Genomic DNA, 110,175 nt, shown 5'->3' with positions numbered 1-110,175 from the left:
TTTATTTATTTATTTTCAATCCTAAAATTCTAGGGGATGTTAAACTTTTGGCAGTAGCTGTACATGTTGTTTTCCTCAAATATGTTAAACATTACAAATCACATACTTTAAAATAATGAAAGGCTTGAGGTATTTATAGAATAGACAAATGAACCCTATCCAGTATGGAAAATATTCAACAGTGTAGAAAGATCTCATTAATCGATCAGCATTTTTTAGAAGTCTATGGAGCCCGCAGCTGCACTCACTTAATGTTATTCAGGGGGCATGAACGAGGGCTCCTCCCCTACTTCCCTCCGACCAATAACATCTGCTAATCCCCTATTTAAACCCCAACCCTTGAGTTTGCTCTGTCTTGTGTTTTTTTTTTTTTGGTTTTTGTTTTCCACCATCTTCCCCTCCTCCCCCACTACGCTTCCTGTTCCATTTGAACTCTCCGTCTCTGCAATGGTCTCCCTCTTGAGGGTGTGAAGCTCACTTCTCAACCTTAGAAGCCTAGCCGCCGCTGGATTCGTCCTCCACAAAGAAGGTTCTCTGCGAGTCAAGGGGGACACCCAGCCAAATTTAACTATCACTGTCAACTTCCCATTCTCTCTTCTATATCTCCTTGGGGGAAGTATTGGTTGTGTCTCAGCCTTGGAGACCGAACGGTTCAGTCTCACTTATGCGAGGAGGGCTCTCCATAAGCCAAGGGGAATCTCCCTACTCATTTCTAAGTTATAAGCATTTGTCTTCTTTTATAAACTCCTGAGGTCTCATCATCTACGCAGCCTCTGATCATGTCCAGTAAATAGAATTGTAATGTGTATTGTGTAGGGGTAGTAATGAGCAAACAGAAGCAGATACGTTTGGTTGAAGCTTCAAAAAGAGCATAAATCTCACTTCTGATGATCCAGAATGTCAGAGGGAAAAAAATCAGTAAAAGCACTGAACCATCTATTTCTGGCAAATACGTTGGCGGCATCAAATGTTAATATAGTACTACTGATAGGCTGAAACACTTTACGCCATGGTGATGCAGAGTCGGCATGAGATGGGATGTTGGTGTGGTTTAGTTTTAGAAGTGGTAGAAGTTAACAGCAAGCAATTATATAACTGTGATTATATACTTTGAAACTAGCAAGGATGAAAATATAGAAATAAACCACACAAATCTTCATTAACACATCAGTGCTGTATATACAGAACTACAGACACATTTGTCAGAGCGTGTATAGCACCAAACTGGTTTGTAGTCGCTGGTAACAAAAAGATAAAAAGTTGGCACCTTTTCAATTTGTAGAAGCGGGCTTTCATTTGAAAATAATCATCAACCAACAGTCTAAAATGTAAGCTTTATTCTGGTGGTTTATTCTTAAATCCTTATTTGACTATGTATTAGGCAGACGTGATTAATTTTCGTAAGTGGTAACCCTAGCTTGAATGTGAAAATTCACATTCCCAGTTCTGGTGTCATGGGAGACTCTGGACATCAGACTCGATGTCACTGCTGCAGCTCTCTTTCAAACTGCTGGCGTTATGCCAAGCAGAAAAAATATTGGAAAAAGTGTGGTCAATAATTTTATGGGTTGAATGCATTCAATTACTAAAAACAAGTGAAATTGCTCAAAAGCGCAGACAGTCAAAACGACATTTACTTATGTTACACACACACACACACACACACACACACACACACACACACACACATCAATCTGCTGACCTGGGAATTAAACTCTTGCTGTAGTTCCAGCTTGTGTTTTAGTACACTAACTTCATCCTCCTGAAGCTGCAACCTTTGGGAGTATTCATTATCATACCTAAGGAAAACCAAAGTACAACAGCACTACAAAAATAAACAAGAAAAATCCTCATTTCACTTTTTTGTATGACATAAACCAGTGCACAGTATATCAAAAATGGAAATGTTTGTTTGTACCAAAGCATTTACACAGGAGTACTCAACTTAAATGCTTTACCAACTTCCCAATATGGAAAGCTTGCCTCCCACTTCACAGTCAGTTGGAATTCATAAGTTAAAAGAAAAACCTCAGAGTTACACAGTACTGTATCAACATGAATGAATGCATCAGGTCACAAAGGGCAGGATTTTCAAAAGTTCCAAAAACTCCAGTGTTAATCAAGAAATCGATATGTAGCATTGATTTGGGCATGTTCGAGAGGTTGTTGTGCCTATTTTTTTATTAAATAATCATCCTAATGTCATTTCCAAAATAATGTTAATATTTTAACGAGCAGTGCTTTTTGCGACTATTTCTTTTGTTTGCGTGGGAATTTAAAAGCAAATCCGTGTTAATTGTCATCATTTATCAGGAGCTAATTTCCATTGAAAAAAGAGGTTTTTAATTATTGAAGCGTATATAACTCATCTTGAAACAGACATTTAACAGACCGCGTCTGTGACACCGACGATACAGAGAGAGAGTGTACAGGATCAAGTTTAATTTCTTACAGACTTCCTCGATAATTCACTATCTGTAGTTAAGAAAATACTTTAGACTTTTCTATACTTGTGGTTATGAATGAGATGTATTCACTTATTTTATTATTTTATTTTATTTTAACTTATTCTGTAATCTTACAGAACATTTGTTGTATTGCTAAAATGATATACTGTTATTAGCACCCAGTGTATTGTTACTACCAAGAAATTCAACTGTAACCTATTTGAATACTACATAGATACATTATATGACAGCTGACACTTCAATCCTAGGGTTAAAAGGAAGTTGGTCATCTAGAAAGGGGGAGGAGCTTCGGTGCACTAACTCATCAACCCAGAAGGGAAATGATGTGGCAGCCACGGATTGGAGTGGCTGCAATCATATACCAAGGGGTCATGTGTGGCGGTACAAATAGGGGATGAAGCAACGTAATCTGTTCCTTCGTTTTGGTTAAGGCATTGAACCTGGAAGGACCCATATTATTGTATCATGAGTGTTTTGTTTGTTTGTCTAATTGTTACTTGATGTTATTAGATGGCTAACACGTTCCAGAGCTGTCGCCAGAAGCCAGCATGTACCCGGAACATCACTGCACCAGAGCGCGATAAATTGTATATTCACAACAAGCACTACTGCACTCACTGAGGACTGGTGATCGTGTATGTGTGTTGTGTGTGTCTGTCTTTGTGTTTATAGTGCACTATATTTGGGACTGCCCCGTGCATTAATTATACAGAGCAGTACACATTGTTGTGTATTGGCTGTGTTTCATTTGTAATTTCTGTTGGTCAGTTTTGATCTTTGGATTACAATAAAAAACCCATCACTTCATCAGAACTGTGTTGGTTTGCTGTTGTTTGGAGCACTGCATCACCTTTACACCTGCACACTACAACCCACTTCGCTACAAACAGGCACTACTACTAATAATGATGTACTTGACTTGGCCATTTTAATCTCCATAGTATTCTCTGAAATCAAAACTTTCCAGACCCTGGGAATTCACCTACAACAGGAGCTGGCAATAATAGCGTTGGATTAGAACATATGTCTCTGTTTCTTTTATTTATTTTGTACTTATTACTTATCTTACAATTGTTCTGTGTGCTTCTCTGTTGTGTTTCTGTGTAGATTAATTACCATGATCTATTCCAGAAAAAAAAAAAAAAAAGATTTTTCAGGCAGAAACAGCATAAAAGCAGACTTTCTTTTTTTAATTTTATCCCTGGTATTGTGGTTTCTGCACAAGAAACAAAGTGGCAAAAGACACATTTTCATAAAGTAATATCATTACTGTGGTTTACTTCTGCCTTTTTTTTTTTTTAGATGTGCACGCAAGTAGAAACTCACATTTAACTTAAAAAATTCTTCAGAATGTTGTAGAAAAGTGGGCATTGTACAAAGAAAAAACACCTCACCGTTTTGGTTTTCATTTATTACAGTCCTCATAACAGAAAATACTAGGAATACAATGAAACAAAACATTGATCACTATGCTTGACATGTACCTCGCAAGTTGGACCCGTGTTTGAAAAGCTTGAAACGCACCTGCATCTGTATCCCGACTCTGACTCGCTTACCAGCACTTTGATCCTGTTTTTTTATGTTAGTGTTAATCCCTACTGTCCCACACATCACTTATAATTTTAGAAATTTCGTGCCAATTCTGGCAATGTGGTAAATGATAATTATTTCTGATATTTATAAACAATGTTTGTTTAGAATATTTCAGATAGTTCCTGAAGAAAATAATTATTACTTCATAGTAATGATAATTACTCCACACCACTGGTGATCAATGAATGAGCACTGGCACAAAGCGAAATGGGCGGAGATTTGTGATTCATGCCAAAATAAAATCTGATCAGAATGAAAGCTCGGCCAATCAACATACTATGATTATTCTGATGTTAATGGTGGCCAATAGCAGTTAACAGAAACGGAAGCAGTCAGTGGAACTGGAACAATTTATAAAGTGGGGGTGCTGAAAGCCATTGAACAAAACTGTAACCCCTGTAAGCCATGCAAAGCCAAGGGGGTGCTGCCACACCCCCAGCACCCCTAGTTCCAGCGCCCTTGGAAGCAGTTTGAAGAAACAGAATGCAAGCAGCACGAACTGTGCTGAATGAAAGTGTATTTGAGAAAGTTGCGCTAGTGGACTGTGTGGACTGGAATGCATCCGCACTGGATGAAAAGCAGATTAAATAAGTCCAGGTACAGAGTACCGGTGAGTACCAGTAGAATTTTAACCCGTGTTTGCTACTAAAGCTCTTGTTACTATACCACGAGTTTGATACAATAACACTGTTTTTTGAAAATCCTGCCCAATAGCTTTTATTAATTTATAAAGGATAAACAAAGCATAATTATAAATGAGTTTAGAATGCAAGTTAATTAAGTAGCACAGGCATTATACATACTAATTATCTGCCTGTTACTGTATGGCCATTGTCATTATTGTACTGTAGCAATATTAAACGGTTTGGCTTGTCAGCCATGATTATTATTATGCAACAGTAAACTCCATGTAAGCAGGAGAACGTTAATTTTATATAATTGGGTGTTTTTAATCAACATGTGATATTTTTTTAAATCAATAAATCCCATTTTGTGGGTATTGACATGCGGGTTATTAGACTGAATTATTATGTTGGTTATAATCAGATGTCACTTGTAACTAAAAAGTGTGAAAGGTCCCAATGCCCTTCTGAATGTGAGCAGCATATGTTTTGAGTTCTTAGTTCTTAACCCAATAGGACAACCATGCTGTTTGAGTTGAGCTAACTTGGTATGTTCACTGACAAGCAGCAGCCTGCAGCTGTAACAGTCAACTCATACATTGACATGTTACTGAAGAGCAGCAGTCATTACAAGATTGGAAAAGGAAAAATCCTACTATTTTATTAAACGTGTGTGAAGCAAAAATAACTGCCAACAATCTGAAAAGAACAAAATCAGTAAATCAGTGCTCAGTTGTTTTGTTTGCACTCTTCAGCTTAGGTTTAACTTTTAATAACTAAATTCAACATAAAGTTGGTGTGAGGAATTGATTGTATCTTATGTATTTTTACATTTCGTATTACACATGTTATTATTGTACTTGTCAGAGTATGCCCTAGGATTACATTCAAATTATGGCACTTCAATTATTTTAGTGGCTTTTAAAAAGTTCCAAACAGGGCTAACACTGAATAGTCGACTAGTCGTATTGAAAAGTGACCTCAGAAACTGCTAGCCAATATCATTGGTATCACTTAGAGTAGTCTTCATTAAACTAAGCTAAAAGCAAATCCAAATTTATTGACAACCCCGTATTCATTCTGCTTTGTGATAAGATCACAACTTTCAATGTTTAATAGAAAAGCAGTTATCGTTTTTGTGTGTTTTAAGTTTGTACTTGCAAGGAACTCACAATGTCAGTATTTGAATTGCATTCAGCTGTTTGAATACAAACAGAAAGTAATTGTGAAGCGTACGGGTTCAGACAGACAGTTATGGTTGTAATCCGTGAACAGAAAATTTACATTTTAGTACAATAATAAAATGTAAAAAAAATCCAAGCAGGTTTCAAACATTAAGGTAAAATTGTGAAACAAGGTACGCGTTTCAAAACTTCTGGAACACGTTACATTTTGTATCGCTTCAATTAGGGGGGAAAAAAGGTATTATGAACATCCCATATGAAAAGGAAATTGTGGCAGAACAGTTTTCAAGGACACCCTCAAGTTTAAACTTATTTGCTCAGAGGTTTAAAGTTCTGCTTTCTAGAGTAAATACGCAGGTTTGATACAATGAAATAATACATTGTGTGTTTAGAAAGGGAAGGTTTAGTAAAGCCTTTAATTGTTCAAGCTATTGGCTGAAAGGGAAGTACAAGATAATAGTGACAAATGGGACTCGTTACAGTGCCTCAAGGTAATGAATGGCTATTGGGTTACGCAACTCACTGCTTTTAATTAAACTTTTGATTTACTGTTAGAGTTTTTAACGTAGTCAGTTCCTTCAAATAAATCAAACCAGATCATGCACATAAAAGGCCTGGAGCATAACAGTTTAGGGGCAGGAGCTGACAGTCATATACTTAAATGAAAACGGTTCATCATTGAATACATGATTGCATGCTTTCCTATGCTGATAACGATGATTCAGCACAGGGTTATGAAATACAGACTCTCTCCATTGAAATGTAAAGATCAGGGAAATAAAGCTACTGGTATTGAAAACACCCCAAATATGTTAGAGAAGTCAGAAGTTATACATGTACTTGTATTACGATAGCATTTGCAACTGCAAAGCAAAGAAGACTATCTGAAATAAAATACTTTAGTAAATAAATACAATGTATACATTTAAATGTCCCTCATTGGAACAAAAATGGCTTCATTTGGAGTTTTGAAAATAATCAAATGCTCGGAGTGCATCTTTCAAGGTCATTTTGTTGAAGTTGTCATGCTCTCTTACTTTGATATAAACTTTCTGAGTAAGAATGTGCTTTAAAGTATAAAATGAGTCTGTGAAGGATTGGGTAGCTATTATTGATTACTCAATAAATCACTGCAGCTATCTTATATCCTTCCAAGATAGTCTGCCACCGAAGTGCTGATTTACACCCCCACTTCTCATACCCTCAGCTATTTAATTTACTCTGCTAGCACCCACAGCTTTCATTTATTAAAATGATCAAACATCTTTATTTTAAGACTGTGCAGGACTCTATATTGGCACATGTTAAAAGCAAAGGATTAAACTAAAGCATAAAAGATAAATGAACTGAGTTACTTTGTTGAGTGGAGTCAGCTTTCTTCAGACCTTTTGCAGTCCATTAATCCAATATGCCCTTACACTTTTGTAAAGGTTTCGACCAAGATAAAACAATTTAAATCAACGTTCTGTTTTTAAAAGTGATTCCAAATGACCCCCCACCTGAACTGAACTTCTTGGAGATGGTGGTGTAGTTCTTCAAGTTCGTGCCTGCCCATCAGGCTTGGCAGAGGGAGAAATAGTCAAATCAGTCTTTTTCTCAAGCTCCTGTTCCTTCTGAGACAATATCAGCTGCTGACTCCTCAGTTCTTCTTCTTTTCTTAAGAGGTGGCCATTTAGCTCAGTAACTCAGAATGGCTTGGTTTTCAAAAGAAGCAAACAGTATTGTGGAACCAGGACAAATTTGTTGCAAAACTGCTTGGAAAATAAATCTGGTTACAAACTTGTTAAACAAATTATTATTATGATAATTTCCATAACAGTAAAAACACTTATTATTGATCATAACTGTGCTTTTAATATAAGTTGGAACAGCAGCTTGAAAAGCAGCTTGACCTTATTTTGAGTTGAAAGGTCTACCTCTTTCATTAGTGAATCATATCTTGCATACTACTATTTTTACACATGTATTTCATGTAGTGTGTGGCAATAGAAATGTACAGAGGGAGGCTGCTGATGCAGGAAACCTAAAAGATAAGCCTGAGAGGAAAAGATCCTATAGTGCTATGGCACAACAGAAGCGCTAAATCAAAACTGCACAGTTGAGTTGTATGATTTCAGAAGGAGTATAAGGTTAATCCGTACCTGTCCAGGTAATCAGTAGCCATCTGGCAGTTCTAGAGGTTGTTTAGCTCTAGTCTTGCCCTCTCATAGCTTGTCAGCTCCAGTTGCCCATGGAGGGCCTGGATCTCTTTATCATGCATGTTCCAGATGGCTAGGATCACCTCCTCTAACCTCAGAATGTGATTCAGCTGTGCTGCAGAGTAAAAAATAAACATAAACAAACCATACATTAATAGAGCAACTTTCTCCAGCTGCATTTAGTTTTGAAATGTCTGGATTTAAGGGTTGTCACCACCCACATAGTACACTGTTTAGGGAATCATTTGTAACAGTCATTTGAGATTGGAGTGATTATGTCCCCCCCCACCCCAAGAAAGCATTCCCATAAGCATCCACTGTGTCCACTGTGATAGTCCTTAGTTTGGTCATGAATAAAGGCACACATGTGGTTACTGTTATTTATTTATTGATGTTGTCAGTGATTGCTCATGACCCCCACACTATACAGTAAACTAACCTGAAATAAGCAACTACATAAAAAATGGAAAGGCAACTTCATAATTAATGTAGTATTGACACTTTAATAATTGCAATTCTTTTTATTCATAAGTGAATTACTGCAAACAAGAGTTTACCACATCGTGCCATTGTAGCTTCAGAAATGAAATGTCACTTTCATGTCAGACTAAACTATAGAAAGTGACAGTATTTAATTAAAATGTATGAATATTGTACTTCAGATATCGTAAACAACACTTCAATGTTATAATCTTCATTATTTCATGGTTTTGAACCTTTCTAAACAGTAAAAGCAGTACATTCTATTGGATTTTATCTCCAGCTATTCTTAGTCAAGAGGCTATGTATGCTCTATACACTATGACACATTAAAACTCATCATAATCCAAACATATGTTCCAGCAATGTCAAACATCTATTGATGGACACACAATAGGAATTAGCATTGTTGTTTTTATATGAATGTATTAAACAAATGTGCTGAAAATTTATGGATTTCAATGAGACATGCTCATATTTGATTATTTTTATTCACTGATGTTTCGTCTAGGTCAGCAAGGTTGTGGGGGGTGGGGGAGTTTGATATTCATTGCACTGTTCTATCTAGACTGTTGTTCAGCTTTCAGAAAGACAAGCAACACTTATGTCCGAACCCAGAAAATAACCTAGAACCCCCACCGAAACACAGTAGTGACAGTATAGGGCAGTCGTAATATTACAAATAAATATATTTTAGATAGCATTCCAGTTTAGTTTGAAAAACAGTGAAGGTTAGAGACAAATTAATAAAGTTTTACGCCAGGGCTTGGGGAGAGATAGCAGCAATCTCTGTTCAATACTTCTCAGCACATACAAAGATAGAATGTGTGATTATAGAATTAGATCATTACATGATAGTATCTGCAGTTTAGTATCAACCTATCCAATTTTGAAGATATAGTAAAATGATCCATGCAGTACTCTTCGGCATTCATAACTGGTACTGACAACCAGTGGCTCAGGGAGTCTTCTGATAAGCTAAGGATACCAGGCTGCACAGACTGACACAAATACACAATTTACCTACAGGGGCTTTACAAAGACTTTTGGTATTGACAAAATGTTTGTCAAATAATTTGTTTCACCTCATCACACTGTGTAGTGTTTTTTACTCTTGATGTAATAATTAGCCCTTGCATGTTTTACCTTTTTGAAAACACCTGATGCAAGCAGCTACAAGGGTTTAGTTATAGGAACAATTAAGATATCTAAATTACACAGCAATGGCATATTAAGGTTTAAAATAATTGTCACTGTATTGAATATCCATGGTACTGTGTCTGGCTAAAGTAAGATTACTCTCTTCAATTTTAAAGCTATGGATTGAAAAGCCTGTAGGCAATTTGTAATATTATAAGCCATTTAAATTGTGACAAGCTACTTAACTATCATGGTTTACATAACAATAAGGTTACCCCAATAATATATTAAGCTACATTGTTAGATATGCATATAATTTATTCAGAATAGGTCTGAAGAGTGTGGGTGAAAACTGAAAAACGTGACATTTCCCATATAAATCACAAAGAGTGTTTGATACTATTTTTACTAGTTAATTTTGTCAGTGTCCATTATGCTTCAAAACAAATCCTCAAGAATACCTCAGGGAAAGCATGATTATTAGATTGCATTGATGATCCAGATCATATTGTCTCAGTTCTCTTCTGTTTGAAAGAAGCCTATTAATTCCAAGCAGGCTTTCAATTTATCTGGAAGAATACATGCCTATTAAGCAGACAGCTGCTGTACAACCTTGGGGATAGCAATACGTACTCTCCTATGTCTGTTAGGGTAGAGTCAATAAAATGCATTATGATTCACACAATGTTTAGAAATGTTTTTTGTTTTTACATGTAAACAAACACTTCTTAAGATAAAGCCCTTACCTAGCTGTGCCAACTTCTTACAGCAATCCAGATATTATGGTACAATGGCCCTAATCCTTTCAGAGTCAAACAATGTTTTCATCAATGATGACTAAATCTGGGCAGTGGAATACTAATAATCACGTAGTAGCAGGTGCTGTTTGATTAATTATATTTTAGACTACTTAAATCTAGTCCACAACAGTACTGTTATATTTTTTCTGAAGAATTTACAGTGTGTATATCCCTCCCAACATTTTCTATGCAGAGTAAACCCCTGAGTGAAAATTCCATGTGTGATATGGCCACATTTTTGACATCAGTGTCTGAAAAGCATATAGGGATTAAATAAACTGATAAAAGAGATTCTCTCTTTAGTCTGGGAAATTGTAGAATTAAAATATATTTCTTAGACTACACGGATACTTAGCAATGGGCTTTATCAAGCTCTTGCACTGTATAACTAGCTATGTTGCAATGTTTTAATTTATATTTAAGACATTTTATAAATAAACAAATACAATTAGTCTGAAAAATAAATTGACTGGATACAAAAAGAAAATTATCCTAAAATGCAAAGAATATTCATAACACATTATGAAATTGAAACGTCTTTCAACCAGTACCAATATACAGGAAGCTGGCAGTGATTTGCAGTTTATTTGTTTTGTTGTTTTGGGGTTTTTTTCAAGCTGCCGCTTGCCTTTTGTTTCCATGCCAACAATCTACAAGTATACTCCTGTTTGCCATAGGTTAAACATAAGTTTATTTTAATAATGTGGTGTAGCAACCAGGAATATGTAAGAATATTGAACTAAAAATGTATTGTCAGACATTCAAAATAAATAATTCTACCCTGATTTAGGATTTATAAAAGCTTTAGACCATGTACCTGTGCTGGCTGACCCCTCATAGCCCTCACATTCTGGATTCAGTCACCAAAGTGCTGGTTCAGTTCTTGCAGTTGGGCCTTCTCACACAGATGATCACCTTCTTTTACCATAGAAATGTTCTCGATATCATATGCTTGGTGAGGCATTTTTCTCAGAAATATAAAGCCAAAAACAGGAAATGTTATTATGTGGGCTCTTGTTTTATTTTTTATAGGTATTGAGGCATTTCTTTGGCAGGTCTTTGTTTTTCTTAGAATGTACTGTGACGGAGTCCAACACTTTATGGTAACATCATTATAAACATTGGTCATATTTATATTAACCTTTTTATTGAGAATTGTGCTGTAATCCATCTTGATAACCCATACATAAAGCAAACATTTGCTCGGAAAAACCTATTACCACACAAATTGGAAGACAAAGGGTGAAATATAATAGTTTCTTGTAGTGCTTAAACAAGACTGTCATGTCTTATTACAATATGCATAATGTGTATCAGGTCTCAGGTGACAGCACAAAAAAAAAAAAAAAAAATTGCAGTCTGTTTTGTAGCAGCAGCAGTATCTTCCCAAGAGATAAAACAAAGTTATCTGGGTATCACAGGCAAGTGAATGAAAGCATGTATTACATTGACTTTGCAATATCTCCTATACAAGCGAGAACGAGAGCCATGATTCTGAATATTATCTCTACCTTTGTAGGTTAAATTGTATTGTACACGGTATTGTTATTGCTCTAATATAGGAAGACATAATAATAATAATAATAATAATAATAATAATAATAATAATAATAATAATAATAATATGCATGTTTTTGTTTTGCATTTTAGATTATTAAGATATATTTTTTAGTTTAATATATGATTAATTTTAGGAAGAAACATTTTCATTTCAGTGGCATTCGGAATATATAGAATGAAAAAAAGGTGTTAGCATGATAAAATATGTTTATCCATATGTCCATTTACACCATTTGCAAGATATCCAATTTCCTCACTCGTATTAGAATATGTTGAATGTATCACAAGTAGTCTTGTTGCAATTATATTACAGTCAATACAAATAGATACTTCCTGTCGTCTGTCAGCACACCGTATACTTACTTAATAAGATATGGGCTTTAAAAACAACCAGTTGCAACCACTTTATAGACTTGTTTTTTTCTTAAGCTTGCAAATTTAATCACGTCCCGGTATTTCTGCCATTTACCACTTTCTGTAGTTTTGTTGCCATGGATATGTGTGCACAAGGGCGAGGACTTCACAAGGTGAAAACGCAGCTAGCTAAAGACAGGGCTTGCAAACCATTTTTTATTCAGTTCTCTGACAATCTTAGTTTTGTCTTTAAATAAATAAATAAATAAATAAATAAATATAATAATAATAATAATAATAATAATAATAATAATAATAATAATAATAATGAAATCTTTATCTGAAAGTATGCTATAGAAATATTATTTGGGGCATAATCCACATTATCCACATTCTGTACCAGTTAAAAGCCCAGGTTTATACTATAGGCCTAAGTGTCTCGTCGCACCTAGACATACATGCTTGTTTTCTTATCATTAATATGGTATTTTTTTCTAATAAAAAAAACAAAAAAAAAAACAAATTGTCATTTGCAGAACAAATGAGCTAACAATACTAGTATTAACATGGGAGCAAACTATCTACCTAATAATTAGTACTATCAAAAAATAAATGACTAAAACAGCTGCCATGACCACGTGTGTTATTTATTATTTAATCATTGTTACCTTTGTTCGTTTGTTTGTTTTGTTATACTCCATACACTTTACTTGCAATAGTCGCTTCATTTCAAATAAATGTTTCGCTGACGGTAGAGCGAGAGAGAGAGGGAGTGTAGCGGACTGCTTTAAGAGCTCCCACAATGCAATGGTGTGCCTCAGTTCCGTTACAATGCATTTACAATGAGGGGGAGCATGTAACAGATAGCAAGAGAAAGCGCATTGGAATAGTGCGCTCAGTTACTGTCTGCAACTTTGCAGCACGAGAAACTTAAAGTAAGACTTTATGACATTTTGTTTTTCTGTGCCTTAATTCCCTGGTGCTGTTTTATGTATGTCATGTTGATTTTATAATAGTTTTTTTTTTTTTTTTTTTTTTTTCTCTTGTCATTGGCTTGTGCGGTGAAGAAATATGTAAGATTTGCAGAATTCATGCCAAAGAGAAACTCGAATGTAAACCACAGTTGAAAATAGTAAACAAGCAAACTGGAAAATGAATAACTAAACAAGATTTTCCATTTTGTTCTTTGCATCTGGAAAACGGTAAGAATATTTACCAGTTACTGACTTTTTTTCTTTACAAAGAAGATACACTTTTTTTTTTTTGCGAACATACTTGTTACAATTTATCAATCCTAGTTGCTTTTTTGGATCTATTCATTTTCAATTTTTGTATGTTGAATTATAAAACTATGAATTGAAATGCTCTCTAAATATTGGTAGTGAGGCAGAGATACCGCAATTAACTTTTTTTTGCAGTCAATAGCCTACTTGTTTATGAAAAAGTATAGCCTTAAATTATGTACAGCTTGAACGACGGTTTTTACAGTATTTAGCAGTAGTGGCAGTGTACTTATGTGTATCCAGCGATGTCTGATACCTGTAATTATTAAACATGTAGAGCATTTGGGTTTTTTCTATGTATCAAACAGTGTTAGCAAATATGGTGTAGAGTAACACAAAAGTTTTAACATGTACCTACTATATTTTTGTGTAGCACAGGAGAATGTTAGCAATTGTCAATGTTTAATATTAAATAGACGAGCTTAACATTGTACTGTGTAAATCCATTTCGAATGAAAGATTGATACAAATCTGCACATTCTACTTTTGCAGCTGTAATTCGTTATTACTAGAAGTAGTATTTAACCCTGTCTGTATTTTTCTCCATTGGAACTGAACTTGTTGCTGATAATTCAGTTCCAATGGAGTAGCAGTACTTCTGTCTTTTGAATTGTTAACTGTACTGCTGCTATTCTTTAGCTAGAGATGTGAATGCCAGTGGTGTTAATTTAACTAGTATTTCAGCTGGAGGCCTGGGTTCAAGTCTGACTTGGGTCTTAAGTGAGGTAGATTGTCTCAAGCTTGTCCTTAGTGGACTACTGTCCACATCTCCAGAAACCTACATTTAGACACAATTGGCAGCCCTATACACCAGGTTCTTTCGTTCAGGACGCAGAGCTCCCAGCATGCATGATTGTAGGCCCCCCCCTCTATATTATGCACTACATTCTGAACAACAAAACACAGAATACTCAACAGCCAATCGTGCCAAGCACTTATTTTGTGATACAGACCGTGCAAATCCACTGTGCCATAATTGCATGTTTTTATGGATACTACTGTGCTGAACATTTTAGAAAATGACATAAACATTATAATGCGAAATGCAAGGAAAGTGAAATGGCCTTAAGTAGAAAATGGGACTGGCTTACATAAGATTGAGCTCTGAGAACACTATTTTATTTCCTGACGTGCTGTGCTTTGACCGAATCACTTCTCTGCCTGAATGTACTACTAGTTAATTACAGCCATTAGGGCTCCTGAGTGGCGCATCTGGTAAAGGCGCTCTGTGTGGAGTGCAGGTCATTGGTTCAAGTCCAGGCTATTCCACTGCCGTCCGTGGACGGGAGCTCCCAGCAGACAAATTCACCTAGCTGTTTTCAGACATGCTGAGTTCAGAAATGATAGTCATTGTTGTTGTTATTTTTTTTTTAATTTCTCCTTCGACCTGTGACCTTGCAAAGGTCAACCTAAACTGAAAAAGGGACCTTGACCAGAAAAATCACCCTGGGTGCAATTTAGATGCTACCATCATGTGTAGCACCTTGTTCTATCCATAATGAATAGGGATTTTCAGAAAACAAAATACTAGGAGCACCCTACTCACTTCTGGTAAATTGCCAGATGAGGGGTAACTGATGAGTTTTATTTGAACTTCAGTCTAACCCTTTACACTGTAGGGTAAAATCTAAGTATTGCTGTAAGAAACTTAGGAACCAGTCTTCCAAATTCTGTGTAAAACTTTTGGTTTCAAGTTTCACCACTGGTCATTAAACCCCCTTGAAATTTGAATTGTTGGTATTTGTACTAGGTTTAGGCTATAATAACGTGTGTAGGGGCACTCCAAAAAAATCACCCAAAGATATGTTTGGATAGATTTTCATGAGATCTACAAGCAACCAGCAAAATATGTTGAATTTTTGGCAGATTTTTGAAGTTGTGTTTCTCATGCATTCGAGCATTGCTTATGGCCACTTTGGTGAGGTTAAAGTGCCACACAGTTCTATCCAACTGGCTATTGCTTAAATTGTTCTGAACTTTCATATGGGACTTGGGACTTTGTTGTTACGATAACACATTTGAAACTACAAAAACCTTACTTAGTTGGATTTTAAAAACCAAAAAGTGATAGTAAAGTTGTTTTTATAAGTTTTGGTGCCTACCTAGGGGGATAATTGACTGACTGACCAACCATTTGTGAAAAAGCCATTTGCTGCATTCTCATGCTAGCCAATCAGTCAATTTCAGGCACAACTGAAAGTCTTTGGTTTAGGGAATCTTCGATAATAGAGAGAGGTGTATTTAAAAGGTGCTGTAAACAGGGGATATTTTATTTTAAGAAAAAATGTGAATTTTGTTTTTAAAACCCAACTAAGAAAGGCTTTGGTAGTTTCAAATGTGTCGTCATAACAAAGAAGTCCCAAGTCCCGTGCAAGTTAATAACCCCTCAGCTCCAAGCTAGTGCCAGTGGAAGCACATACTATTACTTTTTCCTCCAGATCAATCCTCAGAGAATGCAAAGTTGAAGAAATAGCCAGTTTGGATAGAACTATGTGGCCATAAACAATGCGCGAATGCATGACAAATGCAACTTAAAAAATCCCAAAACCCTGGATATCATAGTATTTTGCTTGATGCTTGTAGATCTCATTAACATCTATCCAAATATATCTTTGGATGATTTTTTTGAGTCACCCTCCCACCCCACCCCCCCCCACATAAGTTATTACAGCCTAAACGTGGTACAAACAGCAAAAATTCAGATTTCAAGGGGGTTTAATGACCAGTGGTGGGACTTGAAACTAAATGTTTTTCACAGAATTTGGAAGACTGGTGCCTAAGGGTCTTACAGCAATACTTCTATTTTAGGACCCACATCCCCAGCAGTGTAAAGGGTTAGGCTGAAGTTCAAATAAAACTTGTCAGAAGCGAGTAGGGTGCTTCTAGTATTTGTTGTTTGAAAAGCCGTATTTAATATAAGTAGAACAAAGTGCTACACATAATGGTAGCATCTAAATTGCACCCAGGGTGATTTTGCTGGTCAAGGTCCTTTTCTCACTTTAGGTTGACCTTTGCAGTCACAGGTCAAAGTGGACATTTAAAAAAAATTAAAAATAAATAATGGCTATCATTTCTGAAGTCAGCTTGTCTGAAAACCCCCAGGTGAATTCTTCTAGGAAAATCTGAGACAGACGGGCAATGAAATGTCCCTTTTCTGGTTGAGTTGGTGGGAAATGACCCAGATACACTGTGCAACCCATTGCCTGCTGAGTAGCCTGTTATGTGTCATCCATAAACTGGAGTTCAGCATTTTTTTGGTATTTCATCTGCTCTGCAGATTATTGAGGACATTATTAGAAAGGTTGATGGTATAAAAAAGTATTCTTTCTGTTCTGGTTTTCTTCTCCTGCTATAAAACACATACAATCATAAGTTATGTAGAAATACCAAAAAGAAGCTAGTATAATTGTTTAACAGCCGTCATTTAATGAAGACATTTATAAAGACTTTTAGTCAAAAAGCTTGTTGAACAATTTTATTTTCTGTGGCACGCTCAGTATTTAAGCTTCTTAAACTGCATTAGAATGGTTTAAACAGTGAAATGCTTGTACTACAGATGCAATTCAGATACTACCGCTGTACCACAATGTGCATTGGAATCTAAGCTGGCTTCAGATATTGGATTGCAGTGTCTAAATTTCCGTTCAGGTTTGGTTTTACTGCAAATTACTGAAGGTAATTCGAGGGGATGTTTGTGACCGTTGTCACCGATTTGGTTAAACTTCATTGATTAGATTTTATTATCATAGCTCAGCTGTGAAATTAGTTTTAAATTCAAAGCAATCTGGTATAATTTTGCTCTAAATAACCATTACAGGTTGACTTTCTTGAAGGTGTTTGCTTGTATCTCATGTTGTCTCATCTCATTAAAGCTGCATTGTCCCACTTTCATGCTGAGTTTTACAAAAATTATTTTTCAAGCACATTCCATCCTATTTTGTATTCTAAAAGCAGACCATTAGTGCATTTAAATTGAGTACTATCCAGACCATTCCCTCTACAGGTCAGAGGCAGGTTTCTAAAAACAGATCATTATATCATGTTCTTAAGCAAGACCCAGTATGAGAATTGTTCTGTTTTTTTTACAGAAGTGTTCACTCTTGGGTCCAGTTAAGTGTTAGGACCAGGGTAGCAGTACACTCAGGTGGGGGTTATCTGCCATACAGTTTATTGTGAAAGATCTGTAACATGTCAGGGGTCTGCAGTCTTGGCACTGCTCTGGAGTGACAAACAAGAGGGTAGTAGAGGTTACAACCCTTTTCTGTCTTGCCAAGCATCTAATTATGGACACAGATTAAAATCTTCAGAGGTCCTGACCTCAGACATTTCGTCAAGTGCTTATCTATCTATAGATTACTTACTCCAAGCTATCTAGCCTCTGTTCTGGTTTATATGGTTGTCCAGAGAGCTCAGTAATCAGACTGAATTCACAGATAGTGTGCCTGGTGTTTTCTAGCTCATCTTCTTGTCAGTTGAAAATAGTGGACTTCAAGGATATTTTGAGTACACTTTGGTGGTTTCTCCCTGTAAATTAAATAATTTATGCATGATATAACTTGCAGTAGTGTGTACGTTTATTAGAACACCTCCTATGTTTTCAAATTCCAGCCAGCAGTTGGTGATATAGAAACAATAGGCACTTGTGTGTGAAAATTTTGGACTACTTTGTGCTTTAATAGGGCATCTTAAACAACTCTAAAAAGTATCATGCATTTTACCATTTGTCTTGCTATTTTAAATGAATTGCATGTATGGCCTTTTAAAGTAATCAATTCAATTAGATAATCCCTAACTTGCATATTTTGACAATTTTCCAAGACTGTCAGTTATAGTGGTTTGATTTCATATACACAACAAATCAAAGCTACAGAAGCAATGGGGTGTTCTAATCAGTTTGCACACCACTGCATGTGTACACCATTGTATTCTCTAATGTACAAAAGAAAATCGGCTTTAAATTTAAAATGCTACAGTGAATGCAGATTTCTTTTGCTTAAACTTGTTAGATCCTTCTTCCGGGTGCATCAGTAGGATTTTGGTTTTGCATCTTCAGGATGTAAAGAAAGGCTTTGAATGTATTCTTATTTTCTCAATGGAGATTCCTTAATTAATGACATCCAAAGAAAATAACGTCTTGGAGATTGGAATGCATATTTTCTGTGATATCAGTAGCTATGGAAACATGTGTGAAGGTGCTTTCCTTGGAAGTTAAGGTTGAGGAATTTCTGTGACAATGAAGATTCAATTGCCATTATTATTAATAATAATAACTTTAATTTATTATAGCACCTTTCACAGCTCGGTATCTCAAGACGACGTACAAAACAAAACACAAATTGGTAATGAGTTCCAAAGAAAGGAGCAACACCGCTAAAACTACGCCTTCTGAGCGTAACACGTTTTGGAACCATGCATTTTAACAGTCCAGTTAGAGGATCTAAACTGCCTTTCAGGGATGTAAGGGCTAAGAACGCCCATTATATAACTAGGACCCTGACTGTGCAAATCCTTGTAGGTCAACAATAATATTTTAAAGGAAACACGGGACTGGATAGGAAGTCAATACAAATGCTCAGGGACCGGAGTAATGTGTTCTGTCCGCTTGGTACCAATAAGAACCCTTGCTGCTGCATTTTACACCATCTGCAATCGATGCAAAGAGTGAGCAGAAAGATTAACAAAAAGAGCATTGCAATAATCCAACCGAGACATAACAAATGCATGAACAAATGCGTTATTAGAGGGCTTTATCATCTTTTATCCGTTTTGCAGAAAAGAATCAGCACCATAACTACACTACCGGTCAAAAGTTTTAGAACACCTCAGTTTTTCCAGTTTTTATTGAAATTTACACAGTTTAATGTCTCAATGTACTCTGAAATTAAAACATAGAACAAATAAACAATTGGAGATAAAAAAGAAATCTTGGAATCGTTTTGTTTAACAAAGTTTAATCTAAATTTTTGACTCAAAGTAGCCACCTTTTGCAGATATAACAGCCGAACACTCACGTGGCATTCTTTCTACAGTGGAATTCAAATGTTGTCGGAAAGTTCTTCCCAACACTGTTGCAGAAGTTCCCACAAATGCTTTGTACTTGTAGGTTGCTTTGCTTTCACCCTTCTGTCCAGTTCATCCCAAACCAGCTTGATGGGGTTTAAGTCTGGAGACTGTGCTGGCCATTCCATGATTTGAAGCCTGCCGTCTTCTTCTTTTCTTCTAGGTAGTTCTGACATAGCCTGGAGGTATGTTTTGGGTCATTATCTTGCTGTAGAATGAAGCCCTGACCAACTAGGCATATACCAGAGGGTATTGCATGCCGCTGCAAAATGCTGTGGTAGCTGTTTTGGTTCAGGGTGCCACTCACTCTGTGCAAGTCGCTGACTCTGGATCCAGCAAAAGAGCCCCAGACCATCGTGCTTCCTCCTCCATGTTTGACAGTTGGTGTCACACACCGAGGAACCATCCTTTCGCCTACTCGGCTACGTACAAAAATCCTGCGTGATGAACCGAAGATTTAAAATTTTGATTCATCGGTAGGTAAGACCTTCTTCCAGTCTTCAGTAGTACACTGGCGGTGCTTCATGGCCCAGGCAAGCCTCTTTTTCTTTTTTTGCCATCTTAGCAAGGGCTTTCTTACTGCCACTCGACCTGTCAAACCTGCAGCTCGAAGTCTTCTCTTCACAGTTGAAACTGAGACTTGCTTACCTCGACCAGTGTTAAGCTGTGCTTGAAGCTGTTGTCCTCTGAGAGCCGCCTATCACGCAATCTGTTGACTCTCAGAAACTTGGCATCTGATTCTGTTGTGGCTTTGGGTCTGCCAGACCTCTTCCTGTCAGAGTTTCCTCCAGTTTACAAGTGCCTTTTGATGGTGTAGGAAACTGTACTCACTGACACCTTGGCTTTCTTTGCAATTTCTCTAAAGGAAAGACCTACACTTTTATGGGTTATAATGGTCTGTCTGTCTTCCTTTGTTAATTGCATTTTTCTCTCCATGATGATAGCAATATTCTACTTCCTGCAGTACAATACTGTCCAAATAATGCTTAATAGGGTGTAGTAATGCAGACTGTTCCAATACTGCTTTTATACAGACAGAGGGTTTGTAAGTAATCAACAAAAGTTGGGACACCAGTAGGAATTGTTAGCATCAACTTTCAAGGCTTAATTTACTTCCATTGCTGCAGAACAGCTGTAAGTTGTTAACCCATTACTTGTTCCCTGAAAAATGCCTTTTTGTATAACTCTGAAATGTACATTATTTTGTGTTTTTTGGTAACCTATACTTTTTTATTAACCTCTGGCAGTTTACCGCTTACCTTTGTACCATTTTAGGTTATTCACAGGACTAGAACTGCTTAAATTTCAATAAAAACTGGGAAATGGGGGTGTTCTAAAACTTTTGACTGGTAGTGTACATTCCAAAGAGTCCTGTACCTTGCTTACAGCAACTTCAGGATGACTTTTTGGAAAGCAGGGCTGCAGTTAAGTATTTACAACTATTGGTCTCTGAAAAAACAAGCTTTAGGTGTTTGTGAATACACCTGGTTGCTACTGCTGTGGAGTAAATGTATTTATTTATTCATTTATTTATTTATTTAATTGTTTATTCATTTTTATAGTGCCTTCCAGTAGTTCCAGTGAAGGGGAGCAAGAAGGAAAGGAACGGAAACGGGATTGGGCACAAGGCGAGGGTGGGACCGAGAGGGACAATAGTGACTGGGAATGTAAGGAAGGTGGGGGGAACATAGTAGGTGATCAGTGCAGCCAGATAAGGTGGGGCAAGACAATGGAGAGATTTGTATACAAGGATAAGGAATTTGAACAGGCAACATTAATAGGAGGAGAGGGCAGGTATGGAAGGAGTGGGGGAGGTTGAATATGATACGGGCAGAGGCGTTTTGAATTTGTTGCAGTGGTGTAAAAGCGTAAGAGGGAAGGCTAAGGAGGAGGGAGTTACAGTAGTCAAGGCAGGTGAAAATGAAAGAGTGGACCAGAGGTTTAGTAGCAGAAAAGGAAATGGAGGGGTGTATTTTGTGGATGTTGAATAGATGGAAACGACAGGTGCGTGTTATGGTCGAGATATGGCCAGAGAGGGTAGAGTCAGAAATGACGTGGCGGTTACGAGCAGAGGGGGAGGGAATGAGGTGGTGGGACAGGGTGGGGGTAAGGAGGGGAGGGGGAAGAAAAGAATTTCAGTTTTTAATGATTTGGGAGCATACTGTAGGGGCTTCAGTGGAGTTTGATGTGCGCATCACAGCTAGACATTGTAACTTTAGACAGGAGAGGACTATAAAGGTTTGAAACTGTTAAAGTCAAACTAAGTCACGCTATTACTCACTGTTGGTAACTTCAATTTAAGGGTGTTTGAAGTGCTTTAGATGAACCTGCTCAGCTCTAGAGGAAGGTTGTGGTTTGCTTTGATTCAGGCAGCAATAAACAGTCTTTGCTGTATCATCTGACCGAGCCCAATGGTCATATCTAATAACAAATAATAGACCCTGCTAATTAGGTGTTTGTGACTTAATTCTACCACAAACATACAATTGTTTGAACAAGATAGTTGTCTCACAGTAAGTCAGTCATCCTGGGCAGATAAACAAGAAGGAAAGAACCTAGAGTACCTACACCAGCTTTGACTTTGATACAATTTGGCAAGCTAGTTGTTCCAATGTTGTTATATTTTTGAGTCTTCTGTCAAATGGATACCAAGAACTGAAGTAGCAACACATTATTAATTTGATACAAATCTAACATTTTCAATTTTTTCGTTTTAAAAAACACTTCTTTCTCCACAATGCAATCAAACCTTTGCTTCATGACCTTAAAAAGAAAAGACAAAATCTTTGATACTGTGAAGGCCACCACTGGTCCACTTGGTGTTCTTTATTTCCCTTTTGGTTAATTGTAATATATTTGTTATATAAATTTTACTTTACCTAATTTAAATCTGCAGTAAATATTGGCACCCTACACTTATTATACCATAAAGCACAGCAACACGCATTTAGAAAACTTTAATCACTTTTTAATAGAACAAAAAGAAATACACAATTTCTAGTAATTTAACAAAAAAAAAAAAAAACAAACATTTAATTTTAAAGCATTTGTTCCTGACCATTATTGGCACCCCTGCTTTACTATTTTGTGTGTCTACCTTTTGCTTTTATTATGGTGTTAAGACATTTATGATGAGTCCAGTACATCTTGTTGGTCAAATCGGGGCCCATTCTGTCTGCATATTTCCTTCAGCTCAGACAGATTGGAAACACAATGCACACCACTGGTTTGCAAGGTTTCGTCATCATCGAGCATAGGCCTGTGATCTTGTGTAATCGGTTGAAGCCAAACCGATGATATTATTATTATTATTATTATTATTATTATTATTATTAAGCTTATTGAATTGCACTATTTATTTAGTTATAGTAATGAGAAAATGGAAGCAGATAAGATCCAGAATGTCAGAGGGATGATGAATTCGATCAGGCTGAAAAAAGAATGAGACCATCTGTAACAGAGTTGGAGTTTTAAATGTCGAAAATGAATTATACTGTACTGCATTACAAGAAATAAAGGATGTTGGCCTTGTTGTGAGTGCAGACTTTGATGCAACAGGGACCCAGAGAATTCCACTGCTCTTCCAGGATTGAGCATGGTAAGTGCACATTTTAAAGTTTAATTTGTTTTTACATTTTATCAGTATCTTGAATTTGCTCCTGGTAAACGATTGAACACATTGTACAGAGCTGTGCAATTTCTTTTAAAATGTCTTCAGTAAAAAAGACACCAGCTGCATCAAAGATCTGAAATATCTGTGCTTGGATCACTCTGTCCAGTGCAAAAATGGCCATTGTTCTTGTTTTTATTTGGTTTGATTAATCCACTGATGGTAAAATAGAATGTCTTCAAAAGGTGGACGAAAATGAAATTTCTGCAATTTAGCAACTACTGTTTTGTAGGTAAGCGTTTAAATATTTAGGGCGTTTTGTTGTATCGTAACATTTTGAATGTGACAATGCTGTTTTTTTTTTTTCTGCTACAACAGATATTATGTTTAATCGTGAAATATCTTGAAATACTTATTTTTTTGACTGAAGTGCTGTGAATTAAATACATAGCATGACAGTAAACAGAGGGAAAATAAACTTAAGCGTATATCCAATGTGCCATCTTTGAGAGGTGTGCTGTAGGTACATTTCTTACTGTTGCCAAACAGGTTTTTTTAAGACCAAACAAAAGATCTTTTACAAGTTAGGTTTCTTCTGCTAATTTCCTGCTCCTGAACACTTACTGGTGGCCTGTGGCAAAGTGGTTAATAGTGTGCAGGTGCAGGTAATCAATGAACAGACAGACAATTATAATCCAGGTTCAAAGGTTGTTTTATGTCCAGTGCCTGTTGGCAAAATAAACAATAAAGATGGTAATACAGCAGTGTGTATTACTTACCTTGTAATCCCTGGGTTGGTCTCGAAATAATAGTCCCATTTATTGTACCCACACATGGAACACAAAACACATACACAAGTCTGTTTGTGTGTGAATTAGTGCTTGTGGTGCAAATACACAATACGACTTCCTTTTAACCTTAGGAATGAAGTGTCAGGCCAAGCAGTCCAGGGTACTCTGTTCTCGTTACTTAGCTCCCTCACAGATTTAGTAATAAAGTGGCAAATGACACATTTTGATAAGTAGTACAGTTTTTTTTTTTTTAAGTTGTGCACACAAGTGAAAACTGTCATGTAACTTAAATAAACTCTTCAAGAAATAAATGTAGAAAAGGGGGTGTTGCACAAAGAAGAAAACCAAAAACATTTTGGTTTTCTTTTATTGCTTTTCATCACAGAAAATAGGATCACAACAAAACAAAACGTTGATCACTATACGTAACATTTCCCTTGCTAGTTTGGCCAGTGTCTGGAAAGTGTGAAGCATTGTTGAGTGATGTGCAGTATCTGCAGTTGTATCCCTCGATACTGACTCTCTTGCCAAATCTGAAAAATCACTTTGTTGATCTTGTGTTAATACCACACATCACTTGGCATTGTAGGCACAGGTGTGGATTTTTGCCTTCAAATTAATGTGCAGCAATGTTTGTAAGAATATTCAGATAGTTTCTCCGCACTAAAGAAAATATTACTCCATACCACTTTTTTCATAGCACACTAACACTAAGCTAAATGGGCGGAGATTTGTGACGCATGCCAAAATTAAATCTCATCAGATATTTCTGATTAAGTTGTCAAGGGGGAAAAAAAAACTTGTTAGGGTAGGGTACCCTGTAGATAGCTGCAACATTACAAACTTGCTTATCAGCAATTTCAACTTTTGTAATGGACAGCTGACGCGCGGGCCGCCAGTTGAGGAACCCTGTTTTAGACTCATTGAACCATGAGTCATAGTTGACATGACCATCGGATCATAGTTCTTGGCAACTTTTCTTTAAAAGTGGTTTGCAGCGAGGTCTACGTTCATACAACTCTTCTGTGCTCTATTATACCTGATGCTTCTAAATCTTTCTTTTAATCCTTGGCTGTTAATCTTAGATTTGTATTTATTTTTTGCTGCTCAGATCATTCTCCTATCTGTTGTACCTGTAATTTTCTTTGGGTGTCCACTTCTTTCAAGAGTTTCAGTTGAATTTTTGTTCTGTGGTATTTCTGGCTATTGCTCTGTGAAGCAAAATTGCTTTGTGTAAGTCTTTAAGCTATCAATGCTTGGTTGCAAAATGATGTCCTTATTTTGCAAAGAGCAAGTAAAGCTACTCTGGGAATTGGGCCAGAGCTAATCTTCAAGGCCTTTAAGGATGTTCCCAAATCTAGAATGACCTTATACAGCATTTAGATTTTGGAAGGATGACTGCACCCTTGATAGAACACCATTTCCATTTTGGATAATATCCAAGTTATCTCTAGAATTTGAATCTGTGACCTCGCCTTGAGCTGATTACACCTCCTAAATCATGGACATTATAAGGCTAATTAGAGCTCATTCAGCAGGGTAGCATTTTCACACATTTTTTAAATGTTTAGATTGGAGGGAACTGAGCCTTGTCTTAACATACTTTTTGTTCCAATGATGTGAAAAACATTTCAAGCATTCTTGTAGTCTTAAATATTTTTAACTATCCAGCATTTGTTGTCTGCCTCTCACCAGCTAATTTTAATCTTTCATCTTAAGTCACTTGTGAAAATATTTATTAGTTGTTTGTTCAGCTTAACCCTTTTGCAGACTGCGAGAATTCTAACATTGAGGGCTGACTGAGATGACTTTAGAGGATGTATCAGATCAAATGTCTACTTAAAGTATGTGATATTATACATTTCTAACAAGCTGTTGCTCTGCAGATTACTAAACAAATAATGATTTAATGTTATGATCATGTATACCCTCGCTGACTTAGTTTGAATGTGACACAAAAGTTTAAAAATCCACTTGAAAATTCATTTTTTAGAAAGTATAAAATATGTAAAGTTATCAGTGGTAGCCACACACCACAGGAACTAGAATCTGAAATCATTTTTTAAATATCTTGATTTTATACAAAATTGCTTGACAGGTGGGCATTTTTACCTTTTTTGAGAAGTGAGGGTTTTAGCTTATTATGTGAGTTAATGTCTATATCCATTTAAAGCTTAGAGTGTGATACCGTTTTGAAAAGCTGAGTGCCTGTAGAACCTGGACATACCAAGGGTTGCACTCTGACATTAAGTTGAATCATAATTTACCCAACTAGAAAGCAAAACAAAAGTAGAAAAAACATGCACATCTTTGCCTTTTTTTAAATTGCTTATTAATTAATTCATAACAAATATCATCTGTATACTTAGATACACTTGTTAAAATATGAATAATGTCTGAGCAACAGCAAATATAGAAACTTCTGTTTGTAAAATATTTTATTAAAAAAACCAACATGTTTTCAATATACATAAATAAATACTAAATGTATAATAACTAGTTAATAGCTATACAAGTAATGTAGCTATATAAGTAATATACTACATTGGACAAATTCATAAATGGCAAAATGAAAAAGGAACCAGTAATGTATAATATGTAAGTGTAACACGTTAGCCTACACTAAAATGGACAATGTACTATCCTTATACACATTAGTCTATTTATAACCAGGGCTCATTTCACATAACTAACATCTAGTGAAAAGTAAACAATCCACTTCAGAATCTTCATGTCAGTGTGAAGAAGTTTGTAATTCAGGGGATATTCTTCTTCTGGCATTCATTCCATCAATATCTTCTATAAAAATGTCTTCTACCGCATTTCTTTTGGATCAGTAAGCGTTCTGGGTCTTGCAAAATGATTTAGAAACCGCTCTGGTTGGTAAAAAAAAATTGTGCTTTGATGTCGTGGTCTACGTTTGGTCTCGAGTAAACACTGCAACCATAGATACTGAAATGCTGCACTGCGTCCAAAAGCCCAACGCTATTGGTTCGGGGCTTTAGTAAAATAAATTGATTGTTTTTTCATGCCTTCAGTTTGTCACACAGATATTTCACTACAGTAAATGTTGTGTTTGTTTAGAAACATTTTGGGCAAATTTAGTATACTGTCAGCTAATTCTTTGTACTTGTAGAACGCATTGTGGTCGCTGAGTCGCTTGAAAGAAAAAAAAAAAAAAAAATGCTAAAAAATGAAATAAAAATGTCGATCTTGAACTAGAGACCAGACTAACCGTAGTTTTGTTTTATTGTCTGTAGTCTGAAGGTTTTTATGCTAATTTGAAAAGAAATAACACACTTCTCACCACATAGTGAGCAATTACATCATCGATCAAATTCATCTGCAAAGTGTTAATGGTTTCCTCAAACTCAGGCCTACATACCTAACTAGGTGGATGGTATCAGAAATAAAGCATTCTGTTAATTTAAATGGCAGGTTTAACACTGGCAGTGGCAGTGAAGATAAGGTTCCGTGTGTGCAACTCTGCCATGGAGGAACCACCCTTTATGGAGGGTTGAAAGACTGTTCTGTCATTATACTTATTCTACCATTGGTTTTGCAGTAAGACTGCCAATAAAAGTGACAATTGATGTTAATTTTAATAGCGCTTTTGTGATGTTAACATCTGTTTGTTATAAACTTGACTGAGATCACTGGCTCTTGTCCCATATTGGCCTTAAGCAGGCATCTGAATCAGAATACTGCCACCCTAAAACAAATAAACTTGACCTGTCACTGGTCTTTTTCCTTTGAGTTTTTATTGTATTCTAATTCTACCATACTGTGACATCACTTATTTATTTATTTTTATTTACTCGTCAGATCAGTGATGTTCGATGTAAAAAACAAGGACAACGTTTGGGTATTTATCGTTTGCTTTGTGGTATTCATTGTCTGAAGCAGTTGCATAGGGTTGACCTGAAACCAGGTGCAATCTCCATTTTAATGGGAGAAAAAACAAAATTGAACATTGCCAAACTAGTGAACCGTTCATACTGCAGCATTTAACATCACCTGAAACACCTGATAGCTGAAGTGGAAGGTTACAGGGTCATTATCTGGCTAAAATTAAGTATAGATTTAAGTTTCTAAAATAAGTTCTTAACAAGCTGGCCACTTGCCTGGATAATGGATAACCCATGCTTGCCCTTACTGTGGCATCAACACTGCTAAGTCCAAAAGAGTAGGTGGCTTTAAACCTACAACACACATGAGCAGTGCGGCACTGCTAGCTGGGAGCGGCAAAATACTGCACATATCGCTCACTTTTTATTTCAATTAAAGTGAACACACATTGACATTGCGGAAAAGTGTAGCAGCAGCAGAATTTTAGAATGGCTAAATATCGCCCAGGGAGCAATATTTTGTTGCTCAAACATTTTCCTGCAGCGGCAAATCTGGGTCTAGCCAATCAGGTCCATGGTGTAGGACTAACCTCTTACACCCCGCATTAATCGAGCTACTTGACATCCTGTATAATTTGTCAGATATGGACGTCAAGTAACTGATTGTGTATACAATTGTGAAGAACACAATTGATTCCATTTTTCCTTAATAGCAGCTCCTATACAATGTATTACTATAGATACAGTACCACAGTCCAGTCTTCTTAAGTGCAGTACTCGATATAGCATAGCTGTTTCTTTGTAGAAAAAGGCTTTCACATTGTATCCCAAAATATCATATTTTACATACATACCCTTAGGCAAATAAAATGCAAATATTTCTGAGTGGTGTTCTGGTATGGAAACTTATAACATTAGATCCTGATAAAAATTTCTGGTGATGGACATGGTCATTCACTCTGGGTTCAAGCAGTAAAAGTTCAAGAATGATATACATTTTTTTGGGCTGTTGTACAGTGGTGGGCGGTCTTTCTTTTTTTTATCGCTGCTTCACAACGTTGATGTGTGTCCACCAAGCAAAGTGGTATGGCCGTGTGCCGCCCTGTTTCACTCCCTGCAAGCGGTGCCGCACCGCTCATGTGTGTCCTAGGCTGTAGACAGCAGTGTAAGCCTGTACAAACATGTGCACTGCAGGTGATCAGCCATGGAAGAAGACAGTCAGGGTTCCCATAACATACTGCATAGCTTGTAGCTTCACTGTGTATTTCGAGCAAGCCTGAGCTTGCATCCCTGCCTTTTATCAAAACAGTTAATCTGTGGAGAGTGAGTTCTTTTAAGAAAACTGCTTTATTCATAACTAAGGTTCTATAAATCTGATTGTTGCATCAGACATCAGACTTCAATCATGGCTCTATCTGTTGCCCTAGCACTGGCCTCAGGGTTTGTGCCATTAACTCAGCTTGTCTCTTTTATAGCCCGCAGAGCGGGGAACTGTTACAGTGTAAGACAAGCAGCCTAAAGGAAGCTTGTTAAACATTAAACCTGTTTCCCCACTATAATGTCTGCATTTCATGTTCCACATTAAAGAAGGCCCATTAAGGCCCAGGGAGTCTGAGAGTAAGTACAAGTTTGTTATTGTCTGTTCAAGGAGTGCCCAAGAGGGTTATACTGTATAGGATAGCAATTTGACTTGTAACAATTGAAAGTCATTTTACTGTAAAATAGCAGCTTTGTTCTTGCCAGAGTAAGTAATGGTCGTAAGTCATACAGGGATTAAACTTGCAGCCCTGGAATTGGAGTCTATTAAGTTAAAAAAGCACTCTGTAAAGACAAAGGACGGGAGTTCTTTTTATATCTTGCACAATATAATGCTGTCCTAGAGCACTACTGCCTATGAGCTTAGTGGATTTTTTTTTGGCACAGTTAACATGATTACTTCCATGTAGCCTTTCCCATCATCCCCCTTGGTGTTTTGCTTGAAGTCTGTGATTCATTAATGGGAGAAGTGAAAAGAACATCCAGGGTAAACAAGCCTACTAAAAAATTGTCGCTGGCATTCAGAATCCTGGCATGCTCTGCTGAGGACACCTAGCCTGTAACAATTACTTACCGTTTCCTGAAGTGCTGTGATTTTCCATAATGACTTGAAGGTCAAGTGGATGCAGTAAGACTTCTGCAGCCCACATGAGGTGGCTTTGTGCAGCAGAGGTGCTTTCTTGTTTCTTCTGCTTGGGACCTAAAGTTATACAGGCAAAAAATAAACTAGCTGAGCAAACAGCAGAGAATTTCAATTTATGGTTTCACTAGTTTTGTAAAATTTAACAGTATTGTCCTTTGTCTGGGTGGAGCAAAAGGTTTAAAATCCAATTACTGCCTATTTATGGTAATATTATCCATAACCAAATACTATTGGCCAGTAAAGATTTCTTGGAAAAATACCAACCAGATGGCAATTACAGTAAACAAAGGCCCTTTCAGGCCAGGGTATTTATGGGGTTAATCCCCAGCCTGGGGTGACTCCATGAGTGAAATAAGGGCGCATATCCATGTCCACATTGCAGAGCGTTTTAATTCTGCACTGCTTGTCAGAAGTAGTAACTGCTCCAACAACAGATAACTATTTTAATGATGTTTTGAACATTTAACTTTGTTTTGTTTTTCATAGCTGTTTAGAAAGGATCTGGTTATGTAGACAAACATAAAAAGAGAACTGTCCATTTTATAACGTGAATAATTTTTTAAAGACTGTATACTGTTCATGGTATGATGTTATCCAGTGTGATTTCCAAAGTGGTAATCTTTAGACCAGCAAATGCTTAATGTCTGGTTTAAATTGCTGTTGTACAGAGTGCATTATGGTTTTCATTATGAACAGTATAATTAAACACAAAAAAGCAGAACACAACTCTACCTGTTATATTTTCTGTTAGCTAGGTTTAAATGTGTTTTAATGTAAAACTAATTTCATGTTGAATACTTAAAATAATAACTGTTTTTTATTGTGACACTGCTAGTACTGCATATTTCAAAAATAGAATAGAAAAACTTTCAACCCTAAATTGTGAACAGTAATATTTCAATCCCACCTACAGATCCATTGATGTGTTCTCATTGAACATTTTGGTTCTGAAGAAGTCTGTGTCTATACATGCTTTTGTTACTCTTCTGTCTGCGCTGGATTGGAAACCATCTTACTCTGCCTTTTAAAGAAAATAGCTACTTCTCAAGCATAAGACAATTTGTTTAGGGAGTAAGGCAGTGACCACACTGAACTGATTTCCACTGAAATCACTGGGGAGCAATGACGGAACAAGCTGGAAAGGGCAGTGCGTGCAGTGAGAACAAGACCCTGAGCCAGAACAAACGTACAGCATGTGCAGACTGCAGCTTGCCGTTTCCAGCTGTTTGAGCTGTTCAGACCAGACTCCGACCAAACGTTCTTAAAGCTGCGTTGGCCGCAGAGGTTAGAGAGCATTTTCTTAGTCATGGCTATATTAATATGGTACAGATGACATTGAATTGGAATGAGCCAGGGTTGACGTAAGTGTAATTTTTCCACAACTGGGTTAAAAAAAACTGTGGTTGAGCAGTGGATATCAGTGTTGCTTAATTTTTTATGTATTTTTTTTTCTAATGTCATATTTCATGAAAGTAGAACTAGTTTGCTCAAGTTATGTACTGTGCTAAAGCAGTTTTTGTTAAAGCTTACTGGGAGGTCAGAGGGTACCCAAATGGAAGTTATAAACTTTCTTTCTTGTGGTCGTTTTTGATTTAATGAACAGCCTGTTACATATTACTAATCAAGAGTGAGCCAAGCCAGGGGTAGAACCAGTGACTGGATGCCTAACAAATGTTTACTAAAGGTTTAACCTGTACTTTGTGGACTGTTTCTGTCAGAGGAAAGTTTAAAAAAAAAAAAAAAAAAGTATTTATTTTTGATTTTATGTTTTTTTAATAAGATAAACTATCCACCATGACCCATCTAGTGTGGTAAGAATGTAATGTCACTGGTGTATGAAGAAAGATTACACTCCTTGTATTAGTCATTTCTGGTTCAAGCCCTTACGCAAGATTAATCTTTAATGATGATGTATGAAATGACGCGGTTCCCTGCATTCCCTCCTTCCCAAGAGTGTTCAGCCATTTAATTGTTTTCACATACAGTTGGTTCCAAACATTTCATGAATGGAAGTACAGTAAGTTATGTGGAGGGCTTTTTTATTAAAAATGATGGGTCTTTTTAATCAACCACAGTGAAGCCGACTCATTGGCTTTTGCAACAAAGCAGCCTCGTCAGTTTCATAGTGTGCAATTTAGTTTGCTTTGTCATTTAAGCAGTGTTATGTTTTGCTTATTTCTGAGAATATGCTTCTGTTCATTCATCACTGCTACAAAACTGCAGTTAAATAGCCTATGGCAGCAATGGAAGTGCATTGATCATATAATGACATCACCCTGTGCTAACTATTTTGAAGAATGCATGCATGTAAAAAAGCTTGTTTATTGTGATCGATAAAAGGTTTATTGTTCTGTTGCATTGTGAATTGTATAATCCAAAACATGAAAATCTTTGACCTTTTTGAAGCTGACCGAATCAAAATTCAGAATCTAATAAAATTAAAATATAAATCTGATAGCAGTAAGAGATTTTAATTATATTGTAGCATTTTAAACCTGCATACCTGTCAACATTGAGTTTTCAAAATAAGGGAGCGTATGTAAACTGAAATCTTAGTGGCTTGAATTGACAAAGGCATACAACTATCCACTTTATTTCTTGGTAGAATAAACTGTATGGTGCTCCTTCTTTTAAGAAGGAAACCTATCAAACAGAAAAACAACCATGACATGCTTCACAATCCAGTCCTCTCTTGGCCCCTGTAGTTCTTATTGCACTGTAGTTGTAGATGGCTGTTTTTTGCAGCAGCCGATACTTTGTAAACAGATCCGCTGTAGTTGATTTTGCAGGACAGCAAAGCATACACAGTTGGTGTTGTTACTTTCATTATAGAACAAATCTAAAGGCTTCGTTGGTACTGCGCATTGAACTCATCAAAGGAACCTACTATAAAAAAAAAATGGAACCTACTTTAAAAAATAAAAATAAAAATACACAATACACAAAACATTGCATTGCAACATTCTTCATTACACTGCACATGTGTGGAGGATCAATAATACTACTGTCAAATGGTAAACTGTCATCTATTTTAAATAAACACACGCTGCATATAAACATGTTATGAACCATTCTGAATTTCTAGAGCAATGTTAATGCTGAAATTGTTATAGAAATGCCTTTCACTATTCATGTGACCTTTAGACTTTCCTGCAGAACACTTTGCAGCTTGTGAGTCTGGAAACATGCCTACTGCAGATTTGTTGAACTAGTCACAACAGGTAAAGTTCTCTGCATGTGTAACTTTCTCTCTGTTTCTCTTTCTCTGTTTTTCTTTTGGCAATGAAAGATGTTCTTAATTTCTGAGCATCACTGGCTTTTTTGGTGTTTCTGATCTCTTATGCTTAACACAAATATAATTGTTGCTCCCACTGTTAAAATAAATCAGTCCTGCATAGTTCACAGAAAGTATGCCTTTTTCCAACATTGCTTAGGATTATGTGAGAAAATTTTGTAGTTTGTTTCGTTTTACAGGAGGTGAAGCCGTTGTAGATGGTCAAGTATCTGAGTGTGGAAGGTATTCAAATGAAATGGCAAAGTTTTATTTACAACAAAACCAACAAAAATAGTGGTCAAAATGAAATGGGTACTGCGTCTTTTAAATAGACAATTATTCACATAGGTCCCGGTTGGAAGTGCACATATGTAGCAAAGAGTTTTTTTAACCGATTTCTGTTCGGTAGCAGGGTGCAGGATTCTTGCTGCCAAAAGTTATTGCTCTGCGATGTTCTGAAGAAATAGGTACCTGATTTGGCTGATTCCTAGAAAACAGGAAAGTTTATTTTACCATTGAAAATTTATATGGCGTCGCCCCCCCAGTCCCAGGAGCCCTGTCCCGACTGGTGGAGAGGCTGCCCCTTGTGTACACCTTTACTGTACCCCTTATCCCATTACCTGGGATTGGAACCATGTTCCCCTCCGCCAGCCTCCTAGCAGTCTGACTCCTTTGGAATGTTAACCCTGTAGTTGCCAGAGCATGCTTGATGGACAGATTCTTCCTGTTCCCCCTGCTAGTGGAAGGTGAACTTTTAAGTGCTCGAATACCTTTTACCCTGTCAAAGTGAGATTGCCTCATGCACTGAATGCATGCCAGCCACACGGCTCCCCTGGGTCATAAACCCTAGTAGGTAAGTAATCACAGACTGTACATGACTTTTGCAGAAATTAAAGGTTTACTGACATAAAGGGGCTTAACATTAGAGTTTTGAACAAAATATAGGAGAGTCCCAGCAAATAAAGGAGAGTTGACAGGTCTGAACCTGCCAGGTCTGACATGCCCTCCTGCTCTTTAAATTGCAGTGGACGTGTTTTCTTAATGCCTCATTATTTAAAACAAAGCAAGCTACAGTTCTATAAAAAGCACCATGAATTTGTTGTTCCAAATGTATTCCAGACACTGTGTAATTTTAAAATAGCTACGGCAATTTACATGATTATTAAGCATCCCCTGTGAGGCAGAAGTTATTGAGGGTATTTCGAGTGTAGGTGATTGTGTGTTTTATTCATACCTAATGTTGGTACTGTAACTGCTCATATAAATGTAACAATTGTCTGTGGGTATTTGTTACAAGGATTAATGTAATATTATGAATATCTTTTTTTTAGTTATCTATTTTATTCATTACACTGTACCATTGATGGTACTTAAACTGGGAATAGGAACATTTACTTAAATTTAATCCTAAATTTATTGCTGGAGAGAACAATAGCATGGCTTTATTTTAAAGCCAACAAGTAAAAAGTAGACCAAGAAAAAAGGAAATGTGCGTAAGATGAAAAACTACTAACCAGGAAGAAAATGAATGAATGAATGAATAGGAGTTAAAACTAATTTATCGTGACTCAAGAGGGACAGTGGGTTGAAGTAAAATATTATTCTTATGCTGGTGAGTCGATATTGGTAGCTCATTCTTTACCTGGTGGAAGATAATTGGGAAGGATACATGCCATATATATATATATATATAATTATTTTTTTAATGATTTACATTCTGAACAATTCTTTTTTCTTGTTTACTTATCCTGGAATGACTGTGTCTGTACAGAAAGTAGACAAATGTTACTGGAATATTTCACAATTGCAGTATGATATATTTCAGTGATGATATTGTGTGTCCAATAATGCTAGCAGTTGCTGCCTACTTATAGCAGTCTGTCACTGCGTTTAGTTTGTATTTAACCAGTGGAAAGCTGAAAGGTAATGGTGGGGTCTCTAAATACTGAAGTCTGTCCTTGAATTCCTATCGAGAGAGGTAATTGTCAGTCATTCTCCTTGTGTAATAATACTGAGGAGGCGCTGTGCTATTCTCATAGCTTTCAAATCCTCATCCCTATCTTCTTTTGCGGCCTTGGAGGAAATGGGAAATGGAGGGTACATTTTTTGGTTTGTTCATTTGTTTTCTCTTTCATCAGTGAAAGCATAGGAGCATAGGTTTCTGGCACAACTGTTCCCCTCTATATATATATATATATATATATATATATATATATATATATATATATATATATATTTGCAAGGTATTTGCAAGGTACAGTATACTGTATCAGTGGAGGTTACAATGGTGCCTGTTGGCAGGTTAATAAAGCTAAAGCCTTGCGCTGCAGACAATATAATATACCAGCAGTGCAAATGTATTGTTTGAAATTAATATTAATATGTGGATGTTTGTTCAGATCCATATATACGAGAAACACAAGTTTCATTCACATATTGAATAACCAATGTGGCCATATATATGTGTAAAGTAAATATCTTGATGTATTTGGACGCTTAACATTCAGACTTTGACTGATATCTAGTGCTACCCTTGGACCTAAAGTAAGTTATACATTGCCCTTGAAGTCTTTACCAGATTAGCGCTGTATGACCTAACTGTTTAGCTTTGGTGGAATGTTTCCAAGTTAGTGCTTAGTGATCTGTACTGGAGTAATCTGCCTTAGTTTAGCGTTAGAATCCTTAGAACTATGGTACAGTCTGTTGGCAGGGCTCTGCGTAGCCTTTCTTATTCAGGGATTCTAGGCACAAAATCACTGATAGTAAAGTCATTTTAATGTACCACTGCATTAAACGGGGACAAAAAGGGCCTGGTTTCCAAAAATTGGTAGGTACATTTACTCTCTTTTATATATTTCTAATGTGTAAATCTGCTTGGTTTTTGCATTTCAGCTTCCAAATTTAAAGCAATCTTGCTCAGATGTTTAAGTAAGTAATATGAAAAAAGTTACTTGCTTTTAGTGCTTTATTAATTGAGATTTACTCAATAAAAGTTATTCATTTGAAAATTAGACCTTTGCAGAAATAGTGCAATACAGACTATACAGGTAAAAACTGAAGTATGGTTAGAGCTTCTGATTTTCTGTTTTTAACAGATTAAAACGTCCCAGATACAAAAAAAAAAAAAAAAAAAAAAAAAAAGTGTATAGCCAATAAACATAAAAAAACACTGGAAATGGTTACTCGAATCATGTTGACTTCTATTGATTATGGCCTGATAATATTTTTTAGGTCCTTCTGTCTCTTGTGTCAGATTATTAAAAGTGGTGGACATTGGTCATCCAGCCAGCAGGCACTTCCAGTTCTGTCATCTCCCACTGTTTGGTTTCCATCCAGGGATTTGGCATGGAAACAGCAAGGTTTTAGAGATTTAATTGATTTAAAATGTTGTTTTCCAGAATGCTAGTCAAATGAAGCTTGGAACATTTTAGTTCTAGTAGATAATTTTTATTTACTTAATCTTTTTTTTTAGGTTTTGGGGCATGGTGCAGTTTTTTTACCCCTTTTTTTCTGTCCCCCATAAAGCTCTTCTGCTGTCCCCTGTTAAGCTCTTTCGTTGGGACTAGAACACCACCTCTAATGCTGTCCTGGTCCTCTGCAGAAGAAAGTGCCAATATGCCAATTGTGCTCAGTTTTATGATGGCTTTGTGATGTGTAAAAATGGTGTTTGTAAGGACAGATTGACTATTTTCATGGAGTGTCACTTATGTAAAGTGCTGGTACTGCATCACCATATGAAGCATTTAATGTAACCCATTAGCTGAAATCATAGCAACATTGTTCACAGTTTAATGACTAAGCGTGTCATCAAGGTAAGGTGCTTGAATAGTTTTATGCATGCTGTTTCTCAGTTGTGGATATTGCAGTATTGGAGACAAGTATGCACTGTTAAAGGTGGACTGTGATTTGCAATTTGATAGTGTGCACTGTTGTTGTTGCCATCCCTGTGTGTTAACGTTTCTTTAGAGTTGGCAGCTGGAGAATTCCTGGGTTGCATGATGAAAAGTACATGCCTGAAGAGGATGCTTCTCATTGGTAACGCTTGTGTGGGTCTTGCCTCATGACTGCAGTAATTGCTGATGAAGACTGATGGAGTGTTGCAGCTTGGGGTGTCTGATAATCTCTATCACCTTCATTAAATTATATCATGCCTGACAAGCATGTAAAGGAGAAACCGATCTTTCATAATACTAATCAAATTATTTCCTTGTATGATCTGATACTTTTGCTTGTGTGCAGTTGATATTTGTTAACAAAGCCTATCTCTTCTGCAGGCTTTAGTACAGTGGCAAACTGTTCTTTGTTTTGATTGTGTGAAAGAGAGAACACCATGTTAAGCAGATGTTCATAAACATAGGAGTTAACAGGTTACATTAGCTAAGTAAGATAACTGCTATATTTTTCATACCCAAAGGTCAATAATCCAACCTTTGACAGCTATACAGCTTTACAGCTATGACAGCTGTGTGGTCCAGTGGTTAAAGAAAAGGACTTGTAACCAGGAGGTCCACGGTTCAGATCCCGGCTCACTGACTCGCTGTGTGACCCTGAACAAGTCACTTAACCTCCTTGTGCTCCGTCTTTCGGGTGAGACGTTGTTGTAAGTGACTCAGTAGCTGATGCATAGTTCACATTCCCTAGTCTCTGTCGCCCTGGTTAAAGGCATCTGCTAAATAAATAATAATACATACCAGTTTGGACCATTTTATTGGCTCAACAGTGTCTTTTTCTGTTTTTATTTATTTAGAATCTTTTCATAAGTTACTTTGTAATGCAAACTTGCTCTCCTATAGGTAGAGAACTCTATATTTGGATATTGGTTCAAGATTCAGACAAGTACTTGAATATTCCTTAATTTGTAAAATGTTATCAAAGCCCTATTTGTAGAGCTGCTGATTTTCCATTCTGGGGGAACAGCAAATTCAACTTTTCTAAAATGACCAATTCCATTTTCCCACGTTTTTTTATTATTTTTTTTAATCAATTTGCTGATAATTTAAAAATGTCATTTTGAACATAAATATAGTGTTGATATTAAATAAATGAATACATATTACCACCATTTTTTTTTTTTAGTTAAAGCCAAGATTTTCAATCTGACTCTTGTTGCTGTAATAGTAAGTAAAGCACCTGAAGACACTTGCATGTCATAATCTTTATAAACATCACTTGTCTCATTGCTGACTTTAAAATAAGCAGGAAAACTTAGATTATATTACAACAGTTAGGAAAACAAAATCCCAGGACCTTTTGTGTGATACATTACAGTATTCCACCAACATGTATTATAAGAACAAGGATAAAGTATAAAAAAGGCGTTTTGACTGACTAGTTGCTACACGGTTTCACTGCTGTGTGTTCCCCGATTTGTAAGTTAAGTAGCACCCCTTTTAATATAAACACATAATTAATCTTCCCAATTGTTTCTTTGCTGATTCAGTCTTGTTTGCAAAATGTAATAAGATATGTGTCTCCAGACAGCATGTCTTTATGAAACAGTGTGTAGTGTAGTGATTTATATCCTTCACACAGTAAAGTGATGAATTTCCTTTAAGGAATATATAGCTAGAAACATAGCTTTGAGCTTGTTTCTTCGTTGTAGGATAATATAATTTAATTGAGAAATGCTTGTGGTTTAACTTTGCTAATTTATAGCTTTTATTAAATGCAGGTAGAGTGGAAAGAAATAAACTAAACAATAATTAAATGCCAGTTATTTTAACTTACTTTAGGAAAGCCCCTCCTTGAGCACAGTACCTTTTTAGGTGCCATTTTCTCAGCATAGAAGAATGCAGTGCTTTGCCATTTTTTGTTGTCGTCTTTTTTGCTTTCTTGTTCTAGACATTTTTACGACTTGCAGTAGTATCTTTAAATGGTATTGACTCGTACACGATCAATCAAATGACAGCAGAATAGTATCCCACGGTCCTCCTGCAGATAATCAGAAAATGTTTTAGCTCTGTCTTTTGCTGAAATATTGCTTTTTTTTTCTTCGTTGGTGCAGCTGTCATGTTGTGTTTTATCAAAGACTCTTGAGTGAAATCACATGATGAATTAACTCAACTTGGCTGGGTGCAGTGCAAAACAAAACAAAAACCCAGAAAACGAGTTGCGAGGAGAAAGGCGACACTGTAAAATTCTATTACCAAAATGCCTAATTCCGTTCTGAATGCCTAATTCCACAATTCCGCGATCGTGGAAAATAAGTAGCCCTGTATATGCAACACTGAATTAAAGTAGAAAAATATCCCAGAAGTAAGAATAAGGTGGGAAGGTCATCCTGTAGCCTAGTAAATGAACTGAAAAATAAACGTTGCCCATTAAGTAGCGATCTTTGAAAAAAATAAAGAATTCCTACTTAAAAGCTGCTAAAATGAAATATATGGCCTTTTCTTGGCCTATGGCAACTCTGGTCATAAAGGCCTCAAGTTCTTGGCATTTATTAAAGGTTGATGTTCATAGTTAATGTGTTTATTTAGGGTAGTTTATCAACTACCAGGCAGTGCTTGTGCAGTAACAAATGTAGTAAAAGTAACCTTTTGTGTGTTGCTGGTTAGGTAAAGTATAAGGTAAGAACATTAAAGGTGCTTATTTTTTCATTACACACAGAGGCAATGAAGTGCAGTGCTAGATTGGCACAGGCTTTCAACTGGCACTTTTCTTTTTTATTTCCAGCCCAGTCATGACTCGTCATTTGTGAAGTGCTGTGCCGTCAGCGTGCCAAAGAACGGTCAACATATTTTAGTTCTGTAATGCGGTCGCAGTGACACTGTTTGCATCAGTGTATTCAATGCCATGAAAAACTATTTGTGGTGGAACGCATCAGGTCTGACGTGCTGTAGCTCTCAATAATAATTAGATCCTGTGGGATATGACAGTTAACATACCTCCTTCCTATTCCCTTGAAGGCTCAGTGCCCCGCTCCACCCTGGTCAGAACAGAACACAGATAGAGAGATTAACTGGGAGAGTTATAAATAGCATATGCCTCAACTGAATGTGTCTGCCTTGTACACTAATTTCATCATCTTGATATACGCTGTCAGGATGTTATTCTGAATTCAGCTGAAAGCTTTAGGAGTATTGTTACAAGTGCACAGCTTATTTTTTTGCTGTGTGTTGGTTATTGATCAACTTCTGTTGCATAATGTAGATTTGTTTCTTCTCTTGCAAAATGAGTTAATGTTACTGTTTTATGAAATTCTCTGGAGAGGAGTGTGGTTTGGTATTAAAGATTCCAGTCTAATCTTGTCATGTTATTTGTAAGATTTTATATCAGTTTCTTTCAAATATAGTGCTCTATTTTCATCTGTTTTTTAGCATCAACATTGTTTATCTCACAAGCCAAACTTAAAAAAAAAAAAATCAGTCCTTTTTTAAACTGTTATAAATGCACACTACAAGCTAGGATCTTGAATTTCACTTTTCCATTTCACTATGCAACTTTACTGACTATGTAGTTCCAAAACCAATAGCATTACACGTCCCCACGTGTTGCTAGCACTGTTTAAATAATGTATCTGTAATTTTTATTTTCATTGTTAACATCCTGACAACTTTTTACACTTCTAACTTAAATCTGTTTCAGGGCTCATTCAAAATGGCCGCTCTAGTGCATTGGGGTTTGAGATGTGTGCTGTAAATCCCTGCAGTAAGCCCGATTTTTAAGGAAAAAAATAAAAATAAAAAAAAACACGCAAGTGCTCTGGCTTGTCTGTTCCATACGACATCATGGATCGTTATTGCTGTGTTACCTGTTTGACAATGTGGGCAATAATCCTTACACTGTCAGTGCAGTAGAGTGGCCATTTTGAAAATTGCTTTGAAACAGACAAGTTAGAAGTGTAAAAAGTTGTCAAGATGTTTACAATGGAAAGAAACATTACAGGTACATTATTTAAACAGATGCAGGGACATGTAACGATATTATTTTTGGAACCCCACTACTTACTCTTTTTAATTTGATTAGATAAAAAGTTATATAGAGACTTCCACTTAGCCACCAGGACAGCACTGATTTGTGTTAATATTCTTGACTATTCCTTAATTTCCACCTCCTAATTTCTGTATAGAAATCTGCATTGAAGTGCGTTCTCCAGAACTACCCATAGTCATAACTTTTCTCAATAATCTATGCAGTCTTAGAAACAGGTGTACCTGACAAATAAGCACTTATTATTAGCCCTCTAGCAAAGCTGGTCAGATCTGCTGTCTTGTGACTGAAACTGACTTGCAACTGTGAGCTGCTGTTTTATTAACAAAAGTCTGTCATCTGAAAGGCCGGCCATTTACACAAAAATGTGTGAAACTTGTAGCACATGTTTCTATTAAGTATGCAAATAGCTCCTTGCTGAAGGTTTGTGTTTTCTCTTTCAGGAGCTCGACAAACTCCACTAGCGCTTTTCATTGTCTTGCAGTTTGTTTTGAATATCATGGCTCATGGAGTGATTTGCCTATTACACACTATCTGGCAGCAAGCTACTGTTTCCTTATTGTCCAGGGGATGAAAGCATTTACTTTGTGCTGGGCAGAGAATTCAGTTTATGGAAACTGGAAGATCAGCTCCCACCGTATTCTGTATGTTTAATAGCAGAGTAGCAATTAATCACACAATTTACACCAAGGATTTGCAACATGGGATTGAAAGACTGAGTCTTCTAATATCTGTCCTATTCACACAGTACATTTCATACAGGCCTTTTCAGGTCTTCTCTCTGTGAGGTTAATCATTCATTCTCAGCTTTTGACCTTCACAAATTTAGAGTGTGCTCACTTCAAAGGATCACAAGGGTCAGAAAGCATACCTGTGTGTCACTGAAACCGTGTCCAGTGACTAGATGCACATGATCAAAGTGCAAAAAGTACAATTATGACCTTTTTTTATAGGTTGTTGGTAAAATTGGGGTGGGAAAGCCATTTGGTATTGACGTTAGGCGATACAGTGGCATGGAGTGTCATTGCAAGACCCACCTGCGACAAGAGGTCAGAATGTGGCAATAAGAATTTGCTGGTTAAAAGCCAAGGTTTACAAGCTTTTGTCAGATTGAGAGGAAGACAGTGGCACTAGCTGCTTTCCAGTGTGGAAGGAGACTGACAGAGAGGAGATGTGTAGATAATTTAAGTGAGAAACACTGGGGAACAGACGCTGAGGAATAGAACTGGTCTGCCCCGCTACAAGCGGAGAAGATCTGTTCACACATGTCATTCCTGCGGACAATAACCAAAACAAAAGTACAGAAATAGTTAAAGGAACAAAAAAATGTTTCATTAGCCTAAAAGCAAACAATAATACTACTGCTATAATATTAAGAATATATGGTAGCAGCTCAAGCAGCGCTATGAATATGATTTTGTGTAGTATTCCCTCTCTGCAAAAGGATATAATTAAAAAAATATTTGTGAATATTGCATGACTTTTCAAAAGGAAGGAGTGTACATTTTTACTGTCTGTAACACTGTTGGAGAGACTTAGGCAAGAGTGGTAATTCTACAGTAATGTACAATCAGCACTTGCATATCCAACCCTATAACATTTTGACTTCATTGACAGTTAAACTAGTGTGATGCATATCTGGTTAATTACGTTTTGGCCCGTATTTTCAGGGAAACAAAAATAAATTGCTGAAAGGACTGTGTTTTGAAATATGTAGACTTCCATTTAGATGTATTGTAGTTGGTTTTGTTGGTACAGTAATATTTTCAACATAAGTATTTAAATTCAGAACGATATGATTCTGAAAATATCACTTGCCAAAAGAGACGACACATGGACTGTAATACAGTATGTACTGGGGGGGGGGGGGTTCTTGAGATTTGTTAGCATTCGCTGTGTTTTAGTGCTTCTGTGACTGAGTTGAGACTGCGGGACCTGACGGCGGAGGAATTGAGAGATAGCTGAGACAAGAGGTTGAGTGTGCGAGAGAGGAGAGGAATGAGAGCCATTGTTCACCTAAAAGCTTAAAACAAAACCCATAATAAATACAGCAGTGTCCTACTGCTTTGAACAGCAACTGTTGTCTTATTATATCCTAAACCCTGCAGCTCAGTGTTACAATACTTTTGAATCTGTTACATATTGTAGCATTATGGAGAATTCCCCATTAACAACCCAACAGCAGAATTAAATCTAAATGTTACCCAAGCACAGAACTGCGTAAAACATAAAAGGCAATAGTTTAGCAAAAGATTTAACACCAGTTTCCAGAATGGATATTGTATCCAAGCCAGTATTCAAAATTGCATAATATAGTGCTCGATAAGGCCCTAAGGTCATAGTTCACTTGTAAATGAAAATGCACAAAAGCAACTAAAGATCAGATTTAATTTTATTTTTTTAATGCATCACAGTATCTAAAATGATTAATGATTCACTTGTTTAAATTACTGTAGCTTGTCTCATTTTTCTTTGTTTTTGCTGCATTTTCATCATGGGAAATTGAATGAAGCGCTGTATAACTGCACAATATAGACAGGCTGATTGGCATGCGACTTAAAAAAAAAAAAAAAAAAAAAAAAAAAGGACATTGTAAGATTGAAGAGTTGGCTTTGTGTCGGAAATCACGTGTGACGAGTAAATGCATTTATTTGTTAATGCATTAATTTGTTACAATCCCCATTTTTGTGTAAAAAACATTAGGAACACCTTCCTAATATTGAGTTGCACCCCCTTTTGCCCTCAGAACAGCCTCAATTCGTTGGGGCATGGACTCTACAAGGTGTCGAAAGCGTTCCACAGGGATGCTGGCCCATGTTGACTCCAATGCTTCTCACAGTTGTCAAGTTGGCTGGTAGTGGATCTCTACTTCGAATAGCTCGTTCCATCTCATCCCACAGATGCTCAATTGGATTGAGACCTGGTGACTGGGCAGGCCATTGCAGTAAGCTGAATTCACTGTCATGTTTGTGGAACCATTCCTGGACAGTCCTAGCCTTGTGGCATGGGGAATTATCCTGCTAAAAAAATCCATTAACAGATGGATACACTGCTGCCATGAAGGTATGCACCTGATTGGCAATGATGTTCAGATATCCTGTTGCATTCAAACGTTGCTTCACTTTTATCAAGAGGCCCAATGTGTGCCATGAAAACACAGCCCACACCATCACTCCACCACCACCAGCCTGCAATGTTGATATATGGCATAATGGATGCATGTACTCATGTGGTTTTCTCCATAACCTAGTCCTCCCATCAGCGTGAAACAGCAGGATCCGGGATTCATCAGACCAGTGTCCAGTGTGTTTGTTCCTTAGCCCTCTGCAACCACAGTTTCTTGTGTTTTGCTGAAAGAAGTGGAACTCTGTTAGGTTGTCAGCTGCCATACCCCATTCATGTCAAGGTACGACGAGTTGTGCATTCTTTTATGGGTCTTTCGGCACCAATGTTGTACTGGACTGTCAGTTTACTAACTGTAGCCCGTCAGTTGCTCTGCACAATTCGTGTCAGCCTCCTTTGGTCTCTTTCATCAATTAGCTGTTTTCGACCACTGCCCTGCCATTGGCTGTATGTCCTTTGGGTGGTGGACCATCTTTGATACACATGGGAAACTGCTGACAGTGAAAAACCCAGCAGCGTTGCAGTTCTTGACACACTCAAACTGGCACGGCTGGCACCTACTACCATACCCCGTTCAAAGGCACTTAAATCTTTTGTCTTGCCCATTTACCCTCTGAATGGCACACCTACACAATCCATGTCTCAATTGTGTCAAGGCTTAAAAATCCTTCTTTAACCTGTCTCCCCTTCATCTACACTGATTGAAGTGGATTTAACAGGTTACATCAACAAGGGATCATAGCTTTCACCTGGATTCACCTCTTTAGTCTATTTCATGGAAAGCGCAGGTGTTCCTAATGTTTTGTACACTCAGTGTGTGTGTGTGTGCGTGTGTGCTATATATATATATATATATATATATATATATATATATATATATATATATATATATATATATATATATATAATAAATTTCCCTTTTTGTGGATCGGTATTACGTTTGCAATTTTCCAGTCTGTCGGTACCACCCCTGTGTCAAGAGACTGCTGCATGATCTTGGTTAGCGGTTTGTAAATAACTTCTTTCATTTCTTTGAGTACTACTGGGAGGATCTCATCCGGCCCAGGGGATTTGTTTATTTTAAGAGCTCCTAGTCCCTTTAACACTATCGTGGACCACAGGGGAGAAATCATGTACCTGCGTTACCCTGACCCAAGGAAGTTACTGCCTTGTCGAACGATGGCCACCACGCACATTATATACATTAACGATATATATATAATATATTATCTATAAATATAGTATATATATATATAAAATAATTATATGGTTATTATTATATACAAGGGTGGTAAAACGTGACTGACATGATAAAGGAGTGCTGACTGTAGTACTGCAAATTACTTTTGGTAATTTGATAATTTTTCAAAGAAGTTTTCAATTTTGTATATCAGAGTACCTTGAAAAAATGTGTGCCCTTTTATATTTTATGGATGTGAATTCCTTTTACTGAACAGCTGCTACCGGCACTTGATATTTCTTGCTGGTAAATTCTTAAATGTATAGTGTTCATCATTATGCCAATAAACGCTGTGAAGGAATGTCAAATTACTTCATTCCCTGTAGAAGGGTATGGCTGTAAAATATCCAGTGTTGGTTCAAATGAAACCTTCAGGCTATAGTAATATTTGGGATGAATTGAGAAAAGCACGTTACACAGCTGTTGATTGTTTCAGTCATGGCAGTGTGGTGATGCATTTCAGAATACTGAATTCATTGCCGATAAACATTTATCACATCTGCATTAACTGTTGGCACCTTGTGCTCTCCGCTCGGCACAGAATAGATGCAGATTTCTTTTTTGCCCGAACATTACTATCTAAAGGGATGACGAGTTTTCCTCTCCCTAAACCACAAAGACCAAAGAGGCAGAGTGGCATTGCAAACAAACAATAGTGTCGTGTTCATATTATAGGGACTCCTCTTAAAAATGTATATACTTATCTTGCAGTCTACAGGAAATGGTTATTCGTTTGGACAGTTTTCTACACAACATAGCGACTCCTGACCCATTTGTTATGTGAAGGATTTCACTTTGAGTAAGATAAGTAAATTTGATGTTTATTACTGTAATAATAAAAACCCTTTTGTTTTAAAAAGACCTCTTCTGTTTCTAAACCAATATTCTCACCTTGTGTATATATACTTAATCTTATGATGCATAGGTCCTTTATTTTTAGTTAAAATAGGCTAAGCAGCCACAGGACCCTGTGTGGTACAGTGGTTAAAGGAAACAGGCCTATAACCAGGAGCTCCCTGGTTCAAATCCCAGTTCAGCCACTGACTCATTGTGTGACTCTGAGCAAGTCACTTAACCTCCTTGTGCTGTCTTTTGGTTGAGATGTTGTTGTAAGTAACTCTGCACAGTTCACACACCCTAGTCTCATGTCTGGTAAAGCGCTTTGTGATGGCGATCCACTATGAAAGGCGTTATATAAAAATAGATTATTTATTATTATTTACTGTGTACAATTGCTGTTAACACATTTTATTTTTTTTTTCAAATTAGCCTTGTTACAAATACTACTACTGCAAATGAATTAATAACAGTCTGTTATTTAAGCACATTATCTAAATTGTTTGTAAAAAAAAAAAAAAAAAAAAAAATTGATCCTTTTTTAAAAAAAGAAATAACAGGGACCATAAATTAAAATAATCTTTATTTAAAACTTAGAACATAACATGTAAAACACAATTGTGTACCAGATTACAATCCAAAAGTGCAGAGAGGGGGTTGCACAGATCATTCGCCAGACCTGCCTCTATTTCTCGGTATATGTATGTATTTTGTGTTTCCACTTACAGTGCACTCTTTATTTGAGTTTAGCCCAACAATGCTATGACAGCTCTGCTTTCTTGCGCTCCCCAGTTCACACCAGTCAGAAAAAAAATAAAAAATAAAATAACTCTTGTTTTAAGCTAATCACTGGTACAATCAAGATATTTATTTTAAATTAACAATCAATAAAAACAAACAAGAAAAAGACGGTGTGTTAAAGCGTGTTTGAAACTAAACCAATAACTAAGTGGTTTACAATAAAATAACTAGGAATAACACAATCCAGGACAGTTTTTGTATAATTATTTTTGATGGCATTTTTTCAAATAATTACAATTTTACAATCAAATATTACAATTTTGTTTCTTTGATGTCCACCGGTGTCTGCAGCTGTTTAACAAAGCAAAAAAGTTATCAAAAGTTTACATTGCCCAATGTATGGATATTTGGGGTGTGTACACTTTTGACTTTTAACAACAGTTAATAAATTAAAATATTCAGGACGCTTGTGTCTCAAGTCGTTCTTCTCTTTTTGTGATGCTGCAACGACACCCATAGATCCTATTGTACTTAATTGAACATGGTTGTTGTTGGACATACCAGATTTAGTTTCCGATGGTCAAATGTACATTTTATTATCATTTTTTTTTTCTCCCTGTTCCTAAGAAAACCTTTCAGAATATCTGAATACTAGCCCAACATGCTTGCTGCAGCATGAAGGACAGATTACTTTTAGATATGGCAGGTTGAATAAGTGAGAACACTTCACAGCAAGGCACAAAAACCAGACAATGGAATGTTTCAATACAGAGGATTGTTAAGTGCAGCACTTTCAGGAAATGGTCTGAGGTTACATTAAATCCCATTTAATAAATGCTAGTGGCATCCAACAGTGTGACTGAGTTAGTTGTGGGCTGGGCAGTTGCTTACTAGTTAGGAGAAGGAGGGTCTTCTTGGAGAAATAGGAGCTCTTTGGTCATGTATTGTTCAGAGGAGTAGTAGTAGGGGCTGTGTGTGTCTGTGCTGGAAGCTGGGAGAATTTGAGAGCTAATAAAGGTACTGTAAGGTGTTTGTGTCTAACGAATGTAGATATCTGTAAGTAAATTTTATGTTATGTGATAGACAACTATGTACGGTTTTAGCTTACTGTAAAACTTGGTGGAATTAACAGTGCTGTAGAGGGTACAGTATAATATTTCATTTTGAAAGATTTAGAAGTTATTGTATAATGCATGTTTTAAACTGTTAGTTTATGGAAGGTTATACATAATTTTTGTGTGTGTGTGTGTGTGTGTGTGTGTAAAGTTATACTCCATGTAAAGAACCTATGGGTATATATATAACGGGCAACCTATATTAACATACATGATGTTGTAGGCTTGGCTTATGTCTTCTCAGAAAGGAGATTAATAGCATTTTTTATTTTACTGCACAGTTTCTCACTAGCTCTGCAGACTTAATAAAACAAATTTTATTTACAAAGACCATATAGGCATTTTAATATTTTTTTATGCTATTGCAAGTGTATTGTTAACTTGAAAGTGATTTTTGTTATAAATGAATTAGTTTAGGAAGTTTTGTAATGAAAGTAAAGTAAATGAAGGTTAAAGTGTGAGTGTGTGTGTATATATATATATATATATATATATATATATATATATATATATATATATATATATATATATATATATATATATATATGTACACACAGTACACATGTAATACCTTTTTATTTGTTGAGTGTAAACACATGGAAATTGTAGTTTTTTAAGCATTCTGATCATGGGGAAAAATTAATTGTAGAGTTTGAAGTATTTCTGTTGTCTAAAATAATTCCATATGCAAAAAACAGGATTAAAAGCAGTATTGGCTGTATGCAGGAACACACGAGCTGTTAATATACTTTTTGTTAGTTTTATATATGTTAAGACATGAATGTAGCTGATGTACATTTATAAACATGTCTTTTTATATTAACTGTTATTATTACTATTTGTATTGAACTACTTTTTATGAGAGGTTTGTCCGGTTTGTTCTATCCTAAAGTGGGTGGTTGGTTTTATTAGTCACTGCCTGGAGGGAGGTCCGTTATATAAATATGCATTAATACAGTATGTCCTCCTTTTGTTTTGACACTTTTTTTTTTTTTTTACTTTTCCCTCTTAACACTTGAGGTAATGTTTTCCCCTGTTAATCCTCGCAATTTTTATCTTTCACTTCAACCACTAAAACCAACAATTTGATTATAATAAAATGTACTGGGATTCTGTTCTGCTTTTGCTATTCTTTTCCAATCAATTGATGTATCTTTGTTCATTGATAATATTTTGATTTAAGTGGAATACTCTGTAGTGGAGTTCCTGTTGGTTTGCTTCTCACACCACACTAGAAACAAAAAGACACATTCAAGAGCTTATCTAGAAAGGCAACCAATTACAAATGTATACAGTTCATCCAATACTTGTATGTCTTTTCTTTCTGTTCTTAGGCAAATATGATAACTACCTAAGAATCCAGTTGTAACAAATAAACATATAACAATTGCAAAGCCCTTTAGTATGTGGTTATGGCAACAAGTTGGAGCAGATTTAGGTGGTTCAGTGAAAAATAGCATTGTTTGTGTAGTCAAGTATTATTTTTATTTATTTAATGTATTTATTTTTAGTGAGTTATATGGCTGATAGTGGTGTTCTTTTAAAGCTTTGATTTAAAAAAAAAATTAAATAAACATACAGTAACATTTCAGCCGAGACTATAATTTATCTTTTATCTGCAGATTTCCTCTGCCTGTTATTCTTGCAGTGTGTTTTGACAGTGTGCAGCAGCCATTGTGTGGCTGGCAGTGGATTAGGGCACTAGGTCTATTTGTTTAGGATTCTGCAGCTTGGTATTATATTGCTGGTTGTCAGCAGAGCTCCAATCGGCCCACATTGTGCAGCTCACACATGGAAACAATATAACCCCTGGGTAAACTTCTGTGATTCAGATGTGCAGTGATATCATCTTGCACAGTTCATTCTCTCAGTTAAAACTCCAGACCCCTTGCAAATCCTGAGCTCTTGAAGTTTCTATATTTCTTGATATTACTGAGGTTTCCTTTCTTTGAGGTAACCCTCTCTTCATCCAGTTCAAGGTTTAGACAGTGGGGCAGCTCTGTAAGCTCTAGAAAATAACTCCTGACAGGTTGCTTCAACACGGTATCATTAGAACACAATGACACATTATCAGTCCAATACATTAACCAGCGATATGCTTTTGAGATGTTGGAGGTCGCTGGCAAAGACATCTGCCCTGTCTTTGTGCTGCAGGGTAAAAGCACAGTTAACATCCCATTTCTTCATGAATAACCCTGCTAAAAACAATCATTTTGAAACGTTTACTACCCCTTAAAGTGGCACTTCAAATACACTGTGGTTAATGAATGTAGTACTGTATGTGAACCCATCAGTGCAATACATTTTGAGAAAAGTTTGACCTTCTGGAGTTTAAGATGTTTAAAGTGCAGATTTTATGCCCATTTGATTTGAGGATGGTCAATTCAGAGCCCTTTTCCCTTCTAAAAGTTTCCCACAGTATTTTTGCAGTTTTGGGCTGACCCATGGTTATGCTATGCATTTACCATAGTATACCCTGCTTCGCCATGTTTATTAATATGTGTTTTCATACCCCGCTATTCTTTACTATGCTTTATTACACTTTGCCATGCTTTAACTATGGTTAACTTTTGTAAGGGTTCAGCCACTTACTTCTAAGACAAGATAACTTACGTTTGCATGCACTGGTGACTGTTTTTTTTGCTCTTGGGAGTGTAGCACAGTGGCTAAGGAGAAACCCAAGAGTTGTTTTCCACTTTCTTTTTTTGGGGGGGTCAGTGGTCTGTTTTAACTCTTTTAAATCATATTAACCATGCCTTGTAAGCTCCAATTATGTCCCGTTGGTTTTTAGCAATAGTGCTAGATATAAAATTCTGTAGTAAACCAGAATTTTTTCCGAAACAAGCCAACATGTGTCTGCAAATTTAACTTCAAGTGAACTTGTGAAATACCGCACTGAACAACAGCTAGAATGTGATTTAAGGGAACATGGAGTCAGTAAATCAGAACAGAGAAGTGTCAGTCTGTCTGAAGTTATCTGATTGCTCTGGAAAAATCATGTCCAGAGTATCTTTACATTGTTTACTTTGGCAAAAGAAAAAAATTCTAGAAATCTGTAAAAAATGAAGTGCAAGAATATGGTTATTGTTAAAGGCTTTGGGTATGATGTTTCAGGCAATACAGAGATCTATATAGATATATATGTCTATATATATCTATATATCATATATATAATATATTATATAGATTATAATATATATTATATATATTATATCTATATATATGTATTATACACCACATGTGGCTCAAAAGTATTCACCCCCCTTGGACTTTTCACATTTTATTGTGTTACAATATGGAATCAAAATGGATTTAATTAGTCCATAATGTCAAAGTGAAAAATGAAATCTACAAATTGTTCAAAATTAATTACAAATTACAAATTACAAATATAAAACAGAAAATAATTGATTGCATAAGTATTCACCCCCTTTGCTCTGTGAATGACACACCTAAATAAGCTCTGGTGCAACCAATTGTCTTTAGAAGTCACATAATTAGTTGAATGGAGTGCACATGTGTGTAATTAAGGCGTTTCACATGATTTCAGGTTATACACCTGTCTCTGGGAGGTCCCACAGTTGGTTAGTACATTTCCTAACAAAAACTACATGCCCAGATATAGTTGCATTCAAAAGTATTTTTTGCTGTTCATCAGTGGAATAACAAAACTAGTTAATTAGTTTTGGGAATTTAACATTTAAGCAAAAACAAAAACAAAAAAAAATACATAGTTAGGAGTAAATCCTGAACTGCATGTAATCCCCTAAATGTTCCCTTTTGTCCTCTTATGCAATGGGTTTTTACAACTTTTATACAACTTGGTTTGTGACTTAAATGCAAAAATAGGTGTTTTCAGAATGTGTATTAGGACACTCGCTTTTACAAAATCTACCCGGGTAAAATGATCTCAGTAGTGACTGACACTGAACTTTCTCCAGCGTGAACGTTTTATTCTCTCATTGAGAACAAAGACTTTGGTAGGCTAATTCGAAAATAAGGCTGATTCATTGATAAACTATTGTAGTGCAAATCATGTGCGATGTATGCAACCATTGCCATCTTCACACAAACTGCAACCATGGCAACATGCGTGAGGACGTAACAAGATTGAAGCGGCGTGCATTGAGAAAAGTACGAAACATATGAAGCAATCTACACTGGATATGTTTTTCAAGAGAAAGGGCACATAATTACTGTATTTAGCATTAAGTTTTTTTTCATTTATCTTTTTTTTTTTTTTTTTTTACAGTTTCAAATGTTGATCAGTATGAAGCTGTCTTTGAAATAAGTACTGCATAAAGATGTTCAAGTCAATTTGGTCATTTCTTCGTCATTCTGATACAGCGAATGGCCTAACCCTATTATAGTGAACAACCTGATATAATGAACATTTCTCCAGGTCCCAGGAGGTTTGACTTTACATGTAAAATGAACCTAACAGTAACACACACTTTAGCTTCATCTGTTCCACATCACCAGGTAACATTCCATAACAATGTGTATTGCCAGTGATTTCAAACAGGAGTTTTGACTCTAGTTAACCTGGTAGCTGTAAGTAGGTTTAATAATGAAGGGCAGACACTATCCATGTCAACCCTTGTGTTCTGAATCTCTGTGCTTGCCCTGAGAATATGCACAGGCTTGGGAAAGGAATTTCAGACATTAGACTGGAGGTATTCAAGGTAAATAATCTTGCATCCAAGTGCACCGTGCTTGAATACCATCAGTACTTCAGTGCCTGGCAACGGTGGATAATAAAAGAACTCAAGACAGATTTAGCGCACCACGAGATACAGCCCTCAGAAAAGGAGGGCAACCTGGCACGGGCAGCTGGAACTGGCTCTGCTTTATATTGAACTTCCCACTGAAGGCTGATTGCCTGATGCAAAGCTTTTCCAGATATTTATTGAACCATTTGTTTTGCATCATTACAGACAAACACATTTTAAAAAAAATGAATTCTGGTACTGTGCTTATAAAGGCATTACAGTGGGGAAAATGAAACGAAGCATAATAGCTGATCAGGTGAACTTAGAAGAGGAGCTTGAATTAATTATATTGAAACTAGTGCGTGTCTCACAACAGCATGACCTCAGCGCTGTAATGATGAAAAGACTGAGGACTGATGAGCAGTATCGGCTCTCAAAGTGTGCCATCCTCTTGTTGACGGGAGTAATAGATACCAGAGTGCAACAAATGAGGATCCTGTCTTATCAGTTTTATGGCCGGGATGTTATGTACTCCACATTGGGGATAGATATCTTAATTTTATACAAGCATATATGATAGATAGTAAAATAATAAAAAGAAACTTCTGAGACAACCTCTGGGTGTTAAATGATTATTTAATGTTTAAATAGCTACTCTGTCCCCCTCATTGTCCAAGATAATCTTCATCATTAGAGTTGTAAACCATATAAATTAAGTCTGTTCTTGTAATAGAGCTTTCCTGATAGAAAAGGATTTTAAAAGTGGCCCAAGTTTATATGTGTCTTTCATTATTTTTCCAAATTTATAAATGGTTTTGCAATGGAAAATGATATATGAGAATTTAAGATCAATTCTGTCAGACCTAACTGCCTGTGAAACAAAGCTGGGTTTTCTTCCATCATTTTTGAGTCTGCTGGCTTTCCCAAATTACCCGTGATGATCTCAGTTTTCTAAAAGTTGCTGAATGATGTAATTCAGGTTTTTTTGGTGCACTGTAAGACTGTCCCTTGCCATTTCACAATTCTAACATTTTATTTATCTAGGAATGCAACAGATGACCTAATGAGAGACTGAACCCAGAAGCCTTAGATGGCAACCATTATGATCTGCTGAGGTCATAGGTATATTTACATCATACCAACTGGCTACACATTCAATATGCTGTGCGTTCTTTTATATGCTAAAAATAGCAGTCAGTGCCAACACATTAAGTAGGATTATTTTCATTAGTACTTTTAAAATATGCCAGTGCCACATTTTGATATTCTTTTTTTATATACAGATCCCCCAAACAAAAATGTATTTAATAACCGATACAAGCTCTTGGAGTGCTGTGGTTATTTCACCCTGGCTAGCCTCAATTGTGAAACTGCTACAGTACTCCATGAATGTCCATGATGTGTCGTCTATTGCTCACTGAAATGTTCCAAGCTGTCTGTGGAATAACATCAGAATGAAGGTATGCAAATAATTTGTTGTGATGCCATGTGATGAAATGCAGTCCTGAGTGTGTCTGCACATGTTCTTCTCACTGGGAGCTGCCCGCTGACAAATGCACAGCCAGTCTGTTATTCCAAGGAAGATGGTGTACTGGAGGGCTAAACGGCAACCGGCAGGGAGATGGTGTCCCACTACCATCCAAAGAGATATCGGTTTTATTTGTGTTCTTGTTATAATTTAAGTGTACATCTAAACAATACATACAAGGAGAAACTGTTCTATTGAGTATACAGTAAGAACAACAGTCAGTGGTTAACAGCACTGTTTAACATGTATAAAAATGTTTGGCTGAGCGGGGAGCTGGACGTTAGTACTAAAACTGTGCCACAGTCAGCAGGTTCTAAGCTAATGAAATTCCTTATGGCTGTGTTTGGAATTTGGCAAGGATTGTTTGCTTGAGGCTATTCTGTAAACAAGGTAAGGCATGTGATGAACAGGTTTTAACCCCTGCACAGAATATTAGATCAGAGCATTTCCTAGAGTGATCTCCAGGCATCCCTCTATCCGGCACTCTGCCAGTTTCTGAGCAGGTTTCTGGAGGAGCACGTGGCCCCAGAGCAGGAACCCTTGTTCCCTGCAGTGCTGGTCTCCCCTTCAATGACAGTGGAGGAGGAAGAGCCGGCTGGAAAACTGCTGTTGCTTAGGAAGGGCACTGCGGTGGCTTTCCACACAATTGAGAAAAAGACACTATATGAAATCTGTGTGAAGACCAGACATTTTAATAAGTTGAAAGACTTGGTGGACATTAAGTGGAGGACTGACCTTGGTAGTCCTGTTGATGAAGTTCCTGTCTGGAGGGTGCTGTATAAGCTTCCCTTGCCTAAGCGCTCCAGAGACCTGTAGTCGAGAGTGCTGCATGGCATTATAGCCACAAATCGATATCTGAGCCGAGTGGAGCGGGGGTCAATGTCCAATGCCCCTTCTGGCCCGCGGAGGAGTCTGTTTTCCACCTGTTTGTGGATTGCCCTCGGCTGCAGCCCTTCTTTTTGTTTTCAGAGAACCGGCTGACTTCCCTGGCGGTTATTTTTACAAAAGTTTTTTGTTTTTAGTGTGAAGTATAGTTTTGCACAGAGGGACTGGTGCTCATTGGTTAACACTGTCCTTGGTCAGGTGGAATTTGCTATTTTTAGGATCCTGATGGTCTCCAGGATCAAGATGGAGTTTGCCTATTTTAATGTGGTGCACAACCTGGGCAGTTAAGATATTTTGGTGCATTGGGAAGGTGGGGGGGTGCTGTGAGTGAGGAGAGGCAGCTTGTTCTGCTCATGTGAGAAACACTCTCTGAAAGACTGAGATCCCATTGAACTGGAACTTTTGAAACTGAAATGAGATGTTGGATCTGTTATGTTATTTTGCACCAGTGTATTTTGTGTTTTTTTTTTTTGTTTTTTTTTTTAAGAGTGGCTTTATTTAGTTTTTGTATTGTATTCTGATTTATAGAAAAAAGGGATTTTAAATGTCAAAGTCTCTCTCTCCTCCTAATCCATGTTCCAGTGCTTCTCAAGGAACATTGCCACTGAAACTGGGCAAGCTGGAGTTATTTGACACGGCTATGTTTCCTGTTAACAAACCCATAGAGTTACTGACAGTCTACCTCAGGATAGCCTAGCAGCAGGGGTGTGGAAACATAAATTTGCATAGCAAAGGCATTGTGTGCTAACCACTGCTAAGCCAATTACTAGTTCTATTAAAACATACTGTCTAGTGCAAGCAAGTCTATAGTGGTCATTGGTTATATACTTGTGCATTAACATGTTGTGCTCAAAGTCTTTCTTTTTATTTGCTGTAGTTGCAGGATGCTAGAGAAGCGGCTCTTCCCACAGTCCCCTGGCATGGAGGAATGACGTGTGGTCCCTGAAAAGCTGAAGTTTGGCAGCACTTTGCTAATCTAATGGTACATCATGGAGCTGAAAGTATGGGTAGATGGGGTCCAGAGAATCGTCTGTGGAGTAACTGAAGCCACAACCTGCCAGGAGGTGGTGATTGCTCTTGCTCAGGCTATTGGTAAGAATGTTTTTGGAGATTTGGTATTTGTCTGCTTTAGCTCAGTCAGTGTCCTTATTATTTTTCCTTGTCCGATGTATAGAGAATAGTCTTTTATTAAGCTTTGGGTAAGAAGAATAGGATTAGGGGTTTGTATGTAGATGCTCTTTGGAGAATGGATGTTCCTGCAGAGTTTGACTCTGGATGAAACTACAACATGCTACTGCTTGAGAGTGGTATTTTCCATTTCTGATTTTCCATTCCTGTTATTTAAACCCATTCTTAATTTGCTAAATACCAGTGTCTGTGTGCTTGTGAGGCCAGTTTCCCCCAGCCCCATGGGAGCGGGCTTCCATACCATAACCACAGCCTCTTTATGGGTTTCATTTCGGGCCTGGTTTCCCGTGCAAAAGGATAAAAACAAGGCAGAATCCCTTCAGATACGATAATGTAACCATCAGCAGAAAAGCAGGGCTTTCAAATTCCAGGACTAAACCAGAGCTATCATTCAACCAATGTGATTCTCATTCTGTACACTTACTGTGATTGTGTGTTTCTTTTCTCTGTATTAGTAGTAAATACAAATACTGTCATTTGAGTTTTCAAATCTTTTGCTGTGACAGTTTTCTAGTGTGTTTCCAGAACTGACCTCTCACAATTCAGAACATCTTCGACAAAGTTGTGAAAAAATTCCAATTCAGTAAAACTTTTTCCATTTTAAATATGTTTTGTACTGATTCTTTTGATTTCTAAGTAAAACACATTTGTAAATTAACAACCAAAGCATTTTTATTGAACATTTTTTGTATTACAGTATAACCATTTTAATTCAAAATAAGAAGCCGGTTTTGTGTGATGTTTAGTGTTCAGTAAAAGCTTGATTATCCAAACTTCGGTCTTATAAAGAGCTTCCTGGTAACCTGTCATATTAGGGAGTGCTCATCTGCCCTGTGCTCATAGAGAAAATGCACTAACCATCTCTCAATCTCTGAATATATAATGAAAAGTTCTTTAAATACCAAAGAAGCGTGGCTTGTAATGCAATTATTTATTTGTTTGAAATACTATTTTAACAATTTTTGATTAACAGTTAATTTTTTTCCAAAATTTTAATTTACAAACCCCTGGTCCCAAGAAGTCATAATAGTCGTAGTAGATTTTCACTGTACATTTTGTTTGGTCACCTACTAAAGGAAATTGCTTTCTTTCCTCAGCATGACTCCTGTTTCACTCAAACCCTTGCTGAGTTCTTGGGCTTAGACCCTGTTGTTCATCTCTGTGGACAGGCAGCAAACTGTTTCATTGTTTAGACGTCAAACCACTCCTGCCAAATGAGTGGCTCAAACTGACAGCAAGGAAAAGACAAGGTGTAAAAGCACCACCTACCAGCAAGCATGTTCAAACATCATGCCAGCCAGCCAGCCAATCAACTCCTACCCAGGATTCTGGTCAGGGACAGTGTACACTGCTAGTTAGTAATGATATTTGAGCAGCAGATGGTTACAGCTGACTCCTCAATAAAAATCCATTAGATAAATAATAATAATAATAAAAAAATAAATAATAACAAATTGTCTTCAAAATTGAAGACAAATCTAGTACCACAATAATGCGTATCAGATGTTAGTAATATGTGTTTTGTTTATTTATTTTATAGAAAATATGTTCTGTTAGAATTCAGTTGATATGTTTTTGAATGCCACTCTAGAGTAGTATCCAAGTCAAATTTATATTTGCTTTTTAAATTTATTTTTTTAATCTAATAATACAGTCTATATGATTGTTCAAGAGTAGTCTTTAAAGATTTGTGGCCGCCTCACACACTGACTTATAAAATAATTTTCTATGAATATATTTTATTTTTACCACCATTTTAGTGTTTTATATTTATAGGGTGGGTCATTATAGTAGTAACTTATGTGTTTGATAGTTGTATACAAATCTGGGCATTTTAGTCATATCCATACAGTAACACTGTCCAGATATACTGTTAAATGTAATGTGCTGCTGCTTCCAATAGTTATCTGGTACAAGTGGTTTGTATGTAAAGTGCCATTTGGTGAAGATCACCTACTAGTCTTTTTAAAAACATTTTATTTAGCACTGTGTATAGAAAGAGACCATTTCGAATTAACGCAAATTACCCTTGTTAGTTGCATTGCACTTTTTCTAATTTACCCTGAGGCTTGGAAGGAGTCCCGCTGGGTCTGTTTCAGATTTTTATAATGATTTTGCAGTCGTAGGGTTTACTCAGTTGATTTCCTATAGAACATGGCAAGTAGAGGTTGTTGTCCTGTGGTGAGCACACTGCACAATATTCTATTTCTTTTTAATATTGTGCTTAATTTGGTCTTGTTGGAAATTACTACCTTTGGTGTTTAGTTCTGATGTATCTTGCTGTGTCAGTGCCTGAGATGAAGCAAGATGGCAAAATGCCAGTGAACCAGCAGTAATAGATCTTTTCAAGTGAGTAAAGAGTGAAGGATCAGCGCTGACGGACCAAAAATCACTTGTCATCAGCTGGTGGTCTTGGAAATCATTTTCTTTAAATCTCTCTTGGTTGAAAACATAGCCCACAATCAAAGCAGCACCCAAGCTGCCTGAAACAAAAAAATGTTGCTACATTTGATGTTTTGTCTGTCTTAAACATTGAAGAACAATGAGACCATATTTAAACATCTCCCTCTGCTGGCCTGATTCACACTGTGTGCTGTAAACCTAGATTTATGTCGAAGAGACAAAACAATAAAAGTGACTGCTGTTGTGTTATTTTTGGAAAGTAGCTTGCATTTATGATACATTCCAATGGAGGGAAAGGAAGCTTGTTAGTTATATTTGACAATGGTGACAACAGTATTCTAAGCACAAATCTACATTCTCTCTCCCGGTTCATGACTGGTTAGATTTGATTAATTGGCAGGCAGCAGTGTAAGAAAAGAAGGGAAGCACATTGTCAAACTACAGATTGAGTGTGTGCAGACATATAAAACAGTTTTTTGTTTTTTTTCCAATAGAAATGTGTTTTACAAAGTAAACAAAATGTTACTATTGTATTGTTTGCTATGATGTTGGTTAAAATTTAAACCTATATTTTTGTTTTTGTGTGCCTCGGATTACTACAATATTTTGTTTCCCACAGGTCGGACTGGAAGGTACACTCTGATAGAGAAATGGAGGGACACAGAGAGACACTTGGCCCCATATGAGAACCCTGTTGTCTCCCTGAATAAATGGGGACAGTACGCCAGCGACGTGCAGCTAATCCTGAAGCGAACTGGACCTTCCTTGAGTGAGAGGCCAACCTCTGACAGCATGGCACGCATACCGGAGAGGACTTTGTACAGGCAGAGCCTCCCACCCTTAGCCAAGCTCAGGCCTCAGAACGACAAGTCACTCAAAAGGAAGGAGCCCAAACGGAAATCATTAACTTTTACTGGAGGTGCCAAAGGACTGATGGACATATTTGGAAAGAGCAGAGACACGGAGACGAAGCAGAAAGTGTTGAACAATAACTCCTCCAAGGCCGGCACCGAGGAGCTGAGCAAGCTGATTCATCTCCAGAAGGAGAAGCTGCAGGCCCTGGAGAGACAACTGGAGAGCTACGAGGTGGAGCTGTGTTTCTGGGCAGAGAGGAATAACAATGGGCTAGAACAAGAGATCATAAGGTTGGAGAAGAAGGTGAAGAAGAACGAGGTGCAGATCGTGGAAGAGGAGTTCTGGCAGAACGAGCTGCAGATAGAGCAGGAAAATGAGAAGCAGCTGAAGGAACAGCTGCAAGAGTTGAAACAGAAGATCCAGGAGTGTGAGGACAAGCTTCGGGAGTACATGGCCAAGATCCAGAGCATTGAGGCGGGCATCGAGGCCGAGAAGCTCCAGCAGGAAATACAGGTGACTCAGCAGGTCAATAAGGAGGAAGTAAAGGCCAAGATCCTCAAAGTCAAAGGAGAGCTTCATATCCAGGGCCAGAACACTGCCAGGCTGGAAAACGGCTGCAGGGCTGTTGAGAGGTCTTTGTGTCAGGCTGCCAAAAGATTGCAGGTAAAAACTATGTTAACATTGAGAGAATAAACTACTTCAAATGACTGCTTTACTGTTTGTCCTTTTATTGCTTGGGCTTTTAGTTTAGTTTTTTTTTTTCCATTTCTGGGTGATGTACTTGGATTGTTTCAGGTCTGGTTGTTGAACTCCTCTTTTGATTTCTTTGTTCTGTTAGGCTAGGTGTGAGTGATTACACGGCTGCTACTAGTGACCTGAACTCTGAACAAATAGCTACTTACTGTTCTGATATGATGTATTTTAAGACATGTACCCATTTGTGTGCTGTTTCTTAGTTGTAACACTACTTGATATTGTCAAGCATAGAGACACGGGTTTGAAGCTGTTGTCTGTCAGTGTTTGTTGGGTAAATGGTGAACTGGGAACTCTTTGTTTTTGGTCTTCCCTCTTCCATTCATAGGGCATTTGATCTTTCTGTCATTTGCCGAGAACCCCCATAATGGGTGATGTAAAACAAATCTCAGTAGAGTGCACAATTGTGACATATTTAGGTTTGACACTTCCTACCACAATCCCAGCAAGTGTTATCTAATAATTAAGCCATCGTAGCATTGTCCTAGGCTCCTGGGAAAAAAACCTGCTGCAGAGCAGACTCGTATTTCCTTGTTTAAATAACATTTATGGAAGGTTAATACATTGTTAATTCCTAGGGCACTAAATACCAAAAGTAAGCTTTTCTTATAAAACTACAGTTACAGAATTGTGAATTAACGGATATCCTACCTGGCCCTTTTTGAACTGTTTTGCTGCGATTTTGCAGCTGTGCATTTGTCTTGCTTTTAATTCATAAAAGTTTCTTAAACCTCTTGAGACCACTTTTTTATTTCTCCAAATCGCATAGTCATATTTGGCAGATTTTGAGGCTGACTTTCCAAGCCCTTAAAATTGTATCTGAAAGATTTAATGAACCTAACTGCTCCGGAGTGGAAATGAATATGCATTAATGGAATTATTGGCCAGTGTTAAAGTCAGATCACACTATCTTCTAGTAACTATTTGTAAAGCATCTTAACCATTATTTGGACAGCAGGGCAGATACAATATGTAACCCGCTGAAATCCTCCTACTGCTTGAATATATGGTAAATAGCCGTATGCAAACCTAGTAATTGTATCAGTGTTTTTTTTAATTTTTTAAACATTATTCAATAATGTATAACGTGTGCAAATAGAAAGGAGTCCAGTCTCAAACCAAGCAATAAGATTGATATATTTTGGTTAGACTACAGAACAGATTGTATTATGCGAAGTATATTGTACAGATTATCAATTAACTGGACCACTACCATGTCCCAATAAAATGTGCTTGTTTTACTGCTAAAAATATCCCCCACAGTAAAAAAAGATTAATTTCCACAATAGTGTATATAGAATATATAGTGTGTGTGTGTGTGTGTGTGTGTATTTGTAACTCGCACCAGACAACCATTTAGTTTGTGTTAATGTTAAATTATGCTGAAGGCACCTGGCTTGTTGGCATGGAGTAGCCATGTGCTGTTTGTTTCATTATGCTGTATGGATAACACAGTATAAAGCTAAAACAACATACCGGGACACTTAAATTTCTCTGTCTGCCACCACCACAAATTAATTATTTCAACAAAAGACAACATAACGGTGAAAAGCTTTTTTTTTTTTTTTTTTTAATTAGACTGCGGTTCTTGCTGTGTGTTGTCTTACTTTTGTTCTAACATAATTGCCACATTGCACATAGCCAGGGGTGTCAGGAGTCGTGAGCATTCTGGGTCACAGCTGTATTAGTAGTCATGTCTCCCCTGCTCTGAATCGCCCCCTCAGGAGAAAGAACAGGAACTGGAACAGCTCACCAAGGAGCTGAGGCAAGTGAACCTACAGCAGTTCATCCAGCAGACAGGAACCAAGGTGACAGTGCTGCCAGCAGAGTCCAATGAGGAAGAGCCTGCCCCGCTGGAGAATGGTACTGTCAGCTGCACCCTACCCATGCTTGCTGCTTCCACTTCCAGGCATATGAAACCACCCCCATATTATTATATAGCTTTTAGTTTCAGCATGCCTCATACTTGGAGTAAACAACTTCATAATCCTGTGTTTCATTCGAGGGTCCCATAATTTAAATGAACTTTTTTTTTGTAAATGCTTTTGACTGTGCTGTTTGTTTGAACTAGCTGGCCTGTATTTATTTACAAAGAGCTATGTATTATCAACACTTTTTACCCTTTTGTTTTTTGTATCAATATTAAGCCAGGGAAGCTATGTGTATGATAAGTCAGTGTTACAAACTGTTTATATAGAGTTGAGCTCAGGCTTTGTCACTGACTCACCGTCTGGCCCTGGGCTAAATGACTTTCTACAGCAACAGGAAGGAAGTACAGGATTTGATTAAGCAGCAGTTTTCTAAAGTGTATAAACAAGTATCCATTTCACCTCTTGATAACCTGTAATGCTCCAGTCTGAGCAGAATCAAAAGCTGCCAAACAGGATAGGAAAGAGAAAATTGTGGTAGATAAAATATCACTTTTTGTGTGTGTTTTTAAAGGCTGAAGCTTCAAAGTGACATACTAGCTTTCAACATGCCTGCACATTTTCACTCCAACTGTATCACACATAAGAACATAAAATGTACAAATGAGAGGAGGCCATTGTTAGTAGCTTATTTTAACCAAACTCTCATCAAGCAGCTTCTTGAAGGATCCCAGGGTGTCAGATTCAACAACAAATACTTTCTCATACACCACAGCACAGCCTCCAGGTGACTCCTGCTGGTAGAAGTGGAGAGTGCTTTTTCATTTAAATGTTCCATTTACAGTAAAATACATATGTATGTTTAGGAAATAAAAAAATAAATAAAAAACTATTGAAGTGCTTTAACATACAATGAGCTGATTGTTTTACAGTCATAGATTAAATACTTTGAGAAACACCTTCCTGATTTCATTTTTGCAAATGCTTCTTTAGATTGATTTTCCTTTTGTTTTTTTGTTTTTTGTTTTTTTTTTTTTAGGTGTGCAGGTGTAGCAACTCTTAATCGCACCCTTTATCTGTCTCTTAAATGTTTAACCTTTTCAGACATTTAGCTAGTCTCCTTTTCCTTCTCTCCTTTGTGCAGAGTCAACAGCCCAGACCAACTCCCTGAAATGCCAGAGCTCATCTCGACAACTACCCAGTAATCTGCGGATTCTACAGAACCCACTTTCCTCTGGTTTCAACCCTGAGGGCATCTATGTATAATTAATGTGTACCTCCAATTGGAACTTTAACGAGAAGATTCCAAGGCACCACACCACTTTCTTCCATTTGCTGCATGACTTTGCTCTGAAGTAGAAGCCAAAGTATTACTGTGTATCGCGGAAGTCTGTACCAGTTGAGCCGTAACCCGTTGCACTGAAGCTAGAGAAAAACTAAGCATCTCTCCCTGGAGTTCTAAGTAATATACAGTGCTGACAAGCTTCCCAAGGGACAAAGCAGTGTTAGCCTACTGGTGGTGCAACCAAAACATGCAGTAATGGAATACAATTGATTTGTACAGGAAGCAGAAAATACAGCAGAGTACCTATTTTTCCTGTTTGTTTTGTGTTGAGCATGGCAATTACATGTCAATTAATGAAGGAGTGTTTCAAACAATTAAATAGCTGATGTTTGCTCAGTAGTGGAATGGGGGAGTTGGGGGGCTGATTCTGCTGCAGTTGAAACTTAAATTAATTTTAACCAAATCTGATGACACTGTGGCCCATAAGTACCAAAGGTTTGAAAGTTGGGTTATGGACAGGAAAAGGCGTTTTGAAGCTGCCTGATTTATGTTGAACTAAAAAGCCTTATGTAGTGATTGTGTGCGTTCTTTTTTTTGTTTGTTTGTTTTGTTTTTTTTATAAAAAGCTTGGCCTGCTGTAAATTTACTTTGTGACGTTTTTTTAAAAAAAGAAAAAACAACAAAAAAAAACAAAAACATTTTAATAAGTGCTCAGACAAAGTGTGTAAATAGGTACAGTATTAATTGTTTTCAACTGCTACATCTACAGGGTGTATTTTTGGCCTGTACGAAAACATGAAATTGATTTAAATTAGTTCGCAATAACCAGGAAGAGTGCTGCAGATTGCTGGGCAAACATTTCTGGTGTAAACTAAATTTACAAGTTGTTTGCCTGAGCCATCAGATATCCAGCCATTGTTATAAGGAGGAAGGGTCATTTGCCATACCCTTATGAAAATGAATGTGATCACAGTTAATGGTGGCTGAAATTTGTAGAAATAAAATGGCCTCAAGAATGGAGTGTTCTCATGTCAGTAGCTTTCATGTAAAGTATAGTAGGAGCTTAAAGAATAATAGATGTGAACAACTATAACATGGATAAGCAGGCCTGCCCATTCAAATAACTCAACATTGAAGCTGTAGTATATCGATCAACAGATGCCAGGCTAATTTAATATATATCTCACCTTGATTGTCCGGGGTAAGAGTTATCTGCCTCCTTTGATTCACTGTATTAGAATACAATTTTAGAACAGGATAATTCTGTTTGCAAAAACAAAATCTTAATTTGAACACCAATGTTAAGTCTTGATACTTGACACAAAATTATATACTGTATATGCTAAAGGTACTTTAAGCGATAAACAAGCTTGCTAGTAGAAGACATTTAATTTTTTTTTCCTACAAGCCCAAGATATTGGCTGCAGAACGTGCCAGCCAAATATTAATTAAATAAAAATCAAAATAAGCAGAAAGTCTTTGGAATTAACGTTCTTTCCCAGAACTACATAGTTTTTTTTTTTTTTTTTTTTTTTTTTTATTAAGCTACCGACACTGACAGAAAAGGTAATGTGATAATGGAAGTTTGAAAACCTACAATTCCTGGAAGTTCTTTAAAACAGCTCATAAGAGATGACTTCAGATAACTTGAATGTTCTGCAGTTTGTTTATGGGACCATGCATTGTGATGCATTTTATAAGCAGGAAGGGAACAGTGGTTCAAAAATTACTTTTCCACTAAGTTCCCAGCTTTGAAATTGTTTCACTAATGAGGAATATGTAATGTATGTAGAAAGATTTGTGTGTGCGTGTGTATACTCCTTACGGTGTTCTTATCACTCGTGGGGGTTTTTTTTGGGGGGGGGGGGGGGGGGGGCTACAGGACGCATGCCTTATATTATACAACATTGTGTACATAATTACAAATTGTTCAAAAAATATTTTTTTGAAGAGGTGTAAAATAGCACATGGTACTGTACAGCATATATACCGTTACATTTTTTTCTTAAGGATTTGTTTGGAGAATGGGGATAGGCAAGCACATGTTTGTACATTTGCTGTAATATAAGCACGTTTTGGATGATAGATCTAGGTTGTATAGTCTTGACAAAACAAACCGTTTGTAAATGTATTTATTTAGCGCTGATGCTTTGACTTGTTGAAACTATCTTACATTATTCTGTGAAATATTAATACGCTGCATTCAAAAGTCAACTTAATTTGTTTATAAACAAACTGAAAAGGGTTAATATGAAAACTAACCATGTGTGAAATGACCCTTAATGCAAGATTATTGTGTGTGTGTGTGTGTGCGTGTGTGTGTGTGTATGTGTCTACAGTTTATAGCTTTTATGTTAAAGCCATACAGATTGCTCGAATGAAAGATTATTCAACTTATTCCTATTGTGTGGCAAACCAAGCAGCTAAGTGCAGCAAGACACATTTTTTCTGCACTTGCATTTTGGTCCATGGGTGTATTTCTGCATTTGTTCCTTCCAGGTGCAAGATGCATTTGCCCTCTGAAAAAAAATTGTGCTGCAGCTTTTTTTTTTTTTTTTTTTTTAAATGAGAATCAACATTTTCAGTATTACTTTTAATACAAAATAAGTGTTATGTATACTCTATTTTATTACAGCATTTTCGTCCACTAATGTCACAGATAAGAAATGTGTATGCCTCTTCTAGACTTGTAACACGCTGCTAAAAATTATGAAATGCGAAATAAAATAAAATTGTTCACAGTATTGCTGTCTGTCGTTCTTGTTTTGTGAAGAACAAATATACTTGTAGACAGTTATTTTAAAAGGACATTTTTTTAAGTTTTGATGCAGACCTCTCAGTAAGCATTAAGACTCCGCATTTCCATTTAACCTCAGCTACACCATTTGTTCTCTGCTTTGCATTTAGGTCTGAAAGTTGCATTTTTAGTTTTGTCAGACCACAAAACTTTTTGCCACATGGCTACAGAATGTCCTGAGTGTGTTTTTGCATATTTCAAACAGGATTCAAGGTGGGCTTTCTTCAGTAAAATACAGGCCAAATTTGTGGAGTGCTTGGGATATTGTTGTCATATACACACTTTAACCAGTCTTGGCCATAAAAATCTAGCTCTTGCAAAGTTGCCATTGACCTTTTGGTAGCCTCTCTGATTAGTCTCCTTCTTGCTCGGTCATCCAGTTTGGAAGGACGGCCTTATCTAGGCAGGGTCTTGGTGGTGCCATACACCTTCCACATCTTAATAGTCGTCTTGACCGTGGTCCAAGGGATATTCAAGGCCTTTGATAATTTTTTTTATACCCCTCCCCTGATCTGTGCCTTTCAACAACCTTGTCCCGGAGTTCTTTTGAAAGCTCCTTGGTGCTCATGGTTGAGTCTTTGCTTTGAAATGCACTAACCAGCAGAGGGAACTTAACTTGGTGTGTGATTTTGAAGGTGATTGGTTACACCTGAGCTAATTTAGGATTGCTATTACAAAGGGGGTGGACACTTATCGAACCAAGCTATTTCAGTTTTTATTTTTAATTAATTTTGTACAAATTTCTAGAAAATGTTTTTCACTTGGAAGTTGTGGGGTAGGATGTGTAGATAAATATAAAAAAACCTATTTTAATGTGTAATATATATATATATATATATATATATATATATATATATATATATATATATATATATATATATAATATATAAAAATTACACACACACAGTGCCTATAGAAAGTTTTGTGGTCTGACGAAACTAAAATGGAAGTTTTTGGCCTAACTACAAAGCACTGTTTGGTGCAAACCCAACACAGTGCATCACCCAAAGAACACCATCCCTACTGTGAAGCTTGGTGGTGGAAGCATCATGTTATGGGGATGTTTCTCATCGGCAGGGGCTGGGACACTTGTCAGGATAGAAGGGAAAATGAATGGAGCAAAGTACAGAGAAGTCCTTGAGGAAAACCTGCTGCTCTCTGCAAGAAAGCTAAAACTGGGACAGAAGTTCACCTTTCAGCATGACAACAACCCAAAGCACACAGCCAAAGCTACATTGGAGTGGCTAAGGAACAAAAAGGTTACTGTAGTTCACCTTTCAGCATGACAACAACCCAAAGCACACAGCCAAAGCTACACTGGAGTGGCTAAGGAACAAAAAGGTAACTGTCCTTGAGTGGCCCAGTCAGAGCTAAATCCAATCGAAAATTTGTGGCATGACTTGAAGATTGCTGTCCATCAACACTCCCCAAGGAACTTGGCAGAGCTTGAACAGTTTTGTAAAGAAGAATGGTCAAATATTGTCAAATCTAGGTGTGTAAAGTTGGTAGAGACCTATCCCAACAGATTCACTGCTGTAATTGCTGCCAAAGGTGCTTCCACCAAGTATTAACTCAGGGGGGTGGAGACTTATCCAGTTATGATCTTTCAGTTTTGTATTTAATATATAATCTTTTTCTCAATAAAACTTTTCCCCCTTAACAGTGTGGTGTATGGGGTGTATATAAGTGGGGAAAAATCCTCATTTAAATGCATGAAACTCTGAGGCACTGACACAACAAAATGTGAAAAAAGTTCAAGGGGGTGTGTTCACTGGGTGTGTGTGTGTGTGTGTGTGTGTGTGTGTGTGTGTGTGTGTGTGTGTGTGTGTGTGTGTGTATATATATATATATATATATACACACACACACACACACACACAGACACAGACAGTTGGTTTTACTAAGGTGTTGTCTAAAATGTTCATTATTTAACAGTCAATATGCTACTGACAACAACCGGTATACTGTATGTAAAGAATAGGCTCCTGATGCCTTGAAAGCTAGTGTTAATGTACCAGATGATAATACACTTAATAATAGTGGTTATAATTACTTGTTATGTGATTTTATGAAATGATCAGGTGCCAAGATGCAACTTTTCATCAATGGTAACGTTTTTGAAAGCATATTCCAAATTGAGTTGTGGTATACAGTAAAAAAAAAAAAAAAAAAAAAGGAAGAAATTAACAGGGGATCAATGACCATGTGATACAGGCAAACAATTTTCCAGATTAATGCATAAAAAGGTGTGACGGACATACGGATAGATAATCGAGCAAACTGCAAGCCTCTATAATGAAATATTGTCAATAATTTATGTTAAATTATGTTATTACTGAGTTCCATGTCAATTGGATAAGTTGTTCTCCAGATATATGCAAACATGTATGCAGTGACATACATACGTACAACCACCTCCACGACACCCCCATCGCAGGGGATTTCACCCCGGTGGGGCATAATCAGAGTCAAGATTACAAAATGAATTTCAAACATTAGTTACAGTAGCACTCCTCTAATTAATGTGCATAGGATGTATTTTTTGCTTACAGTGACACCGTGTGGATAAATGTAAAAGTGTATCTTTATTCTTGATAGCCTGATTAGTCCATTCAATACAACTGTTTTTTTTTTTTTTTTTAATAAAAACATAGTTTGGGAAAGGCAAATGATGAACACTCAAGAGATATTCAGTAACCCCCCCCCCCCCCCCCCCCCCCCCCATTGGAACTAAAATATTAACATATTATGAAATTATTAATTTTGCTGCAATCATGCATTACATTTTATTGACAGTAAAAGAAGTTTGAATTTAAAGTTTAATGTACAGTGTTTAAAGAGTGTTATTGGTGGTTGTATGGTTCTGAGTTATAGATGTGACTACTGTTTTAACATTAGTTTATCTGGCAAAAAAACATATTTAAATACAGTGTAGTATACTGTAAGTGCAAATACTACTAGACTATAATGAGAGGTAAGTAAAAACAATTTACGATTAAAACTATACATATTCAGTTAGAATGCAAATTGTTTCTTGCACACAATATGCTTAAAAATAAAATGTGGATATTGGTAGCAATATTTCAAGCTCTGTTCCCTTTTATGTACCATACACCCTGAGGCATTTTGATTTGACTGTCATAAAACTGGTGAATTTTAACAGAAAAATGGAGCTTCAGTGCTGTCAGCACGTCATGTTTTTAGTCTGCAATCTGGATCTACTGTCTGTCAAAATGAACTTGTCTGTTTCAGTGAGGTTACCTTTGTTAAAAACGTGTAGCTTCTTCAGTTTTTCATCATAAGGTCGTTTCTGGTAAGGTGTATCTGGAAAAATAGCCTTGCCTGATATATTTTGTGTGTGTGTGTGTGTGTGTGTGACTAAAAGGTAAATGTAAATGCAACTGTAGTGTACAAAATTGAAGGTATGTGAAAAAAAAGTACACAAAACGTTTAAAAGATTATATACATTCATATAATATAGATATCATATATATATATATATATATATATATATATATATATATATATATATATATATAATATATCTCCAGTAGTTGAAGCATAAATTATAGGCTTGTATAAAACGCATTTGAATAGATGCACGCAGAAAAGCATGCACTGCGATTCATTCAATAAACACCTTGGGTTTGGGCAGGTCTCTTTGGAACACCATCGGTTTTACTTGAACCTCCTCCTTCCTCCCCTTCTCTCTACACTAGAGATAAGCCAGTGTGCAAAGTCCAGCTGGCAGGCTGCACCGCTTTTTCACATGCAGCTCTGCGTGCCTGCCTGCATGTGTAGAGCACACGTGATTGTCCTGTCATGACCTCCAATCACACTGCAGGAAAATGATAGCTGTGACGTAATCGTCTCAGACTACAGCAGTGAACTTCTGAACCAGAGATTGCAGAAACACAAGAGGGAGCAGTGTTGGGTTTGTGCTATTATTCCAGCAATATTGTTAATTTAGTAATTCTTACTTTCTTTTTTTCATCTCAAAACTAACCTGTTTGTTGTGGGTGAATAATTAGCTAGATCGCTATGATAAACCCTGCCAAAGCCTAAAAATGTTCAGGGCAAAGTCTTTCTTGTTCGACGAGCACACTTTTATCATGTAAATCACCATGAACAATGCTGCTGTTCTTTACAAACAGTTTGATGATGTCTAAAGATAAAAGGTTGTCCAATCCTTCATTTTTTTTCTTCATTTTTTTAATATCTTGTAAGTTTAATTGCAGGTATTTTATAACACTATATTTCTTTAAACGAACTTGTTTTATTAACTTTTTTACAAATTAGTATGCCATTGGCCATTACATATCATATTATCTTGTCTCAGAGAAGGCAATGAAAGGTTTCAGGCTCCTTCTTTTTAATATGGAAATCTATGTTTAAGAAGAGTGATTGCAGTAAATCATTGTGAGTCTGGTTGTTAGCAGGCGGTAACTTTACATTATGTACGAATACTTAGCAGCAGGTATGTACTACAGGAGGAGGGTAGTGGAACAGAACGAAAAATTTATTTTCAATGCAGAGCCTGGTACAAACCAGAAAGATAGATACCCTTCTACTCAGTTATGGAGGTTATTTTACACCACAACTTCTTGACAAATATGTTAAAACAGTCATGAAACTATGAAGGTCTGTTTGCACATGGTTCATCCCATTCACATCCCTTCCACGCCACCTCGTAGTTCCAGATCAAATCAGTTGATGAGCAGTCACATATTAATTAGGGTAGATATGTATGGGATTCCAGATCAAATCAGTTGATGTATGGCATTTTCTCTAATATGTTTATATACTCCTGGTATCTCTCAGGAATGACTACTTAGAGGATTCATTTTAAGCATTTGTTACTCAGTGTTTTGGGTTCAGAAATCCAATCACAGACTAATATGTTCAACTTTCTATTGTTACTGATGTTATTTGTCAGGCCATGCAAACTCTTTTTTTTTTTTATTTCTGCTAGCACTTTAAAGTAGTTGCAACAAATTAAACATACTTCCAATGGTGTTCCACTTAAATTCAGTAAGAATCTGCATAAATAACTTTTTTTAAAGTGATCTTTTTTTTGCAAGAAAAATCATTAGAAAATAACTATGAAACTATGTAAGTGTCCTGCCTATGAAATTCTATTAAATGAATATGAATTTGCAGCCACTGTTTTGAAGTATTCCCTTCCGGTGAAACTGGTAGTAAAATATACCATCAGCATGAAACCAAAGGTGTTGGACCTCAGCCTGCAAAGGTTAGATGTTAAAAGGCTGAACCTGAATAGACAAATTATTGTTTACTTTCAAAGTAAACATAATACGCACTATGAAACAATAGGGAAGAACACATATGTTGTTGTGTCGAGTTAGTGCAGCCGTTGTATTTTTTATGAAGGGTTTCCCTGGACCACCCACTCGCAAGTTTGATACATGAACAATATGAGGATTAGAATAAAAATACCCTGAAGCTGGGTTTGAATGCTTCTTTCAGAAAACGACCCATTTCTCTGTGTTATTTTTCAATAAACTGGCTTGCAAACACAATGTACTACAGAGAGTTGTACATGATTGTTACACCATTGTCACAGAGGGAACAATTGAGTTACATGTTTGTACTGTTCAGTTAAGGGCCACAGAAAACACAAATCTTACTACACAATTTCTTCAGGGCTAAAGGAATCAGTGTCATGCAATTACAAATAATCAGACTCGGTATTCAACAGCTTGGTATCTTGCTGATGATATTTTATTATTTTATTCCTTTTTTTGTTATTTAGGACAGCACAAGCTAAAGCACTAACAAAAAGTGCAACACTGCTCTGTTTAGTTCTTTAAAAATAAAAAAAAATGTATCCTACAACAATAGTATATTGGGGACACACACACACATTTTTTTCCCCACAAACTATTTACACACAAACGAGTCTCTGTTTAGTCAGATCTGTAATTGTTTAAATGCAGCATTTGAGGCAAACAGCACGAAGAGCAGCATTAGATATAAAAGGCATGACAAGAGCAATATATTTATATACAGAAACTTTATATAGTCTTTGTCAGACTGCATACCCTCTCTTACATAACATTCTAGTGCAAGCACTCTCACTGCTGCTGGGGATACATTTATATCCCACTTAGGAGATTATCCTAAGTAACCCAAGCAATGATTTATATCTGTAAAACTAAATAAAGCATGATCAAAAATCGGCCACACAACCAATACATCTTACCAAAATCTACGCTGTTTAATATGTCCTTTCTTTCCCCCAACAGTACAAGACCTGTTTATTTTTATTTTTTTAAAGGAAAAATAGAATTATATTTAAGGTTCAGTGCATGAGTACTATTTATTATACAGGGAAAGAGTGCACACGATTACCACACATTTCAGGGGTACACACGGAATCTCAAAGAAGCCTGAAAAAGTGCACTTTACCTTGCAAAGAAGCAAACACCTGGAACTTTTTTTTTTTTTTTTTTTTTTTTTTTTTTTTTTTTTTTTTTACAAAATATAACCAGTACAATACCTAATACATTCAATAGTAAAAGTCCAATAAGGTGCTGATATAAGTAGTTTATTTTTAAAATACCTATAGGTACAAATTATGACCTGCTCCCATTAAGCACGTTCACTATTTGAACATCTCTACAGATTGTTTAAATGTATTTAAGAAACTTTGTTCTTAGGCCAACTAATCTATTTAAAAATGTACATAAATGTTCATGATATAGGGTCCAACATGGTTGACACTAATTTAACATAATGATCTAAAAATGTAAACAAACTATTGGTAAATATTGTTTAAAATGGATGATCTAAAAATATATATTTTTAGTCTGTCCTCTTAAATAAAACCTTTTAAAATTAAACGGGAAACTGCAAAACGTAGTTAATGTACACATTGTAGACCCATGAGGAATAACGTTACTTAAATGGTAGTTTATAAGCACTTCTGTTAATTGTGTAATGACATGAGGTATACATTAAGTTTCGTCATTGTCTGATTCAGGTGGGCTTTCACTGTCAACATTCAGTTCATGTTTTGCGGATGACGACGATCCTGCTCCCATGGCGCTTTCAAAGCTCGGAGATGGAGAGGATACTACTTTCTGTGATAACATAGCCGAGGACGCGCACACTTTATCCGGCGTCAGGGATGCAGATAACCCCGGGAAAACAGCAGCTGCTGCTGCAGCTGTTTGTGCTGGGATTCTGGGGTACATCAATGGAAACGGGGATGTTGCTGCTGCTGCCGCCGTCGCCGCTGCTGCTGGGTAAAAATATTTCTCGAGATTTGCCTTATCCAAAAAAGGCATGTACGTTGCAGCAGCGGAGGGAGAAATAAAATAGAAAGGCAGACAAAAAGGCGTTTGCTGTCCGAAAGGAACACCTCCAAGTCCCACCAAAGAGTTAATCAAAGACATGTCGGGTCTGCTGGCCGGATCAGGATTAACGCTTGCAGTTCCTGAGGATTCCATTTTAATCTTTTTGGCAGGATGATCCTCTCCAAACTCTTGCTTTACTCGCACGTTTTTCAGTCCTTGGGGCTTCCCGCTGTTGTATTTGTTATTATGTTTTCCTTCACATTTCTCAGCTTCACCGCCATACCCACTGTCGGTGTCTGTGTCGTTTTCATTCAGCTCCCCATTGTGAGTCCTCTGAATAACGGGAACACAGTTTGTTTGTGTTTCCAGTTTTTGGCTGCTATGATCTTGGACGTGGGCAGAGATCTGCTGAGACAGAAGCTGTGCGCTGGGCAGGAGCTGGGCAGAAACTTTGTGCAAATGGCTGATGAGTTGCGCACATCTCTGCTCCCTAGGAGTCCAGTTCTCAAACCTGTTAAGGTACTGCAGGACTTCTTTGGCACAGGTTTGAAAGCCAGAATGGAACGCATCCAAATCAGTCTGAATGGACGATTTCATAGAGCGATCCCCTAAACAGAAAGACTCGTTTTTTAATCTGTAGGATCAAGCTTTAATCACTTATAAAAATAATTACATGTTCTGGCATACAAGGGGGAAAAAAAAAACAAAAAAAACATAAAAACGTATCTTTTTGCACCCCCATGCTTTAGAATCACATTTTAACTTTAAATCACTACTGTGCTTATTCGGAATAATTATTATTATTAATTTTATCAATCTATATTTAATTAAATAAATACACTTACCATTTTGTAACGCGATGATCTTCTGGTGCTGTTGCTCTGATGCAGCAGTTAAAGATTTTAAGTGCTTCAAAGTTAATTCTAGAACGACTGCTTTCTCCAAATGTCCGAGTGTCTTTAAGAAGGGGGGAAAAAAAAGTTTAAAACTTTCGGATACCTGATCAATTGAAAAGTAAATCTTACATACCGCATGTCAAATTCGCATTTAGTGGCTTCAATACTTACAATAGGAAAACTAGCATTACGCAAATATATATATATATATATATATATATATAAAAATTAAATTAAAACATTCTGTTTACGTTAAATTATACAAAAGTTTTTATTTATTATATATTTTATTTGTCCTAATTTAGCAATCTGCAGTACCTTACCGTCAGTTTCAGGTGCTCAGGCAACAAATCTTTCAACTGGGCGATACATTCATTTATCCTGTCACGCCTCTTCTTTTCTATCAGTCTGTGTGGTAGCTTGTAGGCTTCCTATTTGTGATAAATAAATAAATAAATAAATAGTACGTTTTGGTACTAGGAAAGCAGAATTCAGACATATACCGAAATTATAACCAGCGTCATGCAAATCAAAGACGTTTAGTGCGTACATACGCGGTGATTCAAAATATACCGATATATATATATAAGTAAAATATATATATATATATATAAGTATATCTATATATATATATATATATATATATATATATATATTGTTTTATAACAAAATATAAAAAAACTAAAAAAACTAGAAACGATTAATGACACGAATATTGAATACTGAAAACGAAGTCGTCATCTAATTCTAGCAATGACAGGGTCAATATTCCACTGTGCAAAACTAAATACAGTACACAGAACTTATGCTTACCTTGCTTTCGTCTCTTTTCATACCTCTCTTTGATTTACACATGTAAAGCGAAGAATAGTCCACCCTGCAGTTAACCCAAAACAAAGACATTGTCAGATTTTGGCAAATGTTCACAATTTTAAATAAATAAATACAAATTCAAATAACAAATCGTCTAAAAAAAAAAAAAAAAAAAAAAAAAAAAAACCTACCCCAAAAAATGTGCGCGGTGTAGCTGTCTTTCTTGCAGACGAGGCATTCCTTCGTCCATAACTTGTTCCAAGTGTTTTTTTTTTATTATTAGTTCTGGAAAATAATCTGGTTTTGGAGACCTCGATAAGTAACTGTACATCCGGTAGTCCTACAGTTTATACTGATACCCAGTTCTCTCTGCTGCCCCTTCGCAACCAGTTTTGTATTTAACCAGAGCGCACGCGCGTCACTAAACAGACCAGCACCCAACTCACGTGCGGAATGCACCAACTCTCTGACTTGTAATTAGGGGATAATGAGATAACGCTCACTTTTATCTGTTTACATTTGTAATGCAGTGTTGTTTTTCTTCAAATCTCAAGTTATCAATCGTACTTTCAAAAACTAAACAAACAAACAAAAAAAAAACCCTCACAAACCAGCGTTTCATTTAACTTGCTATGAACTGTGTGTGTTTTTTTTTTTTTTAATGCAGTAGTGTCCACCTATGATGTTGTAGACCAGACCTAAATAAATCATGTACTGAAGCCGCCGAGGGGATGGTGTTTCTATGAAATTCTTTGTCTCGTTTGTGAACACAGACCTTCTCTGACTTAACCCTTCACTTGCTGCTCCATCGGCATCGTGGAGGTGCAACTAGTAACCATGGCAGCAAAACACCGAGGGCTGTAATCATGTACCATATATGGGAAGTGAAAGGAAGGGTTTATTTCTATTGTATTGGATTCTGGGGTTCATCTAGCCAATAGTGTTTTTTTTAAATATATTTTTCAGGTTTACTTTTACTTTCACTAATGGTGTTCATACAACCTGACCCAGCTAACCAAGAAAATGGTGTTGAAAATCAACTGTCGGCAGAAGAGAGTAGAAACAATGAAGACAGGCTGTATATAAAATGACAATAAAGAACAGAAAAAAAAACAAACAAAAACGATATTACAAACATAACTCAGTGAGACTGCGGGTTATGAACCACCGCTCAAGGTAAAACGTTGAAAGTTAAGTTTTGTATACCGTATCACTAGTTGCATGTGTTTTTATTTCTATTGATTTATGTTTTTTTTTTTTTTAATGTACAGTAATATTTCTGTCATTTGTCGTGTTTGACAGCTGTAGTAGTAGTACCACTGAGTCATTACAGATGTTTTTACATAAATGTTTATTTCAAGAAAAATAACGGTGCATTAACTATGTGTACAGTATTTTTTATTTTTTTTTTATTTTTTTATTTATTTATTTATTATAATTCTGTAGGGCAATGGCATTCTGTTGTCTAGGCTTCGTCTTAGACGAGGTCCTGCTTTTTGGTAGTTTTGCTTATTTCTGTATCACTGTTAACTCCACATCCAAATTACTGGTCAGTTGCACTTTATAACACTAATGCATGGTGTGATTGTGAACTATCTTGCAGACAATACAGCATATTTTATTTCAAAAGTAATCTGTGATGAACTTTTGTGGCTACTTAAGACAGGTCACTGTTTTTGTTTCTGTTTATTTATTTTTTCCTAGCTGTTAAGTTGCCGATTGGTTCAAGGGATTGTTAATACAGGCCTTACTGTATTAGGGAGTAGGCAGGACAATGCAATTCATTGTATGTGTTCTTTATGAATACAAAATTTAGTACCTGGGGTTCGTTAAGAACAAAAAAAGGATTAAAAAAAAAAAAAAAGATTTGACTAATTCAGACTAACGCAGCTCCCGGATTGTGTTAGCCGTCTAACAAAGACAAACGAGTACAATTAGAACGACAAACAAGCAAACACGAAACACTCATGGTTACTTTACAGTCCTTCAGCGGTTCTTTTACAACCATTACAAAGGAACAGATCGCTTTGCCATATCCCCTTTTGTACCTTCAGCTACGCCCCCTTGGTTAGCGAGTGCAATCGCGTTTCCTCCAATCCGCAATTGCCACATTGTCACCCGTCTGGGGCGATGACTTGGTGTACTGTGGCTCCGCCCCCTTTCTAAATAGCCGACTTCCACCTTTCCCTGGAATGAATTGTCAAATCATCCAGTCCAGGGCACATTGTACCCTGTACACATCGCCCTCACAGGTCGGGAGGGAGATTATTATCCAAGATTCATTCTTTCTCTGTCACCGCATTGTATTTACATTTCTGGCAGTGTTATCATTAAGGGCTTGAGCTACATCTGATAGATTTGTTCATGAAAATAATACTGAGGGGGGTGTGTGTGTATTCAAGCAGCAACCATGTAGATGTGGCCTATACTAGGTGAATATCCTACTTGTGCTTCTTGATGGAAAACAATATACAATAGTTAGGACCTCATCCAGCGCTTTCCTTTGACAGGTATTATTTTTGCATGGGATTTTACAGGAACGTTACATTTTGACACCAAAAACCATTCCTACCCATTTATGTTAGAATTAGGTTAAGCCTTTTGGGTGCTATACATATATTATAATGCACTGTCAACAGGAGTTCCTATTCGTTTAATTTAAACAGAATTCCTGAGTTGTGTATTTCCTGACTGAAATATATAGCTGTAAGATATAGCTCAAATACTAGTATTAATTACGGAATGTCAGGGCTAAAATCACTTAATGAAGGGTTTTTATAAATCTCAAATGTCTGTGAAAATGTAATTATTTTTATTGTATGTGTACTATATTTAATAAACCAAGCATGCCGTCTTTATAAAAAGTGGTTCAGAAGAAATATAAACTTTTACCAGAAGTTTCACTTTGCATACCCTATTTTTGTGTGCCTTATTCTTAGTCAAAGGTTGTTTATTTCCATGCAGAGTGCAGTTTGTCTGGAGGGGAATGGATGCATGTAATGCAATTACAATTCTAGAGACTTGGCTCTGTTCCTAGCAACATAAAAGCGAGAAAGGTGCATACTTTGGCCAGTTGGTAAATTAATTTCATGGGATGGTTATGCAAAATGGCACGTATTTTCCCCTAAGTTATTCAACAGTTTATTTAGATTCTCAGTTCCAGCAATACGTGCCTCTCCTGACAAGCAGAACATGCTGAAACCACGGTTGCTACAGCTGGCACCTCAGATATTACAGTAATCCTATTTCAAACTGGCAAAGCCACTGGGCTTTCAATGTTCATCTGTTCTCTCCCATCACTGAAAAGACACGCCACTGAGTAAATATTAGCAAGATGTATTTGATTGCATAGTGAACATTTAATAATCCAGCTAATTAGTCAATGGAAATTGTATCAACTATCAAGGTTCCCGGAAATGACTTGATTGTTTTTTTAGACTAAGAGAGCTGTTGAAATCATGTGTCCCTCCCAGCACTGCACGATTTCCAGTTATCTACCATGTTGCTACTGTATGTGGGTGGATTTCTGCATCATTTACACATCTTCTATTTTGGTTTGCATTAAAGCGGTAGCACTAATTTAATCAGTCATTCTGATTTGGAAATTAAAGAGCTATGTAGATTTGATACAGAGTTTTAGTAAGAGCCAGTATGGACAGCTATGGCCAAAGGTTTTGCATCACCCTTTAGAATTAACGCATTTTGCTTAAAAAAAAGTTGAATGAACTTGCTGTATAATGTTACGTTAATATATTGAATTGAATACCGCTTTTAAATTTTCCATATACTTCATGAAAATTAAATGAATAAATGTGACATTTTGAAATCTAACATTACATATATTGTACTACTATTATGGCTTCTGGTAGATGTTTGCAATATAAGTTTGTAGTTTCATTGATTACATGGTGTTAAATAAAAGATCAAAATTATGTTGTTCATATTGTTTTTTGTTTTTTTTAATGTCCTAAATCCTAAAAACTTTTGGTCATAGCTGTAAACATATTTTATTTACTGTTTCACATTGTGTAAGTTACAGTTATAGCATGTCTATCTGTCTGATTTGTACAGTGAAAATGTAGACTTTGTAAGTATACATAATTAGAGGAGAGGGTAATATTTTTATAATGTAACCATATCTATTTTAAAATATCTAAAAATATATATTATCACTGACATAATCAACCATCTGAATTCATTCAAACTATGACTATGAGAGCTAAACATTATACACCATTTTCTGCAGGTGTAAACCTTTTTTAGGAAGTGCTTCTTGATGACATTGCTGGCAGGAATGGATTTAGTCTTTTCATACAGTATGGCTGTGGCTGGCCTTTAAGCAGTGGGCCACCAGTATATTAATCAACTCCTGCAGTGTTTGGAAAGCTGCGCTTTTAATCATTTGAAAGTGCTGTTTAAGCTTTGGAATTAGTGTACACTATAATTGAATTCACATACACGCAGATTGCATCAGTGTTGCTAGGGTGTCCTAGTACTTTTCAGAGGCAAGTATGTTGATGATTACTAGTGCGATGAGTTACTGTATCTCTTTTCAGAGTCAAGTTTTAGGTTTAATATACTGTGTTTATTTTAGGTGCAATTTGCTGTCATGCTTCGCAACGTTTTCTTTGACCCACCCTTTTAGCACAGTGGATAGTGTAACTTTGATTTTATCACGTCACATAATTTTATCGTCATGGACATTTGTCATACTAAGGGTAATTGACCCATCCTTTCATACATTCACAGATTTTGTCAATACTGTAGTGTATATAATTTAGTAAGCACATGACAAATGTGTATTTTTAAGGCTGCATTAAAACACACGAAAGGGAGGCCGACCAGCTTTATCAAATGCATTGCTGTCAAGCAAAATCAAAGAACCAAGCTAGCTAAATTAAAGTTATATAAGTCTGGGTGTTACTTGCATCTATTTATTTCAGAAAAAAATAAGAATTTCCTCAAAGCTTCAGCAGTATAAGGTAAGTTCTTCATAATGCAATATTACCACTTTGTGGAGTTACATTTAGTTACACCCCTATGCAGTTTTCTTTTTAGCACTGCTTCCGAGAATCATGAGTTACCAACTTTTGATATGTGTAACAAGCTTACCCTAACCCTCTCTCAACCACTTGATCTTAGTAGGATTACACAATAAAAAGCATCTGTGTCCAGTTTTCATGTAAAGCTTACCTGATTTGTTATCTACTGATCTGCCTTTTTTAAAATCTATATTGGATTTGTTTCAAGCGCTTGTGTTACATTATCTGTAATGTATAATTATCAAGAGCACTGCTTTGTAACACTTTTTGGTTGTGTGTGGTAGGTCCCCTTGTAGCCCCCCCACTTGATATTCTATATGTGGCATTTAGACAGCTTGAGAATCCGCTCCAACTGTTTCCCATATTTGTTCAGAGCCTCCCTAATTCCAAATAGCAGCAAAGCCTGAGCAAGAGCAGGAGCAACATTGAGGGGGGGTGGAAAGGCACAAAATACTGAGATTATCAGAATGGGAACAGATGAGAAAAGCAACCCAAGCCTGGTTCCTAACAATCAGAGCCAGGCAGGGAAGCCTGGAGGAGAGAAGAGCCCAGACCCAGCTCAGGAAAAGGAGACATGGAGAAGAATAAAGGGCAGAAGGGAAAGCTCAAGGCAGGCCAACGGGAGGATTCCCATACTTGTTGTGGCTGCTGTTTTCCTTTACTGATTGCTTTATTGCAGCTGATTTTAGGCATTTCCATAGCAGTGGTGGCCTTTCTAATGACAGGCATCAGCTCCTATTTGCTGACCAGAGAGACTCCACACTGGGCTGGGATAATTGTAAGCACAAACCTGATTTTTTTAAATTGTTTTCAAAACATTCCATCATTAACAGATTTAAGTTGCATGATGGCGTAAAATAAACAAAACTGCATGTACAGTATGTGCAAGTGCTTGCTACATCAACATAGAAACAGCAAATTGGTTTGTGAAACTAATTTATTACGTGTATTGATTTTTTCTGTTAATAGCATTCAGGAAAAGTTGCTGAGGAATCAACGACTGTCACATTTAAATTTTAGACCCAGGTACTTGTATGCAATTTAATTGAGTATTCACAGTATAATAGTTTATGTCCATATATTATACACCTCGTGAGATTATACATGCTTTTTCCAAACAAAAGAACTGCATGAGTTTGTAAGAAGAAGGGCTGAGGTCAGTTATGACTGAGTTGTTAAAGTATGTACTGGCGGATGGCATTAACTCACTTACCAGCACTAGATTTTAAAAAGGTCCCTAGCTCAGTTATATACAAATATTTTTGAGTATATACAGCACAATTACGTTTTAGTGCCTATAGGTAGAATGTTACTTTCGGTAAATGATGCTGTTTAAATTGAAATTACAAAATGTACTACTAGACATGAAGGATTTGGTCGTTTCCTTTACATAAGGAATGTGAATCCTACTTGGATACCAAGTGTACAGTAATGGTTTGCAAAATGATCACATCACTGGCTGCATAAAATTAGTGTGATCTGAGTTTTTAAAATAATACTTCATAGGCTATTATACCGAAACTATAATATAAAGCCCCTGCTTCAGAGCTTCAGTACTAGATAATTTATGAGAACAGGTCATTAGAAATGTGTGCTTGTATAATTTTATGATTAATGTACTGAAGTTAGGAGCAGATGCTTCTGTCACGGCTTGCATGCATACAGAGTTTTAGGAGGGGTGCAATTCTTTCTCCCAGTGTCAGGAACACGTTAATAGTTCAAACCACATTATTTAATCTGGTATTAAAAATACATCACGTTCGTGGTTCAGTTACATTGAATAGACAAGAGGTCACTCAGCTGAAAGATTCATCTCCAATAAAACACATCTATAAATCTTTAGGGGGGACTTGCTGTGACAACTGCAACAAAAGCCACAAACCATTTGTACCCATCATTCTCTTAAAAAGGTGCTCTGTAGCATGGAGTTGCCATTGCCGCACAGACTAATAAGACTGCTGTTGCCATTGTAGCAGGGCCTTACAATGGCTTACCTTCCAGTATAAATGATGACTATCCTATACAGAGAACCTGTCCACCCATCTGAACCTAGGGTGGATGTACTACTCTTAATTTTGAATTTGGAGCCATACTGGGGGATTTATATTTCTAACATACCTGTTACACTGTTGAATGTAAATTGTTGTATAATTTACAGATAAAGCAAGTTTTCTGAATTTATTACTCTATTTCCCTCAATTTATGTTTCCCGTCAACTTAAGCCAGCGAGCCAGTTTACCGGGCTGTTGATTAACTTTGTTGCATCCACACCAAACACACGTTGCCCAACTTGCTGCAGTGTTTTGTTTTTTCCTTCCACATTGTCATTTTTCCTATTGTCAGCAATTATTTTCATATATATATATATATATATATATATATATATATATATATATATATATATATATATATATATATATACACACACACACACACACAGAGTGTGTGTCTTTTAGAACACCTCCATTTTTCCAGTTTTTATTGAAATTTGCGCAGTTTAATGTCTCAATGTACTCTGAAATTAAAGCATAGAACAAATAAACAATTAATAAAATACAACTGACAACTGAAATAAAAAAAGAAATTATGGAATTGTTTTGTTTGACAAAATTTAATCTAAATTTTTGACTCAAAGTAGCCACCTTTTGCAGATATGACAGCCGAACACACTCGTGGCATTCTTTCTACAATGGAAATCAAATATTGTTCGAAAAGTTCTTCCCAACACTGTTGCAGAAGTTCCCACAAATGTGTTGCACTTGTAGGTTGTTTTGTTTTCACCCTTCTGTCCAGTTCATCCCAAACCAGCTTGATGGGGTTTAAGTCTGGAGACTGTGCTGGCCATTCCATGATTTGAAGCCTACCGTCTTGTTCTTTTCTTCGAAGGTAGCCTGGAGGTATGTTTTGGGTCAATTATCTTGCTGTAGGATGAAGCCCTGATCAACTAGGTGTATACCAGAGGGTATTGCGTGGCGCTGCAAAATGCTGTGGTAGCCGTTTTTGTTCAGGGTGCCACTCTGTGCAAGTCTCCTACTCTGGATCCAGCAAAAGAGCCCCAGACCATCACTATTCCTCCTGCATGTTTGATAGTTGGTGTCACACACCGAGGAACCACCCTTTCGCCTACTCGACGGCGTACAAAAACCCTGCCTGATGAAGTGAAGATTTAAAAATTGGTCCTTAAGACCTTCTTCCAGTCTTCAGTAGTCCACTGGTGGTGCTTCATGGCCCAGACAAGCCTCTTTTTCTTATTTTGCCATTTCAGCAATGGCTTTCTTTCTGCCACTTGACCTGTCAAACCTGCAGCTCGAAGTCTTCTCTTCACAGTTGAAACTGAGACTTCCTTACTTCGACCAGTGTTAAGCTGTGCTTGAAGCTGTTGTCCTGTGATCCGCCTATCATGCAAGCTGTTGACTCTCAGAAACTTGGCATCTGATTCTGTTGTGGCTTTGGGTCTGCCAGACCTCTTCCAGTCAGAGTTTCCTCCAGTTTACAAGTGCCTTTTGATGGTGTAGGAAACTGTACTCACTGACACCTTGGCTTTCTTTGCAATTTCTCTAAAGGAAAGACCTACGCTTTTAAGGGTTATAATGGTCTGTCTGTCCCTTCCTTTGTTAATTGCCTTTTTCTCTCCATTATGATAGCAATATTCTACTTCCTGCAGTACAATACTGTCCAAATAATGCTTAAGAGGGTGTAGTAACACAGTCTGTTCCAACACTGCTTTTATACAGACAGAGGGTTTGACACCTATAGGAATTGTTATCATCAACTTTCAAGGCTTAATTTACTTCCATTGCTGCAGAACAGGTGTAAGTTGTTAACCCATTACTTGTTCCCTGAAAAATGCCTTTTTGTATAACTCTGAAATGTACATTAATTTTCAGTTTTTGGTAACCTAAACTTTTTTTTAACCTCTGGCAGTTTACCGCTTACCTTTGTACCATTTCAGGTTATTCACTGGACTTGAACTGCTTAAATTTCAATAAAAACTGGAAAAATGGGGGTGTTCTAAAACTTTTGACCGGTAGTGTGTGTGTGTGTGTGTGTGTGTGTGTGTCTATATATATATATATATATATATATATATATATATATATATATATATATATATATATATATATATATATATAAAATCAATCAATAGTCTTACAATAATGTTTAGCATTGATGGATGTTTAGCAGCACGACCCTCATCAGGAGAAGTAGAAGGATAGTGGATGGATAGATGTTTAGTAGAAAAAAAGAACATTTAATTATAAAATTAGATCTGTGCACTAATCCCTGGAAGACAAAATCCAGTTTTCTTGGTCACATAAATGCTGCATACCTAACCAAGAGTTATCTGGACCTGGCAGCAAGAAGACACTTCCCTTCTTCAGATGGGCTGTGGTCCATTCACACTGCAGCAATGTGGTCTTTGCATCTTCATTAAATTAGTCACCAGAGTCAAGCAATGCCCTATTCTACTTCTTAGTAACAGCTCAGTTAACCTCTGGTTTCTGAGCACTTTGTCCCTCAAAGCCAAAGAGACAGCCAGTAACTGCTAATATTTTTCTTTGGTTTTAAGGAGAATTCCTAAAAAAAATTTGGCTCCAATGCAGTATCATGCATGTCTGTTCTGATAGTGTACAGGCATGCAATTTGATCTGCATGAATGTTTATGGCATTGCAAAATAGCCACAGTTTAAAAATAGACAATTTGGTTAGTAAATGCAGTGCAAAGATTTAGTTTTAAAATGTTGTAAAGTTGCAATATTTTTTTTTTAAATCACATAAATTTGTTGTTAATACAGGACGATGCTGTCGTCACCGACCCACTAATTAACAACCTTTCTAAGCTACCACAGAAATGTGTTTCTGAAGTAGATAATGGGTTCCTAGATTTTCTATGCAAATTCTCTGTGCCTGTCCTGTTACACAGAAGTAAAATAATTTTTGCCAAGACACTGATGTATCTATCTAACTATAGATATATTTAAATTCTTACATTATATTAAAGCAATTTGCATGGGATTGGTAAATCAATTAACTTTAAATATGAATCCAACTGATGTGCACAGAGTTGTGACCTCAACAGGGTTTATACAAGACAGAAATGAATCGGAGACATAATACCATGGACAATAAGTTTTGGATGGTCAGGATCCTTTGCATCTATAAATGGTTTTGCAAAAACAAACAAATTAAATACTGTAAGTGACAGGATTTACCCGGCTGTTAAGAAGCTTGGGAGTGAAGAAAATAAATCAGTTATCTGGTAATTAGATTAGCAAACATTGGCTCACCATTACATTGTTGGTTTACATCAGACAGGAGCCAGTTGAAAGTTGCACTATAATTAAACATAACTTTAAACTGTTTATCAATTTTGCTTATCAGATAAACTTAAAAAAAAATGTGTTTTTGCTGTATCATGTTTTTCCCATGAGAAACTTGACATGGCATGTACAAACAAAATGTTAGGTTACTTACCGTAACCATGGTTTCCTGAAAGAGAAGACGACCACCAGCAACATTATATATGGGATATGCCTGCCCATTGGGTAGGTATTGCTGATCTCTCTATACCAGAGCTGCCGATAGGCCCCTTCCTGGGATGAGACACTCGGTCCCGCCCACCAAGGGATTAAAAATATTGTCCTGATGAAGCCATTTCTCCTTTCCATCGGTTGGTGGTCGTCTTCTCTTTCAGGGAACTAAGGTTACGGTATGTAACCTAACGTTCCCTTTCAATTCGAAAGTGACCACCAACAACATTGTGTATGGGATAATGTATACCAGAGCCATCGCGAGGGAGAAGGAACGCCAGCATATGAAGGACAAATCAGAACCACATAACCCAAGGGTTAGCGGTGTGAGCTTACACCCTGAAGGACCCTCGTGCCTAGTGAAGGCAGGGCAAGATCTAGCACATTAAGACGATAGAACCTGGAGAAAGTATGCGGCGTAGCCCAGCTAACCACAGCACAAATATCGGCCAGCGAGGTCCCTCTGAAGAGGGCCCAAGATGTAACCCTCTAGTGGAGTCTGCGGTTACCCTTCCAGGTGGGGGCAAGCCAGCATCATCATACACAGTCAAGACCACAATCCAATGTGACAGACGCTGCTTTGAGAGAGGCTCTCCTAGGGTCCGTGTCCTGTGACGGACAAAGAGTTGGTCAGACTGACGCAGAGCTCTTGTCCTACCCACATAGCATCTCAATACCCTCACTGGGCAGAGGAAATTCAATCTGTCAGCCTCTGTTGAAGAAAAAGGGGGTGGATGGAAGGACTCTAGTTCCATAGCCTGGTTAATGTGGAAGGCTATGATCACCTTGGGGAGGAAAGCAGGGTTGGTTGGTTTGCAGAGACACCATGCTGCCATTTTCCCAAATACGCATGCAGCTGTGAATCGACAGCGCCTGCAGCTCACTGACCCACTTAGAGGTGATAGCCACGAGGAAGGCTGTTTTCATAGACAGATACTTCAACTCTATCGCGTATATGGTCTCAAACGGGGCCTTCATGAGAGCCTCCAGTACGATATCAAGGCTCCATTCGGGGAGAGCAGTCCTCCTGGGAGGAAGTAATCGCAGCGCGTCTTTAATTTTAAAATCGGGTAGCCAAAAAATGCGCACCCAGAGATGCTGAATGTAGTGCAGAAATAGCCACAAAATACACCTTCAAAATGGAAGGTGATCTACCAGCATCAAGCAGTTCTTGCAGAAACTTTAAGATAGGGCATAGGGCCATAGGGCTAGAGATTGCCCTATGCCTTCCCAGACTTCCCCCCAGCATAAGTTGGAGGCATCTGTCGTCACCACTTAGCGGTTGAAAACCACCCCAATATTTACACCCTCGTACAGGTGAGAGGTCGTCTTCCTCCAGTGTAGGGCTGCCAAGCACATATGAGACACTGTCAGTGGACGGTGTCTGTCGCGCTTGGAATGTAGGTGGAACGCATTGAGCCACGCTTGCAGCGGTGGCATACAAAGTTGACCAAGCTGAATGGTCAATATGGCTGCGGCCATCAGACCCAACAGTTTCTGGCACAATAGGAGGGTGACCTGCGATCCCTGTCGAAACAGGGAGAGGCAACCCTGGATTTCTGCTACTCTGTCGACAGGTATCTATGCAACGGACTGGAGTCCACAGAAATAGACAATCAATCACAGGCTGACTGCACAGGAAGCCACTCACACATGACAGTAAAAAGCAGAGCAGCCTACATTGCAAGCGAGGAGGCTGCTGAAAGAAAAAAAGACTCGAATTTGACAGACAGTGATTCCAGGAAAGTGGCAAGTCGGTTTCAGCATGAATACAAGGGAAATACAACACGACTCAGAAGCTCTATTCTCTCAACATGCTCAGCTAGACATAGGGGTCTTACCGTACCGTCTTGAGAAGGAAAAAGAGTAATGGCTTCCTCAGGATGACAGTTTTAATCCCTTGGTGGGCAGAACCGAGTGTGTCATCCCAGGAAGGTGCTCTGGTACAGAATGCTCAGCAATACCTATCCAATGGGCAAGCATATCCCATACATAATGTCGTTGGTGGTCGCCTTCGACTTAAAAGAGAACAAAATATTACAAAGTAACTGCATGTGCTATATTGCATTAAAACAACTGTTTATGCTTTTGCTTGTGTAAAAGACAATAAAAGCCAGCAACTGCCTGATATTTTGGAATTCACAAATGTGCAGGTTTAAAAAAATGCACAGTAATAGCAATCTTCTTCAATAACTTCTGTAGAAGAAACCATTAAAGTACAGATAAAATGGTACTTTCTCTGCAACACTACCTTTCAAACCAGTTGTGACTCTCATCTGATTGTATCATCAGCTGGAAAAAAATCCTGTTATACAGCTAATAAAAATGTTGACTACATAATAGCTTTTTAGAATACTTATTTCAATAAAAGTAAATGAGTCATACACACCAGCTGTATCCAGTTCCCTGGAAATGGACTGCCAGTTGTTCTCCCTCATTGCCGTGTCTTTATAATTTGTGTGTCCTTTATTGTACAGCTCCGGGTATTTTGATACTACAAGAATGATCTTTTCTTCCACCATTGTTAACTGAAGAAGCACAAGGGAAGCTGTTCCTCATTGGTCAGTTCCCTAGCGACAAGCATCGTTTCAGTGTCGCCTGTCACATCGCAGGCAGTGGGAACGTCTTGTTTCAAAAATACATGTTTTATTTTTTTGTCGTAGTGCGCTGTGTTGCACGACATATTTGCTTGTCATATCGCTTCTGGTGTGCAGAGGCCTTTAGAATCACATTTCTGTAAAGGTTATCAGATCAGTTTATCAACCGATACAGTGAATGTCTTTCTTATATTTTTAACCAGCACCTTACTTCTCTGATCTCACATTTCTTACAACCGTGAGTGTAAAGTATAGCTACCACATTATGAAATAATTCCTACAACTCAGTTGTGAGTCAAGTTCGGAATGTAAGCATGGAAAAGCTTTCCATGGCTTTAGTCCTACAACATCTATAAAATGTTCCAAAATAATTCACCAATCAGAACCACTGTCAAAGAAGATCATCTTTCTATGTTTTTTTTTTTTTTTTTTTTTTTTTTTTTTTTTTAACGATTATGTGTACACTATATATTGTTAATATTTATGAACCATTGGGTATGTATTGAAATATATGGTAATAGAAGATGGCTAAACTTTTAAAGACCCCTGTAATAAAATATTTTTCCTCTATTTATTTTAGGTCTGTTTGGTCTCCTTATTAGGCTTTTACTTGTATTGCGTAACATACCTGCCTGATGAGGGGACGTCTATACAATTTATTGCCAAGGTAAGAAACCACCAAACAGGTTATCACCTTTTGCACACATTGGAGCTTTAGCTTAACTCATATTGACCTATACATGGCACATTCAATTGACTAACCCATTTCTTATAGGGCAGATTTAAAAATAAACCTTGAAATACGTTTGAGAAGAAGCTCTTCAAAGTGTCTGCTTCTTGTTCTCTGCTCTCTTGTAACTATAAACAGCTGTGTGTGAGAGCAGTGCTTTTTTTTACAGTCGTTCAAGTAGGGTTAACAAAATTTTTTGGACACATTTGGTACTCTGAATGGTTATCAAGAAATAAAGCTGTTTTTTGTCCATGGGTTTAAGTATTATTATCATTGTCTTGCATTAATAAACAAATCCTACTTGTATTGGCACTAGACATTACACATCATAGTACCCCATCAACTATTTTAAAGCCTGTCTCTTCTTCTTCTCCTAATAGTTGGTCTACTTCTTGCTATGTGCCATTGGGCTAATCATATGTGTCTTAGCAGTGGCTTTTGCAGGACATCATTATTCTCAAATCAACGACTTCACCTGCGAACCCACAGGTGAGATGGAATCATGTGTGTGCAAGCTAGACCCAATGGACCTGATCACCAGGACCTTTGAATACAGAGATGTGAAGGACTGCTCCACAGTCACCACCACCCTCAAGCTCTACTTCCTTCTGCAGGTTGTTTTGAACCTGACCCTGGCCATTGTCTGTCTGATCGGATGTTTTGTGATGTGGAAACACAGGTACCAGGTGTTCTTCGTAGGCCTTCAGCTCAACTCAGCCAATGAGCATAAGCAGCAGAATGTGCAACCTATTTAATGCTCTCTCACCACTGGTCCTTATAAATGAATTTCCATTCTGCAAGATAACATCAAATTATTTGTGGCTTACTGATCAATAAGTAAAGAAACCTTCCGATGACTCCACAAGCAAGCTGAAGATGAAGAATCTAATGACTGGGGTGGTTATAGGCCTGGGGGAGGGGGGGTAACTAAATACTAAAAGGTTACTGCATCAGAAAAGAAGAAGAAGTAGTTCAGAAGTTCAGTCAAGGGTAACAGTTGATGAGTAACACTACCAGCAGCTTTTAACGTACAGGTAGGCCGATTGTGCAGGAATGTTGGTATTAAACTAACTGCTCTTTGATCATAAGTTTTTAAAATCCCAGTTACTACATTAACAAATTTATCAATAGGCCTAAAAACTTATTTCCTTTATTTATCTTTTGGAAAAAAGCCTGTGCCAGTTATATGATCTTAGGCAAATAAGAGCATTACTGTGTAGTTACCATATATAACAGGAGGATCCTGCTTTCTCAAATCAAATAGTAGAATTTACAAATAATATTCTAGGTTATATACCAAATTCATAAATATAAAGAAAAACTCTTAGTCCAGTAGACAACATGTCAACATTGTAAAATGTGTTACTGCCTACTGGACAAATACCTTTCTTTAGTTTTATTAATATTTATAATACTGTAACCAAATTTATGACAATGGCCTAGTCTATTTGCACAGTGGATCTGCACTGTTTCTTTTGTCTTCTTTTTTATATTTGATTTGTATCCAGTTTTCTTGTTTGAAATTCAGACATTTCAAACTCACTGAATGTGTTGAAGAATATTAATTCATACTTTTCTGATAGCTTGTTTTTTATTCCTTCAGAAGGATTGAGTTGGAGTCTTTAGTAAAATGCACGGGTTCCTGGTGGAGAATAGTACAGATGATATAGGCCTACAATATGCACATTCTGGCACAGTAGGCAGTCTTTGTTTAGCAGAGCATGGAGACTGAAACTAAACAGGGCAAAGGTGCATTGGCTGGGCTGTGAGGGAAAATCCAGTGCTACAGCTATCTACACTCAACACAATCATAGAGGTAAAAATAGAGAGGGTGCAGTATCAGTGGCATTGGTTAAAATCAAGTAAACAGCTCTCCACTAAGGGTTTGGATGAAACCATAAAATATACAAATCAGTGGCCCTGACACCTTTAGAACCATAATCAAAATCATAATCACTACATGATTCTGAGTAAGGCTGCTGAAGCAAGTATGTGAAATTACAAATGCAGATCAAGTTAACTTTTGTAAAACAAGTGAAATGAAAATAGAAAATTATTTTCATGCATTCTTTTTGGTATTGTGGATGAAGGAAAAACACATTCCTGTGTGAGAGCGATTTTCCTCAGGCGAGAAAAAAATCAATAAAGCCTTATACAGTATTGTTAAACAGAACCCAAGCAGAGAGCAGTTCTTTGTTTATGTCCAAACTAAAAATCTGCTATGGAGTAAGAGAAAAGTCCAAACTGTTTAGATAATTCTAGAAGCCCATAATTATTTGAAAGAAAATCTTAGAAAATGATCTGGCCTCTGCTGCTGCCTAATTATTGATTTGAAAATTGCTGATTGTCTTGTGACCTTTAAAGAAAATGTCTTGTTAATAAAAGTGGGTGCTCATTGAGCCAGAGAGAAAGAGCTGGAATCTTTCATATAAATAAATATTACTGCCTGTTTTCCCACGTTAACTTCAGAGTGACCTTAGAAGTCTACAGTTCTTCATGGCAAGAAAACCAATATGTGCACACACCATGTGCATTATATATGAAATGTGTTATTCATATATTTGTATGTAGTTTTCATTAAGATTTAGAGATGTTTGAGTTGCAACATTAAGAACTGAACAGCAGTGAAATAAGTTGGCTTACAAGCAACCCACTGTTTTACCGTAGTCTGCTTATGACCCTCGGGGTGAAGTATTTATGAGCAGGGGTCTCTGCTTATTTCAGTTGTGCAAATGTTGACTTTAATTTATTTAAGTGTATTTTAAGTATATTTTTGGAACAGTGGTTATGGGGAGTAAAACAGGTACCCTGATTGGATACAAAAATAGCACTGGCGTTAGTATTAAGCCCTATACTTTTCATATATTCATAATTTATAGCCTTGGGGTGCCAAGAAGAGAAGAGAAGATTGAGGTGATTATTTATTTAACACTGCAGAGTCCCACAATCTTTTCTAGTTTTAAACTAAAATAAGATTAATTTGTGTTTACTGCATCCTATCATATCCATCAGGAACCACATTTTTGTTTTTGTTTTGTTTGTTTACATTACCCATAGCATCACTCTGAGATCCACATAGACCTGAAGATAAAAGTTTTGGACTCTGTACCTTTAAATGTTGTACTTTAGGTGAGGCTCAAAATTGTGTCAGATAGGCATCAGCAGAATTTCTGATTTACAGTGATGACCTGTTGAACAATATTTCAATACAGACACAAGTTCTGAATTCATGTTGGAAAAATTCTGATGTGTGGACTTTACCCAATTCTGATCCTATTCTGTAGGTTTGTTCCTGCTGCAACTCCCTCTGGCACTGGTTCTAGAATTATGTTGAAACATTTAGTAGGAGAAAGGGGGAATAAAAAAAAAAGTGTAGCCAGCCACTGTTTATGATCTGCTTCCACCTCCCCACAGTGTGCCTTCACATGATCACCATTTGCGCCTTGCTCAAACTCAGCTCACTGTAGGCGGAAACTTGGGCCCAGCCCCAAAACATCACGAGGGCCTGCATAACAGCAGAGTTTGAAGACTGAACTGCTGACTACAAATATAGATGATGAAATATGTAAATACAGACAAACATATACAGAGCAACAAAATCATGTACACAATACAAGCAAATGATAAAAGATAATCTTTAGTATCTGCTCTTAAATTTTAAATTTAGAAACTTGAATAGTTCTGTAATATACAGTACTGTGCAAAAGTTTTAGGCAGGTTTGAAAAAATGCTGTAAAGTAAGAATGCTTTCAAAAATAGACGTGTTAATAGATTATATTTATCAGTTAACAAAATGCAAAGTGAGTGAACAGAAGAAAAATCTAAATCAAATCCATATTTGGTGTGACCACCCTTTGGCTTTTTGGCCACAAGTCTTCCATGAAGGCCACTCCTGACCAGACTTCTCCGGACAGTAGATGGGCATACCAGAGTCCCACTATTTTCTGCCAATTCTGATCTGATGGCATTGCTGGACATCTTCAAATTGGGAAGGGAAGTAAGCATGATGTGTCTTTCATCTGCTGCAGTAAGTTTCCTTGGCTGACCACTGTGTCTACGGTCCTCAACGTTGCCTGTTTCTTTGTGCTTCTTCAAAAGAGCCTGGACAGCACATCTGGAAACCTCTGTCTGCCTTGAAATTTCTGCCTGGGAGAGACTTTGCTGATGCAGTATAACTACCTTTTGTCTTGTTGCTGTGCTCAGTCTTGCCATGGTGTATTACTTTTGACAATAAACTGTCTTCAGAAACCTGATCTTGTTAGCTGAGTTTGGCTGTGCCTCACCCAGTTTTATTCCTCCTACACAGCTGTTTCTGTTTCAGTTAATGGTTGTGTTTCAACCTACATATTGAATTGATGATCATTAGCACCTGTTTGGTATAATTGCTTAATCATACACCTGACTATATGCCTACAAAATCCCTAACTTTGTGCAAGTGTACCTAGAAGAACTGATGCTGTTTTGAAGGCAAAGGATGGTCACACCAAATATGGAATTGATTTAGATTTTTCTTCTGTTCACTCACTTTGCATTTTGTTAATTGATAAATATAATCTATTAACATGTTTTTGAAAGCATTCTTACTTTATAGCATTTAGTCACACCTGCCTAAAACTTTTGCACAGTACTATATATATATATATATATATATATATATATATATATATATATATATATATATATATATATTATAAAACAAGGGGAGAGAAAAGGGAACTCAGAGGGGCAACTAAATAAATCACTTTCAGAGTTGAGCAGAAGCCTTTAATGTTCCATAAGTGGTCTACAGTTTATTTTGTAGCTTTAAGCTGCAGAACAACATACCAGTGAATTAACAATGACGACCAGAGGGTAGTCATAAAAAAGGTAACATTTTATAAGGGCATTTTAATGAAACATTTTTAATCGATGTGTGTTCCATTTTCTGTTGGGTGTTTAACATAATCCTTAATATCTCTTGCCCGCAGCAGATTATTTTTGTATTCCTGCTTGAATGCTATATTTTAAATACCAAAGTCCACACCCATAACATTGGGGGTTTGCCTTGAGAAGAGCAAGGCTGAATGCAAAAACTAAATACTATATGACTGGCTTTACAGAGCCTGATTTTTCATGCAATGCAATGTTTTTCATGTGATCTACACCCCAAAGACAGACTGAAGTACATATAGGTACGGATCCACAGATACCAGATACAATATTTATACAAAAATACATATAGACATTGCCTTTTACATTTTAAAAGCCCTGTTACAGGGATAATAAAATTGAGATGTGTTAGTGTCATCCATGTGAAGTTATTTACAGACTGGTGAGTGTAGCTGCTCTTGGAGTGGGTATTTCATGTTGTTCTATTCCTGACCAGACCAGATACTACTCTGTTTGAGAGTCTGCCCAGAAGGTAACTAAACACTGCTCAGTTAAAAAAAAAAAAAAAAAAAAAAAAAGTTGTCATGGAAATAAAGTTTGTTATCGGGTGCCATAGATCAGTTCGAAAGAAGCAACAGAAATGCACAGGAAGGAGGGTGATAATCTAGGTAGTATTCTAGTTCTCTGCAGCTCATCATTGCTCTTTGTCACCTAGCAAAATATAATGTACTGTGTTAAATGCGTAAGGTAGTAAGATGTATAAATGTATACTTCTAGTGTCATGGTGGGGTGTTTTAAGGCAGGAGCTACACAGTGTTGAAGGATATAGCAATATTTAATAAATAATACATGTGTTTACAAAGTCACCCAACCCTGTAAATGTTTGTTATGCAATTTCTACATCTGACAGGCTTTGCAGAACGAACAGGATTACTAACAAGTACAAATATCTTTAATTCAAGAACATTTATAACTTGCAGACTTTCTAATTTATGAGACAGCTGTGAATTATTATGTAAAGTGATCAATAACAGAGTACCAGGTGGCTTCAACACCTTGTCAGACTATTCAGAGGTGTTCAAGATTCATCCCAGAATATCCAAACGGGAATCTGAAGATGGAGCAGAGGCCATAGCCGGATGCGCTCTGATTCTCCCCTGCCCATTTTATTTCAGATTTATATTATTTTAATTGATTTTCTCTCTGTACTACAAACCATGGATTATTTGTGAAACATTCCTAAAACTACCATATGACCAAATAACTAATTACACCTCACAATTATTCTTTTTTTTTTTTGATAAAACATTTTTAAGATGGATTTTACAGACATAAGGAATGAAATATTGAAGAAGTTGTCAGGATAAATACAACCATATGTAGATCATATAGTCTTTGTCATTACAAATATATTGCAAATGTGGTGGATATTATATATTTTAACAGGAAACTAAATTGAATTAAAGTTAATCTAATTTGTCTAGCTTTGCCTGGTGACAACGATCTGACACTTTGAATACGCCTGGCACTCATGAAACAAAGGCTAATCAAACCCGTCTCTGAGATTGAATTACCCTGTCTAGTAGGGGAAGAGGGGTTTAGCATAAAGCCTACAGTAAGGCAAAAAGGAAGAAAAAAAAAACAATGTAGTTTAAATCAGCTAAAAGAAAACAAGAAATTTGAAACAATTTAACATTATTATTGATTTAAAATCACTAAGAGTACAAAATGCAAGCGCTTTAGTTAAATCGCCTAACAAGCACAGAATAACGCAGGTAGAAAAACCCTAAGTAAAATGACACTGTTTGTCAGGTTACTTACCATAACCCTGGTTCCCTATCAATTCGAAGACGACCAGCAACATTACTTTTGGGTAATGAAAACCCCACTGGGACGGGTATTCACTGAAACATTTATGACTTGTAAAATGATAGGCTCTCCGACAGTTCGAGGACCAAGGGATTAAACAGTCAACCCACGGAGACCCTTTCCTCCTTTGCATTGAACCCGTGAGGGCGACCGATGCTACCTCGTTGGTTGGTGCCCAAGATATAGCTAATGCTATGGTAGAGAGCATGGCTACCCCGCCTAGGTAGGGGCAAGCCGTTATTCTCATATGCAGTCAAGACTGTGTCCACAAGTCAGTGCGACGGTCACTGCTTTGAGAGGGCCTGTCCTAGGGTCAGTATACTGTGACAGACAAAGAGCTGGTCAGAATGATGCAGAGCTCTTGTCCTATCCACGTACCACCTCAATGCCCACACCAGGCCGAGGGAGTTCAATCTTCTATCCTCTTCTGAAGAAAATGGAGGTTCCACAGATTGGTTCATGTAGAATGCTGTGATCACCTTAGGGAGGATAGCAGGGTTTGTAGGTAGTGACACCCTATTCCCATCATCCCAAATAAGCATACAGGAGCTGTGCACCGACAGCGCCTGTAGCTCACTGACCCACTTTGCGGAGGTGATAGCAAAGAGGAAGACTGTCTTCATAGACAGATACTTCAACTCTTTGGAGCATGTGGGCTCAAACTGGGCCTTCATGAGAGCCTCCAGCACAATATCAAGGCTCCATTCAGGGAGAACGTCCCTCCAAGGAGAGCGTAATCGCTGAGCACCTTTGAGAAAATGGGTCTCCAAGAAATGTGCACCCGGAGATACGGGGCATCGCACGCAGAAATTGCCACCAGATACACTTTCAAAGTAGAAGGTGAACTTGCATCATTGAGGATGAGGACCATCCTCGCCAAATGCTCTGTCACAATCGCCATGACAGCCACTGCTCCCTCTTGTGACTGGGAACAAATCATCGAGGTAGTTCAGTGCTCTGATCCCATGGGGTCTATGAGACGAATGGCTCGCTTGCGCAGCAAGGCGGTGACTTCCTACTGAAGTACTGAGACTTGGAGAGGGTTTGTCACAGATGTATTTGTGACCCATCGGAAGGGAGAAGGCCCCATGCTGAACTGTAGCGCATAACCGGTGTATAAAATGACGAGTACCCAGGTGGCTGAGGTGCAAGCGTGCCAATATTGCAGCTGGTGTGTTGTGAAGGGATGGGTCTGAGGCCGCCAGCCTGTAGACGGTGCCTCAGGTCACCCAGCGGAGCCGTGGGGACCGGGACCGTCCGGGTTATAGTGTGTGCCTGGGGAGACTGCTGCTTGACCTGCCCCGACCTGCCCAGCACCGGAGCTTACGGGAAGGGATTAGCTGTCTACGAGCCACCACCAGGCTTGCCCTTGAAGGCAAGAGATCTGGAGCAGCGTGCCTGAAAGGAGGCATAACTTGGAAGCCACAGGCTCAGGGAGTAGGGCTTCCCGAAGTATGCCATACATATAGGCGGTCAGGATACCCGTCGTGTTTGCTAGGCAGGTCACCTGTGCCTCCGCTGTATAAGTCCGCTTCAGGTGCTTCTCCGTGACCCTGCACTGCGAGTTCAGGCGCACAGGATTTTTAGGTAATCCCCCCCACCGGCAGAGCCTTGACCAACGCTGCAATGGTGGAGTCCACTGGAGGGAAAACCCGCCAGGCCCAGCTTCTCCACGCCTTCCACACTTGGCACTGATGTCGGATGATCCTAGGAGGAACGCACCTCCTCCATGAAATCCAGGAACCCTGGGAAGGGCTGAGGGCGGGAGCCGGAGCCTGCGTCCGGAACACTGACTGGCGTGGCTCAGCAGCTGTCAGCCAAGGGACTGTCCAACTGTTTTGTGTGATTTTTGAACATATTTTCATTGCATGCTTAATAAGTACCATGTTTCTAAGAAAGGATTCCCAGTACTGAAGCATTCACTCATGGTGAACAACCACGATTTATGAACTTTGAACATTATGGAATGTCGTCTATTTTTGGCTTGGGTCTGGATTGTTACATTTTAGTTTAAAGATGAAGCGTGGTCCACCCAAGAACAATAAGATAAAGCAGCATCAAAGCGTACTGTTCTTTTCTGTAATTCCGTCTCATTATCTAAAATGATCAACCAAACACATATTGTGTAAAACAATAAGGTCTGGGAGAGGACATATAACCTGCAGGAGTTTTTACAAAGCATTACACTGAATGCTTATGAAGGTAGTTTTTTATTATCCATAATATTTTTTATTTCAAAAGGAAAAGCAGGTTTGTACGTCATTCCCCCACGAGGCTTGGCAATCGTATGTTTTGTTATAGTTTTCTGAGTAGCAGTCCAATACGAGACAGCACTGCTTATCCCAAGACTTGCTCTTCCTATGTGGGTGAAAAGGAACAAAAAGATTCATACAACAGTGCCAGGATGCAGTGCTAATAGAAGCCTAGTTTAAATAGAAATTATCCATATATTAGAAAGTGTTTACAAAAATAAAAAAAAAACTTAAAAAAAAAAAAACTTTTTTGCTCATGATTTTCACAAAGGGAAAACACAGGGCTTGAGCACATTCACGTGATGAACATGTTGTGAAGATGAACTCACAGAGCATTATGTAAGTCTGTTCATATACACAACAACGCATTGCCAGGATATGGTATGTTAATGTCAGAAACCCAAACAAACTGCACTTCCCCTAAAGTAATGTAACAGTTTACAAATCAAGTCCTGAGATACGACAACAGACAGTAATCAGGGGGAAGAAGAACTACATGTTACCTTATCATCAGGCCTTCCTGTGACTGAACACAAGAACATAACAATCTCTATAACTGAGTGGTAGTCTGATGAAAAAAAAAAATAACTGCCTTGAATAGATATGGAACCAATACAAAACAGAAATCATGGTCATTGCATTTGAAATACAGTGGCTCTCAAAAGTATTTACTTCCCCTTGGACTTTTCCACATTTTATTGTGTTATAACATGGAATCAAAATTGATTTAATTAGGAGTTTTTAAACTGATCAACACAAAAAAAGTCCATAATGTCAAAGTGAAAAATAAAATCTACAAATTGTTCTAAATTAACTACAAATACAAAACAGAAAATAATTGATTGCATGAGTATTCACCCCCTTGAGTCAATATTTGGTAGAGGCACCTTTGGCAGCAATTACAGCCATGAGTCTATTTGGATAAGTCTCTACCAGCTTTGCACATCTGGACACTGCAATTTTTGCCCATTCTTCTTTGCAAAATTGCTCAAGCTCCATCAAGTTGGATGGGGACCTTTGGTGAACAGCAATTTTCAACTCTTTCCACATATTCTCAGTTGGACTGAGGTCTGGGCTTTGACTGGGCCAATCCAAGACATTGACCTTTTTGTTTTCAAGCCACTCAAGTGTGACTTTGGCTGTATGTTTGGGGTCATTGTCCTGCTGGAAGATGAGTCTTCTCCCTAGTCCCAGGTCTCTTGTAGACTTCAGCAGGTTTTCCTCCAGGATTTCTCTGTACTTTGCTGCATCCATTTTGCCCTCTGTCATCACAGGCTTTCCAGGCCCTGACAGAGAGAAGCATCCCCATAGCGTGATGCTGCCACCACCATGCTTCATGGTAGGGATGGTGTTCTCAGGATGATGTGCGGTGTTAGGCCTGCGCCAAACATAGTGCTTAGCGTTGAGGCCAAAAAGCTCTATTTTGGTCTCATCAGACCATAGAATCTTCTTCCACTTGGTCTCAGAGTCTCCCACATGCCTTCTGGCAAACTCTAGCTGAGATTTGATGTGAGTTTTTTTCAACAATGGCTTTCTTTTTGCCACTCTCCCATAAAGGCCAGTTTTGTGAAGCACCAGGGCTATTGTTGCTGTATGCACAGTGTCTCCCAGCTCAGCCGTGGAAGACTATAACTCCTTTAGAGTTGCCATAGGCCTCTTGGTGGCCTCCCTGACTAGTGCTATTCTCACCCGGATACTCAGTTTTTGACGACGGCCTGTTCTAGACAGATTCACAGTTGTGCCATATTCTCTCCATTTCTTAATATTGGACTTTACTGTGCTCCAGGGGACATTCAATGCCTTGGAAATGTTCTTATATCCTACCCGATTGGTGCTTTTGAAGAACCTTATTCTAGATTTGCTTTGAATGTTCCTTCGTCTTCATGATTTAGTTTTTGTTAGTAAATGTATTAACCAACTGTGGGACCTCCCACTGTGTTGCTCTCCTCTAAATGCTATCAATCCATGAAAACCTACAGTGGCTCTCAAAAGTGACCTGAAATCATGTGAAACGCCTTAATTGCACACAGATGAACTCCATTCAACTAATTATGTAACTTCTAAAGACAATTGGTTGCACCAGAGCTTATTTAGGTGTGTCATAGCAAAGGGGTGAATACTTACGCAATTCTTTATTTTTTGTTTTATATTTGTAATTAATTTAGAACAATTTGTTGATTTTATTTTTCACTTTGACATTATGGACTTTTTTGTGTTGATCAGTGGCAAAAACTCCTAATTAAATCCATTTTGATTCCATGTTGTAACACAATAAAATGTGGAAAAGTCCAAGGGGGGTGAATACTTTTGAGAGCCACTGTAGATATATTTAGAGATTTTAAACTGCAAGCACTTTAAAGGTTTTAAGACAATCAGCAGCCCAGAGTTTCAGAGGTTTATTTTTTTTATTTTTTTACTTTTCTACAAACGTAATTTTAATCTACTGATTTGTATTGACTCACCTTATTACTTCTTTGCTTTTCACTTTTTACATTCACAGACATTTTCCTCTTGCTTCCTGTAAACAGTGTACATTCCTGTCACTGAAAATCAACAGCTCAGTGATGTTCAACCAGGAACACATATAGCTGCATTACATATGACACTGTGAGAATTTTAAATAAGCAGACTTCAACAAGAAATATTTTATTTCCAAGATCTGACATGTCTTTTTTTTAAACACGCTTAACAAAAAATGTATTGGGGGGAGGGGCTGGAGTGAAAGTTAGTTGGAGAGGTAGTTAGAGAAGTGCGAATAAAGAATGAAGTATCGAGGATAAAGAGATTCCTGACCGGCGGGAGCTCTCTTGGATAGAAGAGAGAGAGCGGTTTCAAAGGCCGAAGCACAGCAACTCCAGGAATCTGAAAACATGTAAGATTGGCTCGTTGAGCCCACGACAGCAGCAGTCTTGTAGGAGGAATAGGTTCTTGCACTGAAGAAACTAGAGAAGGAGTGGCAGAACAGGGTGCAGGAGATACAGCCCAGTCTTAGTTAAAGCAAGAGCAGGAGCTGCTAAAGAATAGCCTGTGTGGCCAGGGGTCCCATGTAGTGAGAACCCCTCCTCCTTGAAGGCGCGGGTGGCTGCGGCCATAGAGGTCGGGAAGTGAGCCTCACTTACCCCCAAAGGTTGGACACCTGGCTCCCCGCATAACCCCACACCTGTGGGACAAACAATAGTTCAAGTGCCCAAGCATGACATACATAAGGGGATGAAGATAAGCACAAAACAAACAGGGGGTTAGACATTTATATGATTTTACTGGACCGAATAGGTAGGGATAATTTATTGATATAAATTCTTTAAACATATACCTACTGCACAGTGGAGAAGACCCCCCCCCCCCCCCCCCCCTTTTAGGGGAGGGGGAACCTCTGGTGGACCCGGTGGATCAGGCAGCCCCCACTCCAGGCATACTAACAATTTTTTGGTGAGTTGTAGCTATATGGGAAATGGAAGTGCGAGTGTAGGATTCTACTGCTGAGGTGGACCAGCACCCTAGGCTCTTGATAAGATGCTGGTTAATATTGGCTTTTGCTGCTGAGGTGGCTGCTCCAATTCTGAAGGAGTGAGGGGTGTAGAACAAAGGAGAGGCACCCGCTTTGGAGATGAGGGTGGCAAGGTGAGTTGAAAACCAATGTTTTGTAACTACTGCACGGGATGAGCTGATGAACAGAGGATCAGTCCTGAGGGAAGGCTTCTTGCTGAGGATGTATCGGGACATGGAGGTGTAGGGGCATAGTGAGAATTAATCTTCGAGAGCTGAATGAATTGACCCTGACGGAGCTGGTCTGTCTTAGAGATGCGGCGCATGATTAGGAAATGAGAATCTGAAACTAAGGATATGTCGCTAGAATGGATGCCAAGAGAAGGGAAGCTGGAAAGCGATGGGACCATATATTTAGAGCATCTGAGGAATCCGAAGAATGCAGTTAAACACACGGTTTCCATGAGGAGATAGTCATGAGAGAGGAATATCTGAAGAAATGGGAAGTCAGGATGGGGAAGTAGGGGCGGAGCTCTTGGATATGCTGCGGAGCAACAGGCAGATTGCTAGAACGGCTAGAAGAATCGGAGAAGATACTGACATTAGACTGTAGTAGAACTGGATTCTGGAGACATAGGATTTGATTGTGGAGGCCGAGAGGTGTAAAATGTCTTCTGCATGGACTATAAAGGCTAGGATCCATTTTTTGGAATTGGCTGAATGTGGTTCTTTGAAAGAGGAGAAAGAAGACCAGCCTGTAGAATAACTGTTGATGGGGCTAGACCAGCAGACATGGTTGAAGAGAAGAGAGTTCACAGGAACACCATGAGCTGGTATTGTGGATCTTGGAGAGGTGCTGGAGCTGCCGCGGTGACCAACTGTCAAAATCTGGTGACCTGTAAGGGAGAAAGGGCATCAGCTGCATTATTGTGTGAACCGGGGATGTAGCGGGCTTGAATGATGAAGTTAAATGACACTGAGATCCAAATAAGTCGACGTAGCAACTGCATGATGTGGGAGGAAAATCTTCCTTTATTGATGATATGGACTCTAGATTTATTGTCACTAAAGAACACGATGGATTTTTGTGAGCATTGGTGGCCCCAAATGTGAGTGACTGAGACGATCAGGTATAGTTCCAGGAGAGCTGTAGCTTTAAGGAGGGGAGACAGATTCAGAATTTCCAGGGGCCATTCACTTGAAAACCATTCGGTTCCCAGCTAGCCTCCAAATCCTAATAATGAAGTGTCGGTGAAGAGATTCAAATCGCGAGGAGCTGAAATTTGGTCTTTGTAAAATAAGGACAACCCATTCCAGTGACTTATTAAAGTAGCCCACATTTTGATATTCTTTCTTGCTTCAGCTGTTATATTGATGTGGGAGCAAAGATGTTTTGCTGTGGTTGATAGCTGCATGAGACGGGATATGAAAGACCTGCCCTGTGGAATGATTCGGATGGTTGCACATCATGATGAAATTGTAATATAATGGACAGAAAACTGATGGTGAGGTATAAGTATAGTATAGTATAAGTGCATTGATACTGCTTGTTGGCTTGCCACAGGGAGCACAAAGATCAATAATCAATCAATCAGTCAGCTGTGTGTAGTTCAGACTTTAAATAGGAAATATGAGATGATTGACGGGGACAGCAGGGTGGAGCCCTGGCTCTCACCGCCCCCCCCCCCCCCCCCCCAAAAAAAAAAAAATGAGCAAAGAATCCACAGGTTTTAATAATAATATTAGCCTGAATGGCATACATTTACAAGCACTCATTCATTTTCCACAAATATATTTTGAGAGAACTTGCTTATCCTTTCTTTATAAATAGACCTGTTTTTTTTTCTCTTTTAACACAGATTCCCTTAATACAATCAGGGGATTTCAATGTGTCTGCACCTGCACAAGGTCAAAACTATCTTAAGTCTCAACTTTCAAACAACCTCCTACCCTGAAAACTATTCAAGTAATTATCAATACCCCCGGAACAAAATGGACGACAGGCTAGCCCCAGACTGCTCAAAACAATAAGGTTCATCTGTTAGTACATTTGTTTACATTGTGCTCATTTGCATTTCTGGTTAATGTAAACTAGTTCCAGTTCTAATATTAAACCACAGAAGGAAGCGAGACAGCCCCAAAAGGAACTGATAAAACAGAAATTTTGAGAATTATATTGAGCAAGATGAGATGCCAGTATCAGATGATATAGAAAAATCCTTTTAGACTGGTTTCATATACTGTACCCAAAGAGATGCAACCTATTGTAATTAAAAACAAAAAGAGTGTTGCATACTGATAGCAATATGAATGGGGCTGAAGATATTATGAGTGATCATTTTTTTTAACGGTCTGATCCAAATTCCAGAAATGTTTTATTCTGCATCTTTTTCTCTTCAAGTAAACTCTACCTGGATCATCTGAATTTGTCTTGTTATTTTGTATGTAATTTACAAACAAATTATAGAACTAAAAACAGTATTTACAAACACTTTTACAAAGGCACATAATACAGTAATCAGTATATTAAGGCATAATACATGTTTCTCCTTTGTGGACCATTGGCTCCAAATGTACATAAAGGTGCATGGATACACTGTATGGGAAACATACTGTAGATGTATTGCCTATTGGATTTCTGGAAGATCACAGAACCACTGAGGGTGTGAACCTGGAGCAGGGTAAAGAATGTTACATGAACCATGATGCTGCTGTTGGTTAGGAAAATCAGTGTTAGGATTTATTTCATTAAAAACAAAAAAGTTATCTAATACAGTTGCAGCAGTTTTTTTTAAAACCTATGCCTCTGTAAAGGTAAACTCAAATGCTCAGCCATCAGACAAGTAAATGAGTAACATATCTGATGTTTTTTCACGTTCTAGCCTATTTTAAGAGGCAGTTCAATCCTGAATCAGTCGACTGTTAAAATGCAGAGCGGTGCTCAAGGCACTTAAAGTCCCATTTTGAAGTTTGCCCCCATTTTGTCTAAAATAAATATCACAATTAAAATATTTTAAAACAGATAATAAACAACTCAGAATAATAATGTAATTGCTCCTTTCAGAAATTGTGTTTTTTTCCCTCCCACAAGAAAATCAGACCCAGAAACTCCAAGAGCTCAGACTTATTTGCAGTTGATTCCCATACAACATAGTTAGCTCACAGTTAAAGTAATTGCACAATACATAAAAAAAAAATCTTGACATGAACTTTGCAACCCCCACCCCCATGTACATTTACTATTCCTAATCTGCATTTTAAAAGCATTAAAAAGAAAGTTAAGGAACTATTATGTGTAAGACGATGTGTACATATACTCAAACATGTTGATCCTCAAACTAAATCACACAGAGGAAAGTAGTCATTGTATGAAGGGCAAAAGGATTTTCATATATATATATATATATATTTTTTTTACTAACAAAGGCATTAAAAAAGAACAATGGAGTCCCTAAAACTCAGTGGTTAGAACGTACTGGGTGCAGTTCAACAGCTGGCATATGTATTCACCAGCTACCCACTCAATCAGCTTGGCTGTGACTGGTTAAGGTCAGGTATATAGATGATGCCAATCAATGACCAACAAGGCCATAAAACAACTAATCAAGAAGCCTTTTTAACCCTAAATTCATCTCCCCCATGTCGTGTACAGCATTGGTTCTGCTACTATTAAAATAGTTTATTGGTCTATGGTAGACTATTTTGAGATAATTGAATTGCCTTTACTCCTTTAAAATGCAAAAACATTACACGAAAAAATACAAAACATGTATGCTATATGGATATAGCCCAACTGCATTATTCTCCCTAGTTATAAACAGGTCCAGTTGACCCATAAAAATCACTTTAACCCAGTTCCAGTTCTTAAAAGAAAATGTCTCGCACAAGTCTGTTTTTTTTTTCTTCTTCACATCACTGTTTTCTTTCTCAGTGGAACGGATGACCTGCTGCTGTAGTCCTGCTTCCCCGTGGTTAGTGTGATGACATGTGATGATTCACATGAGGTGTGTTTGATCCAAGAAAGCCCAACCTCTGTTTGTTCTTCCTTTGTTCGGTCATCTGGAGAGAAGTAGGAAAATGTAACTGGATTTCTTACAGCAGTGTTAACCCCCATCATAGCTACAGTAATCCCCTTCATTTTAGAGGCTATTGGGCTTTTATAAGTATGCTACTGTCAATACATTGTTAAAACATGGCATTCAAAGCTACAGTATGTAAGCAACTTGTATAACTTTATGCACTGGTGCAAATATTTCTTTTTAGAATACATGACTATGATTATACAGTACTTGTTAGGTTCCAGGTTGCACAGATGGCTAGCCTTTTAAGCTATTAATCTCTGGAGGCCTGGGAGCGAATCACGGTCAGGTCACAAGTCGATACTTTGAGTGTCTCAGTTTTAGTCAGTGGGGGTTCATGTAAGCTTGCAAACCTAAGAGGGGAAATTCTTTATGGATCTTTACTGAAATGTGGGATCTTCTTTTAATTACTCTTATAACCCTTCTCTAACTTTAGGCTATGAATTAGGCTATGTACACACACACACACTGCAGTTGGCTCGACAACCATATTTACAAACAGCACTTGCTGTGGTTGTTTGTTGTACACACACCTTTCATTACTGAAGTGAGTGCACTCCCTGTTTAAACAACAACTTGAGTGAGTGATAAAAATGTATGCATATCTATGGAGTCGTATATGCGTCTTTGTAATTTACTGAGACATTTCCTGGAGTGCCAAAACACACAGATGAGATGTTCGGTATTGGCGGAAAAATGAGTTGCTGTTGCACTGTGGCGTTTGTGGATACAAATTGTCCCACAATGTTTTATTTAATTTTTACAAAAAAATATTATACAACCGTACTTTGATTAAATAAAAAAAGCACATTATCTGTATGCACTATTTACCATTGTTAAGAATTTACTATTCATCAATATTACAAAATCAACTTGCCTCATCAGGCCCCTATAAATATATATTTTTTAGCCATGTTTATCACACGGAAATGTCTGATAAACAATAACATCATTAGTTGTGCAGAAATCCACTGAGCGCCACCTGCGGTTGTGTTAGTGCGGTTGTAATACACACACACAGTTAGTGCGTATTAACTAACCAAACTCTCTACTTGTTCTGAACAGGATTAACTAGTGAAGTTGTCGCTGCCCTTTGTATCCGAACAGTGTGCATATACAAACCATATTAAGAGCAAAAGGTGAGCTCACAACCGCATTCAGCCTGTGTGTGTACAAAGCCTTAGAGAAAGAACTGAGCTTGTAGATTGGGGTCTTCAACACCCACAATGTAGAGCGGACATGACATTACTAAATATAATAGGTGTGTCATGTGGACTGAAGTTCATTGACGGCTTAGAATGGCCCCTTTTTTGGCAATGTGCCCCACTGTTGCATGCTAATGTACTGACAGGTTATGTGTCCCTGAGAATGATTAAGATATAGACGTGTGTGTGTGTGTGTGTGTGTGTGTGTGTGTGCTGCCTACTAATCCATTAACATCTCTGGATTGTTATCCAGTAACCACCTGCTCTGTACCTCTGCAGCATACAAAAAGAGTGATGATTCATCTGAATCCCTGCTTAGGTCATTTGGTTAGTAGGAGGACGGGGGCATACCTGTTCTTTGAGTTCAGAAAGCTGACTGGACAGCTGTGTGACCAGCGTCTCTGTGCTGTCCAGCTTCTCCTGCAGCATTCGGATCTCGTTCTGCTCGCTGTCACCTTCATTACTAACAAGGGACATGGCGCACATCCGAGGGAACCAGTCCAAGTTTTTCTCCTGGAGAAAAATAAAAAAATAAAACAAGTGACATTAAATATTAAAGAGGGCCTAGCACATATAAGAGTCTGTTTTTCTTCCCCTTTTAAATAAAAAAATGTTCTCTCATGCTTTAAAAGCCAAAGTTTATAGAATGTTAAATATATGGCTTCTCCCGTCACATTTGTTATTGACCAACTTTAACTTTTTGTGGGTTTTGATGGCATACATTTATGGCAGGTGCAATGTTCAATCAGATTAATTATTTCCCTTATAACTTGAACAAGGCTTTGGAGAAGTAACAGTAACAATAGTGAAGTGAAATTAGCAACAGGTCACACCACCAGTCCTGGAGAACTGAAAAAATATGTGAATTTATTCCTTTGTCTTGAGGCAGCCTCCAAAACCTTACTTCCTTGCCACTATGCAGTGTGTACCACTAATAATAAAGGAATGCCCATACAAGCATAGTTTCTAAACTGAGGATTCAATTATACTGATATCATAACCAGTTACTGTTCTCTCTGCAAGTTAGAAGGGGTGTTAAAAGAGATTAGAAACCTTTACTTCAGTCCCCACTAAAGGTAAGTATGCAATTGTGCCAAATGGCTATGTTGACAGATCCATTTCCCCAGAACTTATCTATTTTCTTCTAAAAGAAACATTATGTCAGAGGATATACTGTATAGCAACACGAAACAAAAACACAAACAACTTCTGTTCAGTTTGGTAGATATCGTGCGTGCTGGGTTGAAGATCACCCTCAGTTAAACATAAATGTGTCGGCTGACAAACTGTCTGGAAATGACTGTTGACAGGTAGGAGAGTACACTTTCTCACATGTATCTCCTGAAGGCAGCTTATTCAGTGACTCATCTGGTTTAGACAAAGACATGCAAACTACTCATAAGGCAGCTTCTGAAATATACAAAAAATGATGGTGATTGATAAACTATATTCTTAAAATATATTTTGAAGCATTGACAGCGAGAACATTTTTTTTGTGGCAAACAGACACTGGATTAGCATGGCACACCAGGTGATGATGAATGTGTACTGAGAATGATATGTTTTTTTTTTTCATGCTCTACTTTGAACAGTGCATCACTACCATTGTGTTCTGAAATATATTCTATACAAGCTTGAGGGCAGCCGTGGGGATCGCAGTTACGTAATGTTCCTGCAAGCATAGCTGGTGTAAATGGTTTAAAATACGGAACTCCATATGGTGCAAGATTTCTTTATACCGTAACAGATTACTGCAGGGAATTAGTTTTTCTTTTTCACTTTTTTTTATATAGTTAAAAGCTTGCATAAGCCTAACAAAGCCCAGTGTTCTTTGATATTTTATATTATATATATATATATATATATATCTATATATATATATATATATATATTATATATATATATATATATATATATATATAATAGACAAATACAAAATTGTCACATTAAATGCCTTACGCCTTCATTTTGTATCAACACCTATAGGTTTAAAAACAGGTATTAACTTTATGAAATCCTTTTGATAAAGAGGTGATAGTAATTCTAATGCATTCTAACATATTACACATTTCAATCTTTCTTCCCTATGTTTCTAATTGTGTTACCCAGTTAAAGCCAAGTGTCTTATTTTTCTTCAACTGCAGGACACATTAAATGTGATAAAGTGTGACTTATCCTAAACTTCAACAGGCAATAGAACAACAAAAACACAATGAGACGCTTAAAGCTAAACAAAAGGTATTTTGTGGACACTCTCTAAATCCAAATAGGTTAACCTTGAACATATTTTGTTACAAAGCTTTTTGTAGGTAATTATAACAGCAAGATCATATCTACTGACAGCGCACCAGATTCTATTTTCTGATCCTCAAACCAGTACGGAATAAAATCAATGTTTGTACAAAAGATCCCAACAATCAGTCTTTCGGAGATCAAAAAACTGACAGGCACAGACACAAACATTTGTTCAAAATCCTAAAACGCTGGTGCAAGATGTCAGTAAATTTGATTTAGAGCATAGTTTGTCTTGTACTTTCTTTATATGTATGGTTTATTTCTACTGGTTTAGTTATACTCAATAAAATATAATGATATGTTATGCTTTAGTCTGTTATTTTATAAGGGATTTGTTTCTTATGCTGTTTAGTTCATGAAAGACACTTTATAAAACTGAATTTATAAAGTGCAGTTTTAGTTCGCCTGCCAAATTTCATGACTAGTAAAGCACATTCAAACATCTGTTAAATTAAAAGACATGACTGACAAGCAGGGTAAATAGT

At 37.3% G+C, this 110,175-nt stretch overlaps 4 protein-coding genes and 1 long non-coding RNA gene across 10 annotated transcripts in view; 2 read left to right on the top strand and 3 right to left on the bottom strand.

The window, feature by feature from the left end:
• Positions 1-4,559: 4,559 nt before the first annotated feature.
• LOC121320242 lies at positions 4,560-11,693 on the bottom strand. Its single transcript, XR_005950798.1, has 3 exons — positions 11,304-11,693; positions 8,010-8,181; positions 4,560-7,619 (listed from the first exon to the last, which is right to left on the bottom strand). It is a non-coding gene; the product is annotated as an uncharacterized LOC121320242 (long non-coding RNA).
• Positions 11,694-13,241: 1,548 nt separating this feature from the next.
• Positions 13,242-65,719, top strand: LOC121319711 (ras association domain-containing protein 8-like). 5 transcript variants are annotated; one of them, XM_041257414.1, is made up of 6 exons: positions 13,257-13,335; positions 13,468-13,602; positions 56,436-56,650; positions 59,769-60,667; positions 62,482-62,620; positions 63,770-65,719. In XM_041257414.1, the coding sequence occupies exons 3-6, from the start codon at positions 56,548-56,550 to the stop codon at positions 63,889-63,891; spliced, it is 1,263 nt and encodes a 420-aa protein (XP_041113348.1). In that variant the 5' UTR covers positions 13,257-13,335; positions 13,468-13,602; positions 56,436-56,547; the 3' UTR covers positions 63,892-65,719. The 5 variants fall into 5 exon arrangements, with proteins under 5 accessions (XP_041113346.1, XP_041113348.1, XP_041113349.1 ...); XM_041257412.1 differs by lacking the exon at positions 13,468-13,602 and having other exon boundaries at positions 13,242-13,335; XM_041257415.1 differs by lacking the exons at positions 13,257-13,335; positions 13,468-13,602 and adding an exon at positions 31,359-31,455.
• Positions 65,720-71,820: 6,101 nt separating this feature from the next.
• Positions 71,821-76,160, bottom strand: LOC121319710 (class E basic helix-loop-helix protein 41-like). Its single transcript, XM_041257410.1, has 5 exons — positions 75,927-76,160; positions 75,736-75,799; positions 75,246-75,353; positions 74,872-74,983; positions 71,821-74,634 (listed from the first exon to the last, which is right to left on the bottom strand). Exons 1-5 carry the CDS (start codon positions 76,064-76,066, stop codon positions 73,685-73,687), a joined length of 1,374 nt encoding a protein of 457 aa, XP_041113344.1. The 5' UTR covers positions 76,067-76,160; the 3' UTR covers positions 71,821-73,684.
• Positions 76,161-81,229: 5,069 nt separating this feature from the next.
• Positions 81,230-91,245, top strand: LOC121319708 (sarcospan-like). Its single transcript, XM_041257409.1, has 3 exons — positions 81,230-81,555; positions 89,486-89,572; positions 90,016-91,245. The coding sequence occupies exons 1-3, from the start codon at positions 81,352-81,354 to the stop codon at positions 90,388-90,390; spliced, it is 666 nt and encodes a 221-aa protein (XP_041113343.1). The 5' UTR covers positions 81,230-81,351; the 3' UTR covers positions 90,391-91,245.
• A 12,581-nt stretch (positions 91,246-103,826) lies between these two features.
• LOC121319707 (inositol 1,4,5-trisphosphate receptor type 2-like) overlaps positions 103,827-110,175 on the bottom strand; it is a 123,569-nt gene continuing 117,220 nt past the window's right edge. For both annotated transcript variants that reach the window (XM_041257408.1, XM_041257407.1), the window contains 2 exons: positions 107,747-107,908; positions 103,827-106,170 (listed from right to left, as the gene is read on the bottom strand). In XM_041257408.1, the coding sequence (XP_041113342.1) occupies positions 106,084-106,170; positions 107,747-107,908 (249 nt within the window). In that variant the 3' untranslated portion in view covers positions 103,827-106,083. The remainder of the gene's footprint in view (positions 106,171-107,746; positions 107,909-110,175) is intronic.

This window comes from Polyodon spathula, chromosome 8, assembly GCF_017654505.1.
Source record: "Polyodon spathula isolate WHYD16114869_AA chromosome 8, ASM1765450v1, whole genome shotgun sequence".
Classification (NCBI taxonomy): domain Eukaryota; kingdom Metazoa; phylum Chordata; class Actinopteri; order Acipenseriformes; family Polyodontidae; genus Polyodon; species Polyodon spathula.
Note: the sequence above shows the minus strand (reverse complement) of the source record. Positions and strands in the feature narration are given on the sequence as shown.

Excerpts from the sequence above, each read along its gene's own strand:
- LOC121319708 (XM_041257409.1), top strand. The coding sequence starts at position 81,352 with ATGGAGAAGAATAAAGGGCAGAAGGGAAAGCTCAAGGCAGGCCAACGG. Across the intron at positions 81,556-89,485 it reads CACACTGGGCTGGGATAATT|GTCTGTTTGGTCTCCTTATT; the intron begins GTAAGCACAAAC and ends TATTTATTTTAG. Across the intron at positions 89,573-90,015 it reads CTATACAATTTATTGCCAAG|TTGGTCTACTTCTTGCTATG; the intron begins GTAAGAAACCAC and ends TTCTCCTAATAG.
- LOC121319711 (XM_041257412.1), top strand. The coding sequence starts at position 56,548 with ATGGAGCTGAAAGTATGGGTAGATGGGGTCCAGAGAATCGTCTGTGGA. Across the intron at positions 56,651-59,768 it reads TGCTCTTGCTCAGGCTATTG|GTCGGACTGGAAGGTACACT; the intron begins GTAAGAATGTTT and ends TGTTTCCCACAG. Across the intron at positions 60,668-62,481 it reads AGGCTGCCAAAAGATTGCAG|GAGAAAGAACAGGAACTGGA; the intron begins GTAAAAACTATG and ends TCGCCCCCTCAG.
- LOC121319710 (XM_041257410.1), bottom strand. The coding sequence starts at position 76,066 with ATGTACAGTTACTTATCGAGGTCTCCAAAACCAGATTATTTTCCAGAA. Across the intron at positions 75,354-75,735 it reads TGAAAAGAGACGAAAGCAAG|GAAGCCTACAAGCTACCACA; the intron begins GTAAGCATAAGT and ends TATCACAAATAG. Across the intron at positions 74,635-74,871 it reads GATCATCGCGTTACAAAATG|GGGATCGCTCTATGAAATCG; the intron begins GTAAGTGTATTT and ends CTTTCTGTTTAG.